The sequence below is a fragment of the Phaethon aethereus genome (genome assembly GCF_964289735.1).
Source record: "Phaethon aethereus genome assembly, chromosome: 3".
Classification (NCBI taxonomy): Eukaryota; Metazoa; Chordata; class Aves; order Phaethontiformes; family Phaethontidae; genus Phaethon; species Phaethon aethereus.
The window spans coordinates 127,225,647-127,369,825 of NC_138576.1; the positions used below are offsets into that span (position 1 = coordinate 127,225,647).

The 144,179-nt window shown below is 38.4% G+C and overlaps 2 protein-coding genes across 2 annotated transcripts; one reads left to right on the forward strand and one right to left on the reverse strand.

Annotated features, from left to right (window-relative positions):
• Positions 1-26,887: 26,887 nt before the first annotated feature.
• On the forward strand, positions 26,888-57,835 carry FANCL (FA complementation group L; the record flags this gene model as incomplete). The annotated part of the gene is made up of 14 exons (XM_081997746.1): positions 26,888-27,110; positions 30,177-30,235; positions 31,236-31,296; positions 32,353-32,409; positions 34,064-34,161; positions 40,116-40,212; positions 45,127-45,195; positions 53,072-53,222; positions 55,129-55,212; positions 55,846-55,891; positions 55,980-56,061; positions 56,874-56,990; positions 57,258-57,329; positions 57,800-57,835. Exons 1-14 carry the CDS (start codon positions 27,018-27,020, stop codon positions 57,833-57,835), a joined length of 1,122 nt encoding a protein of 373 aa, XP_081853872.1. The 5' UTR covers positions 26,888-27,017.
• Positions 57,189-103,659, reverse strand: VRK2 (VRK serine/threonine kinase 2). The gene is made up of 13 exons (XM_081998632.1): positions 103,002-103,659; positions 92,081-92,136; positions 91,485-91,554; positions 90,576-90,663; positions 90,343-90,451; positions 88,796-88,888; positions 79,688-79,820; positions 69,528-69,648; positions 66,607-66,665; positions 64,679-64,860; positions 60,508-60,681; positions 59,975-60,181; positions 57,189-58,138 (listed from the first exon to the last, which is right to left on the reverse strand). The coding sequence occupies exons 1-13, from the start codon at positions 103,135-103,137 to the stop codon at positions 57,896-57,898; spliced, it is 1,671 nt and encodes a 556-aa protein (XP_081854758.1). The 5' UTR covers positions 103,138-103,659; the 3' UTR covers positions 57,189-57,895.
• Between the last annotated feature and the right edge of the window lie 40,520 nt (positions 103,660-144,179).

A 144,179-nucleotide genomic window follows, 5' to 3' on the forward strand; every position in this document is an offset into this window, starting at 1 on the left:
TTCCAGTGCTCACTCTCATCATTTTCACCCAACGTTTCAGACAAATGTGAAAATTAAAAAAAATCTTAAATTGCTAGAAGCCCTGTAATACTGGATCCCAAATACATCGTTTAGTGGATGCTGTTGTTTTCCCTTTATTGTATTACTACAACTAAAAGCGACATTTCTTTATCTTTCAAAGTTAACTGAAAAAAACACACAAAACACAACTGGCTTGCTTTCCTTCTAAGGTTATTTATGGTACCTAACAAAACCCCAGTAACAAGGTTGTCTCTGCTTAAAAAAGACAAAACATCTGCAAGGGCTGCAAACCCCATCAAGTTTATGGGACAACCACTCTTTTTGACAACCACTACATTCAGAGCAGTTCTTCCTTACGATAACAGAAGTTCCTACTTTCACGTCACATAATGTAGGATAATTCTTTTATAAACTAAGCTAAATTATCTTGAAGGGTAGAACTGGAGTTATTCTGGATTTACAATAATGTAACTATGAGCAGAGTGTTAGAATGAATTTGTGTCATTCCATTTTTATATGCAGTTTTCATAATTTTGTTTTTACACAATTTGCCACATTGGGAGGGCCAATGGCATGAATGTGGCAGGCAACAGGGAAGTATTAATTCTTCCTGATATTTGACAGTGAACTGAGAATGTTGTCTTAGTGAGGAGGTTGGTCTCCAAAAGCTTCCAGTATAATCCATGCAGAAAGAAAGGCTCCTCCAGAGAGTGTCTTGAGAGCACCTGAATTAGGCTTCTGCTCTGAACTGCTCTGCGGAGGGTCCTTTCATTCTCTTCATATATAGGGAGATTGCCTTCCCCATTATAAACTGGGTGCCTAAACTTACATGAAGGTGAAGAACCTCCCTGGAGAATCTATTTTGTGCATGAATTTTTGGGCATAGACTACATAACTAGTGGGAGAATGCTTTTTATTTTGAGGGGTGTTAATTTGGACTGCTTTACAACTGTATTTAAATCTTTTTGCAGAGAACAACCTTTTGCCTAGTGTCCTAAAGAATTTATTTGGTTTCATGAGATTGTCTCAACCTTCAAGTTATTGTAACGGTTTTGTGTATTTAATATACAGTGTGTGTTAATATCACAGACAGTTTTATAACAGCATTATAACATATACCATTCCCTCCAGATTTTTATGGACATCTACGCTTCTGCATTAAACTACTGCAGCTTGTGGAATTTACAGTAGAAATCAAGAATAACGCCTGATGAAAAGCCTTTTAAATTGTGTTGTATACATCCACTGCATCCATCTTGCAAAAGGACTAAAATGAAGAGAACTCTTACATGTTAACTTCTAGCATCATATCTTAGCAAGAGTACAGGATTATCATTCTGCTAGACAAACCATAAAGGAAAAAAGATTGTAGCACAGTTAGAAGGCTAACTTCATCTTTTTATTTGAAGTTTAATTATTTATGTTTTCTGAGGAAAATAAACACAAAATGGTAACTATGCATTCTTAGTTTAATAGAGCTCTCATTTTAGATTCTGCAGCATTATAATACAACTAATATATCCTATCTAGAAATATAAAAGCAGAAGAGACCCAGGAGATAGATAGACAGACAGACAGATACCTCTGTCCCTGCCTCTGCAAAAAATGGAGGTAAATAACGAGGAATTTTATAATTACAAAGCAGTCTATTTATTGTACTCTGAAGATATATTCATTCCTAATATGAGAATTTCTATATAATTTTTAATGTAAGCTTTATGCAAGCGATGGAAGTTCTTACTATTATACCAGCCAAAAAGAAAAGACACAACATAAGTTTGACTGTTCTTTTTACCTTAGAAATGCTCTGAATTTCTACTGAAAAATATAATAGATGACACAAGTTGTACTTCACATTATCAGTAAATACTACCATAACCTCACCATGAGGTTGTCCTATCTAGTTACTATTTGCTTAGGAAATAAATGACTTCTGGTTATCATGGGCCCATGTGACATGACAGTGTAAAACCATATTCCAGTCTGTGGTGAGCAAGATGATAATGTATGTCACCACTCTACTAAACCTGTGAAAATCCCTTGGAATTTCTATTTATTAAACCTCATGTTCACCACACTCTACAGTATATAGCTTCTCCACTGGTTGCAGTAAAGCACTGCTTACTGTTAATTGCTTCTGTGGATTCAATTTCAATAGCAATCAACCTTAAATAAACTAGTGAAAACTCTCCTTAAAGAAATACTATGAGCATTTTTCAAAAGTACCAGTATGCTACCAAATTAACTCAAGGACAGCTCTTTAGCAATCTGCATCGCCTGTTTGCAGTCTACTAATTCAACTAAATTTAGCTCACAATTAAAGTACAGCTGACCCATACTAAAAGTATATTACCTGCATTTAGGTTGTATTTACATAACAGTTCTTATCCTCTTTATCACTCTATCTCTCAATTTTTCTCTTGTTTATTTTACTACAGATGTTCTTAATGGGGAATTATCATCCTGCAGAAGCACTTTGAGTAAAATTATGATTAAACAGGCTATATATAATAGATAGAAGCAATTCCTGCAGAACTGTCTTTACAAAGCAAAGTGCAAAGCAAAAAGCAAACTGAAAAATTTAACTCCAAGGAGTTTAAGACCTCTATGCTCATATAAATATCGAATGTCTTTTTGACTTTTGCCAATCTAACATCCTGTAGCAACAAGCTCCACATTGTGTAAGAAGGATGTCTTCTGCTTTAAATTTCACCGAGTGTTCTTATCATACATGACAAGATCGTAACCATACTTATCAAGACATTATTTCATAGCTTTTTATCGTATCTATCATGTAGCCCTTCTGTGAAGCTGGTGATGCCAATTGTTTCAGTCTTCTCTCCTTATCCTCTGTCATTCTTGCTAGACAGAACTGAGCTGCTTCTAATTTTGCAAAACTTCTGTTTGCATTTGGTGACCAGGATTGTACATGGTGTTTGAAATGTGGAGGACAATTGATTTAATGACATTAAAAAGTTTTTCATATTGCTCTTCCTTCCTGTACCAAAATTTTATATTATAGCTGCATGCCAAGTGGAGGACTGTACTTTACTTTTGACAACGCTATCTAGGTCCCTTTGCTTTGATACAATTCATTTAGAACTCACTAAGGTGTAAAAAGAGACAAAAAAATCCTTGTAAAGTACATTAATTTGCATATATCAACACTGAATTTAATGTGCCATCAGGTTGATCATTCACCTAACTTGTTTATTTTCTTCTGAAGTTTCTTATTACCCTCTCTGGACTTGATTAACCTGAATAATTTTGTGTCACCTGCAAATTTTAGCACCTCAATGCTCATACCTTTTTCCAGTTCATTAAAAAATATATTAAACTATGTCACTCCTGCTGCAGAATAGCATACACTTGGATGTCAAATTCTACTATAGTGAACACTGAGAATTCATTTCTTCCTCCTTTTTATACCTCCTAGTTGGATTGATCCATGACAAAAACGAAATGAAATCTTTTTTGACTGAAAGCTACGGGGACTTCATTGGGCATGGAATTTCTGTTTTTGTCTCCAAGTTTGTGACTACTTAATTTCTTTAAATTTTTTGAGGGTTTGACAAGCTAGACTTAAACAATTAAGCAGTTTACCTTTATCCACATTTTTATGACATATTCAATGAGTTCTAATAGATAAATTGGTATGTGAATGTCCTGTTGTATACAGAAAATCAGAAAAGCTATTTTTTTTTTATTGGATTTGGATTTAGAGTATTTGGATTACTCTAATTCTAGGGTGTATTGTTCTGAGAACTTTGCACATTTCAGGATGGGTCTTTATTTAGATTATTTGTCTGATGGGGTTAATTGAATTCCTTCAGAATGTGTGGCTCCCCATATTTGTCATTTATGTTTGAGAGGACACTCAGCACACTTGGAGCCTCTTTTAGCCCTGCAAGGTTTCATTTTCAGAAGCAAACAAGCAACCTGTTTCCCCACCTGACATATAATTGCTCCCTAAGATAGTCTGGCAAGCAAAATCATTACCAGTACTGAGAGGCTAAGTTTCTTGTTCCTGCAAAGAAGGATTTGCAGTTGTTAGTTCAAACATAAAAATTCTCTGTATTTCTAACTACCAGATTTCCTTAGTTCTCTGTCCCTTGAGAGCAAGTTATCAGTCCAATGAAGGCCACGGAATAGGCCATACTACTGCTCGGAAAGTAACCAGACTGTAGGCAGGTATGTCAGGGCTACCTGTCTTCCCCCTGAAAGATGAGACCCTGCTCTGCTGGTGTCCTCTGCTTGATGATGAAAGTGAAATTAATAGCAACATTGGAGCCTTCCACTGTCTGAAACAAGAGGACTTTTCTGAAGCCAAACAATATTTTGGAAGGGGGAAAAGGGACTTAAGAACAGAGGATACAGGGAATTATTTAATCCACTTGCTGATCTCCCTTAGATATCTTGGGAAAGTTTATTGAGTTTGCTAAGGATTTAGTAGACGGAAGTGACTGGAAGCTATAGAAGCTTCATTGATGCTTCCCTAAAATTGGGGAGTAATCCTCCAAGTTATATTAATATTTAACTCCACATCTTGATACTCTCTAATTCCTTTAAAAGGAATCTATATTATTATTTTCTTGGGAACATGGATTACAATGTATTGTACACAGGATTAACAGATCCATCTGGCAATTATGTAATCTGCATATAACCCACATTACAGAATTTTTTTCCGTGCTTTAGTGATTTTTGGAGCTTTTTGAACACCTGAGAGCTCAACATGCAGAAAAGAAATATTTTTATATAAAAGAGTCCTTTTACAAGAAGGAGTCCCTACATCTTTGCTGGACCATCTATTGTATACAAGATAACTGTTAGAAAAATTCTAGTAAAAGAGTGGCACACATCAATTTTTTTAGTTCTAAATACCTTGGAAATTTATATTGCATTGTGCAGACTCAAGATATGTAAGCTGATTTTTTTTTTTGTGATCTGATGACTTAAGACCATCTCTTCGTATGAGAGGAGGCTGAAAGAACTGGGCCTGCAGCCTGGAGAAGTGAAGGCTGACATGAGATCTTGTCAACGTGCATAAATACCTTATGGGAGGGAATGAAGAACAGGGAGCCAGACTGATCTCCGTAGCGCCCATTGATAGGACAAAAGGTTATGGCTGCGAATTAAAAAGCATAAAATTCAGTCTAAACACAAGAAAACTTTTTTACTGTGGATGGTCAAACACTAGAACAGGCTGCCCAGAGAGGTTGTAGAGTCCATCTGTGGAGATACTCAAAACTTGACTGGACACAGTCCTGGGCAACCAGCTCCAGCTGACTCTGCTTGAGCCAGGTAGTTAGACTAGATGATCCAAGAGATCCCTTCCAACCTAAACAATTCTCTGTAAATGTATACAGAATATTTAATATTATTATTTCAAATGATTTCATGTTAGCTATCTAAACACAAGAACTAGTTAACAAGTCAAGCAGAATCCAAAACCGGCCAAACCAAACAACATATGAGAGTAGTTCAGTCTTCAGTGAAGCATGGAATTTCCAAACTGCTTAACGAACTCCTTTTGAAGTTAGTCCTTCAAAACTTCTGAGATGCTTCGATACATTTACAAAATGTATTACCTAGTGCCTCTTCTTTGTGCATAAATTTAGTCCAATCATACAGGTTTATAACGAATATAAGCTGTCAGAATTTCAAAGCATTATCAAATCTATGCACTACTCTCCCATGAAGAAGTAAGAAAAGTGAAAAATCCACCCTTTACTGATTCAGCCGGTAATAATTCAGTTCCTTGTCTCAGTGTAGGCGAGACATGATTTTATGGGTGAGAATGTGCGAAACGCTTTAATAAAAAACAATGCCTCGTTATTTTTTTCCAGTAAATTCATAGAATAGAGTACTAATTAAATTATTAAACCCTTATGATCTTTTGTAAAGACTACTTTTTTTCATAATACAAATGATGAAAATATTTCAACAATGGTCCTCAAAATATTTTTGAAGGAATCTTTATCCCATTATTGCACATTAGACATGTTTTATGATATGTTAGTGTTTAGAGCATGAAGAAGAGACTTCTCACTTCTTCCAAAGCAACATATGGGACATCTTGAAAACAGAACACAACAGAGACAGGAAATGTTTATGAGTTAGAGGAGCATGTGCTACCAGAGCCAACTTAAATAAGAGGTATCAGATGTTTCTGGTGATGAAAATCTTTGTGTAAGGTGAAATGGGCTACATTCTGTTTCTTTTATTGCAAAGATGAGATGGATTTGAAAAACCTACCTGGCTCCTTGATGCAAGGACTCGCCACATGAGATAATCTCCAGCACATTACTATTGGCAAGCAGATCTTTCACCCTTTTTTCTCCATGCATTACAGAAAATATTAAATCAGTTTGGTGTCCATAAAACCTTTTGATCCTAGGAATAGCCTAGGGTACTATCATTATCTTCAGGAGAACCATTTGTAGATCTTCAGTAGGTAGCACTAATTTAATTTCTTTGCTAGAGAAAAAGTGGCTGATTTTCTAGATCAATATTTGATTGAATATGTTTGAAATGTCAGCAGATAAAGGCCCCTTTTTCTGGCCCAAAGAGTTTTTGAACCACAGAGGTATACTGTTCTAGCTCCCCTGGGATCTCACTGCAAGGAGGTCTCAAAGATCTGTTAGAAACCTTCCTGCTGTTCCTTGTGTTCTTCCAGCAAGACTTTCTAAAGGTTGAGATGAGAAGAAAGAAGATCAAGAACCAAAATGTCTTTATATCCATTTTTTAATCTTTCCTGGTGCTTCTCTTAACTAAAAATAATCGTTTATAACACCAGTTTACAAAAAAACTCCTGTAATAGGATCATGTGAAAGGAAGAAAAAAATAGTGAGGGCCAGTCCTTCAGATTTGCTTTAAGAAGATGCTCCAACAACTTTTGCAAGTCATTGACATTTGAAGGGCTTTTTCTCTTTCATGACACTAATTAAAGCAGAATATCAATGTATCATCTTCTTGAAAGTGATCTATTAAAGAGGTATGCTCAAGGCTGAAAAACCAGGGCAATGGACATATGTTTTAGAACTTCAGAAGAAAAGTTGCCCAGTTATGTTAGATAACTACAGAAAAGCATAAAAGTGAAAAGATATTCTGAAACAATGATAAAAGATGCTGTTGAAAAAATGGCATGATGTGAGACTCTGCATCAATATATTCCATATAAGTTCATGCCAAATACATGCACACAGACAACCCCCTCCCTCAGCCCCATACAGAACAGTGCTCATGTTCATGCTGTTCAAATGGTTTCTTTAAATCTTCAGGACATAGACGTCCATTTCTCAGAATAAGACAATGAAATATTGTGGATGGAAGCTTCTTGTAAAACTGAGATAAGAAATGCATCTGAAGAGTAAACCATATTGCCTATCTTGACTACATGTACAGCTTGATGTTACATGATTAACAGTGTATATATTTCTACATAATAAGATCCATTCATCTTAACATTAAAAACTAATTTAAATAAGAGAAAATTGATGGTGATTTGCTTCATAATATTTTACTTAGAGCTTTGATTTTATTTTTAAATGCATGTTTAACATGCTAATAATGTATGTGTACACTTTTTCAATATGAAACTTGGAAAGAAAACAGTATCAAAGATAGTGAAAGCACGGTAGCGTATCAGTTCTGATGATAGCAGTTCTTACTCATCTGCTGCAGTGTCTAATATCAGGTTTCTGCCATCTTTACAAATATTATGTTATTTGCAGGGATCCAAAATCCCCTGCTTTAAAAACACCTTTTCAATTAGCCAGTATTTGAGCAACATAATATACTACTTTAATTTATTTCACTGTGAAGTAAAACATATCCCTGTAAGCCAAAAATGTGTAAGATACAACAGCAGCTGTTTTGTATGTCATTTCAGTGACTCTGAGAAAGACTTTCAGTCTTTTAGTTTCTTTCAGAAGCAGCAAAAATGCACCAACATTTCTGTTAATCTCTTGGGAAATACAGGGAAAAAATCACTACCACTCTTGTATCTACCATGTAATTTAGAAAGATGCTTCAGTAACTCCAATGCCTTGTATGTAAATAGAATGTTGGTTGCTCATTACTTCATTAAAAAAAAAAAATTAGCAGCTTTGCCACCTGCTATTTCTGCATCATACCTAAATGACTAGATTATATCAAAACCACCTCATCCAGTTGCTGTACCAGGTTCTGCTAACCGAAACCATAAGACTCCAGCAGCGAAGTCAGATACCCAATAGCCTCTGCATGGATCAAAGTAAGCCAAACAAAATCTATGCTTTGTACCTGCTTCCAATACGTTTGGGAAGCACTGTTAATGAAAAATGAGGTTGATGTACCTATTGCACACTTTTGGATTATTGTTCACTACCATCAATCTGAAACCTAATGAAACAGAGACCACCTACAGTGGAGGGATATTGTGTCCATCTGACAAACTGCATCCAATTTACTAACTGATGGGATGGCATAAGCTGCCACTGGTCATATGATTTTCAGCTTCTGATTGGTCATACATTAAGCATTAGTAATGGGGCAATGCCGTTTCCACTATCATTCTCTGGCAAGAGTAAAAGTATTACATAGTAGACTATAATTCTGTGATAACGATAGCATGCAATGTGCTGTTTTCTCTCCTCTGTGGACACAAAAATTGCAGGAGACTTGGCTTCTCCAGACTGTCTTTACGGAATTAACAAAGAAATACACTTGCCATGACATATATTGAACCTTTTCAGTGCATTTCTGGGTAACTTTATGGGCACATGTGTTACGTATGTCACAACCAAACTCTGCAGGAAGAGATAAAATAGTGCACACATCACACAATGGGTATAAACAATGGGCAACTTAGGCTCTAACCTGCATAGTATAAAGAGTTTTTTTCAAAGAAAAATCGTGACTCTCTAAATGGAATATGCTTTTGTTTCTGCACCTGTTTTGCTCAGTATCTTGTTAGGCTGCTCTTACTTCTACTATATGTCATACTAATAAGGGAGAAGCAAAACATGGAGAAATTATGATGGATATTAGTTGATTCTCTTGTTATTGCTAGATGTGATTATTGCTTTTTCCTGCTTGGGCTCCCTCAGTGTACTCCTAACAGAGTGCAGCTTATTAAAAAGCTCTGCTGTTTAAGTTTTACTAGCATAATAACCAGCTCTCTCTTTATGGTTGTTCTGAAGGCGATTCACTGGCCACCTGTCAGTTTGTGAAATAAATGTTAGGTTTTCCTAATGACTATTAAGGTTTTTCATGGATTTTTCTCCCATTGTATCTCTCTGAACTTGTCCAGCACTGTGTTCATGCTTGTGATTTATGCTTAGCAGGTGTTTGTTTGCTACGGGTTTCTAAATGTTGGCTTCCTACTGTAAGAAAGGCATGGGAAGGTGGGAATGGGTTTATTGTATTCTATATATTGTTCCACAAGTACAAAATGGATTTCCAGCTGACACTCTATGTGCTGCTACACACTAAGCCACAAAACCCTCCTATATCGGCAATATACCAACTAATGCAAGGGAATTCACAAGTAAGACTGAAGCTCCGTTACTAACTCACTATGTTGTGCCTAGGTTTTGCTCTACATATTGTTTTGATATATACCAAAACCACTGCAATAGGTAAACAAAAGCAGGTGAGCTCACAATACAACTTCAGTCTTCACTATGAGATTCTGTGCCCTGACTGTTTTAACCAAACCCTTTATATTCCCTGAATTTTATCTTCTGCTATTTCGGTTTTTCAAATTCAAAATGTCTGTAGAGGCTATGTGATGCAGTAAAAAAAATATCCTTAGAGATCTGTTGTGTAAATACGTTAAATGTTTAGCTAACTTCTTTTAAAAGACATTATTCACATAATAGTTAGGATCGACAACACTAAAAAACACTGCAATTAGCTAGATTAGAGCAACCTAATTTTAAAATGCTTATTACTTACCTGAAAAACTATAAAGCTCTCATCAGACTCTTTACAGTGTTTGTTATAAATACTTTTTGCCCCTAATTCTCACAGAAATTATTCACTTTAGAGAGGATAACTACTGCTGTGAAGTTGTGGATTGTTAAGCATTACTAACAGCATTGAGATTGTTTTCAATACTGTACCTGTACAAACGGTGGAATACTATAGAAATCATACCTTTCCCTGGTCTGCAAAAGCTTCTGAGGCTGCTTCTGTCACCTGCAGGATCATTATCGAAAGCCTCCCGAGTCAGTAGGCAAAAAATATTATTGCCTTCAGTGGGCTTTGGATTAGTCTACATCTAAATATACCTTTCAAAGATGGGGTTTATACATGCATGGCTCCTCTTTTTCCACAAAGACAGATCCTACTTAGCCCATGAGTCATAATTTACTTATGTCCTCAAGGGGCTCCATTGCATTTTGGTCACCTTTTTTCCCCAAGTTAGGTCATCTTTTTTCCAGTGCTGCTGACTGAGCGCGCTTTGGGGCCTCCTTTTATTATTACATTCTCATCTTGTCACTCATGTTACCCAAGTAGTCACTGGCATGATCTGTGGTTGACTCTTACAGTTTTATAAAGTTTTGACTTTTTTCCTGGTGACATATAATAGCACTGGTATACCATAAAGGGGAAAGAAGATACAGCTCGGCTTTCTGGAAAAAATATAAACCAACCCAATAAAAGATACTGCAAAAACCTGCAACTGGTTATCACACTTAGTACTGTGGGCTGGCTTTGATTCACCTTAACATGATTACAGAGGTTTAAATCAGTATTTCACTTGAAATTAGAACCTACTATAAAGAATGAAATCTTAACAACAAAACCACTACACTTCATGGTGTTCGTAGGACTCTACCCAAAATTTACATTTACAGTAAAATAACCTTCTATCTATCCTTTGCAGGAATTTAGTTACTGGTCTTTATTCTTCAGCCATTCAGTGTCTTTGGGAAGTTGCAATGCGTACCATTTTATTTATCGTATAACTTCCCTTCATGTCATTGAGATATACACGAGAGTTAAGATTGGCTGTCATTTGCCAACAAAAGGTTGTTATTTTTTTTGTTAAGTGTCTGCATGCTGTTTTGACTATAACTCTTCTGAAGTTTCCTTGTCTCCTCTGCTTAAACTTCATAGCACATACTAGATAATTTAGAAGATCTTCTGAAGACTGCTACTTATCAATATCTGTTAGCTCTGTTTTGCAACTCTCATTTGAGGAAGGTGTCATTTGATTTATTTCTTTATTTTGATTTTTACTACTCTATAATAAGAGTACCCAGTCAATGCTCTGGGCTCTACTGAATACCTTTTAAAAATATGCACATAAATAAATAGAATTTCCAGTTGTCACAAGATCCATGAGAGAGTCCAGCAACAAAACAGATGTAACAAAAATAATTTGTCCCTACAAAGTGACTGATAGTTCCAATGATCTCACTGGGACAGAAGCTGTATATCATTACCATAGTACTACATAATGACATCACCAGTCCTTTCCACCTGTATTCTCATGTGATAGGGTGAAAGAATGGGCTGAAGATGAGAAAACATATGATTTTATAAACTGAGGGGAAGCACCTTGTAACAGTTCTAGGAGGGATAATTCTAATATCTGGAATACGACTTAAGAGAAAGGAATCTGGATGTAAGTGATCCTGATTATATCACTTTAATCATTAGTCTTAATCTGTCCCATCAATTTTTGTGGATTTTTCCATAATTTTATCGGTTTAAAAAGAACACAGACAAGCTTATAATAGGCCTAGTCAGCATTATAAGATTACTAGCACGAACTTCCTGCCAAACAGAATCACATATCCATGTGTGTTTTTGTAAAATCTCAGTTCTGGTATTGTGCCACAGTGGAATCCTATTTTTCTCATAAAGTCTGCAACAATGCTGTATAGCTCTTGAGAGAGGAACTTTTTTCTACAGTGTTTGAAACACCTTCCTTTTAAAAAGCTGCTAAGTGTGAAATTAGTGTTGTCCCTCAAAGTGCATGAGAATAATTGTCAGTAATTGAACACAGTTTGGGGGCTAATTATATAAAAATTGATATTAAAAGACTACTACAGGATTGATTGAGTTTTGCAGTTCATATTTAGTTTTCAAATTACTAGAGTTGAAAGGCTGTGGTAAGAAACAATAAAAATCCATTCAAAGCTGCTAAAGCAAATTAAAGTTTACTAGTCCTTCAAAAGACAAATGATCCAAGTGAGGTAATGTAGGGAGGACAGTAAAAATGTTCTTGACCCTACCATAGATTTAAAATATCAGGTGTTTTGGGATGCCGTGTGTTGAACACATTTAATTTTTTGACTGAATTTCTGTTTTGGTTTGTCTTTAAAAAGGGGAAAACTCATAACTTCATGGAAGAAATGCCTTCTTTAGGTGTATCAACTCCAGAATTTTGTTGAGGATCCATTAGAGTCAGTACATGTTGAGAAGCAAGAGGAGCACAGCCTGTCATGACCTTGATCTATGCTTTTGAATGGGAGCAGGAAATTAGTTCTGGGGAGAATTTTTAGCCACCACTTGTTCTAATTATATAGTGTCAGAAATAAATGGGATCTTGACAAAAGTAGAGCAAATGAACCTACCACTGCTCCTCATGCTGGAAGGAATTTTGCAACTCCAAAAGCAAGTTGAAGCACTCCCAAATTTTCCTGGAAGAAGAACTGCAAAAAAATAAGACAGAAGGGAGAGAAGTCATGTACACTGTTGCATGTTACAGGCCCAGAGGGTTTCAAGACCTACTGTATATTTCTTTGCAACCAGAAATAGCTGGAAATTGCCAAACAATTAAAAAAAAAAAAGGTCAAATAAACATTGATCTTCCCCCAAAAGTTATTGGTACAGAAACATTTCATTTTTAAACTAGTGGCATGGAAAGGCCACTAAGCAATATTTTGAACATGCACGTGACAGTGCAGAGTGGTTTAGATGTGAATAATCTACTTATGGAACATTCAAAAGACTGGACCAAAACAACTTAATTCAGGGGTTTTTTTTAATTGAAGCTTAAAAGTATTGTGAGGAAGATGATACCCTTTTCAGATTTGTTTATCTTCCTAGAAAAATGTCATTCTTTCTTTATCAAATAATTTAGAGAAGGACTGTAAGAATAATTGATATTTTTCTCTTAATGAAAAATGGTAACTCTATAAAAAAAGAATTACAATAACATTTTAAATAAATACAGGCTAGCTAAGTATAAAATAAATATTCTTATAAAATATTTTTTAAAATCTGATAAATTTCATTTTCCATGCAATTGTTTGAAAGGTGAATGTCTTGCTATAAATAGTTACCATTTTACAGGATTATTGTATCAAGTAATTTGGATGTTACAAAAACAGTGAATATTTACATTGATAACAAAAATATTTATAAATGAAATTGCAAGTTTTGGAAAAATAACTGAAAAGTATCTGAGTAAAAGAATCCATTTCTCTCAGTAAAGACAAAGTTCAAGCCTAAACAAAATTCCAAAGAAAAGTAATCACACCAGGATGAAGAGATATGAGGAAAGACTGCATAATACTTGCAACCTCTAAATGATCATAAGTAAGGAATCAACCTCTGATGAATCATAAAATTGTCATTAAAGTAATTGCTTTAAGGAAAAAAATTTTCTTCTATTTTACTGTTAGTATAGAGAACAACAGAATTTGGGCTTCCAAGGCCCTGCTGACAGCCACAATGTCATTGACTTAAATTGCTCTCAGCAGCTAGGCCTTTTAAAAAATAGTCATGGTATCTAGAGTCACATCTCTCAAATTCACAACTTTGGCTGGATACTAGGCATACCCTGAGAGCATCCATTCTGCAAAATTGTTTTATGTCCAGAAAAAATTTAATATTCGCAAAACCAAATTACGTGCCTGGGCATACACTCAGAGAGCAAAGTTTAGATGGTCAGAAGAAACTGAGCTAATTATTCTGTTTCTATACAAACATTCAAAATTAGACCCTTTCAATAATAGTTTGTGACACTAGAAATAAACGCAACGTGCAGTAGTTTTGCAAGTTGTGTGAAATGTAGTAGTGGTAAAGATACACAGAAAAACTAACAGCTACCCAATGCTCAAATACTGTAATACTAAATATGATTCATTAGTGAGCAATTAATGTTCAGGAGATGAAACCAAACTGTTCTTTCTACAAAGGAGATGCCACTGGCTAACGTTATAAGCAGTGGAAGAGGAAACATGCTTAGATATAACAGCCAACTGCAAATGCATATAATCAAACAAATTTGTCTACTGAAATGGGTGTACAAACTACAGTTAATGAATCTGATGAAGTTTTTAATGGATTGGAATGCATTAAATCTGTAATATATCACAATGCTATGGGCCCCAATGTGCTTTCTGAGGTAGATGTGACACATAAAATCCAATTAACTCTCAGAGACAGAATACAAACTGAACTTCACCAGATGGCCCAATCATTTGGAGTTAATTCAGACACTACTGACTGGGTTAATAGTATGGTCACTGTACTAAAACAGCAACAAAAGTTATGAGAACTTTAGAGATAAGACAGACATGAATAAGGCAATCAACCTAAAGTAGTTCCCCAGAAGAGTAGGTGAAGAGGTCACATCTAGACTCAAATGCAAGAGAGCTTTTAGTTTGGGATGTCAGCCAAGGAGTCTGGCAAGTCTAACTCTCTAAAGAATTTGTTCCTTCTGCTCTTTTCAGAAGTTTGCAAGAATGAGTATGTTACACAATTCCATCAGCACCCGATTTTTAGGAGTATCTTGTCTCAGATTTTGAAGGATGTGGACAACATGGAACCAAGTAATTACTACTGACCTGCCAGGAATTGAGGAAGATCAGCCCCAAATCAGAATGTTTAATTTCTATAAAGGAAAAGCAACATTAGACTGAACCGAAACATGCTTCTTTTTCAGGTTGGAAGAATTTGGTTATATAGAAGAAAATAGTGACAAAGAGCCAGATTTGACCCTGTAAAAATGGATTTAAGTGTATGAATGGAATATCCCAGAACAAGGGCGTCTGGCACACATTCATAGGCTTATTCCCATACTTGAACATACTCATCCATAATTTCTTATGGTTAAGTACTTCCTTCAAACAATACATAATGACAGTACATTGAATGGCAGAAGAAAAGCCATTGGAATACAGAAAACATTATTCTACAAGTACTGGAATATTTTGAGATTAAACAAGGTCCACAATCTCAACTGTGTTATGGACTATTTTAGTATTTACTGACATGTACTTCTAACCAGCTAGAACATACCAGAATGCTCACACTTCTTTTAGTTCAGAAGCAATCTTTTGTCTAATGCCTAAGAAATGAGGATTATTTAAAAAATAAAAAAAAACCAAATTATTGTTTTATTTTCATAAATTTTGCTGTTCTTACTGAAGCCTTATTTTATCCCGACACCTCTGTTTTGAAAGATAGGTGAATTATTTTACTTCTTCTACCTATCACTCTCACTGCCATTTTAAAACATGCATAACTGAGATTTGAATGTTACATAGCTGGCAGGAATCTTCACTGCTGTGAATGTTGCCTTCTTAACTACCTTAGAAATCCGAGTATGAGGTCAATCTAAAAACAGATTTTCCTTAAAAATAATCCTTCCTTCCAAGCAGCTCACACATATTACTGAGTAGTACAACATAACCATAACATTACTCAGTTTCACCAGAAAAATCTTTCAAGCTTTCAATGGCTTCAAGGCCATGTAGTTTGATGAAGGAAATTTCACTGATCAGCCTTAAATCCTTGTCCTTCTATATGACTGCATTCTTAGCAAAGCCTCTCCCTATTTTCTTTGTGATCTTTCACGATTTAATTAGAAACATCTTCAAAAGGCACTTTTTTTTTACTATAGTAGTATACCATCTGCATTTTCAGCAGTATGCTATTTAATCACATTGGGTTATAAAGTGAAATTCTTAGTACTTAGTGTAATATCTTGTAGAACCCATGCATTTGGTCTTTCAGTGTCCCTGACTCATCATCTTATATTATTTCATCAACATTTTAATAGCCACTCTTCAAAATGTAATCTGATGGCTAATTCTCTAAACCTGTTTCAGTTTTGTTATTTCTTTAAGAAGTTGTGTCTCTACACACGTTTTCTTTCTGTGATTACTACACCTGAAACTAATTCCAAGCATTCAGGCATACAGATTTAAACCCAGGGCTAGCATAAACTGAGAAGTTGATAGAGCTCTGCTAGTTTGTTATGCAAGACTCTGGTTCCTAGGTAAGATTATTTTGTCAGTATCAAGAGTTTCACTTTTAGTTTTAATTGAAATATGTTTATTTGTTATCTATCTAATGTATGGTGTGCAGTGTAGTTTGAATTTAAGCACCTGAATTCTGTTTTAATTCAGTCTCTGTATGCTTTATTGGATTTAGCACTTGCTATTTACAGTTAGTTTTCTGTTCCAATGTAACTTAGTGACTCTGAAAATAAACTATCTGCAGCTATTTTGCAGCAGACTAATTGGGTAGAGCATTTAGTCACTTAATTTCTTTCTAACTTGATAAAAATAAAACTCCCTGCAGTAAAGTGGGATAACTATGAATTTCAGGGAATTTTGTATTCAAGCTTCCTTAAGGATAGCACCTACTTAAAACCATACCTGATCTGGGCAGTTCTGAAATAGATGTTTGTGTTAAATTCTTACTTAAATATCTTTCTGAATGACTTCTTCCTTGAGTATGGGGGGTGAATAGCTGGACTTATTTCAACTGGACTATTTAACAGAAGCAAATTACCTATGTAATTTGAGAGTATCTGTTCCTTTTTTTCTCTAGCAATTCATAAATAGTTACCACAGAAACCAGAGGACTAGGCTGTGAAAGCCCAAAAGAGAGCTTCACTGCCATATTTTTCCTTTGACAGACTTCTACTAGTCTTTAAAGTATTGGGAGACAAGAAAATTCAAATTACTTCCTGGACTCTCTGAAAAATGCCAGTAAGGGGCAGGGGGGGAAGACAAAATAGAACTAGCACTGAATTATTGGCAAGATCTAACATACCCAAACTGCATAAAGTTAAAAAAAAAAAAACAAACTGAAAAACAAACAAAAACCTTCAAGGTGTCTGCCATTCTTAAGGAAATTCAAGAAGGATAAATAACTTGAAAAAGCAGAGTAAAGAAGGTGTAGATGCTAAATATCTGATGGGGAGTCTTTACCTAAAACTTGAAAACCTATCTTAAGTTCTGGTTCTAAAAGTGGCCATGTGGTACTGATACTTGCTTATTGAATAGCTGTGTGCACTATGGAAGTCATCTGTGTCTACCTGGGTTTTTAGACCACGTTGTGCGTAGTGCACAAAAATGACACTATTTTCTTCCTATGTGTTTAAAAAAACCAAACTGTATACAAATTTCTACTATGTATTTAATGACACATCCAGAGAACTACCATGTTTCTACAGAAATAAGGGGATGTACTGAAAAAAATCTAAACTTCGTCTGCAGGGATTTGCCTTGCTAAACTGCATTTGTCGTTACAGATAGACAGGGTCCTCTGGGGACTAATACAGAGCAAAAGCCTAATTAAGTGCTTGGAATTGTTTTTGGAAGGGTTGGGTTCTTGCTGTACAGATATTGCCTGACAGTGCTAACTTCTGCAAATCTGCACACCCCCTAAAGAATAGGATGGAAGCACTGACGCTCTAGGCCAACATCTCTGTTCTCAATCTGGATATTAAAAATAATCAGTCTGCAGAAACATGGCCTTTGCAGATTCTGCATAGTGTACCTCCCCTTTGGAGAATTCCACCAAGCCTTCTAAACTGAAACCCATAAAAATTCCTCTACAGCATGTGCACAGAAAGGAAGTTAACCTTATCAGTTACTTTGGACCAAAAAAAAAAATCTTTTTTCATGTATGTATACATTATACCAGGTGACCAGCCCTTATTTCCAGTTGTTGCTAAACTCTCCATGTCTCAATATGCCTACCTCCTGCTTTCTTAAGCAAAATCTTTAAAGCGCTTCAGTCCTTGAAGCATCGTTGGACTGAATATATGCTTTTGACCCACAAGTGATAATTATGAAGCCTTGTTTCAAAGGTGGAAGGACTCTGTATTGCAACTTACATTACTAGTTAATTCTTAAAGTAATAACTGGAGCCATTGTCCAAACTCAATTTCATTACACATGAGCAAATCTGGAATAAAGCTATTGCAGTGAGGTTAAAGTCAATGAACTACATCAGATTTATATTGGCTCAACTGAGATCATAAATTGGCCCCATAATTGGAGCTTAAGTTTTAAATATAACATTGGCAATTGGCTGTTCTGCCAGGGAACAGACAACTGTATCTTGACAGAGTTCTGAACCTGGTAGAATTAGTTGGGAGAGGGTGACTGTGATAAACATCTAAACCTATAAAAGAGAGATAAGTAAAACTAGAAAGAGTGAGGTTGTGAATTTGAAGTAGATTATCCTAAAACTTGCATCTGCATCAGTAGTGTTTGTAGACCAGGAGGAGTGTTAACTTAAAGCAAAACGGGTGGTGATGAGTGTGATGTGCTTGTCACACTTTTTTTAAACTTGAAAAAGCTGTAGTTGGGTTCAATTGACTGAATGCCCATTTGCAGCTGGAGTGCATTAGATGCATTCCAGCATTTTCTACTTCAGTTTAATCCAAAAGGAATTCAGTTCATGTGCTTCAATACCACATCATGATGTGAATCAAAGCACAGAACACAGGGATAATAAAGAGATTTTCTTCAAAAGCATAATGCTGATCTGAACTAAAATGACTCTAAACAAGTACAGAAAGGTATTTGTAGGCTTTGCTGGAGATTGTTTATACAATCAGTGGAAACTGTCTTACAAAAAGGCCCTGAGTGAATCTATGTTCTTTCCTGAAGCAGGAGGACGGGGCAAGAAGGCCTGTGAGTTTAAACAATGAGATAGAATGATCTTGTCAAGATCAAACTACACTTGCTTGTTTTTTTTAACCAGTGAAAACTAATTGTGTAATATAAGAATGATACATGACGCATCTCTTAGGACCGAACTGTTCCTAAAAGAAACTATTTGGAAAGGAACAAGGACTTACTGAGATAACATTAATTCCTCTGCTGACCTTTAAGAGAAAACATCAATTGCAGTGTAGATACTTTCAGCCCAAACCAGCTAACCTGGCTAGGTTAAGGGCTGAAATACAGGCTTGTTCCCTTATAGATAACATTTTCCATTTTCAGTGCAGATGAAAGCCTTAGCGTGTTGATAGTCCCTTTACAATCTTTCCACAGCTCACCCTCATGGGCCAACAAGGTGACTTCCAAGTCAACTTGCAGAAGAATCCCATGTTACCTGACAACAGGTCATGTTCAGGGGAAGGCTGAAACTATAAGGAATCCTTCGGATGGCTAAGGCTTGATAGTGAGGATGATCACACAGTGACTAGACTGTCTTGTTTATGTACCTGCAGCAGCCAGCTCAGCTCTGAGTTTCTGCTTCCAGACCTTTTCTGAAAAAGGCAACATAATCTGCTTCAATTGCATTCATCAAACATTTAAATCAACTTGGATGACTTTGCTAGAAGCAGGAGGATCTACTGTGTTTCCTCACTTGGACTGATCAGCTGAAGCAGCACTTCTTGGCACAGAAGGGACAGTCAGGTCATGAGTGACCTCAGCACCTTCACCCAGTCCAGCTATTCATGAAAGGAGTATCTGTCCATCGCCTGACATTGGGGTACAAATCAGTAGGTTAACTGTATGCTGCAGGCACAGCCTAAATGTAATTAGTTCTTTTGTTTAAGAATAAATGGACTCTAACCACTTCTTGGGCATGTGGTTCCTTCAAGACAAAAAGGCAAATAACTCAGTTACATTTAGAAAAATGGCTTTAATGAACAGGAAAATGGCATTTAATCTTTTGGTGCATCCTGCATTTTATGAGTAAATTCTATGGGAAACTGTGTAAATGGAACATAATTATTTTTAAAATAGAATCCTTTGTTATTAGCCACATAACTGTCATGTGTATATAAAGCACCCTGCTGTACAGACAAAAGACTGGAAAAGTTTCCTGGAGAGTTTCTGCTATTGAAAGAATAAAAATTGAAGCAGTGGGGTGAACTTTTGGTTCACAGACTCAAATACTGAATGTTAAACCTGGCTGAGAGAAAATCACTTTATTCTGATAACCGGATTACTTAGAACAAAAATAGAGAAAATTAAGAACTGAAGAGCAGAAAATTAAGGTGGAATGCAATTTAAAGAGTAAGTAGATGATGTAGGCTTTCATTTTCACCCCCCCTCAGTGTCCAGCTAATTAAAATTACAATCAAAATGAAAGTCTAAACTTGTAAATATCTTTAGCTAATGATTTTGTCTTTTTAATCATCTTCACATTCAAAGACTTTATTTTATTCATTTAGAGCTTTACAATAAAATGAAATTGTTTTTCTCTAGCAAAATCCTTTTAATTTTTGTTATCTGTTTCTTTTTACATCATACATTATGTATTTTCTTCTAATTTCTGCACAGTATTCTCTACTTTTATAGTCTGTGCTCCTCTTACACATTTACTTAAAACTATTATGAAGTTAAATGTAATAAAGTGCTATAATGTAAACTTTGCTTGGCATAATCACTAGAGTTGCATCTACTGGCTTAAACTAATCTAGATGAATACTAGCTCTCTTCATAAGGTGCATATGCAGACACAATGAATTTAAGCCACTGATCACAAACAACTTTAAATTTAGACAGAACAGTAAGTATTCATCATCTTTGTTTCCAAGACAAAGAATGGATTTGCCTCAATTTATAGACTGTTATCCATGAATAATGGCTCTTCTGTGAGTTGAGAGGCAACTCTTAAGTAGTTTGAGAGTTAAAAGTAATGAAACATTCTTAATGAAATGGGCAGCTATGACTCACCTTTCTGACCTTAGTGTTCTAAAAATTAGTGTTTGCTCTCTGTATACACTTCCCAACAGTCTGGGAATATTGAGTACTTTTAGCATTTGAAAAACATGTACAGACTTAGAGCCTTTGTTTTACATGTCTATGTTATGAAGTTTATAAAACATATTTTGCTTTGCTTCAAAACTTGTTTTTGTTATGTAAGCTTTCTAAACTCTGAGGGTGGGGGAACCTTGAAAATGTAGGGAACAATGCTCAGTGATATGGCACTGTCTTAAGGACTTCCCTCATTTTGAACAATACAGGCATTTTATTTTATTTTGCTAGACAGTATTGATTTACAATGGGCACTAAGGTTGGAACTTAGCCAGTCATAACAATATACTTTAACACCATACAAATACAACATTCAGTAACCTAGTTCACTTCAACCTCACTGTTATTTGCATGATCCAGCTATACTGCAAAATCTGAGGATTTTGAACTGGATCTTGGGAGGGAGACGGTGGATTCTGAGCTATGCTTGAGAGATGGTTTTGTATTCCTACAGTATTTAGAAAATACCACAAAAAGGCAATGCCAACACCGAAGTGAAGTATCATAGGCTCAAAATACTTCGATTCAGTGGCTGGCTGATGGACTAAAATTTGGTGTGAACACATCTAAAGGTGATAAACCTTTAACTTCACAGAAAGACAATTCTCAAGTTTCACATCTGTAAAGTCTGTCATGGATGCAACAAGTCATGTGTGTACAGGAGATCCCATTCACATGCAAACACAAATGCACATGGCTGCATTTGCAACTTTTAACAGTTTTCAACCTACCTGGGAAGATTTATAGTGTCAGTCATTACTTCAGTACCTGAATTATTTCCAGGAAACACCTATTAGCAGTATGAAGGACCCTTAGAGCTATCATGAAGTGTCTGGCAAATGTTTTGGGACTTATAAAACCTCTAGCTGGACACAAGACAATATTTTTATTTGTTTGTTATCTTCAGTTTGGTTTTCTTAGGAACTAACAGGAAAGAAGATGTTAGCATTGTACTCTATCTTGCAAGATAATGATCAGTTTTATATTTATGTTGGCATACATATACACATCTCCACTGAAATAGTCTCATTTTACACTGGTAAAAGCAAGGCCAGATTTTGGCCCTGCATCCTTTGGAATCTCTAACGACATACATTCCCTCATTCTGAAAGGCAACTTTCATCTGGCTGCTTGGAAGATCTCCCAGAGTTTGCACTCTGCAAGATTTGAAAGGGATTAACTGCATACTCTTGTGCCTTTAGAATCAATATAACATACCGATTGGCCTAGTCTTCTTGAGTTGCCACTGACTGCAAAGGGAGTATTTTTACAATTCAGGAAGATGCAATTGGGCTTAAAGCCTCCATGTTTTTTATGTGCAGAAGGTAATTTATGTGACTGAATTAATGTTCATACATCAGTTATTTCATTGGGTCACCTGGCAAAGAGCATGCCAAAATTTTGACTGAATGTACAAAGATGAATGTGAGCTTTGAGAGCCCTCTAAGCTGCAAGACATTTTAAAATATTCAATGCTTACTTAATAATTTTATACTGCTAATAGATCAATTAGTGTTCTTTTTGGTACCAGCATATGTTTTCTAATATTAAAGTTCTTAAATGCAATTGTTCTTCTGTATTTAAAACCATCAGAACAGACACATTTGCTGCTTCAGACACTTTTTTTAACAGCTGCAGTGCTTTGTACTGAGGTATTATAATAGAGATGTCCTGAGTCTCCATCTGAGTTTGTGAACTGTTAATGATGCAAAATAGTTTTAAAATAGCCAGAAATAAAAGCATAGTGAAAAACAACTCTCTACAAATCACTAGAAATATTTTGTAGCAAAAATTTCTTGGTAAAACAAAGGAAGCATGACACATAAAAACTGTGCTAGCAACAGGCTGTTCTCCAACTAATGTTGGAGAGCAACGCACTGTTATTTTCTGGCCTTTCATAATATCCTTAAATAAGGATGGAGGACTGTGGTAGAAGGGGAAGCCTGATGGTTCTCACCTGTGTGTTCTTCCAGTGTCCAATCTAACATCTCGCTGCTTCCAAAAAGTGTGGCCAAGGCTTGTGGGTGTGCCTTCCTGATGCTTTCTTCATGTCAGCTCCAGTGCTTGTCACAGCCTCAGCAAGCCAGGCCAGCCTAAAACTAATTCATCAAAAAAGCAATTAGTTTTTTGTCAGTGAACAAACTGGCCCACTATACAGAGGATCAAAGTGGAACCAGAGTTGGCATAGGTAAGAAGGGGCTAAAGGGCCAGGAACAGGGTGAAGGGAAGAGCACAACTGTTCTTTAACAAGTGAGCCATTCAGTGGGAGTATTACTACAATAAAAGCCTTTTCAAATGACAACTCAGGCCTGCTGGCTTAGTCACAGAAAACTCCATCTAGTCCCCATGGCTGTCCTTTTGAACAGTGGAAAACTGAAGCTCAAGAGAGGGGAAACTCCTTAATTAGCTGAGGACAAAGTTTATGTGGTTGTTTTTTTTTGTCTAGGATCTCAGTTGGGTTTCACTGATTTTCAGTGTGTATACTTTTGGCGTAGCTTTTAGGCATAAGCAAGCAAATTTACCTTTAGTAAGAAAAGGTACAACTGCATACTATTCGAAGTGTTCTTTTCCTGTATTTGAGTCCCTTCATGTGCTTTTACCTTTAAGAATTCAAGCCCTAACAAATTCTTAAACTGTGGTCTATGGTGCATTTTGTAGAGGCCTGTGAAGCGGTTTTGTGTGTTTTAGGTCTGCTTAAAAGGCAGTTAAAATATGCTAAATCCTTCTAGTGTGGCTTTTCCTTACAAACAACTACTACTTTTAACACCAGACTGTGTGATTACTAGGTAGATGATGAATCCCCTCAGAACAGAGGTGCTCTCTGAAATAGAGATGTTCTGTATTAAAAAATAATCTAAACTATGAAAACTTAAAAACACTTGATCGATGGCTTTGCACTTAGTAATATTGACCTTCAGTGGCTTGAAATACTATTGCAATTTTTCAATTTGTTATTATAAAATCCAAATTTCACAAACATATTATTATCTTTCCATTATGATTACTTATTCCCTCTAAGGTCTACAATGCTTTTCTGTAACATCTAAATGGAAATGGGATTAGCATGAGATTCTGTCACTCGGGGGATTTGTGGAAAAAGGTGGGGATGCACACAGAAAAGGTTATTTCTTAGGGGCCAGATGAATAAAATGACACTGAGTTATGATGAAGGACAGCAATAACAGGATTAGCAATTTTGCATGTTTTAAAACTGATTGTTTTATGTTGGAGATACTAATATTGGAGAACAATGCACTGTTATTTTCTGGCCTTTCAAAATATCCTTAAATAAATTTTAAAAATAAAGCTTCTAAGAAAAGTACATTATTTGAATGAATTTTTTTTAAGGTTACTAAGTGGTTTCATGTGAATTTTGTCTTCTGTGGATGTACTTGCTGTCTGACTGTGGGGTAATTTTACTAACAAAATATAGCCTATTAGATATTCAGAAATTGTTGCTTTCAAGTGTTTGGTCTAGATACTAGTTTTGCAACTCAACTCACTTTTTTGATTACTTAACTGGCTGAATGTGATATTTGAATGGACAAGTAATTAATAACAATTTTTTTTATGATTCCTCTGGCAAACAATGACTGTAATCAGGAAAGGTGGCCTGGGGCTGAAAGATCAGACCAGGACTCCTTTGCCTTAAGAGCTACACCTGTCAAACCTCTTTCTTGCTTTTATTTTATTTTCACGTTTCAAAAATGCTTAAGTCTGTGTGCCAGATCAAAGTAACATGAAGCTTAAGGTAACTGCATTTTTAGATGAAATTTTAAAAATATGCAGTGCATACAGTGTAGGATAATGATTGATGTTCTTTGGGCCTCAGTACTAAAATATTTTATGGTTCTGATAATACAGCATTTTTATTTTGATACCTTACTCCATAACTGCACTTGGCTGAAGTGACTTGACATTTCTTTTCATGTCAGACACGAAGATAAACAGGAACAAAAGAAGTTTTGCATTTGATGCAATGCAGAAATAATCTCTGTACCTGATAAAGTACAGAGACTTCACAATTGAATAAGGTAATGTTTAGCACAATGCATATTGAGAGAAAAGAGCTCAAGAGAAGAAATGTTTTGATTAAAATGAAATTAATAGATAATATGAAGGATGCAATTTACTATGAAGCATTGGATTAACCGCTCAAGGTGAGCCACACTGGGTATTGAGAGCCACACAAACAGCTTTAGGGGAGCAAACTATGGGCATACAGGTTAAACAAAATGGTATTTAAAACCTGTTAGTGTACATATTCAGAAAATGTTTCTTGAGTTAGTAACAGTGTCTTGCATTGTTGAGCAAAAAAGGGTTACTAGAGCAACATTCTTGCAAAGAACTGAACTCCTAGAACATGTCTTTCTCTGGTATGCTAATAATTTGCTGGAAGTCTGGAATCATCAGTGACATTTGCAAGGTGTAAAAAAACTGTTAACCAGCACTGAGTATGTATTTTTATTAAAGCATATTCCTGAAAATCTTACTATTATGAATTTAAATGGCAAATCTTGGGACTTTCACCTCTCTATTGAATTTGCTTGGGGAAATCATTGGCAGAATCTGGATACAGGGCAGAGGAACTTTGGCAGCATACAAAAAGAACACAAGAGACTTTCACATCTAGCTCAAGTGAGTAAACAATGTTTCACATTCATTCCCTCACATAGTAGCTGTATTTCTAATAGCCACTAAAACAATATAAAACTGCAATATAAAAAAAGACCCCTTTTGATTCCTCTATTTCCATGCAATCCTCATGCACAGGTCTTCCAAGATAAGGGAAGAAGATCTAGCTGCAAGTATAAACATTTTCATTGTTTTCTTTGCTTCTCTTTCAGTTCTCTGCTTGTCCTGCAGGTACTGAGCTGCTGACAGCAATCAGAGACAGTGGTTCTCTCACTGCCATAAAAACTTTCAGAAAATACTTGCAGATGCTTCCCAGTTCCTTGGCCTGGAACAACTGAGCTCCTGCTAATACTGCCTTTTCTACATTTTGATGAGCCTTCTGCACTCATTTCCACAGTGGTTTGAAGACATGAATGACTCAACATGTGTTGGGAGAAATAATCCCCTCTATTACAACAGACGACCTGGAAAAGTTGACAATATTTAGCCACTTCAAGTCATTCATACCATATCCAACAGTGGAGGCCTTATGAGCTGGCCTGTAAGTACATGACCTTCTGCAAAATGCAGTAGTATATTGCATGCTAATCAGACTGCATTTGCATTGTTTCCCCAGGGAAGCAGCCTCTGTGATTCTCAAGATTCAGTGACTAGTTCTGCAACACACCTATTAGGTGACTTTCAGTCACCTATCCCTATGTGAAACTATTTTCTTCTTTCTCAAACATGTCTATTTTGGCATAAACTGCCTCTTAATGTTGTGTTTGAGCTATATGCAAAGTCTCATGGCCTCCTGAAACATAAATAATAAACCCCGAAGTTTTGTTTAAGACTCTTTCCTGAGGCTTTCCCAAGCACAGTGACTGTCAGGTCTTTGTGGTGGTCCACCCAGAAAAGTGAGGAAGGTTTTTAACCCAACACCTGTGTGAGAGGGCAGAAGAGCTTTTACTGCCCTAAATATGTTGTGGCAGGAAACACTGTACAATTCCTAGAAAAGCAATGCATGAATTGAGCCAGAAGTAACCCCTTGCCTTGTCTTGGGTGGCACTGCAATCTGCTTGGCACAGCTGGCCTTCCTCGATGGTTCTCCTTAGTCCAGGGCGCTTGTCCCCTCAAGATGTGCCAAAGCATGAGGAAGCCCCGGGGCTGGTCCGCGGCCCGGCCCGGCTCTCGGGCAAACCCCTCTCCTCACGGTTCTAGAAGCTTCTCCTCGCCGCGGGAGTCTCCACAGGACTGCCCGCCTCAGGTAACGGTCGGCACGCGCCCGCCCAAACGGCCGCGCCGCGCGCCCCTCCCTTCGCCTCAGGCGCGTGCGCCGTCTGCCGGCGGGGGTGGAGTCTCGCTCGGCGACGCGTCAGATTCGAACGGGCGGGCGGGAAGCAGCGGCGCAGCATGGCGGGCTCCGGGGCTTTGCTCCGCCAGTGCCCGTTGCTGCTGCCTCAGAACCGGGAGGGCACGGCCTACGAGGGCTTCGTCACCGCGCAGGTACCGGGGCCCGCGCCGCTTAGCCGGCGGCCGTTACTCCGCGTCAGCCTTTTCCCGCCGCTTCCCCCCCACCCCCGCTCCAGGGCCGGGTCTGTGTGAGGAGGGATCGCTTCCCGCCTCGCCTCTTGTTGGGGCTGGCAGCTTCCCGGCCGAGCGCGGAGCCGCCGGGCTTGTGACGCAGGAAGTGCCGGGGGCCGTAGCGGGCCATCTCGGCTTGCTGTGCCTTCCTGCGCCCGGTTCCGTGCCGAGGGCCGTGAGGGTGCTGTGGAGAGGCGCCCACGTGGCGATCCCGCGGGTTGGCACCGTTCATGCACGCGGAATCGCTCGTCTTTTGGCGGCGCGGTCTCGCTGATGGCTTGTGGGCTGGATTCGTTGTGCTGGTAAACGTTATTTTTGAGGCAGATTCAGTGTGCCTGCGCTCTTGGCCTAGGGTAAAGGTTGAAGCAAATGCCTAATAGCGGGTATTTGCCTTTCACTTATCATGTTTGTGTGGTTTCACCTTAAGTAGCTGCATCATCTCTCTGAAGATGTGGCAAATTGCGGTGTAGGGAGAGCAGCACCTAAAGACAGGTTTACAGTGGACGCTCTTAAGCCAAATTTGCCATCAGAAGCACTGTGCAAGTGATGCTACAGCCATGGCTCACTAAAATAGCACATATGGTCATGCATGCAGACCACAGAAACAGCTCTGAACAGGTGTCTTTTCGTTTAGAAATAGCGTGGGATTTTCTTCCTATAAAAATAAGTAAAAGTCAAAAGACATGGGCTGTGTCACACTTGCATTTCCAAAAATGTAGTTTCGTAGTCAAAACTCAGGAGGGTTTTTGGTGACTCGTATTCAGCTTTCACAAGACATTTGGGAGCTTTTGTTTATTTTTGCATTACTCTAACAACTGTAGCTTTGAACCGCTCTGTGTGTTAGAATGTATTCTGGAGTTAATGTGGAGGTTAAGAAGTGAGTGTGAGCGTCTGTTCTCAGATTTGAGGTTTTGATTAGGGCTAAGGCCATAATGTAGCAAAGTCTGAGGTTATGTGTTTAAGCATGCAGCAAACATCAGCTTTGGAGAAGTTTGGAAGCAAGTGATGTGCCAATGGGCTATATTCAGCTCTGAAACAGGTATGTTGGTTTTGCTTGTGAGTATCACAGAAACCCTGAGGTTGAAAGGAATGTCTGGAGGTCCTCTAGCAGGGTCAGCTGGAGCAGGTTGCTCAAGACCATGTCCAGTTGTGTTTTAAATATCTTTGAGCAGGGAGACTGCACAAGCTCTTAGGCAGCCCATTCCGATGTTTCACCACCCTCACTGCTACTGAGGTTTTGTTCATTGTATTTAGATGAAACGTCCTGTATTTCAACTTGTACCCATTGCCTCTCATCGTATCAGCATGTGTCACTCAGAGTCTGGCTACGCTTTCTTTAGTCCTCCTCCATCAGGTATTTGTACACGCTGGCAAGATTCTCCCTGCACCTTCTTTTCTCCAGGCTAACCAGTCCCAGCTCTCTCAGTCTCTCCTTGTACGAGAGATGCTTTAAGCTTTTAATCACCTTCATAGATCTTCACTGGGCTAACTCCTGTATGTCTGTGCGTCTTCTACCGGGGACCTAGCACTCCAGGTGTGCCTCACCAATGCTGACCAGAGGGGAAGGATCACCCCCGTCAACCTGTTGGAAATATTCTGTCTAATCCGAGGTCTTTGCTGCAAGGATGCGTTGCTGGCTTGGGATCAACTTCATGTCCACGAGGATTGCCAAGTCCTTTTCTGCAGAGCTGCCTTCCAGCTAGTCAGCCACCAGTGCGTGCTGGTATATGGGGTGAATCCTTTCCCGATGCAGGACTTCACACTTTCCTTTCATAAGTTCCCGAGCTTCATGTCAGCCCATTTCCTCAGTCTGTTGAGGTCCCTCTGAATGGTAGCACAATTACATGGTCCATCAACCATTTCTCCCAGTTTTGTGTCTTCTACCAACTTGCTGAGTGAGGGTGCATCCTGTCCCATCATCCAGGTCGCTAATGAAGGTCAACTAGTGTCAGCCCCAGGACTGACCCCTGGTATGCAGCATTAGTCAGGGGCACTGGACTTTGTTCTGCTGAACACAACCCTTCCACCTCAGCGGTTCTGCAAGTTCTCAGTCCACCTCGCTGTCAGCTTATCTGGTTCATCCTTCTTCAGTTTGTCTATGAGGATGTTAAGGGAAAGAGCATTGAAAGCCTTTCTGAAACTGAGATAAAGCATCCATTGTATTGGTCATCTCATCACAGGAAGAAATCTGTTTTTGTTCTTGCTTCCTGCTGAAGAAATCTCAGAATTTGTGGATGTTACTCGAGGTATGCAGAGCTGGAACAGAGTTTGGAATAAAAGCTTTGAGATGAGTTAACTGCCCTCTTTGCTTCAGGGAGGTGTTAAGCCTGCTCACAAACCTACTTTATTTCAGTTTTATTTTGATCATCCCATGAGAAAGTAGAGGGAGGATGACAAATTGGGACAATTACTGAAAATACAAGTAGGGGGCGCTTAGGAACTGCCCCATAGGGATTGCACTAACAGGAGAAAAAAATTGCATTCATGTACATGGGACTGGTTTTGTTTACAGTTTCTAAAACCTTGCTGAAATATGTTGTGGATCAGTGCCCTAGTTGCTTTTTAGTGTATTGCTTTTATGATAAGAGCCTGTTTAGACTTTTACTTAAGTTGACAGATTTTCATGTACTTATGCATGACTTGGATTAAATTATATTTCTTGGTTTTGTGCAGATTTGGATAATGTTTATTTTTCTTCTAAAAGGTGTTATTTTTGCTTTATGAAATGTGATGCACTGAAGAATTTTTACTGAATACAGCGAGTTAGAGGTCAAGAGTATTTCGACTTCAGAATTGAAATCGGCATTATTTCTACCTGTCACTCATGCTGCTTTTTTTCCTAAATAAAGAAAATCTGAATAATATTCCTGAAAGTTGGATAAGACAAACTTTCTTTCTTAGTAGCTGATCTTATGGGGAATTCTTCCCACAAGTGTCTAACTACTTATCTTTGCTGACCCTCCTGTTAACTAAATGTTTCTTTTCAAGGGTAGAGACTTCCATATCAGGATACTGTTACCAACAGACTTTCAGCTGAAAAATGCAAGGTAAGATAGTTTCATGATAGCAATTTGTAAGTGTATGTAATAAAAGTTTATTTTGATAAAAGCAATTATGGATATGCATATGAATTATTATTTTTTCCAGTATTAGTGTTGGTAATTAATTCTTACTGGTTTCAACTTAACCTTGCAACAAAATTGTACATAATTTTTTGTTAATTGTACGGCATCAGTGTTAATAAACACTGACAATAAACATTGCCCATAACAACAAAATATTTTGATAATTAACTCTGAAAACTGTTGTAATTAATTGTTGTATTTATATATAAATCAACATATTTGGAGAAATGTTCATTTAAATCAGATTATTTATATGTCACCATTTGGGAAACAGAAAATTTAGTGTAAAGTTGTAAATTCAAGCACTGATGTACTTGAAGTTTAAAAAGCTACGCTAACCATCATTTTCTCTTTCCTGTTAACATGTATTAATTTGCATTACCCAACTTTTCTTTTAAAAACCCTGTTCTTATTACTGTGAGTGTTTATCACAGTAATATGTGAGTATATTGCGTGGATGCACACATACATGGATTAGTTTTTAACATTGTACTCCATAGGTCTGCCTAGGCCAGCCTGTGCTGAACTGTGAACAGATGTGGTATTCGATAGCTTAATTTCATTCTAGGTCAGATACTTAAAACCACATTATAGGTAACTTTGACATTTCCAGGATACAATTTTTAAATATTGGTGTATTTTATGAAGTCATATTAGCTTGCAAGAATTATGTTGTTGTTTTCAGCAAAGAATAGAGGCTGTTGTAGGTAACTGCTTAATTTTTAATGGGCTTTGGGATAGTGACATTTGAAAGTTTTAAGTAACTTTGTATATGGGAACTCAAAGAGATTTTGAAGTATTGTTTGCTTCCTTTAGTTTTTTTCAAGAAAATATATTATATTGTGGTGTAGCAGACTTTCTGATCTCTTCTAAAAATCATGTACTGTGAATTTAAAATTTATACAAAATACCGTTTGCCTAGGATAGAGTGTAGCTGGCACCTGAAGAAGATACTGCATGCATATCAGCATATTTTAAAGCAGGTATGCAACTTTTAAAATAATTTCTGTTTACATGTATACTTATAACAATTCTAAAAAGCTCATACTCATACACCTATTCTAAAAGTATTAAAGAACTCTTCTTTCATTGTATAGCCACAGTTTATTATGAAACGCTTGAGGATTTGCATCCTAAAGAGAGATTTGTAACCTAAAAAGAGATGGATAGAAATTAGTAAATGTTTATTTTTATTCAAGCTTTATTTTTATGAAGATTGAGATAGAATGCTTTTTAATGAATAGCTGCTGACATTTTACTCGAATTTTTCTTTAATCTCTCAACTAGAAACAGATATTTTTTTCTCTCTTTTTTCTATATTTATTTTTTTTACAAACTGTTCATAATGCAAAGGAGAGAATTCACATTAATTATTGATAGATCTAGCTCATTCTGTGTTGTAGACAGCCAAGGAATCTAGGGTAAACCTTGCTATCCAGAAGAAAATTTGGAGCAAGGATACAACAGCGCTGCCATGACGAAGAATATTTTGTTTCTAAGAAGGCATCTTTGCCACATGTGGGAGTTGAGACACTGTACCTCATGGACTGTGCACCCCTTTGTAGGACAAGGGTTGTGAGTTGGGAGTAACCAAAGATCCAGAGCTGAGGAAACAGAAGTGTAAATATCTGAATATAGACAGAGATCCTTAATCCTGTATAGCATCTAAAAGCACACGGGTCTGGAGAGTTCCTAAAGAGAATGTAACCAAGTAAGAAATGTTTTTGAGTGACTCTGAAGCTTCTGTTCTCATTGGTGAAGACTAAAGTCTTCATAAGCACACAAAGTGTAAAGTCTTTATAAGCTATATAAATGTGTAATGTGACATCATGTGGTGAAGGTGATGGTTAATTTTCAGTAGTGTTTCCTGTACTCCGGGAGATTTGTTCTGTAATTGAAATATTTAAACATGTGATATACGGTTGGGGTTTTATGTTAGTTGCTTTGACAATACTAGAAAAATAGATAGATAGACTGAAATTGTTTACTACTAAAAGTTATGAGTTGAAGAAAATGAACTAATACTGTGTTCCCTCCAGAGGCTGCACAGCTGTCCAGATCTCATCAGTTTTATGGTGGAGCTGAAAACTATTTTGGTAAGTGACAGTATGTATATGTGGGAGACAGGATGTTCTTACAGCTTTGGTTTTCAGTTCCAGTTTTTTACAGTTTGCTCTTTGATAGGTGGATTTATGTTTGGTTGTGGTTTTTTTAAGAAGAGGTGATTTTGTATGCATGCTGTTCATACAATATTTGTATAAATGTCCTTTAGGATTTTAAGTGACTGTACTTTTGGGGAATTGGACTGTTACAGAAAAATTAAAATCCTGGCAAGGGATCTCAGTATAGAGCCATCCTCTTTACAGTGATTTTCTTGGAATTCCTGGTATTGTCCAGATGGTAAAGGTGGCTTATCATACAAAGGATTATACAGTCAGTGAATTGCTGAAGGTGCTTTCACCTATGTGACAACTTGGCCAATAAATGCAGAAAGTTGGGGAGGGGTTTATAGTTCAGAGACTGCTGTTTATTCCTTTTTTAAAAGTTTTTCTAACCTTGGATTGACAGTTTCTTGTCTGTTAGTAAAACATTATGCTATAAGCATTCTTGGCAAAAAATGCTTGCATATTATTTTTATTTCTACTTAACGTAGAAATAAAACACAGTAAGTATTCTTCAAAACAACCGCAAAAATACACTCCTGGTATTACACTACTGCCGGGAATGCCCTTCCTCAGTATTGGTTCAATCCCTGCGAAACTGGATTACACCAAACCAGGCAAAGGTGCTTGGAACAGGACTGAATAAGAATGTCTACATGTGGCTATTTTGGAATATTCCACAATAGTTATTCCAATCTATTTGCATGAATACAAAAGCACTCGGAAAATGAGAATGCAATGAAAGTATAATTCATTCAAAATAGCAAAATAGTGCAGGTAGTAAAAAGAACAGGAGATGCTGTGGGAGAACTGGGCAGAAATGATTGTTATACTTATTTTTTTATTATATTTATTATTTTGTTTAAATCTATTTTATTTTAAATTATTATTAATTTTATTATGCGTTTAATTTATTTATTTGTCCTGTAAGCATAATTGTAACTTAAGTACACTTTTAAAGAACAAGTAGCACAACACAAATGTGGAACATAAGGTTTGGTTTTGTTTTTATCTGTAACACAGCATTATCTTTTTGATAAAAATTTCTTGAGACATTACAACATACTTGTAATGTCTTGATGAGTATCTGTACCAAAACTTTCTCTCTGGGATCCTATGATGTTAAAACTGAGAAACTGGATTTTATTTTTTTTTTTATTGCTATATAAAGCTGTATATAGCTACTAAAAAGATCATATATGTGTTTTTGTTTGTGGCTGTGGAGCCCAGGAGACAGCTGTGGGCTTAATAGAACCTTCTTTTGAAATGTTCTTTCAGTTAAGATGCTTGACTTCAAATTTATTAGCTGAAAAAGAGGCATATTTGATATTTGCATCTGAAGACTATGTTGTCAACATCTGTGGGATTTTTTTAAAGTTGCAGATGTTTTCATTACCAGTATCTGAAGTGATTTACCAAACAGCTTCTTTGTCTGCTTTAGCTGGAGGCTATAACAAAACAAATGCAGTGTGCAGTTAATTTTACATAAGCTTAATATTTTTGAATGAATTGCAAAAGTCATATGACTAAATAGATGCAAAAATATTGAAATCTCTCTTAATGATGTTTTTAATGTTCTTTTAAACAGGAAATTGCTTTAAAGAATACACAAGACCTGCACATACCATGGCCGCCAGAATACTACTCCTGTCTTGTCAGAGATCTAGAAATATTGGGTTGGAATAAGTATGTTTATTTTTTAACAGATATTATCTTTAGAATATCTGTTCCTCTTTTTTTATTTGTGAGTTGAACATATCAAATGTACTTGTTCTGCTAAATTTTCCAGTTTAGAAACTGGTTTTGCTTTAAAAACTCTGCTTTGTTTTTAATTTAAAAAACCCAACAAACCTGTATCAACTGAAGGTATATTGTCAGTCTCAAATAACCGAGCTGAAAGGTGAGGTGCTACTACTAAGAAATCAATTCTTCTTTGACCTATAAACTATTGGCATAGTAAGTATATTGAATACAACTTTGTTGCGGTTTAACGTGTCAGGGAGCTAAACCAACCACACAGCCCTTTGCTCACCCAGCCCCACGCTGCTGCCTCTGGGCACCTTCTCATTAGGGTCTTGAATGAGTGCAAACAGATTATATTATTCACAGTCTCCATACTCTCAGATGGGCTCCTAGAACAAATTTAATTTCATCCTCTTACAGAGAAAAACAAGGTTTTTTTCCTCATACCTCCTATAGAAATCTGAAGGAACACACAGTTGTGATCAAGTATGCAAGGCCCATGTGGAAATTTTTCAGAAATCTGCAAAACTTTCTGTTTTGCAGACTTTTACTTGAAAGACTTTAACTGCCATCCCATGTGCCACCACTGGCAACTTCTCTGATACTGTCTTCCACAGCAGGGAGCCTGGAATGGACTGATCTCTTCTTTCCCCTAGAACCTCCAGGAGACCTCTGTGGTGTTGAAGAAGGTAGTTGTTTCTGTTTCGGGAGACGTTAAGGAAATATAGTTGAAGGCTGTCTTTAAGTGATAATATGCAATTAATCTCACAATGCCTTCTTTCAATGGGTTTAGATGGAAGATTGTATAGGATGAGAATCTACTTTTTAGTTTCAGTAAAATGAAAGTTAAAAAACAAGTCATTTGTGGTTTTCAACAAGACAAATCTACTTTTACCTGAGTCTTGGATGGCAAGTAAACTTTAACAAGTGTTTATTTTGCTAAATGAAATAAAGCAGCCTTGGGTTTAAGAATAGTTTTGAGTTTTCTCACCTGATTTGTATATAAATAAATAACATGTAATTAACATTAAATAGGAATTTGCTTTGAAGGCTCACAGTTATTTAAAGATTTAAAACATCCTTGTTAAATCAGCTGAAGTCTTTTCAGTGATTTCCATTATTAAGTATGTAGTTGTGCCAGCTGGTTACATACTCTATTCCAATTTCTCATATTCAGGTCTGGGAATACTAGTTAAAATTTCCTAAACACATGGGAAATACATTTTGAATCATGCCTGCTCTCCCAAAATGAAAAAACCACCACAATCCTTTACAAAGCCCGTGCCAGGGAAACAGACACTGACATACAATAAATATCATTTAAATATATAAAATGTACTATATTTATAATTTGATATATAAATATATACCTAAATGTCCTAAAAACACACTTTCCAAATACAAGTTAGTAGCTTATCTCAAAACGTGATATTTCTTCTGACTTGTTGTACATACAAAACATCCAGTGGCTTATTATTAAAAAAGCACATCAGTGTTTTATCAGAGAGCATGCTTCTAGGGCAGAATTTGACCAGGTTTCTAGGCAAAGATAGTCTTCATGTAGACGTACAACTTAAGCTGTGCTTTTGTCCACTGTAGTGATGTACTGCAGTAAACATACCCCTCTTGATTGACTTATGTTACAGATAAAGTCTATTTGATAGGGCTTTTTTGGCTGGGGAAGCCAATCACTTAATTGGGCTAGGCTGGACATAGGGGATTGTATGTGGTTTACTATGAGTTGGAAGAAGAATAATCTAGAGAGGTGATTTGAAGTACGTTAGTAAGTTACACCTCTAACTGTAGTGGGTTTTTAACAATATAATGAACTACTAAGAAGGCCTCTTAACCTAGACTGATTTTGAGTTGCAGGTGATGTGTATTTGCATGTTATTTAAAAACATCCTGGTATGGTCTTTCAGCACAAAACTAAGCATTCAGTACTGGCAGTAAGGATCAATCACTGCTCACATCTTGGGAAACCTTCAGCTTTATTTATCAGGATTTTTTTTTTTAGAAAAGATCTGGCTTGTTGTGGACCCTAGATTTACTTTTTCCTAATGAGTTTTGGGTCATGCTGTAAGCTGACTGCATCCAAAGCCAACTGAAAAACTGAAGGATATTTTGTTTGAAAGGGAATCAAAGCAATAGGCTATGGTTCCTTTACCTCTGAAGTGAGTTAAGAAGCTCTTCAGGTATGGCACAAATTTGGTGTGTTCTAATGGCTTTCATCTAAAGAATATGTGAGGTTTCTCAGAAACATATTGAAGACATTATCTGCAATAATAATCTTATATCTCTTTCCTCCACTGAAAGTACAAACAGCAATAAGGATTGCATCACAGGCTGCTGTGATGAGGTAAAATCACTTTCTCTGTGATACAGAAAACTTGATTCTTTGACCTAATTTAGGTATGGGGGAGAGTGAATATGCTTTCATATTCAAATACTTGTACACAAAAGTCACAGTTAAACAGGTTATAAAATTGTACCAAATTTCCAACACTAAGTGCCATCTGAACATCTGAGGAGTTCAAAAGAGGATACTTCCTTTAATTTCCGAACATGGCAAAATAGCAGCACAAACGTACTCAGCTGAGGTGGGAGAGTACACATGTAGTAGTATTAAGCTATATGAAAGGCTGTTCTAATACTGTCTTATAAACTCATTATCTGATACAATGATAATGTCTTGGGAAGGTAAATTATCAGCTATAAAGCATTTGTAGGACTCTTATCACCCTCGTGTGGATTCATAAATGTTGCCAGTATCTCTTAAGTCCATGGTGTGAGTCGGGATCTCTCAAGTCTCAATGCATTTCTGCTTGATACTTGCCAAGTTTTTTCATAGAAACTATCTTCTCCTCTTGCCTTTGTCATTTCCAAGGGAACCCTGCCTTGGCGTGTGCTCTCAATCATTTGTGTGTTATGCTGCATTACAGTACTTCAGAGATTTCAATGAGGCTTTCCATCTTTATGGTGATTCCATTTTTTTCTATGTGATAAAATGGAGCCTATAGAGAAATAAAGGTTTATATAACTGAAATACCACCTATGCAAACAATTCCTGAGTTGATTATACAATTGTGAAGAAATTCATATGACTTTTGCAGCATTGTCCAACTTTCTCCAGTCCTATAGAATTGACCCTTTCATCTCTTCTTACCCAAAGAATAGTAGAGTGATATTACAGAACATGTAGCCACAAAGCTACTGAGTTCCTTTTTTCTGTCCTAAATGGAAAATTGAATCCTCCTTCGCTCCCTGGAGGCAGTTTATTGTTTTTACATTCTTTTGAGAAGAAGGAAGGCTAGCTATGAATTTTATTTCCAGGCATTCTTCAGCCATGTATGCCCCTTGTCTGAGGAGTTTTTTATTTCTTGGTGTTCCTGTTTGTGAAAAAGTTTGAAACAGTAGAGAACGTTTTACTAGCAAACCTCTTAAGTATGTGGTTTGAAATGAAGAATACTTAAAAGGTGTTGTGTTGCTTAGGTTAAATAGCTGTCTTCTAACAGCTAGTTAGAAGTCAAAAATTAAGTAAAAGCTGTAAGAATTTCCAGATTGGTCTGTATTGTAGTGGTGCTTCATAGCAGTGATGATCTACATTTTTTTTTTTTTACTTTTTTTTTCTGTTGTCTCCTAGCTCAGTGAAAATCACATTTTAAACTGGTTTTAAAAGATACTTTAAATATGAATTATAAAACTAAAAACATGTTAAAAAATGAATAATGGGCAGAACTTGAAAATCATCTTATGGTGTATCTCTCTATACATAATTAAACAGGTAGCCATTATTGGTGTTCCTAGCACCTTTTCCAAATGCTTACATTTTTCTTTAAAGTTTGTCTAATTTACACTGTGAATAAAACTGAATGTGAAGGTTCTTTACAAATATGACTGAACATAATTATATTGTCGCTGTATCTTTAATACAATCGTGTGCATATATTTATATTTTAAATATATAAATAGGCACACACATGTATATATGTTTATTGCAGAGGCTGTCAGGTTGTTAAACTAATTGTAAAAAAAATACTGAACCCTGAAGGATTTAAAAAATAGATTTTAACATATGTATGTCCATTGCTATCTAAGAAATAAAAATAATTTTTTAATCTCGTTCCTTCCCACTCCATATAGAGTAAGGAACTGCAAAAATGTTTGATTTTATACTAAAATAATCCATACTTTTCTGGCACCTCAAGAGTGAAGTGGTCCAAACAAGATGACTCTCAGAACAGATAATTTTAAATCCTAAACACCTTGACAACATCCCTTTAATTTTTCCATTCTCTTTTGCTATCTACCCTCACAGTGCATTGATGTAGGCACCAATTGTGCTTTGGTTTGGGCACTGCTATATAATTTATTGCAGTAACCATTCTGTGCCTTAGCTGCTGGTTTAGAATTTCCCCACCCCAGGCAACAGTAGATGGTGGGATGGGATATAGGTGGTTTCTTATCTTTATAAAACTTTGTGATATAGTTTTGAGGTAAAATTGGAACATATAGAGAGTAATGGTTTTTTTTTTCAGTTAGAGGAAGAATGCTCTAATTCTTTCTAAATAAATCGAGTTTAATTGACTACAGTTGAATTAGACTTTTATCAAGGCTTGTATTTCTTTCAACTCTTGTGGAGAAAAGGAGTGTCAAAATACTCAGAAATCTGTAGGACTACTGAATATTACATTAATCAGCATTAAACATGAAATAATATCTCTCTTTCCTTAATACCATTACTGCTTTTTCCATCTGTATTTTTCAGTTCCCTCATATGGAGGCTATGTCATTTATGGACATCCCTTTCTTTTATTCTTTTCGCTTCCTTCCTAGGAATGCGTACACGCTTTGGTGTATGTCTACTTGTACAGTCTTCTACAGCTCCACTGGCAGTTTCTGTGGAAAGGAACCATTTTTCCCAGCGCACTGACTCAAGTGATTGGGCTAGTATGTAATGGTTTAAAAAACCCAAATGTTAAATAGGTCAGCAAGCAGATGCTTTCTTTGAACTCTCATAGGCCTTTCCATTGGTCCAGGTGATACGTTGTACAATAAACTTGGACTGCTTTTTATCTTTACACAAGAATGACATAATAAAAATGCCAAAATATCCACATGCCCAGTTCGCTGGTAAATATACGGAGAAGTTTGAACCTTTCTGGCAGTTGTTGAGGCTACTCAGCAGAACATATTTCTAGTAAACAATGTATTTTACAGTTGTATTCATCTTCATTGTTGTGGGAATGACAAATGAGTGACGTTTTAAGTAAAGAGTCAGTGATTATGTCAGAAGTTTTAAAACTTATTTACATTTAGTATGTACTTGCTACTTGCTTGGGTGCATGCATACTGTGTAAAACCGTCATGAAATGAAGGCAAATCATCATAAAAGACTCATTTTGTACCTGGTTGGGTACTGTTTTCTGCAGAAAATCAATTTCCGGATATGAACCAATATCCACTGAATTTTCCCCAATAATAGTATTGATAATAAAAGAGAACTTCATTGAAGAGAAAAGCAAATCAAGAGCATAAAAGTCTCATACAGTAAGAAACTGCAGAAAAGGATCAAAGATTTGACGGGAAGTTTAATGTGTACATAAGTAGAGGCTGACAGGAACATGCTGTGTGTGTCAAAGGTTCCAGTGATGGAAAACTGAAACACAGTGCTCACTGACCACAGCATGAGCCTTGACACACGTTGTAAATAACCCAAAGATGTATGACTGCATTAAGCAGTAGACTGCTGTATTAACAGCAGTAAATCTAGAGCAGCAGAAATGGTTAGCATATAGGACTTCCTCTGATTAATATTTGCGAAAGACTAATAAGAGTATTGCAGACAATTCAAACTGTACTTCTTGCAATCCTGCTAGTTTTCTTTTCTTTTTCAGAGTCGCATATGTGGATAGTGGTCTTACCACAATCAAGCTAAAAGCTGAAGACTCTTGTGGTCGACAGCATCTCATCACTCTGAAGTTAAATGCAAAGGTGAATTTACGTGGGAGAAAACATTTTAGGCTTCCTTGAAATACATGGATTTTTCTTGATTCATAAGGATTTTAGGGCATTGGTTTGTTTGTTAGTATGACAGTTCTGCAAGATAATGTTGTGGGGGTTTTGAGAAAATTTTTTGTATAAGTAGAGTTTTCAGACTAACTATATTTAAAATTAATATTGCATTATGGTTATCTGTAAGAATCTTTTCATATAAAACTGTGCATGAAGTGAAAAACACTTTATGATTTTGCAGTTATTTTACTGGTTTACAGACAAAGCCATCTGGGAAACTTTCATTCATTATCACTCCATCCAGAGACTATGCATATAACATGAATTAGAGGATGTTGGGATGCTTCTTTAGCAAGTCTTACTGTTACAGCTATAGATGTAAAGGTTTATGACAAACTGACTACAGAAGTAAGTTCCTTATGTTAAAAAAAAGTATTTTTTTGGTCTAAATAATTGGCTGACTTTGACAGTGCTTGCAAAGCAAATCCATGGCATGTGCAGAAGCAGAAAAATTTTAATTTTTCCTCATACTTAGAACTGAACTCAAATTGCGATGTTTCTTCATAGAATTTCTCATTTCAAGGCATAAATCTCTTATAACAAACTATGAATATCCAGGCTGTATGGTGACATTTGTATGGTAATAGCTGTTGTCTTCAGAAAATCAGTCTACAGGAAAAAGTGGATCCAAAAGTGTCTAAACATTGCTGTTTGGGACTATCCATGGTCCACCACCTGGAGTAATAATCTTGAAGGGATGAGGAGTGGGCACGGTATTGTAAGATTAAATTTCACCTTCACAGACATCCTGTATTCCTTTTAAATACCACGAGTTTTTTTAGTTTTACATACGACAAGCTAATTTTACCTTAGAGGGGAACAAGGAGCCTGTAGAAAAAGTACTGTTTGGGAATTGAGGTTGCTAAAGTGGATTTTAAAAACAGAGTAAAACCATCCTACATGCACAGAGTAATGAATGCATAATTAATTTGCTAGTCAGTCCATTGTTAAATAAATTGATGGAAAAATATATTGGGAAGTACAATTATGGTGTATTAAACATGTGAGGAGTGTAACCAGACTGTATTGTTATTGCTTATAAGGGAGCTGGTATCCCATACTTGGTATGACACGAGAAATTAAGTGCAGCCTGTTGCCCCTAGGATTTTCTTGACTTTATGATGACTGAAGTAAGGTATTTTAACTACTTGGATGTATAAAGGTGAAAACAAACAAACAAACAAACAAAAAACCCCAAACCCAAACAAACAAAAAAACCCACCCAACCACCAAAACAGTTCAACACCCATTTTTACCAAGCAGCTACCATGGCCAAACAGTATTACACTTACGCATTGACTGGTTCTGTCTAGCCTTAACTTATCACTGTCCTGTAAGGGGAATTGAGTTACCTGCTTTTGTTCATGTAAAAACTTGTGTATTTTCTTTACAGTAATAAAATAGCTGAAGTTGAGACTCCTAATAGCAGAAGAAAGCACCATCTAACAAATAAAGATATAGTGTAGTAGACTAGATTATCCAACTTGTGTGTTGTTACCAGTAATCATCAATTTTAATTTTTTTTTTTTTTCCCCCAAGCGATTGTTATGATGAAGGATCAATTGCTTGTCCTTTTTAAACTGTCTGGCATTTAAACTCGCCACAATAGAAAATTTATATGTGAAACGTGGTTTTGGTGACATGGGGATTTGATTTTCCTTCATATACATATCTAATACATTTGAAAAGACTTTGCTGAAGTATTTTTTGAAGGGATTTCTTTTGATAACCTGCTTTACTAAAAGTATATTTATTTTTATTATGTTCTTTCTTTGATTAAGGTTAGTATGTGAGCTAAACCTCTCCTTCCAGCATCTATTGCTGGCTCTTGTCTGTATGCTGGCAGATAGGTTTGTTGAGCCTTGTCCTCACGAATGCCATGCAGTGAAATGAGCTTATAAGCCTGCCGACAATGTTTTCAGGAAGAAGCTCTTCAATAAGTGATTTAGGAAATTCTTTTTCATAAGGTTATCATGTATTGAGATAATCCCCTAAATATTCCTTTGCTGTCATTCTGAACGGTTCGGATGTGTTTTGAGGACTTTTCCTTAATGCATTGTCAAATGTTTCACCTGTTATCCTTGTCTTAATGTGCTTTGTGTTAGGAACAGTCCTTTGAAAACACTCAGTCTCTATAAACTGCATTTGTAAAGTGTCTAGGAAACTTGGGGTCATAAGTTTAAACCTGGAAGACTTGAGAATAGTCATATCCTAGTTAGGCAAGTTAGGCAAATCATGTGCTACATAATTTTGATTTTTGTAAATAGTTAGGCTTAAACCTCGTAAGAGGATATACTGTTTAATGCTTAGATTACTTGTGAAATAGTTTTCTGATTTATTTGGTTGAAAATGCCTGGTCCAGAAATCTTTATCCATTCACAATTTAAATAAATTACTAGAGAAGTTGTCAGAAAACAAAGCATGTATCTTTGCAAGTATAAAACCAAATACACTGGGTTTTATTTATCAGATTTCATTTTGTATTGCATGAGAAGCAGGTTGGGTGCTTGCTATTACAGATCCCAAGAATTCAAATAGGCCACTGCAAGAATTTGTATGCCATATAGTAATCAAGATGCTTTGGTAATTATCTGAATGATCTGTCAACGGTTATGAAAATACTTTTTCTAGATAAAGTTAGCTGCATGCCCAAAAATACAAATATTTTGTTTAATAATTGCTTAAATTGTTCTAAAGAATAATAGGATGATTTCTGACATATACATTTGAAGGTAACTAATAACATGATGTCATTGATATGCTCTGGTATAGTATTTTAAAATACAGTCTCCTGGGGAATAGCTTACCTTATTTTATATAGGATTTCACTCTGCAAGATCTAAAAACATTATGTACATATGTGTAGAATCATCGTGGAGTAGTTCTTGGCAATTATCTGGTGCACAGTACAATATTGTGCTCTTACAGAAAATTTGCCTAAAAATGCCGGGGAAAAGTGCTGCAGGTTTTTTGTTTGGATTTTTTTTAAAGTAATATAAAGTTAGTAGAATCTGTTTGCAAGCACTTGTTCAAAGGCATCCTACAAAAGACTGCATAAAACGAATTTACTTACCAAGAAAGTAAGCACATAATTGGCTAGTGCTGCTGGGATTTAAATGAGGTAGTCCTAAAACCAATCCTACAGAAAAATTGGTCTGTCTTAGTTTGTTCCAGGCATGCTTTTACACATTGAAAACAAGTTTATTTCTATGCAAACAGTGAAGTATTTCATGGAAAATAATACCTACAATACAAAAAGACTAACACTAAAGTGCCTGCAGTACAAGAACGGTAACACTACATAAAAGAAGCTGTAGCAGCTTTTGTGGATATACATTTCAAAGTTGTAACCACCTCCTGTCCAAATTAGTTGTTTCGTTTCTCGTGCTCTGTCACTGTTATTTAACTTGTCTACCGCCAATTTGATGAAATGGTAAAGCACAAGATATTCAAGTTGTAGGAGTTGTCTTTAGGAAGTGGATACCTAACAGAAACCACAAGTGAAGGCAAATTAAAAAACAAGTTTAAAGAAATTTCTGTGAAATCCGTAAGTCCACTAGATTATTATTAAAATCAAAGCAATGAAGTATGGATGCTTTAGGGAATTTAGGTCTCCTTTATACTCTTTGCCATAGAGAACAATTTGAAACTAATTACTGTAGAATTACAATTTACAGAAAATAAAGACAAATTTTAAAAATTATTATTTTTTTTATTGCAATCTTCATTGATTGCCAGATGTCTGATACATAAGGACAGTGTCTATGTCTAGAGGTTTACTTTGGAGGGAGAATGGTTATGGGAAGCAGCACAGCTGAACTTTGCCTCTTTGTCGTCTTGAATTTTGTAAGGAAGCTGGGACTTACTTTTAATATGTCTCCTCTAATAAGAGTCTCTTTAACATTTTCTTGTGTTAGCAGTTGATGCAATGCTAACACAATTTCTATAAAACTGCTGTGTACGTCATGGGTAGAATTTGAATGGTTGCATAGGAATAAAGGAGGCAACTTCTCAGGTGAATAAAATTTTGGATAGGTGCTCCTGGAGAGGTCACAGTTTATTTGTAATTAGATGTTTCTTTCCTTTGCTACTTTATTTTTCAGAAAATACTAGGGTTTTTTTTCCACAAATTACATATTGAATGCTGAACAGCAATAGCTTTACTAGTGTAATGAATAGTCAGTGGTTGGTTTTTTTAAATATCAAACCTTTTATAGCTTCAGTTTTCTTAATACAGTTAATTTTTCTTTTCCTCATGGACACCTTTTAATTTAGTGCAGGGAGTTGTTTTAATTTTAGGTGTATGTTCATTCATCTCTTTCTAAGTAGTTATGTACTTACTCTGAATACTTTCAGTTTCAAGGTAAAAAATGTTACCAGTCAGAGCATTCTAGTTTAAATGAAAATTAGTTCTTGACTCATGAAAGGGTTGGTTTATTGTTTTGTTTTTAAACTTTCCTATCCGGTACAGGTAATTGAGAACTTTTTTTTTAGTATTTGATGGTTTTTGTCTTAAGTTCTTTTTTAACATGTCTTTGTGAACACTGAACAGAGGAAACCGACTGTCTTGCCTTTACTAAAAACTGATATATAAAAAGTGTTTACATGTAGATTTCTTCTTTAAATTATAATTAACATTCATAACTATTTCTGCAAATGCTTTGCATACTGTTTCCTCTAAGAGCCAAGTTCTCAAGATGCTTGAAGTACTCATATTTCGTTATCAAATTTGGCAGCTGAGTATCAGTCTGACTTTAAATCCCTTAAACCAACCGGGAAAAAAAAAAAAAAACAACAAGAAAAGAAAAACTGTATTTTCTTTCCCTCCCTCAGTATCCAACAGAACCACCGGATTGCCTTGTGGATTTTCCTGTTCAGTTTGCTATTTCTTGGATGCCACAGGTAAACTACTGTACTATGCATCTTTTTTTAATAACTGAGATACATATACAATATGTAGGTGATAATGAGGGGTTGGACTTTATTTTTTAACTCCAACTTTTTTCCCTGTGTGCATTTTACTTGTATACATGCTTACATAAATGTAGTAATACTGAACTCCATATTTCTTGTCATAATGTTTTAAATATTTTCCTTGCCATATAGATATACCTTGCATGTTGTATGCTTTGCACTCATACTGGCTGTTTTTTTTTCTTAAGCTGTTCATATGGCTGAAATATCTTTAGGAATGATATTGGGAAAATACATGCATGAGAAACAACTGTCATATAGAAAAGCAGCACCCTCTAAAGTTGACAGACATTTAAAAAAAGGCCATCCACCAGTTTGTTATCCTATATAGTTTTCATAACATAATAAAACTTTTTCAGTTACAAGCAAAGGAACAGGAAAGTACTTGATAGAATTCTGATTTCATAGTTTAACTGATACTGCTAATATAAAGAACCAAGAGCCATTCTTCTTTTAGTCTCTCTTGCATTATTTCATGTATCTTTTTTCCTTAATAGAGCATGTGTACTTGATTAAATGGATTTAAATGTGAGCACTTAATGTAAGTTAATTTGAATTATCTCTAGAAAGTAGTTTATGTTTAATTTCATTTAATTCAGGAAAATAGATTTTTACATAAATGATAGCATTTCATAATTCTAAATCTCACAAGGATTTCTATCCATCAATAAAGCCTGTCTTTATGGTACTAAATTTATGTAGGGAACATGGCTGAAAGGTTGCATTAGAATGATTTTAAGATGGGCATATAATTCTGACTGCAAAGCTCTAGGTTTTGTATGTCAGCTCAGATCCTCCAATACGAGAGGTTGAGGAAATAAGTGCAAGAATGGACCATTGCAAATGAAAAAATATATTTAGTTTCACATGTAATTTTAGGTTTTGATTCTCTGGTATGGTTTGACACAATTTAAACAGATGTTGTTTTTCCCTTAAATTATACTGGCTTCCATATACTGCAGGCAGGATTTCAAGTACTGTTTCTATCCTCAAACTTTATGTATACTTTTAATAGTATTTTATTAATTTTGCAGCCTTACAATATATGTTGCCTCAGATTAACAACATTTCAAATATCCTCGGCAGTCATTGTTTCTCTGTGTTTACTGCTAGTACTTTTAAAGCTACTAGCTGGATTTCTGTTTTAATAAGATGTCTTGAAAAAACATGATATGAAGCAGCCTTCTTTGACAAGTTAAAGATGGGAGCAAATATATTAATATTGACACCACAAGCAAGCAAAAATCTGATGTTAAAAATATGCCATTCTAATGCTTGAGATCTTAAAGTCTTTTTACAGTTAGAATTACTTATGGACCGTTTGAAAACGTGAACAATAGGCGTTTGTATATAACTGAAGACCCTGTTTTGAAATCGTGAGATACTAATTCTAGCTGCAGGTAGGCTGCTATAATACTGAACCAAATACCAGCAACCTGTGTACTGTCCTGATAGAAATGCTTTAGCTGAACAGTCTTTTTTGAAACTTAACATTATCTGTGTGGGTGATACGAACCTAACACTTCTGGAAAAAAATGTGTGTAGTAATTGTGTAAGTTCAGTTTATTTTCAAAATGCACGGAAATCATTGCGGTGAGCAGTCTTCACGCTACTGTTAAGTAAGGGTTAAGCTTAGATAATGCTGAAACACTGCTGGTAGCGAATTTAGCAGGTCCTCAAGTGGTTGAAAATTTTGGTTCCTAAAAGGGAAAAAGAACATGCTATACTTTGTTTCTAGTAAAATAGCATGAAGTTTTGATACTGATAGGTCTTAAATTTTAATATTTGTTGGTCATCTTTAATGTAAAAACTGACAAGGTTTAACTAAAATTATGCAATTGCACTATTAGAATTTAAACTCCTATGAAAGAAAATATAAATCGATTTCAGATAATTGATTTATTTTTTTTCCCCCACCACCCTGTGTGTGTGGTTGCCTATTTCAGGGTTTTTGTTGTGGACTTTAAACTTGAGGGGTTGTTGGGTGACTGGTTTTTTCTTTCTCTTTTTTTTCCCCCCCTCCGTATAATAATAGACATGGCTTTATGGCATCCATATTAAAAATGGGTAATTTTCCTTATGGTCCCTGTCTTCCTGCTGGGTTGATAATGTTTTGATGTATTTTTCTTTTGCTCTGATGAGAGGTCTGCTGCTGCTGCTCTGACATATTCATTTGGATGAATAATTATAACTTGCACAATGTCAAGCTGAAGATGGTAGGGTTTTGTGCGTCATGACAAGCCTAGTAGCCAGTGCAGGTGTCTCACAGCATGATCAGCAACAGCCAGTGTATTCTGGCTCAGAGGAGACATTTTAGAGTAGTAAGAAATCAGCACCAAGGGCAATGCTGCTGCTGCTAGTTAGAAGTGCCAAATAAATGCAGAGTGCTTCTCAATGACAAATGCAAGAACATCTTATTTCAGTTATATTCTTTTTCTAAATAACCAGATAAATGTGCTGTCTCCACATTTTAGCATAGACCGTAAGCATGGTTCTGCAATTTCAGTGCATCTATGTTCTGCTGCCCTCACATCAGGGTATTGTTTCTATACTGACCACTGCCCACCTGGTTGACTACATGAAGGTCATGAGAGTGGAAATTAATGACTAATGAGGTCATGCAGCCAGCCAACAATGAAACAGTAATACAAGATTTAGAAGGTACAGTGGTATGAATGAGATTATTCTTCCTTTATTTTGATGAAAACACAATAAAATGCATCATAATATTGCTTTTTCTTTGCAAAGGAGCTTCACAGACACCAGCTTTATATGCAACTATAAATACAAAAAATGGAGATTGCTGACAAGACAATTTATAAAGATTTCAGGGCGTTGTGTCTCTGATTTGTGCTAAGGATGGGGAAAATTGTTAAACTACTGTTTGTGAGAAATAAACTGTTTCCAAACAAATGTAAAGAATCATAAATTATTTAGGTGATCCAGGTGAACCCTTTTCCATCCAACAACTGTTCACTTTATTAAGTTGTATTCTATCAGTGAATTCATAAAGGACAAGGAGGTAACAGCACCTATAGTTTAGGCTACTTTACCTTTTCCATTAGGAAGCTTTGCAGTTGTTCTTAATTTTGGATAAGGAAATTTTGTGTTAGGAAGAATTTTAGGGGGGAAAAAATCTCAGACCAAAGATCACATTTTAAACTTTTTTTTAATAAATTTTAATAAATTGTGCTGTATTTACCCGAATTAGAATATTCTTACTACCATTTGATGAATATTTAGTTTATCCAGGATTTGGAGCAGGTGTTTGAAATGTGGCAGAATAGGCATATAGGCACGTAGCGCTGCTTAACAGCTACAGAATGTCTTCCATGGATTTTATGGCAGGTGCAGACTCCAGACTTTCTCTTTATTCTTCCCAGCCTCTATGGCTCTAGAAATAAGAACCAAGAGCAGAATGGCTTTTTTTCCATTCCTTCTTATTCCTTTAATTGAAGGAAACAGTGTATGGGCAATAGGTGTAAACTTGGGGAAGTGTTTGAATAGGAATAAAGTTCAAAAAAAAAAAGAGGGAAAGAATTGGTAGGAGGAGCTACCAGTGATGAGATGGAGATGGGAGTGCAGAGGATAGAAATGGAAACAAAAATGTTGTGAAACTATGTGAGACTCTTTCCTGGTAGCAGAGAAGGGTATGTTCCCGTCAGAAACAGATAGGTCCAGAATATCTGATTTTCACCGACCAAATTAAGTGCTTCGTCTCCTACCGGTTGTTGAAATGAATGGAGGATACATACAGTCTGGTAGCACAAAGGTAATATTTGGGTCAAAGTTTTCTAAAATTGCTGGGGAATCATCGAAGTTGATATGTTTACATGTCTGTTTTCTTGTAACATAAGCAATTTAACCCAGTCTCTACAAACACCTGTTTTCAGAAGTTAAGATCACAGAATCATGGTGCTCCAAATTAACATTAAATTGCTGTTCAGTCCAAAGGACTGTTGGTATAGCTTGTGTCAGTGTGTAACAGATTTTTGCCTTGTAGAGCCTTGAATAACTAGGACTTTGAGGCTGAATATACGTGTTGTTGAGAGAGAAAACTGTCTACTGAGGGTCACTTACAGTGCCTTTTCACAAGTCATCACTAGTTGTATTCTTTGTTTTCTACACTCACAACTAGAAATTTGAAAAATCTGGAGAAGCATTCAGTGTTTAAAGTTATGACTGTGGTCAGAGGAGGTTGATGCTCTAATAAAGACAGTCCTCTTAAAGCCAGGTGAAGGGATCTCAAGCTGAGTATTCCAAACTAACATTTTCTTAGCCTCTTATTTTTCCATATGAAAACTCAGGATGAGGCCATCTAATCTGAAAATGCGTTTTGATGATAAACCAAATGATGTTTTTGGGCTGCTGAGTTTCTGTGGTGGTCGCTATAGAGAGCTGATGGGAATGGGATCATTAAATCATGCAGCATATCTCTGTCAAAAATTTACCAAGCTCCCACTTGAAAGTAATGAGGTGTCTTGGGACTGTAAGGCTTTTACAGGACTTCAGTGCTCATGGTTGATGGGTCCTTCAACCAGCCCTAGCTCCAGGTATCTTGTACAGCTACCATAGTGTAGGTAGTAGTAGTTAATTATAATGTCTTCTCTTGTGCTGTTTTGCTAGTCTAAACCAGTAAAACTTTTTTGACCTTGCCTAATGGTAGACTCTCCATTCCACATCTTAGAACCTCCTTTGTCCCAGATATGGTTGGTTTACTTGAGAAGGTCTGGTCAGAATCATACACAGTGTCTCGGCTTGGACCACACCCTCGCTTAGTGCCATCTGCACTGACTTTAATAATGCCCAGTCAGCCTAGGGATCAGGAGCATGGCTGCAGGGGGATCACTTCCCAGCCAGTGCAATAGATCTCAGTCACCCCATAGAGGGGGAAAAAATAGTAGTATGTGATCAAATTAGAAAAGACTGTGACATCCACTTGCACAAATACCTGCATTAAGATTTTGTGACTATTCCAGCTCTAGTATTTCCTTACCTCTGCTAGCCAGTCATTACTACTCGTATGGGCCGCTGATTTCGGTGTCCTCAGTGGTTAGAAATAAAATGCAAGGTTTACATTATATATTAAAAATAACTTCATTTTGTTTTAAGCTGTGGTGAAAGATTAAACTGCCAGAATGTTCTTTGTTTTTATAACGGATGTTTTGCCTGATGAGCATAGAAACTGAACAGATACAGAGGATGGAGTAACCAGTTTGGTTTTGCTAGTGCTTTTTAGAGTCAGGGCAACCAGTGATGATATTCTGAATTACGTATGTCTTATTTTCCAAAGAATAATTGGCATGTTTCATACAAATTCTAGTGCATTTGTACAAAGGTGACCAAGAAACAAAGAGTTTGTGCTGTTTGACATTACTAACGACTATCTTGGTGTGCTGTAGACCAAAAAAAAGAGCATGATGGCAGTCGTGTTTTAAAAGTGTCATGATAGCAGTCTTTTTTTAAAAGTGTTGGGTAATGACCAAAAATTAGTTGGTTAATCAAATAAAAAGGAATGTTACAGTTTTCATGGTTTGCGTGACAAGCATGTGATGTATTTAAATAGCTATAGATGCATTTATGTATATAGCAGGAGACAGCTGGCAACATCAATGAAGCATGCAAATAAGATCAAATGAACAGTGCACTAAAAAAAAAAAGATTTAACTACCTTTTTAAGGAACATCATTGAAAAATTACAATTAGTATTAAAATTAATTGGATTTTAAAACTTATCTGTGGGTTATAATCCCTTGATGTTTCTTTTTTTCTAGTGAAACCCTTTGAATTCCCGGAAGATAAAGATAAAAATGATTATTAGAGGATTTATCTGTATGTGATACAGAAAAATGTAAAAAATCAAAATGGAAAGCAACTGTTGCAAGTACCAGAAAATTATGCTATTAATTTAAGTGTCATCAGAGCCCAAAAGATCATATTTCAGGACTGTGTGGAAATTATTAAAATACTGGAAATAATAGTACTTAAGATGAAGATATTATACTCTAAGATGTGGTTAAGTGACTGACACTATTATATCACTTCAGGTATTATAAAAGTAACAAAATGCTTTTAAAGATAATAAGCGTTACATTTTGAGATTGGCAGTATTCACACTTTTCTGCTTAAGTGCTTTCCTACTTTAATATAATTTAATAACAGCAGGAAAAAATGTAGCATTTTATTTCTAAGCTACACCGTTTCTTTCTAAAGTATGTATGCATAAAATATAAAAACTTATTAGATATAAAAATCATATTTCTTCATCTGAGAATGTTCATATAATTTGCTGCTTTTTGTCCGGTGAGCAAGGGAGAACACAATGACTAAAGATTAAAGGAAATCATTCCATGGGTATTGTGTGTTATTTATAGAAAAATACCTCTTTAAGAACTGAACGTTTAATTTGCCTTTTCTTTTTGACCACAAGAATTTGTTCCCAGGCTAAAAGATACCTGAAATCTGGCCCTTGTTACATCTGTGTTGTTTTTCAAAACATACTTTACCATCTCTTTATCTGAATTGAGTAAGTCTTATCAGTTCTCTCCTATCCTCCTTGCTCTTTACTCGCGCATTTGATTGTTCAGTTGTGTTCTGTGTAAACGTTTTCACAATATCCTTTGGTGCTCCCAAATGATCCCTCATTTTCTACTCTCGAGTTTCCCACTACCAAACAATTTGAGAAAACGAGTTATGGGGGAAAAGTTTGTCTCCAAAACAATTCCCCCCACCATTGATCTCTCTTCACTGCCACCTTTTGTCTAGTTTCTTGACGCCTTCACTTCATCACTCCCCAGGAAGCCACGTTCTGACGGCTCCTTGTTCTCCTACTGGTCTCTTCATAACACGTCCCAGTTCTTCCACCAATTCCATCTCACGTCAGGCTCAAAACCCCTATGGGGTTTTCTATTGCTCCAAATAGAACTCCTCTCTCTCCTCCTCGCACATTCTTCATCTCCTTTCGCTTCCCTAAATTCATGGGTTTTCATCTGGGCATCTGCATTTGGAAAGGCACTAAGGTGGCTGCCGGGTGTTTTTTCTACTTGAAGAAGTCTTTCCTCTTAGAAATAGTTATTTATTTTGTGCTCACTGATGGTTTAAAACAGAATTCTCTTGCATTGCTGTTCTGTATATTGTCCTGTATAATGAAAGATTTTTCTGATTCCATCTAATCCACTCTCAAATATTGAAATCCCTTGAGTGTAATCCGCTGATTATTAGATGGTTTCTCCTTCTCCTCCCATGTTTACATGGCTTGAAATCTAATGTTAAGTACCTGGTTTTATACTGCTTAATTTGCAGAGAATTATGACATTGTTAGGCTAGATTTCCTAGAGTCTTTAAAAAATAAACAAGCTACTTTAGTTATGTGGGTGTTTCTGTGTATTTAATTTGGTACCACTGCCATGATGCTCAGCTGAAGTAGAGAGAAAATACCAGAACGTTAGAAGTTTAATAGTAGCTATGATGATTTTTACTTTAATTTTACAGTAGTTTGTTACACATCACAATGCAAATTAATAGTTATCAGTTTTCAGAAAAGTTTTCTGAAAAAGAGCATAAAACACTATCAAATCCAGGTATGATGATGCATGTTAGAACTACCGGGATTAGAGAATTGACGCTGTCCTCAGGGTACAGATATTCTTTGTGTTACTTCAACTAAAACAACTGTGAGGTTCAACATTTCATGCTACCACGATGCACCTGGATACATACTAGATTTTAACACTTAAGTTACCTACAGTTTGTTTTTTAAATATGGAAACTATATGAAATTTGTTTAAATTTCTTCTTTTCTTAGAACTCCTTAATAGACATTTATAACCAGTTCCTGGTGGCATTAGAATCGCTGAAAGAATTCTGGGATACCATGGATGAAATCGACGGGAAGACATGGGTGCTTGAGCCAGAAAATCCCACCCGGAGCGCTACAGCAAGAAGAATTGTAATAGGTACGAAAAGATTTGAAGGAATACAACGGGTTTGAGAAGTAAAACTCAGGGTGCTGCTCTGCTTCGCTCATCTAATCAGATGGTGCCTGTTAGAGTTAGGAAAATGAAAGGTAGCAGTTAAAACCAGCAAGACACAACTCTCCTATTTTGTGTATTGAACAAAATAACCTTCCACAGAATACTGAACGTGTTGAGGAAATTAATTGCAACTTAACTGTGCTACCTAAAATGAAAGTTTCTGTGGGAAAATACTGCGTATTTGTAAATTATGAACATAGAATCATGAAGGTTGGAAAAGACCTCTAAGATCATCAAGTCCAACCATCAACCCAACACCACCATATGCCCACTAAACCATGTCCCAAAAACATATAACTGTCAAAAACTGAGGACTTGCATGATCACTCTAGAAAAATCTGTATATGTAAAAAAAAAAAAATCAGCTTAGATGAAGCCCTTATCTCATTCACAAATTTCAAGTTTATGAACAGACCATAACTTTAGACTGCTCCTGTCCCGGAAGAGTGGAGGGAATATCAGAGTGCAGTTGAAAAGGGGGTTAAAAGAGGCAGGTGGAAAGGACAAAGAAATAAGAGAAGAGAGGAGATTAGAGGCTGACACTGTTAAAGCATCCCAAAAAGTACCTTAACTCATACACTGATGTGTGGCATTTTAAGGTCTTAATATATTTAGGATAAAGGGGTCTTGTAATTGCAAAGGAGAAACCTGCCACTGTCCGTCAGAGGTTAGAAATACAGGGGGGAAATGTTATCTTTGAAAGAAGAGTTCTGATTTTTAGCTTAAGTCCAAAATATCAATAGCATATTGTAGAAATCTGAGAACATACAATGGACCAAAGTAGACCTAAGTCGTCCCCGAAACCTGTGGACAGACTGCCTGCAGCATGAAGAAGGAAAGGAGCTAGTGGGGTGCTGAGGCTGCTCCTTCACTGGGGTGGAGGGAAGGACAGAAAAAGTTCAGCAGCTGGCTAAAATGACATGGGTCGGACACCACTTCTTTGTGTGTGTGTGTGCGTGTGTGGGCAGTCAGGGTGGCTTTGTCTTGGTTCTGCTGTACTTTGACACAGACCAATGAAGAGGAAAGAAAAGCCTCAAAAAGCGCCTCGTGTTAGATCAATGGAGGGCAGCACAAGGCTTTGAGCCTTTTGTGGTCGGCCACAGACAATCTCCAGTTATGGCTAAACTTTGATTTCATTCATTCCAATTTCTTCAAGGAGGGTAAGCCTAACGTGCATCTTAATTACAAAACGTGTTGGGTTTCACCTGTTTTTATTCAGAAGAGAATTTACTATGAGGGTATTAACCTGGATCCAGAACATTTTTGAGCTGCTTACCCCTTATGCATAGCAGACCTTATAAGGATGATGGGGTATCTTGTAAAAGAAAAATATTTGCTATTTCAAAAGTACTGTTCGCTCAGTCCAGCAGAATGCTGTGGAGGGGATTGACTTCTGCTGCTTAATATTGTCTTTGTGCTTCTGGTTTTGACTATAAAAGATAATGAGGAACTAATAACAATTACATCTCTACTACCTTTAAAACTTGACTAAGATTTCAAATGGATTATGTCACCTAGCTTGAGTTTGATTATTCAGGAATTAGTCTAAGTGATAAGGTTAAGACTAGTCTAAAAGAAATGCAAGACTGGCAGTTTTTTTTAATCAGTTGTTACTCTTAAGTAGAGTCCAGTGAAAGTTAAATATTTTATATATACCAGTATTTTGTACAATTAGTTTGGATACCTACCAACTTTTTTATTATTTATCATAATGGAAAACTAACCAATTTAAAGCTGCTTTAAAAAAAAAAAAAGTCATGTTTCAGTTTTCAAATACTTGACTGCAAAGAAAAGCTTCCCCTATGGCTTACATGTTTTTTCATTGTAGGGAACAACGTCTCTGTGAATGTAGAGGTAGACCCTTGGCATCCAAACATGCTCCCCGAGTGTTATTTTCTTGGAGCGGATCATGGTAAGGCAGCGGATGTGCACGTCTGTTTCTCTTCTAGAATCTGATCTCTGGTGAGCAGATACCAGTGTAAGCTGTGTCAGACTACTGGGGAAAACTTTATTTAAGCAGAGCCAGGAATTAAGCTGAGTATGTGCATAGGAGAGTTTTACACAGTAGATGCTGGGCTTTTTAACAGCCTAAATCCATAGCATGCTGGTTTGCTCTGCGAGTGATGCTTTTTTCCAGTGCCTTCCTAGCGCAGTTTAGAGGGAACCCTGTGTCCTACAGATGATTACCCAATCCTGTTTATATTTTAATATAATTGGGGGGGAGGGGGGGGAGGATGTAAATTTACTACCTCTGTCCTAATAGTGGTTGGAAATATTTAAGCCTTTTCTTCCATGTCCCACAGCTTTTTTCCAACTCTTTAAGGTAACTACAATCCTATCTTCAACAGTATTTTAAATGTTAGCGTAATAAATTCCCCAAACCAACAACTAAGAGCAGTCATTGACTTTAAAGTACTTAACTACTTAAAAAACCCTCAACCCATGCCTTCCCCTTCAGTGCTGAAGTATGAGGGGTTAAACCGGGGTGGGGGGAGGCGAAGCGGAGCCTGAGGGTGATGTAATTATTTATGCACATTGTTTGCAGTGGTTAACCCTTTGAGAAGTAAGCTGAACAATGTCATGCACTTATGGTAAGCATCTTTAATCATATAGGTTTGAAACTGAAATGGTATTTGCCATTCCTAGAGTTGACTCTTCCTCCCTCTCTCCCACCTGCAGGGATCCAGAAATCAGTTTACTGCAAAACTTGAAAGACCTCTTAGAAATTGATTTTCCATCCCGTGCTGTGTTAGAGAAAAGTGTGAGTTGCTTTTTGTTAATGTTCAGTCGTTATTTCTCAATAAGTAAAATTTAAACGGTCACTGCATAACTGCCAGCAAATTAAGAGACTTGGAAGGGAGTTAATTGGATTAATATATTGTCAAAAGGACTTCTGAACTTCAAGCAACAGTTGTCAGAGCTTGTTAGCCTTTGATTGGAGGTGCGCACTTTCCTGCGGCCTTCATAGCAGTAAGGCGATTAATAACAGGCTTCACTATTAAAAGGGAAAGAGGAAGTTCCAGAGTAGCTAATGAGATGTGGAAAATCCAAACATTCTGTTATGGATGTTGATGACTTAAGTTCTAATTAGGTAGAGCTGCTTAGAGGGGACAAGAGGCCATCCAAATACTGGTGCATTTCAAACCAACTTGGAATTAATTTTTGACAATGCTGTAGTGCTGGATTACTAGCTTTGCTTCCACTTGTGAAATTTTTAAATTAGTATCTGACTGTGAGGTCTTTGCCTGATTGTCCAAATGTAATGACAAATCATTGCATTTAATAAAAAAGAAAGAGTGGGGCCCAAGAGTATGAAAATGCTTGTCAAACGAGACGTAATTCAGTGAGAGGACAAACTATAACCTGCCAGAGTCTTGTATGTCTGGCAACTAATCTCACTCTTTACACCATAGTGGTGTAAATGTATATATATATTGAAGGCAAAACCAGGTAGTAATTCTAAGTAACAAAAAATGCAAAAGCAAAGGCAAATAGATGAACACCTTTTTCTGTGTTACCAGCCCTATTTCTTCCTTTCATCGCACCATAAACTAAAGCATGTTGTGTTTTAAGGATTTTGCTAAGGACTGTGGAATCTGCTATGCCTATCGCCTTGACGGCATGACCCCAGATCAAGTGTGCGATGACCCCCGATGTGGACAACCTTTTCACCAGGCTTGCCTGTATGAGGTAAAGCAATTAACTCAGAGATTCTAGAAAATAAGCATTGCCCACTTAAATTTCAGATGAAGTGAAGTCCTTTAAGGAGTGCAACAACAGTCCCTGTGCTTCCTCTTCTCTTCTAACTCGCAGTTCATAAATAAGCTCTCTGCGGAAGGGAACCTGCCCCACTTCGTGGTTGCACAGACTCTGACTTGACATGTGCCATGTTGACCAAATGAACTTAAATTTGATATGGAACAAATATGAATTTTAATCCACATGCTTTTGTTGCAGTGGCTGCAAGGTCTTGCTTCTAGCAGACAAAGTTTTAATGTCATCTTTGGTGAATGTCCGTATTGTAATAAGGTAAGGAAATCTAATGAAAATGAGTGATTCAACTAAACAGTGTGCGGTAGCTTAAATAAAGGCAAAAACTGTTAACAAAGTCATCTTAAAACTGAATTTTGTGGCCACTGTCTTCCCTTTACCTGTTGGGATAAAGAAAGGGAAACTCATGCATTTAATGCACCAGTATTTAACAAAAGGTTTTCTGAAACAGGATGAAGACAGGTACACACCAGTTACCAACATACTAGTGGGAGAGTAATTAAATATCACGCCCCATTGTATTTCATGATACTTTTTTTAATGTTGCTGTAGCAAAGGTCCAGTTTCAAAAAAAAAGAAAAAATAATCCCAACATTTGTAACACAAAACAGCCTTGTAAAAATAGTTTACTGCATACATAACTATTGAGTGCAGATTTGGAAAGTTTAAGAGACCTTGCCTGTAAAAGAGATGTACTGACAGTATTATTTTAAAAAATCTTTTTCAAGCCCTTGACACTGAAATCTTCAGTGAAGAAACTTTGAGAAAAAACTGCGTAACAGGAACGCTGCTGCACTTACACTGAAGACACTGAAACAGTGACATCAAAGAAAATACAAGGAAAGTAATATTAGTAGCAGAAGTACAAGTATAGCTATACTGTATGGGTATGTTTCATCAGCAAATGCCAGCCTAAATAGAACAGGTACAGACAGACTGGTGATGTCAGAACCAGGTTCTTGCAACAGTAGTGGATGATCTGCAGTTACAAGCTGATGGTGTTGCTTTTTGGATTCTGAGAATATTGCTTGGGGGTCGAATGGTGGTAATCCTCTTGCAGTGTCTTTCTGCAGGGGGGAAAAAAAAAAGTTATGAATAATGAGATGTGAATTGGGAAGACAAAGATACCAAAGACAACCTCTGGGGATTTAAGTTATCCCACAGAAAGCAATGCAATTCTCACAAATTCTTAACTCTGGAAGTTGCAGGTGTAAGTATATTGTATATTCTGTGTACAACGCTAGGTATGATTAAACACCTTCTAAAGAGACATACTCTATATTTAATTACTGGACAGCTGAAATTCTTCTGTATCTTTAACTTGTTTCTAAGATATGTTAATAGATTTAGTCTTTACAGTGTTCCTGCTAATAAAATTTGAGCCTGGAAACCCTAAGCATTACTTTGTGTAAGTTTTTGCATTTCCTAGTGAAGCTAGAGTTCTCCTGATTCATCACAGACAGCATAAATATGCTAGTAGTGTGGGCTTTGGCCTGGGTGGTGGTTGGGGTTTTTTAGGTCTCCAGAAGCAACATCATCCTTAGCTTACCTGTTTGATCTCCGTCTCTGAAAGGAATTCCCAAACACTGTGATGTTGTTTCACACGTAAGACTTGACCGTATTTTCCACTGTCCTGTAGAAAAACTTCAACCCTGGACATACAGTTTTCTTGGTGAAAATTCATAACCTCAGGGGTGTTTCCTGTTTTAATGAAATATGGGCCCCATCTAATAGAAAGACACTGTTCTGCCCAGCTCTTGTTTTTTCTTATGTCATGTTGAAATCCTAAATATGGCGCTCTTTCCCTATCTCCTGCTTTCTTAGGACTACAACAGCAGCTTTTATACAAAATGTACAGCAGGGAGGAGATTTGGGGGAGACGTTTGCTACCTTTTGGTTTTTTGCTAATACTTTTTAAATTATACAGTTGAGGACTAGGAAGTAGCACTGGCCTATCTTTGTATTATAAAGTTGTATTTGTCACTCTGAGTCACTGTTGTGTCAGGTCTCCAGAGGCTTTTCAGAGCCTGCCTACCTTGCCATCAGCCAAAACAGCTCCAAAAATTGCTCTGCTTGCCCCTTTCGATGCTCTCAGGTACAGCTGTGCTTGTACCTGAGGCTCTAGGCAGTGATCAGCAGACTGCTTGAAGCAAATAATTTTGCATTAAGATAGCTTTAATAATAAGATAGCTTTAAAGTTGCATTTTTTGGTGCTTATTAGAAATTGTCCTCATTTAACAAGTTATTTTTCTATATGAAAGGAAAACAAGCTAGAAACGCTCTGTTAAAATATACTTGAACTCCATGGGAAAGGAGCAGGGTGATTACTGAGATGTACTTTGTTCTGCATTATTTTTACTAGAACCTTGATTAATTTTTTTCATCAATTTCTTCATGTACAGTTGAAGAGTAAGCCTGAATACATTCATTCAACCCTTCTATGCAGTAAATTACCGGTAATATTTGAGGTGAGTTAGTTAACTACTAAAATCCACAGATTAAAAAGTCAGAATTCAAGAACTTAATTAAGAAGTGCTATGAAGTCTTCCATTACATAGAAAAGGAAACTACTGAAGGAAGTTTCTACCAAGAAAACAACAGGCTTTGCAAACGGAGACTGTTGTTTCCCCATCGCTTTTATCTGTTGGGCAGAGACACTGGTGCAGTGCTTCACGATCGAACTATAAAAAACTGGAGTGTTAGTTTGGTAATAAGCAACTATACAGAAACTTTTAGTGTTTGTGGCAAACATCTAGTTTTTGCATACATTTAGTTTAGGGTTTGTTTGTGGCGGCATGGTTTGTTGTTGTTTGGTTGGTTTTTTTAAACTCTTATTTTTAGAACAGCTGATCCTTCTTTTGCAGGGTGCCATGACTGGCCTAAGGTAAAACCAAAAACCTCACCTGTTGGGGGTGGTCAGGCTCCTGAAGCATAGTGTGAAATTTAATTGGCTTCTCTTCAGCCTGGAATTGCCGGTGTGTTACCCGAGCGTGGGGCCTGCTGAGGCAGTTGGATTCTTCCTCTTTCACCTTGTTGTGCTGCTGTGGCGCTGGTTTTGGCGAAGGCTTTGGTAAGTGAACCTGTTGACGTACAGATAGGAATTCTGTATGCTGAAAAGAATTGAGTAACGTTCAAAATTATCACAGGTAACCATTCCAATACTTGGACCTCTCAGGGTTGAGACAGGCAGTGGGGAAGGGTAGCGCCCTGTCTGCACTGATTAACCAGGCTATACAAGAAACTTAGTTGGGAGTTTTACAGTTGGAATAATAGAAGCCAGTAAGCATACCTATACTTCTGGGGCTCGAGACATAGCTCCTGGCTTTTTTTCAAGCACTTTTCTTCTTTGCCCACCCCCACAGGGGTACATGGGCCTAACAGAGCAGACAAACTCCCAAGACATACCACGCATTGCTTGTGATGCCCAAATCCTCACCTGCTGAGGCTCCCTTTGGTGAAGCATCCGGATTAATTTACTTAGCTTTCCTTCATCTTGGAGTTGTTTGCCTGTTGCCCCAGTACAGGCTTTGTTTGGACAGACAGATTCTTCACCTTCCATCTTTTTTTGCTTCTGCTGAACTGGTTTTGGTATAGGCTTTGGTAAGCGAACCTGTTGACATACAGCGCACAATTTTGTTAGTGAAAAAAGTCAGTATTTCAAGAAGAAAAAGGTTCCATCTTCAGTTCTGAGAACACAGAATGAGAGTAAGCTTTTATCTTTCTCAAAATAATTGTCTTCAGCATTTTAATTATCAATAAATGTCTTCTTCAAACAGTGCAAATCTAGAGCTATGCTGTATATATAAAATAAACGTGAGTTGTACGTTTCAAAATATTCACTAATAACCTTTATTGGGAATGATGCCAATAAGTCACTGTTTCATTAACCAGTAGAGCTGAATGCATTTCCTATCACTGGATTGAGTCACGCAAAACTCTATAAAGAAAGATAATCACCACCTCTTCCGACTTGGGCAATCTAATTTAAGAGTCAAGTCTGTAAAAGAATGCAAGTCTCCTAAAATGTAAATGGAGGATACACTGTGAATAGTCACATGAATTAATGCAAGTGTTTTTTCCCGTGCTGCTCTATGCACAAAGTATCAAACGATGCCTGGTTTTGGCTTTTGGAACTTGGAAGACGAACGGAGCCAAAACACAGGCTTGTATGCCACATGCCTTTGGTGCTTCTGGCACGCTAATAACTCTGTAACTGTAACGTTTGCATATGGTCCTCTATGCAGCAGCTGTATCTGAACGTAGCAGCTAAAAAAGAAATAATGGGCTGCCTTTTTTATACTGCCAACTAAACACATACAGGAGATAGACAGAAGCTGCACAAACTAAATACCCTTGAAAGTGCCAGTAGGCACTTCATAACGTTGCTTAATCCAAAACACCTTTTAAGGATATAATCCCTAGTCCTGCTCTGAGAAAGCGATTAATGTTTAGAAACACCGAGGTGTGTAACAACAACTCGAGCTAGCTTCAGTCTACCCCGGAACAAAACACTGTAGGGTAGCCCTGAGAAAAGGAGTTACACAGGTGGGGCTGAGCCCCAGGCTGACGGTTACCTGGATGCAGGGAGCCAAGCTGCTTTCTCTGCACCACGCAAGAACCACTAACCTTGTCGACAGCCACCTCTGGGATCTTCACAATGTGCACACACTTTAAACAGCTACCTCGCTTTCAAAACAGGACTTGGAGCACTTGTGAAAATATTTATGCTATGCCTAAAAATTACTATATTCCATACTAATAAAAGTTACAGGTTGCTATTGATGCTATCTTTTAATGAGAAATCTACAAAATCTAGCATGTAGTCAGCTGGCCTTACTGTGCTTCATTTGGCCCTAATGCTAGTACTTCCACTGTAGGTGAAAAACCCAAACGTATTTATCCAGTGCCGAAAATTGTGGTAAACAAATTTAAGAATTAACACAATTAATATTTTATCACCTAAGTTTGGTATGCAGTTGAAACAAAGAACCAGGATGTAGCCGTGTCTTATGTCACCTCAAGATTAAATTAATGTACTATACAGGGACCTGCATCTTAAAATTAGTGTTCTGTAGCAATTCCTCTTCACACCATCTTCAAGGAACTAGTGTTACAGGTTCCCCTTATTGGTACTCACAGGTGTTTACTGGTCTTCAGAAGGGAATTAACCCAAAATCACCTCTTCCCTGTGTACCAAACTGGTACAGGTGGAGTCAGACAGGTCAGCTGGAGTCAGATTCTGCTCATGAGGCAGGAGTGAGGAGACAGTGGATTGTTTGTAGTGGCTCCCACTATTCTTAGGTTGCCTCTTTAATGGGAGAAGTGTTTGGTGAATAAAAGGAGAGGTGGAAAGGGAATGCAGAGGGCTGAGATGAAAAGCATCGGCCCTAGGATAACTAGAGACAGTGCCCTGAAGAGATGCAGTGGGAAGTGCCTGCCTGTCATCGAGCGCTTTGTCAGGACTGTAGCGCCAAAGCGCACCAGGCCTCAAATATCCTCCATGGCCAATAACCACAGATTGAAAAATCAGATTTTCTGAAAATAGCAATAAATTTAGAGAAAGTTCACTCATCTGCTCTCTCCACTTGTATTTTAAGTACTCCTTAAGTCCTTTGAATAACCCTAGAAATCTCCTTTCTGCAGCTGTTTTGCAGCAAATGTTACAGGAAACTGGCACACGTAAGCAGCTGAAGAAACACACTCCAGTGAAAAATAGGCGATCACGGGAGCAGCGCTGGCATTCTTACTGTTCAAAGCAGCAAGACACTCAACATCAAAAATTGCTCTGAAAAAGTGATGGTAGATGCCAAGACTTAGTAATATGCAGACACACTCCCTCTCTGATCTTGTTCTTGGCCATCAAACCCAGTTCTGCTTTGTCCTACAGCACAAGAGTGGTGATAACTCACTCCTCATTCACAGGTTTTTCAGTGGGGTTGTGCACCAGCAAAGAGCAAGTGCTAGAGCAGCTTTTACAGCCTGGAAGTTCAGGATCATCATTTCTGCCAGCATACTGCAAAGTCTTAGGCCAGGCAGTAAGAGGAAAATAGATTTGCTATTCAATATCTGACTCTAAGAAATCAGAGACCCAACCAGATCAGTTGGAGATCAGTTAAGGGCTACCTGATATTTCAATGAAGTTCAGAAAACAGCACAAACTTAAAAAAAAGCTTCTCAAATTAGTGATGACGAAGTGGTCACCATCACTCGGCAAGGGAAACACTGTCACTGAAATAGCTGTTGGTTTTGTTAAAAGAAAAAAAAAAAAAGTGATAAAACCAGAAAAGTCAATAAAATTGCTAAAATAAGTATCTGTAATTACCAAGACCAAAACCCAGTGCCTTTTTATTAAACATGAACTTTTGTTCTGCCTTCCATAATACGTAAATAGTGCTGACAATTGGTTTGTGAGGCACTTGCTACAATAAAATGTAATTGTATCATGAGAGAAAGGTGACAATCAGGAGATCATGAAAAAATTACATATTCTCACTGGTGGTTAATTAGCCATGCAAAACCCCCTCAAACAGATATTCTCTTCTATTAGGAATGATTACTATGCAGGCCTACAGATGTCAATACCACAGTCATTCAAATACTTCTTTCCCTACTAATTGAAGGTTGTAAAGCTCTGGTGCCAAGGTTTTGCTTCCAAAGAGCTAATTTATGACTAGAAGGATATTTTATGTCTTCAGTTGCAGCAGCTACAAAACTCAGCAAATCAGAACCATCTGTGCACTGATACTTGAATCACCATTCATCTAGCAGCCTATCAGTCACATTAGTTTGCATCCTGCATTCTTGGCTCATGTACACTTGCGATGGTCCAAAGTTCACCAGAAATATTAAAAATGAATGGTACCCTGACCCGGCCTTATTGCGCACGCATCAGAGACAGAAACGGGGCTCTTGCACACAGGGAGTTTTGAGGCAGAGGTATGATGGGACTGGCATTTCCCAGTAAGTCCAGTAAGACTGCTAATTGCCTCCACCTTCACTTATTAAAACATGGTTTTATTAACTGTATAGCTTCAGACTTGGAAGTACAAAAGGAAAACATAACACGATAGCTGTCAGTTAAAATTCTGGGCTAGCGCATCACATAGCGCTGCATACCAATAACGCAGCTAAATCCCAGAATAATACCTCCTCCACATTAGTGGCTGCAGGAGTATAAAGGCAAATGACAAAGAACAGTTTGAAAGCGAGAAAATGAATTAAATGCTGTCGCTAATAAAGGTAACTTGGCTTTTAATCTGGAACGAAGGAAAAACCTGGCATTCAGGCTTGTCGTCAAGATGTTAGTGAACAAAGTCCTTGACTTCCCCATTATCCTGAAAGTAAATCATTCTCCACAGACCTACCGCTTTGAAGTGAGAGGCTGTAGGTCAAAAGGACTCATGACAGTTCTTCCTCCTGCAGGGTCGACATCCCACTTTTTAGCAAAGCCAGGGGAAACAGGAATTAACAAACACGGTGTATTTAAGGCAAAAGAACTGCTGTGTCAGTCTCATTTTGAGACCTTAAAACTATTTCCTCTTCTACAAAAGAAAAGACAGCAATCAAGCAGGAGATGTCAGAAATAATCCCAGAACTGTCTTACTTACTTTTGCCACCTTAGCAGCACAGTGATTTCGCGTGCATGCTGCAGCGGAAAAATCCAGAGGGCCGTCGTAGCGAGTTCCACTCGACTCTAGTCCATCCAGCAGGATTTTCTTGAGCACTTGATACTTCGGCTTCTCATCATAAGCTAAGCTATAAACACATGCCAAAAACTTGGATATTTCACCTGCGGAGCACATTTTAATGTAAATTTCACTTGGTATAGACCTAGAACTTCAGAAAGAATTTAATTCCAAAATGGATGCCAATCCTACATTGCCAAACAAGATGACACAATTTCACCTGAAGACACGCTCGACACACAGAACTGACACTATCTTGTCTTCTCGAAGTGAGAAAAGGAAAAGATAGACTTAGATAAACAGGCTCAGCCTCAAGGGCTATGTCTTGGTATGCACATGCAGCAATTCGTATAGTGCCAAAAGCTATCCGAGTATAAAAATTAATCTAAATACTTTACCGACAAATATTGATAGTTCTGTGTAAAACACAAGTATTTTATATTTCCTAGATCATAATACCCCTTTAAATATTCAATACTCTCAACAATGCTATTTTAACCTGCACAGATATGATACTTCGAACGCTTTGGAAAAAAAGCAACTTTTTTTACTTCTAATACTTGGACAAACGTTGGTTTTGAGATTACATCCTAAAACAGTCTAACAGCAGCATTATTTTGCTATCGTTATCAAGTGGTTCTAGAAGCAGGGAAACCAGTGAATGGGCAGAAATAATGCTATTAGGAAAAACATATGGGGGGATCAAACTTTTCTTTCAGACCCAAATGTATCCTAAAACTGGAGTAACTACACCAGGTATTAGCCTCTGGCAGAACCCCAGAAGATTTACTGCATATGTATACACATCATGAAGATATTTTAGGTAATACACGATGCGTTCCAGTAATTCCAGTATAGAAATGCTATGAAAATAAGTGAATACATAAAAAATAGATACTGACCTTTGAGGGAAGTTTGCTGTTTTCCCTGAGTTACTTTTGTATTTCAGTGAAGGAAGAAACATGACAAGACAAACTGTCCACTCGTTCGCTTCTTCAAACTCCAAATACTAAGCAATAAACCTTTTGTGGGCAGTTGCTTACTATTTCCATACTAACAGCTACTTCTGTTTCTAGGATAGTCACTGCTTCCTAACACCTTGGGCTAAGATCCCTTATGTCACTCTATGGCATACATCACAGATGACACTGATCAATTCAGCCCTCCATGTCTGTATCATCTACTTAGTACTGGTTTATGGGATAACGCAGGAAAGCAGCAGAAAAAAAAAAGAGTTCCTGCAATAAAAGCATTATGTATCCTGTATCGGTAAGCACCGAGAACCATTTATTGCGGAGTGGCCAGCATTTGATTTCACTCAGAAATTTACTTTCTCCCCTTGCAGTGAACAAGCCTTGGAGCTAAAGATGCTTTAAATATAATACGCTTGTACACGAAGGGCCTGATCCAGTTCCACTGAAGTCAAAAATACTAGTTCAGTTAATCTGCATCCTGAATTAGTGAGTGTGACATATAATCTAATGACGAGCGTTACGTAACTACTGTGTTACCAGCTAAACACAGATACTGCAGGCTGAATTCCTCTGTCGGATAGGTACGTGTAAGAGCGGTTCACGCAGCTCTGATGCGAGGATGACTTCTGCTTGCGCACTGCAGTTTGCCCTAAGACCACAGCCTGGTAATACCGCATGGACTCAGGCCTGCTGAAGGCATCTATCTACCTTAAGGTGCAAAACTGAGCAATTGCATTTAAGATTTTTATTTTGAAGGCTTTGTTAAATTTGTGCTACTTTTCCTTTTGTACTGTTTTCCCCAAATGGACTAAGGCATTTGAGTATTTTTTGTAACAGACTAAAGAGCTACATGCTACAAAGCATAAGCAGACTTACTACAGCTGCTTCCAGAAGAATCCCATTCCATCACTGAGTCTGGGAGCTCGTCCATAAGTCTGAAACAACATGAGAGTGCAACAATTTAATGTGGTTTTGGAGCAGGTGATTCTTCATTTGGGATTTAGGAAGACAGCAAGTCTCAATTCCAAAGGGAGTGGACCTCCGGGATAGCTAATGATTCACAGTACTGCTTTTAAAACAAAATCTCCTCTTACCAGCTATATTTTTAACTCTTTGGAGACTGCTGATTTCAGCAAGACCAGGCTTACAGCTAAGACTGCACTTTAAGTTTTTCTTTGCAGATATTTTAAGCTTTCTAGAAAGAAAAAGAAAAATGCTTTGAGCTGAAATGGCTTCTTCTGATTTCAGCTGAATGATTAATATTTGTCTTTTGGAATTTAAGAAGCAGTTCTGGCCTGCCTACCAGTCATTTACTGTCAGGTTCCTTCTGCCATGTAGCTCACAGGCAGCTGGGTGATAGCTGTCAAAATTACAAGCAGGCATGGCAGGGACAAAAAGGGAGAGGGAAGTTAAACGACCTCAGGTCCCATGTACTTCATAAACTGAAGCGCAAGGCCACAGAAGTACTTTCTATCTATCCAGAAACAGAAATAGCAAAGGACACTGGAGCTCGGAATCAATCATACCCTAAAAGCAGATGAAGTAACACCAGCTCTCATCTTTGTGCAGGCAGGAACCAGGATGATCTCCTAGCACCTGCAGGAACCTGCAGCTGCACAAAGCCCCTTGCCCCGAGAAAGCGAACTCTGTTAGTTCAGCCTAGCTATTAATAGCGTTAAGGGATCCTTTTTCTTTGTTCGTTTGTTTAAAGAAGCCATGAAGGTCCAGCGATCAGCAACAGGATGTCTTCTCAAATGCACACAGTTGGAGTACATAGGCTAATAACCTTCACTTCAGTCATCTGTTTTTTAGTATCAGAAATAGGGGTTTCAGTCTTGGGGAAACGAAACACTTAAACGTGTTTTCCTGTAATCTAGCTTAAATTCTAATTCAAATAGAGCCTTACCTCTAATTCTGGCATGGCATGAACATTTCTAAACTCAAATCACAGAGTCACTAAGGTTGGAAAAGACCTTTAAGATCACCAAGTCCAACCACCAACCCAACACCACCATGTCCCCTAAGCCATGTCCTGAAACGCCATATCCACGTGTTTTTTCAACACTTCCAGGGATGGTGACTCCACCACCTCCCTGGGCAGCCTGTTCCACTGTTTGACCACTCTGTCAGCAAAGACATTTTTCCTAGTATCTATTCTAAACCTCCCCTGGTGCAATTTGAGGCCATTTCCTCTCATCCTGTCGCCAATTGCTTGGGAGAAGAGACCAAATATACAAGCAGGCCTTAAATATCCCCTTACCAGTGCCTAAAGCTTTGGCACAGTTGCCTCATCGCCCCAGCATTACCGGAACGAAAGACTAAGAACCCACAGTGAAGGGATGAGAGGATGAGACAACTGCTGAACAACAGAGTTTGAGGTCCTGCTCTGGCTTCCACTTCCACCTTCCAGGCCCAGCCCCTTCTTCCTCACCATCACACGGACTCTCCAGGACTTGGAGCAGCAAAGAACTGGCATGCTCCAAAGTGATTGAGCTGTGCTAGTAACGTACTTCTCAACTTACAAGCAACTGGATACGCGCGTATATCTGGATGTCTACTTCTGGCCTTTGAAAACAGTATAAGCACTGAAAATGAACATAAATAAAAGGGGACGACCCAGGCAAGTTACCTAATACCAAAAACCTAATTCAGTAGACTAATAAGAGATTTCTGATAAATGGAATCTGTATAATTATCCGTGCATTTCCTCTAAGCATCTGCATGCTTGGCATCCTGAAAATGCTAGCAATCTAAGGGTTAACCGCAAGGGAAGAATTAGTCAAGCAGCTTCATTGATTAAATTGATTTAACATTGAATTGTTTAAGTGTTACCTTGCAGGGGGTTGTATAATGATCAGAACTTCTAAAGGAGAAATATTAAACATAACATACGATGTCAACATTTACAGATGCAATCAGTATTATCCACAGTCTGCAGGCTAACCTCTTCCACTCGTGAGAGCCGATGCCATGCTGCATTTGCAGATTGATTTCTGTGGATCAGCTATCCCTATTGTGTACCTCTGTTGTGACTGGCCCTACTTAAAAGTTTGCTGCCTTCTCCAATTGTGATGTTACATTTACGGGTAACTACTCTTCTGTACAGCCTTCTACAGGCTACACTCTACCACATGCAATTAACTCTCTCAAGTCCCAACTGTGAAACAGAGAAAGAAAACACTAATACACTGTTGCTTTAGTAAGCTCTAAATGAGTCATGCTGGGAAAGAAAGATTTTAATCAAGTTCTCTAGTATTTTGGTATTTAATTGTTTGTAACAGCAGTAGGCTTATATAACATTAAAAACCTACATAAAAACATTTGAAAAATAGTATCATATAGAAAGTTAAATAAATTGAATGCACATGTGGAAAAACTTCCAGGAGATGTTTGTACTATAGTCTCTACAAAGCATCCGTGAAGTTTAATGGAAACACGCAACCTTTTGTATGTGCAGTAAGGCCTGCGCTAATTCACAAAATGTTTTCTTCAAAAAAAAAAAAAGTACTAAAAAATACAGAGCAGACAAAATGCCTGCACGCTGTGCATTTGAATGTATCGTATCTCTACAGCAGTATATACATAAACATGTGGAAGAGGGTATACGTGCACACAGAGCGCACACTTGTAAGCGCTTCTCATAAGGAAAACTGTTTTAGTTTTCTCGTAAGGCACTATTACACAGGATGCAAAGCTGCCTTTTTCAGACCTGTTTTGTTAAGTGATGAGGACATTGCAGGGTTCTAAGGGACTATGCGTGTGCACATGTGTACATGTGTGTGTTGTTTTATTTTTACTTTGTTTTCGCAGTCTGGACAGCTACAGGGTCCTTCAGGTTCCGTTCCCAGGGCAGCTTCCCACATAACCATTGCAGCATGCAGTAGCCAAGGATTTCAAGGTCACCTCGTCTGGATGGGGCTAAAATGTGGGGAGGGCACAGGGAAGAGAAGGAAAAAAAAAAAAAAAAGAAGAAAAAAAAAAGAAGAATAAGAACTTCTTCTTAGGAAATAGAAAAGACTTTGATTGAACTAGTGTTGATGAAATATGAAAAAGCCAAATGGGCAAAGTGTTTTGTTTGTTCAGCTGTATTAGACCTGAGACGCCCCGGCATTTGGCCACAGTCCACAGACAGGCAGTGACTTGTTACTGCTGAAGCAAGGGTCACTTTCCTCACCTCCTCCAACTTCATCCTTCCTCAGTCTGGCCTGTCACACGGACTTGATCCCCATGGCCTCTGACATGATCCAGACAGCCCATAACTGAGTACCAACACTTTCTCAAAGAGCCAGGCAGTAAAACAAAGAAATAAATGTCTGCTGCTAAATTGCTAACACATGTTCCAGGAAGTCCATGGGGTCCACATTGGTCATGCAGGGACCCTGTGAGTGCAGACTAAACACTGATGGCCTTTCCTGTTCTCCTACAGAGCTATTTGAACTTGGAAGACATGACAAAACTGCCATCTAGTGTACATTTACACACCAAAGTTGTGTGCTTACAAGTACCGTGAACTGTTTGTTTAGAAAATCGTAGCACACGCTAAAATACACTTGCTGTTTAGCAAGTCCTGTGTAAACTTACCACTACTGCTTCCAAAAAGGAAGTTATTTCAGGAACAACTTGCTCTCACTCTGCACACCCCAAACAGATACACTAACTACAGGATACGAATACAGTAGATATAATTCAATCAAAAATCAACCACATCCCCAAATATCTTCTATGTGGAAAAACAGCTAAGCAAAGTTAATCTATACATTGACTTTTCCAAGGGAAAGAGGGGGGGTAAAAAAGTGCAACACTAATAGAATTGCTATTGCTTGCTGCTATTCAGAGGAAACCAAACTTAAAAAAACCTAACAAGCAGGATTGCTGCAATGTTTCTTTGTACACATTTGACTTGCAGCCTATAGTTTGCAAGTCAAGACCACATAGAATCTGTAAAACCAGAAACTGTTAATGGTGATTAAAGACAGACAGATGTAGAAGTTAAATTTATGCTTTTCCAAAATGAATTTGCACTTTCCAGGAAGGAAAGAAGATTCAGATTTGCTCGGTACTTTTTGCCTAGTGTAAAGACTAGTAGTTGAGCATAGTGCTGTTAATCCAGCTGTAAACAGATATCATATTTTACGGGCCTTCATTAAATAAATTCCAGAAACTCACTCAGCAAACTTATCTTTTAATTTAAAAAGTCATCTGCTAAAAGCTACAGTGCCAACACTTCATAACTGTTTCTTGTTACTGTACACACATTATTGTAAAAGCAGAAGATTAGTTCTTATACATTCCCTATCTTAACAGCTATTAGACTATGGGATTATTAAAGGCCCTTCAATCTAACAGAATGCTACACCATCCCTTGGGTGTCGTTTATTTTCTGCACTAGATTCAGCAACATCCTAATGTAAGACTTGGCTCTCCTATTAAAATAAAAACACAATCTCTACCACTTGCTGTTCTGTAGTGATTTCTTCAGCCATAAATCTCCCATTAACTGTGGAACAATTCCATTCATACACATGTGTTCACAACTCCTTTTTCCATCGTGGCAGTTCCAGATTATAACCATATAAGCCAGCATTTTTGATTGCAGATCCTCTAATTTTCATACACCGCTTTTCTGGCACCTGCTTGTGCAAGACGGGCTACAGAAAGCGGCCTTTTGAGAAACGCTGTCAAAATTACAATGGACTGCTTTTTTCCTCTGAAGGGCCAATTGATATGAATCTGTAAATAACACTAAATCAATTAGATTTCAGAAGCTAACCTAAGATAACTTGTTTTCTGACAAAACAGTCCCCAGAGAGTAAAGTTTGCTTCACAGTTAACAAGTTTGGCCGTGACTAACTACCTTCTCACTCACACACAGATCTTCCAGACATTTCCTGACTAACAGGAGGGCAAAGCCATCACAAACAGGGAGATGTGTGCAAGCAAGGCTTCACTAATACCTTCCTAAAGCCACAGTAGTCAGCTGGGGGGGCAGAGGTACATATAGCTAAGCCATACATCACTAAAAAATAAAAGGGGAAATGTTTTACAGAAAGATGGCAAATTCCCGTATCACTTTATCTCCCACGTCACTGCAAGTGTTACTACATAAAGACATCTACATGTGTTTTTCATAGAACCACGTGAAAATGTCAATGTTTGATTATTTGACGGTACTAGCTTATTCTTTCTCTCTGGTCTTTTGTCAGCTCAGTATTAGAGATGCTAACGCGTCAACTTTTCACAGATCTTTTTAGATCCTTATAGAAAAAAGTATTCAACTAACTAATCATTAATGAATTATCTATGAACAATGGAATAATTAGATTTTTAAACCCAAATAAAGCACTAATACGTAAATTTCAACTATATGTTTACTTGAAAAAATGAATCCGCTAATACAATTGGAGATTACAAGAATTCTTGATAAAATATCAGCAGAGAAGTCAGTCTGGGTTCATTTTAGATGTGATAGCCATGCAAAAATAAAATGATTCTGCTTGATAACTTGCCACTGATACAAGAGTATACGTCCAAAACAGTACTTATTTAAACCAAATTCTCTTACTAAAGACTTGTTGTTTGTTTTTCCCCTTTCTTTTCAAATAGATATTTGATTTCTGCTTTTCTATTAGCCAGGAATTATTTTTCGTTATTATTTTAGTCTAATATGAAATACCATTTAATGGGAACATATTGGCGATATTTTATTTCACAATATTTTTACAGCTTAATTTTTTAATTTTACAGCTTAAGGCCTGATTCTGTCCTCACTCCTGCCAAGATAAATCAGGAACAGCTTTGCTGAAGTTAATGAATCAACAGCCATGTCAACGAAGTCAGAGTCAGGCCGTAGGAAGTTTTATATACACCACGAACATACACTCAACATGCAGGCACAGGGTTCAACGGTAACTGAAGTGATACACTCCGAGAAGAAAATATATTATGTATCTCTGTATACTGGATTTGGCAGCTATCTAATTTGTATTCAGATTACTAGTTCAAAATAGATCATAAATGATATCACACCAGCCACAACATGCTCTCAAAACCACACTGCTCCCAAGAACCCAGCTGAAACTCATGTGAAAATGGGAGCTTTCCTCTATGGCCCTTACTAAGCTAACTTTCTCAAGTCTTTTGTAAAGATCTAGGAGGCTAACGAGTGACAGATGAAATGTTCTTCTATTATTTTTAATTAGCACTGTTGCATTATAATTTCACCATTAGTGTTTCTTTAGATTGGAAGCTTTTCATAAAAAGGATCATTTTAGTTGTTCATATCGCATCTACATGCGGTGGAACCTCCAATTCTCACTGGCATTACAGCATACAAATTCATGTTAATTCACAAATAAATATAACTCATACCATAGCCATTAATCCAAAAGCCCATAAAGGAAAGGAGTGTTAACATGACTATGGAGAAATATAATTATGTTAAAAATCTATCATTACAATGTTTTAATAGATGAACTAAAATTGATATAACTTCTTAACTCAAGGTTGAGCTGATTAAAAAAACAGCCAAATACAAGACTTGTAAAAAAAAAAAAAAAAATCAGTGTCTATATTAGAGGCAGGAGAAAGGAAAAGACCAAAAAAAGCTAAAAATGAAGTATAGCTTCCCCAAGGTAATGGTCAGTCTGAGCTCACTGCAGCAGGATAGTGACTAACTGAACAGAGTGGACAGCTACAGGGAAAAGGTTGGACAAATATAGTTAAATTTTAAAAGTGTGATAAATTTTAATGCTTAGAGGCCATTCTGTAGAGAGTTATCTTGTCTCAGGCAGGGCAACTGCCAGCAGGAGCTGGGAACAATCTCTCCTCCCCCCCTCATGTACAGTTCTGCACCGTTGGCTGGCACGTTGCTGAAATACTCACTGACAATAACCACCACCACGGATTGCGGGAAAGAAAAATAAATCCAGTGCAAACATGGTGTCACCACAAGAAGACTCAGTCTGGGACACAGCAATGAGCAACTTTTCCTGGGCCAGCTACGTCCTAACCTCAGATCCTGTGGCTATCCACCCAACTGGTCACATGGCTGACTGGCATGAAGCCTACCGCAGAGCTGGCAGGAGTTCCCACAGGTGTTCACAGGGAGGATACAGCCGTGACTCCCCGGCGTGGACCTCGCCTTGGGCGGTCACACAAGTGCCATCCTGACAATATTGGCCTCACGTCCTCTCAAAGGCAGCATCAGAGCTGGTGACAGCCCGCACACCAGCACTGTCCTGTCGGTCACGGGATGCAGTCCCAGCATCCCCAGTAGTCGGGAAACTCGCTTCAAGACCCACAAAAGCAGCAACGTTACCACCGCTGTCCTGCCGTGGCCAAGCTCATGAGCACACTGTGAGCCAGCGGGTCTTGCAGGCCAGAAGTTCCCAAATCGTGATTCTCAAACCTCCTCAAAATAGCACAGCTTTCCTAGACAATCACAACCGCCTATCGTGAAGACACACGCACAGCAACCTCCAAAGAAGCGGTTACGTCTGCTTCACCGGCAGGATCTAACTGTGAAGCCTCCTCGTTTTCGCACTAGGTCTGCTGCCTCCGTAATAAAGGAGCACAGCCAGCAGCCGGGTTCTCCTGCAGAGAGCTGGAGCAGAGAGCGAATAATCACAAGGACTGGTGGAATGGGACATGCTGAAAGGAAGAGGGCTGGGGTCCTGATTTGGTGGGGAGATGTTTATGTAGTGGGAAGGTTGGAAGAAGCAAAGGAACGTCACCATGACGTCTGGGTGGGAGATAAAATGGTGGTGGCAAGAGGTGCAGGTACCTGGTCAGAAGTAAAAAGTTCCAAGCTTGCAGTAAGGAGAATGTGTGGCAGGAGAGTGGGGACAGGAATGTTTACTCTTCTTTCACATCTGTGTGGCGGGGGGCGGGGGGGGGGGGGGGGGGAGGAATCACAAAGGTAAGGTGCTGACAAGCAGCTGTGAGATTCACTAACCTTTGGAATTTCTGGTGTAGCAAATGAGCGCCAAAATTAAACAGCCAGTTGCCAGCCACACTCATCAGTTATGCTGGAAAATTGTGATGCTCATCATCTTATTTTTGTTGCTTCTGGACAGTCTTGGCAGGACAGAAGAAGCTTACAGAGGTGGTTATAGGAGCCTATTCAATCTTACCCTTGCTAAAGCCCGACTCCCCTTTCACTTACAATAACCTCCTGCTCCCTCTTCTTCTGGGCACACATTTCTAATCCCAGAGTCAGAAACTAAAACATCTTTGTATTTATTTCACACTGAGAAGTTCCACCCAATTTTGCCAGATCTGTTATATTTTCCTTTTATTTTTAGGATTTGCAGTTTGTCCTGCACACAGTCTTTGGGAAACACATACCAAACTGCAGCAAATCAATAATTCATTTGACCGACACAAAAATCCAGCAGGCTCCCTCTGATTCCTAACTATACTTGGACAGATGCCAAATAAACCTCTTGATCCAGAGCCACTTAGAGCTCTGTTCTCTGGAATATATGCAGGCTCAGAAAGAATGTGTTTCCATGCATAGGTGTTTATATTCTTGTACATCCTTCCTCACGAAATGAATCTTGCATATATTCTAGTCAACGCCTCCATGTAAAAGAAAAGGAAAAATGGACAAGCACTGAGCTGTGTTTTTAATATCAAAGAGCAACAGTTCTGTCAGACCAGTGGGGAAAATAAAAACAAGAACTGCAGAGCTTTCCCTACAATCAGCCTGATGCCTGCACTGCCCTGTACAAACACGGTGTACAAGCATTCGGAGACCTCAAGGGGCACCTGCTGCAATAACCCAACGTGAGGGACACAAAGAACCGGCTAAAATAGGGCATCAAACGTAGCTGCAACTGCCTTCCCCACCACAGGAGATGAAAATAAACAAACACACTTTTGGTCAATGAAATCAGCTCAGACAAAACGTATTCACCAGCTACAGAAAAGTGACAACCAGTGGGCCTAATTGAGGAAAAGGTCATCAGACATTCTACTTATCCTTAAGCTTGTCAAAAGTCACCACTACTGTCCTAAGCAGCTTTCACTGTTCCAGATGTAGACATAAGTTCTGCAACGATTTCGGTAGGCCCTCTACCCAACGCGAGAGAGGGCAAAACTACCAATAGTTACTATGAAACGTTCTTAAAAGGAAGAGGAGAGTTGTCTTGAAATCTATGGCAAATACAAATATATGCTGGAGGGAATTCTACATAGACAGTTCATACTCTTACGTTCATCAATGATAGCAAATTAAAAGTGGTCTTACACACTCAATGCACAGGACTGGAGTATTTAAAAAAAACTCAATATGTTAAGCGCAGTATATCTCCAGAGAAATTAGGTATTGACTGCATGCCTCGGTGAGTAGAAAATCTACAAAAATCCATAAGAGGCATTGATCCAAATATTACTTTTTAACACTAACTATGTAACAATTTTTTAAATGTACACTGGGTGCAGATATAATTCTCTTTAATTATCAATCAACAAGCAAAAAAGTAATACTGTTTATACAGTATGGTCTTTAAAAATTAATACAATGAATACACTCAAATACTACACTAAAACTAACAATGCAGCTGTGCCATACGAAATTTGCATCAAAATGAAAAGGTTTTAACTTTTAAAAACCCACATGCTGGTTGCAATGAGATCTAGTCACCAAATACAGGAGTGCTGATAGTGTGGGTCAGATCCTGTGGCAATGCCCAACCTGGGCCCTGACATGGTTCAGAGTGAACTCTAGACATAGACAGGGGATGTACCTGAGGCTGCGATCAATACTTCCAAACGCCCGACAAGTCTGGAAGTCCCCAAGCAGCACTGCGGCACAGAAGAGCCAGCCCGTGGGCCCTCGCACACCCTGTGGAGCACTGGTACGCCGTGCGAAACTAAAGACAAAACCAACATGAAGACCCAAGATGCAAGGCGGGGCAGCCTTTCCCAGCTCGGAGGGAATTTCTCTTCAGTGCCAGCGCAAAGCCAAAGCCACCGGCACACGCTAAAATAACTTGTTTAAGGGCAGCGATTCACCATCAGCTGCCACACGAACAGCACGTCCAACTCAGCCCCGACCAGAGGCCATCAGAGGAGTATGGACTAATTCTACCACACGGAAGCGCTACCATGCAGTGGCCACTGGTAGGCAACTGGATCTCAGTGGAGTGCATAACCTCTACACCTGATGAACTCCACCAAGAGCTTGGGGAATAAACAGGCATGCAGCTGGGCTAATCTCTCCATTCAACTAGGGAAACACCAGTGCCGATTTGAATTAGTGGGAAGTGGTTGCATCTGATTGGCTTTATGCAAGAAGATTAACAGCTACAAGCATTGCCAAGAGGCATTTTTGAAAGCAACAAACTCATCATTTTGTTTTAAGTTTCAGCATGTACCTCAAATCACTGTATGTCTTCAGGTAGGTACTTTAAGAATAAAAGCAGAGCAGCACAAAATGTTCTCATTTGTCTCACTCAATACAGTAACTGGTACTATTCAGGGGTTTTGAGGTTTGAGATACATTTATGTTGCTACATACATTCAGGAAATGTCCTCTGGAAAGGATCTCATAACATTTAAAAATTGGAACTGTATTCCAAAAGCATTGAAATAAGTATTCCACTCTGAAAAACCGGGTAACACCAAAATGAAGGCTGTCTATGCGGCTTGAATTTCCCAGCAGCGAAGCAGTCTTTGAACACTTTTCAGAAGAGCACCCCACCTCACTTGCTACGGGCGGCCGCACTGAGACACTGCCACGAGCCAGGAGCACAGGAGGGCGTTGAGCAAAGCAGCCCTTTGCCCCAGCTGCTGGAAGTCTTTTAGTATCCTGAAACACCTCCGCGTCTCTAACCCTCACAACAAGGGACGAGATGAGGAAAGCCACTGGCTGTGTTCTGCCATCTGGACCCGCGCAATCTCCGACAGAAGTCGCTGCAGATGCGTATTTTCCCCGAGATTTTGAGAGACCTGCTGCAAATGGGAAACTGGTAATTTGACCTTAATGTGTTCAGGCCGTTACAAGGTCAGAGCTGCGGCATTCAATGTACATAATTTGGATTCCTTGCAACATACCAAGTACCACACTGTGTTCTGCAGGCTTTTCTGGCAGGAGCATCAGAAAAAACAGGGGATTTTCTGTTTGCAGCTATTAACAAGCAAAAAATTTTCAAGTGTAAGATGGGGCTAAACTCTCTCAAGCTATCTTTCGGAATATTTTATTTTCTGGAGTCCTCTGCTTTTCACCAATTCCATCATGGCTTTCGCTACTTCGGGGAGTAATCTAACCCACAGACTGCAAAGGACAACAACTTAACTCACACTTGCATGTGCACACCATTTGCCACCCAAGTCTGTAAAATTTCCCTACTCTTTCAAATTAAAGGAGTTACCTGCCCTGTAACCCATCAACAGACACCTGTCCGCTAGACAAACTAGCTGCTGTAACTTTCCAGCTGCCGAATCCCAAATACTCCAGCTTCCACCCATTCTTCAAACAGTATCCACATCAAATACTAGTATACAGCCACATCACTCACACTACCAGGAAAAACAGCCAGTGTCAGACTTCCAGAAAATGCGCTGTCTGCTTGGGAGGGCTAGAAGAGTCTGAAACAGATGCCCTCTTCACCACAAAATATTTTCTAGCAGGTGAAATTGTGCAATTGTCTTAGCAGCAAATACTTGACAGTCTTATTTCATTTCTCCTAATGACCAGAGTTAAACGACTGCAGGTTTTAACAGCGCCGGCAAATTATCAAGACCCTCTACATTACATGGTCAATGGTCCTTTTAATAGAAAAAGCAATAATATACAGTTGTTTGTGCCAACTAAAACTCGTTAGAAAGTATTAGTTTAAGGTAACAGTTCAGCAGCTATTAACAAGCACAAATTTCTACAGTTATTGCTTGTGACACTATGATCCTAGCAAAGCTGGCAGCAGCAAACCATTCCTTTTGTTTTAGGAGATCTTGGGGGTCGGGGGCGGAGGGGAAATAGGAGAAAGAAAAGTTAAAAACACTGTTTCGTAGCGAGAGTCAAAGTTTTTCAGTAATTACCATTTTTTTCACTAGCATAACATTAGAATTGACTTTTTGTCTTGCTGACATAGCAACTAAGAAAGTTGTGTTGCATTGACCATATTGATTGTGAACAATGCAGCCATCAGTGGGACTTTGCACCATATATTTTCGATATTGACCTCCCATTCCCTTTTCCATGGCTCTATGGGTCTGCTATTGGATTTGGACTGCAGTGTAATAAACAGCTAAGGTTTAATTAATGGTAAATGAATACAAGACATAGGTTATGACTTTAACTAATTAGGGAATTGTTGAATTAAGTCTGCCTTGGAATGCAAGGCAGTACAATCAATATCCAATAAAAGGACTATGTATGTAATTTACCTGCAAATGTGTTTCCAATAGCATCAAAGTGAGTTTAAATAAGTAAGATATATGAAAGGCTACTGGAAAAAGATTTCAAAAAGTTAACACTTTATGGCTTCAGAAAAGGTTTTTCTCCTTGCAGAGGGAATGTCATCTTGAAATATCCTCTCATAACACAGATGGTGACACCCAGACACAGCTCTCCATAAATGACAGTGCAGACTGGAAACATTTTTCTTTGACAATGCAACAGGAGCAAATACTGCCTCTGCCTGTCTACAGAGCGTAGCAAACACAAATCAGTACTCCCAACGTGAACCAACTCAGTTTAACGACAAGCTTCTCTTAGGGTACCTTGGTCCACCTTCCAGTACCGTATCTGCAGCAGCCTTTCCGTTTTAATCATGCTGCCCCCCTTCCCTCACCAGCCCTGGAGAAGCGTTCCCAGGTACAAGAAGAGGTCACCACACCAGGGTCTGATCAACCCTGAGCAATCCCCAAGACTACTTCTATTGTATACATCAGCTCACACAGCCTGATTACTCATTCTGTAATCACTCCTCTGAAATGGAAAAAAGAAACCTACCTACTCCCTTGTGGGCATCTACGCTGGTAAACTCTATTGTCCCATTATGGCCCTTCCTAGGATTTTCCTGATACTGTTTGTGGTTCCCATTGGGACAATATCTGTAGGAAAGTCCATAATCTGCAAGATAAACCTGGAAGACATGAACAGACAAATGAATAATGCTTTTGTCCTTTGAAAGTATAACCTTTATAATTAAGTCTTAAGAAACTGATAGGTTAAGGACAGCCTTAGATCTAAATTTTATTAAACCAAATGGTGCCTCAGGATAAAATATGTACAACTGGGGGCTATAACAGCTGCCCACCCCATTTAAATCCTTCCACTACTATGCTCTTATCTTTTTTCAGAGTCAAGCAGAATTTCAGTCTTTTTATTTTGTTCCTAAGCACTCTCCTCTCCAGGTGGGCATCTGGATATCATAAACTGCAGTAGTCACACGTTGCTTACGGAACCCCTTCCCCTCCTTACTTAAACAGGCACACACACACCCCCTGTTCAAATTCTGCATCAGCTGAGACTGTACAAGTTCATAACAGCAGTGCGACTTAAAAGCCAGAGGAAGCGAGAGGCAGCAGCTTCCCCCAGCCAGACAGGACACAGGGCTCTGGCACCAACAAGGGACCGTGACCACAGGGCTGCTGGCCATTAGCCCAACTGTACTCTCCTCTTTTTGAATGTCACTGTCGGTAACTTTGTACTGCCAACAACTATTTAAAGTGTTAAGATAAAACAAAGCACAACGAACTGGCCCCCCACCCCCACCCCAGAAAGCGATCTTAGTAAATCACTCCTGAATTTATAAGAAGTTTTAAAAAGGCACAGAGCCAGACTTCACACTAAGTTACTGTGAAGCAAAACCATGGAGCTAAATCAGTGTGAAGAGAAAAAAAAATGGGCCACCACAGTGTATGTTGCAGCAAGCTCATGCATTCTGCCACAGTTACCTTTCCATCCTGACACAGGTAATTTTTTTTTTTTTTTTTTTTTTTTTCCTCCAAGATGCCTCACTATAGCTACCTAAAAAACCTGGAGGAAGCCCCACAGTTCTGAATGGCTTATCTGGGAGCGGCACTTGCATGTTCTTGGGACTTAACCGTAAAAGTATTAACTGACTTGAAAATTAGTCTTGCTCACTTTTATGGTATTTGAAGATGGAAAACAGAACAGCTCAGGAGAGCTGAATTTTACTTTCTGTTCTTCTGCTGCCTGTCAAGCCAAACCTGAACATGCCATCTGGCTCCTACGCCTCTATTTCTCTACAGGAACAGGGCATGCAGTTACTGCGCCCATGTCAATTCTGCCACTCGCATAATTTCGATTAAGGGCACAAGGCCACTCCATGAAGTTCAGATTAACATGTTCTCCCCTCCAACAGGGGTGGATTTAATACATGCACATGGTCAATTACTGCAGCGCAGCTGACAAGCAGTAACTTGTTGAAAGCAGCTGGAATTTAATCACAGTCTGTCCACTCCACAATACCCCATAGGTTATTTTCTCACAGTCATTTCCACACTCTCACCTGGCCTTCGCCCCTTACATTGACCAGTTCTCACATTAGGTAATTGCTTTTTTTATAAATATCCAAGTATGGTACTTTCACTTGAAAAAAATTAAAATGTTACAGACTTCTATTATATTGCCAGTGGAACTGACCTCTGGGGCAAAAGCTACATCATCTGAAGGCACATAAAGATCATTTCTACTAAATCATATTATATTATAAAGCAAAACTTTTTCTTATTCGAACCGTAGTTTTGTTTCCTCTTTAACCAATAAGTAGTTTATCCTATGAAAGTCTAAAATAAACTCTTCTAGCACTCACTTGTAGTTTAATCATGTCACTCCTGGTACAGGAAAAATAAACGAAAAACTCTCAAGAAAACTTAACGCATTAGTTTGTAGCACACTCTGTTGAACTACTGATTCCTGTTTGTGCTCCAGGCAGCTGCAAATCCTGGGATGGCTGAGTCTCTTGGTTTTACTGTTTCTGCTGCAGGATCTGTGCTTATTTGGAGCGTGTAAGCTGGGATGCAGCACTCACTTCCTGCAGGGTGATGGCTTTTAAGATTACCGATGATGTTTTTCACCCGACAGACTATACAAACTGTGATACAAGATTACAGACCGTAGGCACACTTAGAAAAATCTGGGACAAGGCATAAACTTTGTTGGGTTGACTGATTTGATTTTCTCCTGCACCCGTTCTCCAGCGTATTCCTGATGCTCTGGTACCTGTCCTAACTGAGTGCACAGTCAGTGTGGGAGAACTAATTTAAACTACCCTAATATCAAGTTTTGCGAATCTTCTGCATCCTTCATGGGCTGGGAAGGAGACAGTAGGCTCAACGGTGTATTCTTCCTAGGCTAGGAGGTACATTTTGGATTTTGCTTGACTGCAGATTTCTGACATGTACCATTGACCAGATATAGTAAGACGAAATACAGACCAGATTCCAACCTTTACAAATTCAAGCTATGCCTTATATTAAAATGAGATTTTTAACTGTTAGAAAAAACAATACAAGAATAGCATTTCTGCCAGCTCTCTGGTTCTGTCTGGGCTGGGAACGCTAGCTTATGTGACAGACACTCCCATATGGCAGCCCAGCCTAGGTGGTCTTTCAAACTGTCTTAACAACAGGGCATCTTGAAAGTAGCCACAAATATTTGCTAGTCAAACTTGAAATGTGTAAAAAAGTTACTAGTTATCCTACAGATAAATCACAGTAACCATGTACTCTTAATTCATTTTTAAGCAACAAAATTGCTTAAAATACCTTCAGCAGTAGTAACAGCAGAGCAGTTTTAAATTCATATTGAAAAACCCCTCTAAAAGTGAGAGTAGCTTCAGTTTATCCTGCCTTGATCGATGGTGGCAAGACCTGGAAACCAAGAAGCAATCATCTCTTAAAGGCACTCGCATGCAATTGCGACAACATCTATGACTGCACCACAGCTTGCACCAGGAGTTGGTCATGAGTGTCGTTGATCAGCTTGTCGTTGTTCTACCCGAGCCATTTTTCACTTCCACAACTTTCACATCAGATTTTTTCCACAAACATGCAACCGGTGGTAGCCTTACAAGGCAAAGCCTCTTAGCCACCAACAAAAATCAATCCCCTCCAGCTTGTACAAAACCAGCAATGCAGCATTACAACCTTGCCACAACCATTATCAAAATGACTACATAATTTTAAATTACCATTAATTTCATTTCATCAATTCTCATTATAACCCTTTCATCATTAAAAAGATATATAGTTCTTTATAGCTAGTTGTCACTCTTTGATACTGTAACACAGCATGCCCTTCCAAATTTAAGCAGAACATAGTGGGTAGGGGTAGTTAATGAATTTATAGGTTGCTGCAGTTTTTTTAAGGATACAGGGAGGGGGAAAATGAAGATGAGTGTTAAAGAATATTGAGAAAAATTAAGTCAGCTTTAGTATGCGTTTCAACACCATAAATATTTTTCATCTGCATGCTTTTTTTAAGAATAACAAAACAAATAAGAACAAAAAGAGAACAAAACATACACAGAAAGATAAACAAGACAGTTGAAACAAGAAATGGTAACATGGATGATGAAGGTGCAACAGTGACATAAGCCTAGAACTGCTGGGTTTTAGCTGTGTTACATTGTACACTCCTTCCCACACACTTACTTATTTTAACTCTTGTTTTTGTTCAAGTTTGGTTTTTTGTTTTGTTTTGGGTCTTTTTTTTGCTGGTTTGTTTTGTTTTGTTTTTTTTTAAACACATCCCAGTCTGCACTAGACTCAGCAGTGCTTAGCATGGTCTGTTATTAATAGATTTTGTTATAGATTAGGAGCCAGATTTCTAAAGTCTTTGCACTTAATTTCATGCAAACATGAATGTTCCCATCATATTCAAGCGAACAGCCACACAGGCGCAAATAATTATTTATGTGCACGAGCAACCAGCCGTAGATTCAGCAGTCATCCTGTCCTTTCCGTGCATGACTCCCTCACAAGTGTTTTATACAGCCGTAGATTCAGCAGTCATCCTGTCCTTTCCGTGCATGACTCCCTCACAAGTGTTTTATATCTGAAGTGCTAAATACCTGCTAAACATAAAATTCTTACAACTTCTATATGTTACGGTATAAACCTGCACTAATCTGGGAAGTCATAAGCCTGGCACTTTGGATTCTCATGGTATTCTCTACATCTCGAAGTACGCATAGCAGGAAATTTATTGCTGAGAGGATGAGGATTCAGTGATTCCCTTTGTACATTTTCTTTCCAGTGGTTCCATTACTAGACTTACGTAATGCGCTGTAAATAATTAAGTAGATACCTACTAATCAGAGGCAGATTGGTCGCTGATGGCCATAGTGCTACTTCAGTTGGACACGACAGCACAAAAAGACTGAAGTCCATCTCGGGACAGGAAGCCTGAAGCGCAGCGTTTGGGACAGAAATGGCATCTTTCACAAAACGAGAAGCCAAGGAAGGAGGAAAGCAGGTTAAACAAAGGAGAGAGGGGAAGAAATCTGCTGTGACTTGTCAGTGGTAAGTCCCGATGCCGAAATCGATTGAACTCTGAGATATTTGAGCGATTACTACAAAAAGAAATAAAACCAGTGTAAACAGTTCTATCGAAATGTAGCAGTAGGATTGATGAAAGAAAATTAAGGCCATCTGATCATGAAGCTACATCTCAGATCAGGGGCACAGCCAGCATCCACGAGCTAAAACCTAACTGTTCCTGTATGGTATCTCTGCATACTGCATCCTTCCTAAAAACAGGTGAAGGAGAAGAGAAAATATTTTCATTTTTCTCAATTCATCCGCTCTTTAGCACATCTGTCCTATTGAACTAAAGAGCTGCAATCACAATGATTCATCTCACAATGAAAAACAGCCTAAAGTTGGACTTGTTTTCATGCATGTTTTTCCCATATGATCAGTGCATGAGCTCTGTATCTTCTGTGCTGGTCCACTGAAAGTTGGTTTTAAAAGTTAACATTTTGGAACATTTTTGTATTCTTCTTTTTTTCCTTTTCAGTTGGGGCTATTCATAATAACCAAGTCTGAGAGTTTTATTCTGTAACTATCTTGTCTAAGGAATGCTTAAAATCAAAATCAGAACCGAGGTGCACCTGCAATTAAAATTTACAGCTTAAAAACCCAAACAGGCAACTTCTGGTACAGACTTGAGTCTGCAACACTGCAGGATGTCTGCCCATGTATTCCACGGGGCAAAAAAAGAAAATACTACAAGGTAATTGTTTTGAAGAGGCAATCTTCCAAACCTTATTTACTAAAAACTCCGATTTTAAGCTGTTGTCTGGTGACCGCTTGTCCCTTTTAATAGTATCACAATTTAAATGAGTTCAATGTATTTTAATTTCTCTTTTAGAGTCTGTATCAATAATGCTTATTCTGCTTTATCATACAAACAGTTACTACTACGCACCGAATTATCTTTAACTCGCCACAATACCGAGACAGTGCTTCACTTGTTCTGTAATTTATAGGTCTGATCACTTCAAGTTTTCTTTCAGGCCTCTCTGAGATTCATGGGCTTCCCTCAGTACATCACTCCTATTCTGTCAGTCATTGTGCTGGGTCCATGTTCAGAAACATATTGACTAGAGAATTGATCTTTTGACCTGTAACTCACTGAATGGCCTCGCTCCCTTCTATTGAATAGATCTGCAGCAAGCTGCTCTTCGAGGTCAGTTGATTCTGATCTTCTAACCATTTCTAAACATCATTTGGAGGTCACAGTGTGACAGGACCTTTACTTTATTTGTTTCTCCGCCTTGCCACGGAAGGTAGGGGATAGCAGTACGGATTTCACACATTCTTTCAAAAAGGGGACTATGATATTTATTGTCTGTGGTGTAAATTTACCGGGTTAATTTACAGAAGAGAGAGAGAGAGGCAGCAGAAAGTCTAACATAGAAAAATTATCTTTTTTGGAACTGCAAGAAGTCAGTGACAATTTTGCACATAAAAGTACACGTGAACAGCCACCACATGACAAAAAAAAGTCATAAAGGTACACATGCTTTTTTGAACAGAGATTTATGCCTCTTCATCAAAACAGAATATGGAAATACATTTTGAATAGATATATATATAGTATTTCTAAGAGATTAGTGATGCGTTTCTTTAAAAAACATATTTCCAGAATTAAAGAACACTTCCAATTTATTTTCTCTTAAAATTCTAGACCCTAAAGACCAAGAACCCACTAGCATAAAATTCTTCACAAAATCTCACCACAGAAATTGTCAGGTCAGACAGCTTTATTATGCCAACTCCCACTGGAGCTACAGGTCTCTCTGCTTGTATTCCTGAGTTTGAGTTTGCCACTGGCTAGATGCTCTCAGTCCCTACTTATGAGATTAGCTTGATCACTTTACCCCCCAGGTCCATTGCTTTAAAAACAAGCAATCTAGCTATCCACCTTTTTAGCAGAGAGATAAGGTTGGACAAAACACTTCACAGGCATTTGGTAGCAATAACAGTGTCTGAGGTTTTATCTGAAGTGTCTTAAAGGTTAGTGCAAGATTGCCAAATTAAAATATAGCATCTCCGACAACAGTTTAGAGGACACAGGACACGACATTCCATACTGTTGTCATATTCACTTAGTAGTAATGCTCCACGAAGCTTCCCAAAATACTGTTCTGGTAAATACGTAATACATTCAGCCTTAACAGCATGTTAAAAAGGCAACTCGGTTTGTAGAAAAGGCTGTTGCAATATCATGAAGTCTTACATAGGAACGGGACATGTTTGGAATAGGAAGAAGCAACTTTCATGGCAAAACCACATGCAAATTAATGGCACATGCAAATAGCCAGGACATAACAAATGCAAAATCATCTGTACAAGTACACATGTACAGCTCTGACTACCTGAATCTGCATCGGAATATTGTCCAGCACTGCTCTTAACCCAGGTAAAGCGTGTTCACTGAAGCATGGGGGCAGACAGCACATCAGAGTCAACTATTTCAGGGGAAGGATACTGAATTAGTGGCATAGGTAGATCTGCCAATTTGAAAGTTTTAGCTGGGGCGTTGGTGAGTTTATTCCTTCTTTTGATGCCCCACAAGCCATAGAGCATATGTGTTTTAAGATATTGTGCAAGCTGCGTCTGGAAAATAATTTTTAATGGGACTGTTTCTGGTCAAATAAAGTCATCTGCCCCACTGCGTAAGCTAAATAGAGTACTTTAAAATACATTTAGAAATAATCATCACTGTCTACATGGCCGTAGACTGGTACAGTATAGTTATCATGGCTTCAGTGAAACCAGCAGATCTGTGGCTACTTCCAGAATTTCTGGGGCCCATGACTGGGAAGTTTTAATAATTTCAGTGGAAAAGAAATTTTACTGAAACAAAATTCTACACAAAACCTCTCAGCAGTAACATACACTTCTCAACACATGTTGAGATAGGAACTACTTAAACTGGAATATCTACTGATTTTATTTCACAGAATCATTAAGGTTGGAAAAGACCTTTAAGATCATCAAGTCCAACCATCAACCCAACACCACCATGCCCCCTAAACACCACCATGCCCCCTAAACCTTGTCCCGAAGTGCCACATCCACACGGTTTTTTTTGAACACTTCCGGTGATGCTGACTCTACGATCTGCCTGGGCAGCCTGTTCCACTGTTTGACCACTCTCTCAGTAAAGAAATTTTTCCTATTATCTAGTCTAAGTCTATATTTAATAAATATATAGTCTATATATATATTTTAGTCTATATTTAATAAATATAACTTCAGTTATATTCCCACCTAAAACCTCTGTCCAGTAACGCACAGGTACCTTATTTTGAATCTGTCAATTAATTTACTCCTCGTGAAAACAAATTACTAGTATAGCACGACCTCCATACAGACAACATAAGAAACAAATCAGAAAATAACCCCACAATCTGGCTAATTCAAAAGCAGCTGATCAAAGTCAGCTGCATGTCTTCAAATTTTATGATTACTGTAAATGGACACTTACAAAATTATTTCAATGTGAAAAACAGCAGCATATCTTGCTGTCATAAAAATACACAATAGCCAAGACAAAAAAAAGTCATTTGAGTTATGTTAATGGGTTTGGGTAGCAGATCATTTTGCCTCTAAATAGCCTCCTCCTTTGCATTCAGCAGGCTGGTAAACACCATAAACTGAGATTATGTACTGGCTGCTACCACTCTCTAAAAACACAGTTGTTTTAAACAGCCATGATAGTTTTCAAACTACGTGTCTTAGAAAGCTGAAAAGACAAATTTGACTCAACCACTTAACTTGAAACTGGTAAAAAAAGCATATATAGTTCAACAGTTCAAGCTCCAACAGCAGTGAGCTGTTTTGCAAGACCTGTTTCTTCATCACTGCACCAGAAGAACAAAAATTGAAAGAAAAGGAGACTTATTGCTTAGAGCTAATTATATTTAAGTGACGTTAGAGATGTCCTTTTTTCCTAAATGATGTTTTTTCCCAGGAAAAAAGCGTACTTAGATTTTATTAACTGAAGAAAAAAAGACATCGTAAAAGCATACGGAGTATGACAGGATCAGATTTGTTTCAAAACGTTTCACCAAAACACTTCCATTTCAAGGCTAGCTTTAGGCTTTAGAGTGGTAGACAGCAGCAACCTTAATCCTACCTGCCTGTTATATCCACTACAACTAGCAGGATGTAAGAGTTCTGTTATGGAAACACAATTCATGACAATATTAGAAAGTCAGAACTTCCCAAGAATGAAAATACAATGGGCCACATCCTTAAACTCTACTAATATACTTAAACTGGCATAACCTAGAACAGCAGTTAGGTCCTCTAACTTACCCACTTGACTGGTTTACCCATCCATGCCAGTACCCTAGTCAGCAGAGAACAAAGGGGATAAAGCAGAGTTTTGCCCTGCTTCTTTCTCAGACCTTAAGCTCCACAGAGCCACTCTCAGATTTGTCGTGAGAGTACGTGAATGTTCACGCATAAACTTCTTTTAATATGTGAATTGTTAATGCATGATATACATAATTTAAAACTATTAAGCAGTTAAAAACACATTAGAATAACAGTGTAGATAAGTAAATATACTTACCTCATGTGGATTGGTGTAGCCCAAAAGTAGATTCGCTGCTTTAATGTCACCATGAACATACTCGTTTTCATGTATATATTCCAAAGTATCCAGCTAGGAAAGGATTTAGAACAGAAAACATCATCATCATGCCCACTCTGCCCCTAACGCTACCACCAAATATTTCTCACTTATACAGTGAAATCAAGGGCTACACAGACTGAGCTGACAAATTTGAGCTACAGCAAAAGGACTACCCACCCTGTCCACAGGGTCTCTTCCCACCAGGCACATAGCTGATGGCAAATCATAAACAAGCGATACTTTGCCATGAGGCATCCCTCATGGTGTAACCACCTATGAGCACCAGCTTCTTAAGGTCACAAAGCAAGAATGAAACTAGCCCTGTACAAACACTGGAGGAAATGTTGAGAACACCAAGCTCTTAAAAAAACCCATATTCGATCAGCCCTGAAGGTTTGTAATATATTTGATCCTGCCAGTTATTATATGACCTGCATTTTACGTCACCATCACCTTGGCATCATCATCCTTCTTCAGCTCATCACTGAGGTACGACAGATCTAACTGTTACCAAAAAACGTGTTTGCACTTGGTGACTCATACAAAGGACCATCTAATTCTGGCTTTTGGAGAGTACAAAGAGTATTACAAGTTTGTCCACTATGCAACTATGAACACACTTCACTTTTTAAAAAATTATTATTATTATTATTATTTAGGTTAAAAGGAAACTTTGGAGGTGTCCAGTCTAAACCCCTTGCTTCAAGCAAGACTAACCTAAGTTAGATCAGGTTGCACAAGAGATTGAATAGTCCAGTTTTAAAAGTCCCCAAGGACTGACGTTCCACAGCCTCTGGGAAGCGCTTTCCTGTACTAAGACACTCCTTCTGCGAAAACTTTTCCTTTATATTCAGAGTTCCTCTTCCTGCAACTTATGACCACCTGCTTCTACTCCATTTGCAGTGCACCTCTGTTCAGTAATAGCAGTCTTTCACAAAACAAATGGTATTACAAAGGAGCACATATACAACCTTCCATTAGCATGTGCCAGTCTACACATGTGTGAAAACAAAACTGATACTTGCAGACCAGCCTAATCCTGGCCTGTACAATCAGTGTGTTCAGCAAACGCACTGAAAATTTTGCATTCAGTCATGCAATTGTGAACTTCGATAAATACGGACGTCTAATACAATACCCTTCAGACATGCGGGGCCGGGGGCAGGAATCAATACATGTTAAAGCACATGAGGACAGGCTTACACATCTCAGTCTAGACAGACAATTTGAACTGTATGGTCCATGTTTTCAACTATTAGAAAAAATAGTTGAAGTTGGAGCCCACCAACTTCCAGTCTGCAGGGAGTCTTGATTTTCTACTTAATACTAATTTTATTTAAAAGATAAAAAAATAAGAAAATACATAGCATTTACACATTCAATTCTAAACTCAAGAGCTACCTAAAGGAACTATATTAAAAAGATAATTTGCTAGTTGAACTCAGCAAGTTCAAGACATAGAAAGTTCCTCTCTCTGTACATACCATTCGTGCCCCAAGTTGCAGAACAGTCTCTTTCTTAAATCTGCTTCCACAATCTTCAAAGATTCTTTGAAGGTCTTCCCCCAGTCTCTCCATGACCATGAATCTATAGCTACCAGGAAACATATAAAAGGGAGGAATCCCAAGTTTGCATCAGATTGAAAGGACTGACTTACATTTTGTTGTAAAACAATCTTCTTGTCAATTTGAGGTTTAATTACAATTCATCGTATTACCTTTTTCCCCTGTACTCAGCCAAGCCTGATCCCCAAAACAGTGGAATTCCTAAACATCTTATTTTTTTGAGTGTCATCCATTTTCTTACTGTAATGATAATAAAAAAATAACATTGGGTTAAAGGTAGCTAGAGAATTTCAGGTCTGATGGTGGGGTTTTTTCGTTGTTTTTGCAACCAAGCCAAGAGTTTGAATGAAACAAACAGGACTTATTTGGCAGTTTGTGTAGCAAACAATTCAGACCATAACTTTACTCTGAAGTTCTCCACATTCTGCAGAACAAGAAGCAGTTTTTTGTTCTAGCAATGTGGTACTTCGTTCCCTTAGAAGGCAGATATGCAATTATCAATAGCTGAAGAAATAATTCCCTTAGAAGCTCTACTTTATTCAATATAGAATGCTTCAAGCTATCAAAAGTGCTTATGTCTAACATCAATCTAAGTCATCTAAAGTCTTTAGGACAGTTCCCATGAATAAATTACATCCATGCTTAAGTGTCTGCAGAATCAAGTGCCTTGATTACTACTAAATCCTGTGATGATTGCACACACTCTTAGCCCTGCACATGGAAATAGTTACTCGCAGAAATACGGTCATCAATTAGTCCATGTAATACCTCTGTTCTAAGGCTGGCCTCTCTCTGGAGTCCATTCATCGTTGTGCACTCTGAAGTGTGCACATAACAAATTTGGGACGGTTTTGTTCTCCCTTCTGATCAGAAAGGACAAGGATGACATCCAAGTAAAGAAGCCAATAGCAATCTAAACTTATTATAGCACCAACTAGGATTAGTTCAGTATACATGAAATGAGTTGGCTATCAAGCTCTAAAGTAACAGTTCTTATTAGAAGCAGTTAAACCCAAATTTGTCCTTAAACCTACCTGAATTAGAACCGATATATTACTTACTATGTTCTTGTTTTGCAGCCCTCTGGTAAAATTTCAGTTCAGAAAATAAGGGGCCATTTTCAAGATATTCCTATTGAGAAATAAATCACCTTAGTATCATAAAACGCATTAGAAAGACAACAGTTTCTATATAGAAGTGTATGAGAAACTCAAAGAGGATGAAACCCCCTTTGTTCCCCCACATCCTATATATCATGCCATCTGAAACGTAATTTTAATAAGTAGCTAAAAAGAAAAGTTGTTTGGAAACACGTTTTCATAAACAGCACAGATTCTTTCAGAAATGATTTAAGACATTATTTTCAGAAATATTGTAGATTAGGCATGTTTAAGTTCATAGTCCTATTTTTCCTTACTAAACCGTTGAGGGCAGTAATCAAGGAAAGGAAAGAATCAAGTCAAGGAAATACTGTGTGTCACGGAAATGCAAAATGTATCTCCAAGCAGGGAAAGTATACCAAGATATAAAAAAAATAGGGAAAAAACCCAAAAGCCACAAGCATGCAATACAGACCCAATGCTGGAAATAATGATAGATAATTAAGAGAAAGAACGGCATACAAGTTAACAATTTAGAAATGAGATCTACACATTACCACTTTAATTACATGCACCGCATCATCTTCTACAGGAACATGAGTTTGAGGGGAGGCTGCAAAATGAGAAAGAGATGGAGATCAAACTGTGTGCAACAAAACATAATTGCAAAAAAGGCTAAGCTAGCATTGCATAAGGTGCCAAAAAAAAATATATGACAAAGATTTCCAACATTTTGTCTGAATTCCTGCTTTTAAAGGTCAGAGTTTTGCCAAGTTCAAGGCAAAACAAAATGAAAACACCACACGCACACACAGAGAAGTCTTAATCAACAAGTACAGAAGCAATTTTAACCCACATTTTCAGAACTCTCTCCCTTGATGCTAATTAAGGAGTAAGCAGAATGTCCCCATTGCCCGTCTGCACCACAAGAAGTATTCCATTATAACAGACTATGTTTAAGTCGTTCCAGTCAATTGGATAACCTCTGTGTTTGGTTGCTGTCAATCCACTGTCGTGACAAAGATACCACTTACAAGTTATGACCTACAACATTATGCCTCTACACAGGATTGTCTGCTTTCCCTATTACAAATTAATTTGGCCCTAGAGCCTTGATTTCTATTCTGACATTATTTAGACACTGGCCTAACTTAGGGACAGCACAGCCACCACCTGCCGAAAGGGGAGATGAGGGATTGCCTCTTAGTGCAAGTAGAGATTTCAAAACAATAATTGACCACATGTGCCAATTACAGCCCAGGAGACAGAACCTCTCTGCACAGACAATGCAATCCTATTTTCTTGTGACCTTGAAAGAACTATCAGTTCTCTCTGATACTACTGAAGCTACATGGAGCTACACTAGGATTAAAATTTAATGAGACTAAATCATCTTTTAGAATCATCACTGAAAAAAACCTAAAAAGAATACAGTTCCTAGGAAATAAGTGTCTTTTTCAAACTTCTTACCATGATCAAATACCAACAACAGTCCAGGTGTGAAACACTTCAACTATCAGCACACAGAAAGATAGACTACTTTTATCCGCATAATAAAAATCAAGTAAACTGGGATCTAATCAGACCATTCAAGCTTACATTTTTTGATGGTCAGGGCATAAAAATATTTTTACAATGAACAGGCTCCTTCAAGCTGCCATCTTCCTTCAATTCAATTCAGCATCTGGGTTGAATCTGGCAGCATACACACCCTAAACAGCCGCAGGGTCCCCACTGCCTTCTGCCTGACACTTCCCCATGCGAGTGCTCCTGTGCTAATAACACATTAAGATAAAATGAACATATTCTAAAACAGTAGCTCTGGAAGGTGTGAACTATCCATAGAGTCAAATGAGTAGCAGTCACCTTCAAAATACAAATTGAAGCTATCATACAACCAGGAAGGACATTTTGGAAAACTTTGTTCTTACCATATTATTGTACTGAACCAGGAATCAAGGCACAGGCGCTTAAGTCTTTATCTTTCTTTGACACGTGTAGACTATGTCTTCATAGCTGAAGACACTAGTTTAAAGGAACACAACCCATGTGTTTCCATTGTATCCAACAACATCACATTACCCAAACAGAATTAGATGTGCTCCCTTACTGACACAGATCAGAAAAGAACCTGTGTATAAGAAAATGTATTTTAATACCAAGTTACTTAACAGAGGTTTGATAGGTGTAGAGAAGTATCAAAATGAAGTGTATGTGAAAGAGTCTGATCTAACTCCCCTGTAGACATCTTGACATTTTATAAAGAGAGGCCTCATTCATAGTAATCTGGAACAGACACTAACAGCTGTCAGGGTAATGAAGAAGAGCAATTAACAGTAGGTAGCCCAGCAAAAGGGCCTAACCCCCATGGTTCTTACACTATGCTGGTGTGGATGTGTTTTGGAGTCACACTGAAAGAACATCCTGAAGAAAAATGAAACTAAAACCAACTGTCAATCGTTACAATGTGAAAAGGGAGAAAAGTCAGACAAAGCCCAACAAGATACAGGAACAGATGCTCCACAAAATGAGTAACATGACTTTCAAATCTACAAAAGGAAAAATGGTATTATCGATTTTACTGCACATACATGAAAAAAGGCATAACATTCACAACGAATAACACTCTAAACTTCTTACACAGATAATGCTTAGACAATTACTCTTATACATACATAAAGCATAAGTTGCACGCATACCTTTTGTTCCCTCATTTTAATTAAACATTCATATATCAGGCAGCAATATTTTAGTCACAGCTCAGAAATAAGACAGACTATTTTTTGTCCATAAATAAACGTAAATGGTTTTTAAAAAAATGTCTCATTACTATGTATAGTTACTTAACAGACTGGAAAGGCTCCCAAGGTTTAACAAACAGTCTGATTACATACCTCATAGACCACCACCACATACTCTCCTGCGAGTTTAGCTCATAGTTAATTACTGTATACTCGTAATTAGCCATGTGCTAGCCTCGTTCTGTGTGGTGGCACATGGCTATTTATAATATTACAATCAGTTAAATGCTAGACTGCAGGACAGTAAGCAGAGACCCTGCAGGAGAGCAATGCTTATAGGCAGGAGGTCTCTGATGGCGTAGAAGTACACACAAAGAATACCCGGAGCACTATATGGCAAGATTATGTTTGCAAAGGATATCTTAAAATAGCATAACAAGTGTGAGAGTTCCCAGTTTACAGTTTACACTGCTTTTATCAACTAGAGACTCACAATCTCCTTACGTTTGCGAGGGGGGGTTGCTGTATGTCCACAATCAAAGTCATTGTCTGCGTAATTGTTAACTGGGAACACTGGCGCAAGATGAAGCTGTGTAGGGGGCTGCGGCTGTTTCTGTCTCATGCCAAGACGAGTCTCACAAAACATTTGCAAAGGGCAAAGGGCACAGCTCTATTTTCCCTTCCTCCCCCTCATCCCACAATCGCAGCTACCATGCCAGTGAAAAGCATACGAATTTAAAATACACTCTGAAATAAAGCACTGCAGTAAGATTCACATTCTTGGCCATAATTTCCAACAGTTGTGCCTACACAACACAGCAAATAACTCACCTCAAATTAACCCATGTCCAGAATTCCCTAGTTTCACCCAGGCATAGTAGTTATGGTCTTATCATCCACTTTAATCGTGAATTTCATCTGTTTTGTTGCCGAGTGCCACAATCTTAATTAACGTAGCTTTCTAAATGTTAATAAGACATGGTAACAAAAGGGTGTTTCTGAATGAACTGTGATTTCCTACAATCACACAGCACAATTGAACGCAGTCTGACAAAGAAAGGTGCCAACTCTATTTGCCAGTTCAAACGTGCTTGTTGTAGTTTTAGCAGTTAATTTGTGGCAGTCACATTTGGAATATGGTGAAATATTTTCAATGGCTCTCATAGAACCAGTTTTGTTGACAAAGTTTACACAGTGGAGAAGTAAACAGCATTGATTTGGCAGTTTGAAAAAACATCCCTGCTCCTGTCCACAGCTGGTGTCTTTGCCACTGCTGGATATTTTGAGGATGTATTTGTTTGGGAAACATGAATAAAATTATTTTCAGAAGTTCTTGGGTTGCTAGTATTTTATTTTTCCTTTGTTTCACTGGTTAACTAATCCTGAAGAGTAATATTGTCACCTTAGTTTTTTGCAGAAATAAAAACTATCCTCAAAAATACCACACTTTTTGAAGTTACAGGCAACCCATTCAAAAAAGCTGGAAAAAATCTGGCCTCATTTAAGTGAAGCCCAGAGCTGTTAAATTCAATGGCTAACAAACTGGGGGGAGTGTTGCTCAGAGCATCTAACAATAAAAAACGACCCAAGTTGCAAGAACATGGTTACTAAAAACAAAATGTACACAAATAAATAAAAAGTAGCAGCTGCTATTTAACACACGACTTCAAGCATTTCCTACATATGGAGGGTACTAAGGCAAATATTTAGAGGCTACAAAGCACATGGCTTCCTCTCCTGCCTTCGCAATATCTAATATTTCCCAAGAACCGAAATATTCAGTGCTTGAAGGATGTTTACAGTTCATTTTTAACGTAGCCCAAGGAAGACCTACTTCTCTGCTTATATTCTTACTTTAAAGGTGCATCGTCGTTTCCTGGACAGACTTTTCTGAGCAGGGTTTATGAATAGTTTTTTTTCTAGACTCATCTTCTAGGTAGCTTTATGAATGTAGAGTTTTTATTATACACAGCCCTCTGCACCATGCTTGTGAAACCATCTTCCCCAACACCTAACTAAACTGGTTTTAGTGGAAAATTGTACTCAACTGCTACACTATTTTGCAGATAACTGCAAATGCCTCCAAGCTAAGAGCATTCAGTACTGGTAGGAAATTTTACTACATTTCTTACCCATCTTTCCACGAAACCTTAATCTTCATTCACTAGAGCCAAAGTTCCGTATTCCACAGCAATGGAAGCCACTGTTTGACTTTCAAAGTTAATTACTCTAAGCTGGAACAGGTATGACACATCCTTTAACCCCAGGCAGAAAAGCTATGCATGGTCTGCTCTTACAGCACTCTCAGATGGGAGTCCAAGCCTCTAATATTTAAAGCTTGATGCACAAACTGTTTTCTGGCAAAATTCTTCTCCAGCCCATCTGCTAGTCTGACATAGTGCCCACTCAGAAGATAGCCTGCCAGTTTTGGTAGGGTACAGGTGCCAAAGACGGCTGAAGGGAGCTTTCTCCATAAGGCAACAGGTGCCCTATCTTTTCTCCAAAGCTCTTCCTGTCACCATAAAACACTGCTCAGAAATGACCCCAATTAAAAAAAAAAAAAAAATCAAACCTGCTCTCGCGACTTTCTAGTTTTACTTAGTATGCCAGGGTCTCAGACCCTGACCAGAACTCTTGCAAGGTGGACTAGTGAATAGCACAGGCTCACAAATCAGAGGTCCAAACATATGGGGAAAAAAAACAAACTACATATTATGTGGCAGAACACTAAAGTGTAATGATCTCTCCAGACTTTGTAACAAGCTTTAGACTACTGTGTAAAAATGAGTTATGCTTTCAAAGTTAAGAATTCTAGTATACAGAGGATCAAAAAAAGAAGAAAGAGGGAAGGTTCAAGAGGAAGCAGTCATTAGCAAGACCTAGTTGACGTAAGGAGTATTTCCTCTTCCACAGATGGCACAAGGCTGATCCTGTACCATGTGGTCAGCCCTAAGTAACTACCAAGTAACAAAATCAGGCTAAATTTATTATTTAGTTTGCCTACAGACAGGGTGAAAAATTAGGTAATCTGCTTGTTATATCTATATTTATTGAGTTTAATATTAGTGACTACATAAAAAGACTCTTTCCTGAAGTGGTGTTTGTCTGCCAATGAATTTATTTTCGCACTAAGGTTCACACCTGCAGGTACAATGAGACCTTTGCTGAAATGCATTTTAGCATCTGAAGGTTAAGAAAAATCCATCCCTAATGAGACTGTTACCTGCTAGTGCCATTGATTACAATGTTTTGCTACTAATATTCTTCTTTGCATTGAGTTTATAAAAATCATGATGAACGTATATCTTTCAGTATCATTTTTATGGGATTTTTAATTCGTTTGCTGCACTATAGTAAGTATTTTCAGTGAAGTTAATTTAAGCAACCTTTGAAGTACTTCATTTCTCTAGAACCAATTGTTAAAGCCAGCTTCCGAACGCAAACCAAGGAACGAACAGTATGACAATGACAGGATGTACTTCCATCAACACTTCTCTTCCTTGACACATGTACACCCCTGCTCACAGCTATACAAATTATCCATGGAAATTAGTCTCTCTGAAACAGAAACAAACTTTCTTTCACACCTCAGCCTGATTCCCAGAACACCAAGCCTCAGATTATCAATGGCAGAGTGTACTACGGTCCAAGCTTAAAAGCAGAAAAGGCCACAACCACACCTCTTCCCTACCTCTACCAGCAAGAGAGCTCCCTGTGCTGCTGGTATTAAAAGACAACATTCACCCATTTAATCACCAGTTAATATCACAGATATTCTTTGCCTCTTCTTGAAAAATGGGGGGGAAAAAAAGAAAGAAGAAAAGGATAGTGTGCTGGCTATACTGATGACAGATGTCCAAGCAGGGCAGAATTCCATTATGACTTTATCAATATGTACTTTCCTGAGCTTCCCATCTTGTAACACCACATGCAAAAATAGCAAACAGCAACATATAAACACCTGTTGCAAAGCCAGGTGGAAAAATGGTTTCAAAACTCTTAGTTTTCACCTATCACTTACAAAGATCCATTACAATATACACACATAATACAATTAAAACATATTTACAATGTAGTAAGTTCTATTGTAAAAGACATCATCTAATAAATGTGTGTGTACATAAATATAAAAAAATAAGTATTTTGCAGAACCATCAGGATCCCTGAGAAAAAAGCCTGCAAGTAGATAGTGCTGTATACAGTAGATTTCACTGTGACAGTGGAATCTTACAAAACACTATATGACCTTTCTGCATTTAAATTTTCAGTCCAAATTGTGCATTAATAGAGTGCTTGCAGCAGGACTGGAGAATGATTTATACAAAGACTGGTGTTAATTACTGACTGTGATCAGGAAGATAAATGAGAGAATGTGAGGCTCTCAGTAGCACCCTCCTCAACCCTTGCTTAATTTTCCAACATACTGCCACTTTCTCCACAGGGCTACAAACTAGTCATGAGACCACCAATATGTCATGTTCTTCCTCGGTTGCTCTCCACCCTGCTCTCCCTTATCAAAGGGATAACAGTTCTGTCTGACAGCACGACAGCACCAGTAACAAAAATAAAATAAAACTTCTAACATACAACCTAGTTAATTCCCGCTTATGATCCATATTGCTCTCGCTATGACAAAAGTGATGCTAGAGAGAATATCTCTAGATGGCTTCTATTGCTTCCAGCAACAGAGGAAGCTCTCCTCTTCAGTAGCACGGCAAGGAATCAGTATTTGTAAGCCTTATGCTGCTGCATTTGCTCTGGTCGAGATAAAAATGCAAAGGGAATCCAAGGGAAGGAACAAGTCAACAAAGAAATAGGTAAGACGGCACAGATGGCAAAGAGAAAGAATAATCAGAAAACCAGGGAAAACATTTGTGAGGCAGGACAGAACTTGTAGATAGTGGTAGCTTTCATGTACATAATTAGAAGCCCTGCACCTGAAGAGACTATTTGCATCCTATGGCTCAGGGTCTGTAAACAGCTTTCAGCAGCTTTGATTTAGTGAACAGAACCTTCCATGGAATACATCCCTTGTAAATATATTTTGCAGAGATACTGTAAAATTTCTCAGGAACATTTTATAGATTAATGGAGTATGGAGTACCCTTAATCGGAAATTAAGCTATAACAACGCACATCAAAATCTTTACACCGCTACTGTAAAAATAGTTGTTAAAAGATATAGCCGGCAAAGTTAACCTTTACTTTTATGAAGAGCACATCCCTTTTATATCTGGCAAGAAGTCAAATCTGTCTCCACTCTCCTGTCTTGCCCATCTCTCTACAGCTCTTTCTGGGTTAGCTTCTCAGAGTTTAGTGGTCCTCTCACATCTTGCCATATATTTGCACTAAAAACTAGTCTGAACAGCACAGAGAAAGAAGGTGCCTCTTGGCACCATGCATCCGTATCTTACTCTCAAAGGTTTGTCAGCTACTTCACTCCCCTTGACACTCAAAGACAGCTGAACTCTTTTGTAGGATCAAACCCTCCAAAAAGCTACTGAATGGTATACTTTACATAATACAAACATGTATCATGAGATAAAGAGGTGGACAAAACAAGAAAGCTTCAGTCACTGTCAATACTTTGGGATAAAACTTGCCCGTTCCCTCTTTTAATTGTAGGATGAGCTACAAGGGGAACTAAGCCTTCAGTTCAGTGCTACATGTAACATACGCTACTCCTGAAAGAAGACATTAAGTGAATACACATACCATTACAAAAGTAGCAGCTGTATTTCTTCAGCCATGCTGTCACTTAAGAAAAAACACAGAATAGTAATACCAAGGGTCCCAGATTGTATTTTCATTCTCAACTAATCCACCGACTGCTTTCCACCTCAGTTCAGTGGGAGCCAAACTGCAACAAACACCACAATATATGAAATCATCTCAGTGGTCTAGGTGATCAGGCAGAAAACTAATCAAATCTGCATGAAACTGCCTGAATCCCACATGCTATACCACCTACAAGGTCCGGTGTGATTTGACTGCAACAGAAAATGACAGAGCTATATTCTGACCGATTCAGGAACACATTTTTTGTCTTAACGCATGGAGAGCTACATCCAGTACAGCCTTGCTTTGTGCACTGCATCACCAGTTCCCTCAGTCCCTTCTCTCCGTGGGAGCCTCTGCAAGTTTCTGTCTTCCTTTCCTTTACCCTTGAATGGCAACGTCCAGAGACACCTTAACTTCACTTCCCAGCTCACGCTAAGGTCTATTTTCTTACAGTAACATCTCATGTACGCGCTGTGCACAGCATCTGTCAAATGTAACCAACTGATGTTTCAAAGAAGGTCATAATAACCCATCAGATATATCAAAAGGAAGAAGAATGTAAACATTCTAAAAGTGTGCTGGCCTTTGACTCCTCTCCAACTGCCGTTAGTTGAAACCCCTATCACCCCACTGGCTCAGCCTGCAGGGCCCTTCGGTATGTGTGAACTATATGAATCCCAGGTGAAACCAAACCAGAAACTCCGCTACAGGAACCTACCAGATGCACTCCAACAGCAGCAACATAAGGATGCAAAACCGTTCCTGCAGACAGCCTCAAACCATGCACTTGGTGAGGAAATTCAGTGCAGCAGACCACACCAAATCTAGTTCAAAGTAAAACAAACCCTCAACTTAAATAAACGGTAGATGTAGTGCCATACCCACCAACTTGTTGCCATTTACGCATTCACTTCTTTTACACCAAACTACCTGCAGACATACAGAGTCTTAGTTTTCTCGAGGTTTTTCAGTGACTGTGTTTAATTTGCAGAAAAGCAGCAGCAGTGGCATTTAGGTTGTTACTGATATCTTTTTACTTCGTCTGCACAGGCATTCAATGGAACAAAGTGCCAGCTTATGCCTTTTTCCCCCTCTAGAAAGTTCCTCCACTGAAACCTGAAGTCTAGATGCAACTTAAGTCCAGATACACAAGTAAAATTGTCCACCCTCCTGTAGCTTACAGCCACACATCAATAGCTGCAAGAACAGTACAACTGGGCAACCACTTTAGAGAAGCAACATCTGACCACATATGGAACTCTCACACCATGAAACAGAGTATGAATCTTTAGTTGCCGTTCAGTTCTTTGTGATTAACCATAATGGACATGAGGAGCAAAAAAAGAGGGAGAGGAAGAACACTTCAGCATAATATAAAATGTTTCTGAACAGCTGAAAGCAGAGAAGCACCATGAGATAGCCAGACAGATGAAACAACGATCACAGTAAATCTGTCACCAAGAGACCAGTGGCACACAAGTGCTACATTTATGTCTGCAAATATGAAGAGGGCAAACACACTAACCCTTCTATAGAAAACACACGCTTTTTCTCTCTACAGTAGGTGCCTGATGCTACAATTTGACACTGATGGACAACTCCTGCACTTCCATGAAACCACACTGAATCTAGCACAGGCCTGCATATTTGAAAGGAACTAAAGACAAAAGAATTGCAAAGGCACACAACATATGATGCCTGTTCCAATGAAAACTTGTCTTGTTATAAAAATCTGGAAATCGCACTAAGTGGAAAGCTCATGCTGCACAACAGTGTATTAACACATTATTTTCTGACAAATCACCCAATATGAAGGAAACATCATTAAGAGATCAACTGAAAAGGCAAGAGTGGGGAACTGTATTTTCAAAAGCGAAAATAAAAATCAAAACTAAAACTGTATTTTCCACAGCAGAAACACACAAAAAAGAAAAGCTTAAAAAAAGAAGGTATAGCTGCTTTATGTGCAAAAGGAAGTCGATTTATGTATAGGAGCGACTTGCTTATCAAGTTTTAAATATTAATACTCCAAGGAGTTAACATAACTCTAACTTAAAAAGATCACATTTGGCTCCAGGGACAAGGTACTAAACTGCTTCTAGATAATCTTTTACTGCTGTTTTAATACAAGCTCAATTTAGTCCCTAACAGTCACTGTGGACTAGTTTGCTTGTACATATTTGCTGTGAAAAAAACCAACACCCAAGCTCATAATATTGCCTTGAGAACAGGATTTACTCTACAGTGACCCAGAATGCTTTACAAGCTGTCTTTCAGAAACATTCATTCCTTATAAAACACAGACTAAGTGAAACGCAGCAGCTTATTCTGAAGAAAATACAGAAATTTATCTAGGCTAGAGCAAATAAAGAACAGCATTTCCCTGCTCACTGCAGGGGAGTTGGACTAGATGACCCTTAAAGGTCGCTTCCAGCCCAAAGTTTCTATGATTCTGTGATTTCCACCTCTGGTGAAAGGTTTTAATTCAGAGGCAACACGCACCTAACCGTTGTTAGGTTTCTTGGATGAAAACTGATTTAGTCTTGACCAGAAGATAACATTTCCAATAACCGGAAATCCAAAGAGCGCTCCCGAGCATAAGACTGGCATAAGTCCAAAGGGGCAGCTAACGAAAGCATCGCCATTACTTTGAAGAGCATCACCTGGTAGTGCTCTGTGGTGGTCTTTGACGGCAGCAGCACCTTGCCTGCCCTACTCAAGCGCCATAGAAAAGTACACTAGGAGCCAGCAAACTGGGCTGGACAGCCCATGGAGAACACACTGCACCATCAGCAACGCTTCTGAACAAGGACACCCAACAGGGCGCTGCAAACATCAGAAAACCACACTTTAACAACAGATGACCACCAGCACGTAAACAACAGTAACTTTTTCAAATGTCTTATCCACGTCAGAAAGTTACCAAGAAATTTAAGTGGCACCACCAGTATCTTACCTAAATAGATCAAACCAAATCCTCCCTGGCCGATCTGACTGCCCAGCCTCCAGACTTTTCCTTCGGTGTCTTTCAGGATCATGTCTCTTGGGAGAGGAACTGGCAGCTTGCCTCTGCCGCGATCCTTCGGCGGCATTGCACCTTGGGGGACGGGGGGGGGCAGTTAAAGAAAAAGTTGTCTTATGTCAGAAGAAACACTATCCCTCGATGTCCTTTGCCCAACAAGCACCGAGCGGGAGGCCCAGCTCTCAGCGGCCTCCCCCGGCGACCCCCCTCAGGCGGCAGCCGGGAGCCGAGAAGCTCTCCGCGCCCCAGGGTCCTTCAGCGGAGCGGCAGGCCGGGGCGGCTCCCTCGCAGCGGACTGCCCTCTCCAGCGGCCGACGGGACTGGGGCAGCAAGCGGCCCGCACTGGGCCCCGCCACCCGCTCCCCCCCACAACCACCTCCGCAGGACCCCCGCGGCCTCCCCCCGCCGCCAGCTACAAACTTGCCAGCCGGGAACTTCCCGCAGGCCGGGCCCAGGCGGCGAGCGCCCGCCCGCAGCAGCAGGAGGCGGCAGGCCGCCGTCTTCCCGCGGGAAACCCCGGGGCGGGGAACGGGAAAGAGCCGAGGCGGCCCCGGCCGGGACGCGGGCCCTGCCCGCCGGCGGGGCGGGGCTGCCCCAGCCTCCCTTCTCCCCTCAGCGAGGCGGGGCCCGGCGCGTGGCGGGGAAGAGGGTGTCGCGCGCTGTTTCCCGCCTCCCCTGAGCCCGCCGCGGGCGGAGGAAGGTGTCGCGCGCAGTTTCCCGCCTCCCCTGAGCCCGCCGGCCGCTCGCGCAGCGCTCGCCCCTGAGGCGCCGGCCCCTCCCCTCAGAGGGAAACGGAGGCGTTCGATGGTGCTCTTGACCCCGCCGAGCCCCCGTCGCTTCGGCGCTCGCTCTCTCTTTTTAAGCTGCACTTCGCAAGTGAGGCTTTTTTCTTTGTTTCTTAAAGTGCTTCGGTGCATATAGAAGTAGTTGGTCAGAGTGTTTCCTGCCGGGGGGGAGGGGGAAAGAAATCTTAGCTCGCAGGGGTGTTAGGGTGCAGCAAGGACTCGGGGAGCTGTAATGAAGTCACACAACTGTCATGGTACCACCCCTCAGTCAGGCCACTTCATTTTTACCTCAGGATCTTCCTGGCGTAGGTCAAGGATCACTTCTACACACAGAAACTTACCCCAAACCAGCATGCCACACCCCTCCTGGGTGGGGTGACGGAGGCTGGTACTGCTGGGAACGTTGGGAGCCACCAGAAACCCTACAAGCACAGTGGGAGGCAGCAATGGCCACCTCAGGGCAGTCCACTATTGCCCCAGGTGGGTACAGAGGACAGATGCAGCCGACCCCACAGGTGGGTCAGCCCCATCAGCTTGTGAGGACAGAGGGAGGTGGTTTTGTTTTCTGGGGGTTTTTTGTTTCTTTTTTTTTGTTTTGTGTTGTTGGGGGTTTTTTTATTCCTCCAGTTCAGAGGGCATACCTCTAATCACAAGCCACCATCTTATTAATAGGATTCACCCACCAAGCCAGCACACTACACCTAGGTAGAGCTCACTGGAGGCCCCCACACCCTCCAAGTCCTCTTACAAAAAAAAGTTCAAGAATAATCAAAAAAATCCAGAACATCTTGGCAACCACATAATTTGCAAATCAATTTAAAAGTAGTAACACAGATTATGACTGCACAGTATATATTTCCATCAGTAGAGTAGGCCTTAACATAAAAAACCCTTATGCTTCATCAGTCTTGTAGGCTTTGTGGTTTCACCATTACTGAAAGGACCAGCTAAAGAATTGCCAGTAGAAAGCTCAGCCATAAAGCAAGCAAATTCAAGATTGCCCTAAAGCATTTCACAGGGTTTCTCCCCTTTGCAACGGCTGACAAAACAGGCTGTAGGAGGATGGTGTTGGTTGGTTTATTTTTTAAAAAACCTAAACAAACCCACAGATGCCCAGTGCTGCATCAAAGAAACCATTACCACTCACTGGAAAAAGCTGGCACTTATATTCACTGAGACCATTTGGGCAATGCTCTCAGGATATCTGTCACTTGGGATGAGAGCCACCATTCTGCTGCAGACGAAGTTTTTTTTTCAGAAGAAAATTATCTTCATATAGTATCCTGGCAATCAGAGGACCAGTCTCTGTTTAAGCAAAAAGCTTTTTTGCTCAACTTTTGTAAAGAAGTATTCACATGTTTAAATTGAAACAAAAGCATGTATTAGAGGGCTTACTGCTTCTGAGCTATCTTTCCCTGCCCAGAAGAGTAAAAGATCAGGGTAAGGAAGTGAAACAAATCAGATGAGGTTTGCATCTGTCTTCTAGACATTTAGCAGACATCAGTGATAGCCTTAGCTAGCTGGCAGACACCTACATTTTTGTCTAGTTTAAGGCTTTTTTTTTTTAGTAGAAACAGGAGAAAACTGCAGAACAAGTTAAAACACTCAGGATTTATAGCAATTATGTGGAGAAAAAACAGATTATGAATTAATAGAAAGATACATGATCTAAAAAAAACAAAACTGATTAGATATTCTTATTTTGATTTTATTTAAGTACACAAGAGCTGGAGCTGATTTGCCTTTTGTTCCCACAAAACCATTGGGATTACTCTAATATCAGGAAGTTAGTGGAATACAGTGATTCAATGAAAGGTTGGGGTTCAATGCAAAACTACAGTTCAGAAATATAAGCTGTTTTGAGCTTATTTAGTGCTTTTTATTAATGAACAGGGATAAGATCACAAAAGGAAAACAAGTTCATGCAGTTCTGAGGAATAATGAAGTCAAAAACAGCCATTTCAAAAATAGCCATTATAAGCTAATAGCAAAACTAAAAGTAGAAATAGATACACAAGGGTCTATTTCATTGTTAATGAATACAGTAGCACAATGCAATCTGTTACTGTTTTCAAAAACTTAAGTCAGGTTATATAACATTCCTTTGACTTGTACAGCACAAATACCTACACAGGTAGCTGAGATTTAAAATCCTGAGAGTTTTTTAGTAATACAAAGATATTTTCATTTAAAGAGAAGAAATTGCAAGTTTACAGCTTCAACTCCATCCAAATGGAAGATTATCTGAAGTTTTAGCCATCTTTAATACCATGCAGTTCTTCCACAACTTTTACAGTTTAACATTATTACATAATATAAAAACATTTAAAATATATATCCTGCAAGTTACAGAAAACAGTTGTGGGTTTGGTTTGTTCTTGTTTGTATTTTTTTTAAGAGCAAGAAGAAACTTAAGGTTAAAGATTCTGAAACTTTTCTCATTCATTACAAAAATTAAAAACCCTTAAAGACAAATACACAGAAATGTAACAGACTTAAAATATCATCCAAAAAAACCCCCACCTTACTAATAAGAAGAGCTTCCTACACATACCAGGCTACTCCTAAATAATGAATTTGCTTATTACTTAAAACTAGATATTTATTAATAAACAACCATAGCTAATAGACCAACAAAAAAGTATGCAAATACTATCAACAAATTTTTCATACGATATCACTACAGACAAAACAAAAGATTAACACAGATACTTTTAAAAAAAAAAAATCAATAGGGATCAAAGAACTTACCTAAGAAAAACTCTAATCAGACTAGAACGTGGTCCTGTGGCCTTTTTGCCCTATAAATAGCACATCCTTGTCTTTTGTGAGTGGGACTAAGAAAACCTTTTCCTGTTGGGCTGGAGACAGGGTGCTTTCCCCCCCCCCCCCGCTTGTTATCAGCCAATTAGGGACCCTCCCAAGAAACATGAGCTTCAATGTAGTCAGGTTAAAGCCTCCATTGCCTCTTCACAGTTGCTTCCAATTAGCATTTTGAGATTGTGCTGTAAGGGGAATGAATGGCCAAAACAATTATAGACACGAGGGTGTTGGTTGGTTGGTTGGTTTGTTTTGTTGGTTTTTTTTCAGGAAAGCCTAATTATGATGGAAGCAATTTTGCTTCAAGGTGATATAGGCAGCATTACTGTCACATTTAAGAATCCTTATAGGAGAAAGGTGTGTATGCTAACAAGAGTAAAAATATACAAATCCTGCCAGCATACAACTGAAAATGCTAGTCTGTAACTGTTATTTTACTTATTAATGGCACATTGCTGCAAACAGCTGAGGGCCACAGGGTCTTCTCATGAAGAATCCACCCCTCATGCAGCTCAGGTGGGCATTTTCTCATTACTCAGAATTATATATTAGAAGTGGTGGAAGAGACTCTATTTGTATGTTTGCTTTACTACTCTTGTTGTCTTTGAGGTTTTATTAATTTATTTTGTTTGTTATACATTTACTGATGTACAGTATATGAGGAAATCCTCTGAGTTTCTCTGCAGAATTGGTACAGGTATGGTTATCATTGAATTACTGAAGAAGAAAATGGTGGATGCTATACTTTTTAGGTTATTCTGTGATTATTGTTAACTCCCCAGGCTGGCTCTTCTGCAAGGTAAATACAGTGATCTGGTTTTGAGGTAAAGATATAAGTGCAGATCATTTTACATAATGGATCAATTTTGCATACCAAAATAACTTTTGAATATGTGGCTTTGCTATCTAGCTATGTGTTCATGCTATTTAATATGTGGCTTTTTGGATTTGTAGGTACCCAAGAAGCACTTTGAAAGTTGGAAGTAAGCTTGTAAGGTACAAACGCTGGAAGTTTTTTCCTGATATGTTGCTCAGAAGCAGCCCCCTACTTCTAAACTTCTTTCCAAAATAAGCTCTAGAGAGTGACCAAAAACCATGCTGTATTATCATTGATTGTATTTAAAAAGTGTGGTGAGATTCTCAAGGAGTGAGCGCTTTCTTTGCATGTTTAATAATACAAGGGTATTATGAGGCTGTATTTGCTTATGCCTTTGTTTTAAGGCACAGTACACTAAACGTTAGGTCCATTTTCCATTTATTTCAATCCTTTTTTTCCTCTCCTTGCTCAAACCTAAGTTAGAGTAGAAAAGATTTTAGTCGATTTTATGAAATGTTGTAGTATTACATACACAAAGCACCTTAAATTTGCTACAGTAGATGAGGAACTGGTAACTTCTGTCACTGTTGCATTGTGATGCTTTTGTGGTATTTAACACTGACATTTTAGCACTTCCACATTTAATTCCCCTTTCCATTCCAGATCTCCTTGTTGCTTAAAATATCATAGCTAAATTCACACTAGAGATGTAGTATCTCTGAATTAAGACTATTGACAACAAGGCATCAAGTTTCAGTCTGCTTCCCAGTTTCTGCCGAGAAATCTATTTGTGTTCGTGCATCTGTACAGCATCCCGTGTGCTTGCCGTGCTTATTAAGTTGTCAGCATGCTTGCTGCCACTTTTGTAGAACTTTTAAAGTAATTACTTTTTGCAGTATCAAGGGATCTCCAACATCCAGGGGGCATGTTTCTCAACTCAGTCATTGTCTAGGTGCATTGGCACCCATTTTAAAGATTCTTGACTCTATTTTGTGTGACTGGCCCCGTGATTGAGATCACGTAATTACAATAATTAGGAAGCTCACCTCAGGGTATTATCAGAGCAACGCACCCAAACCTAAGTCCATATGGTTTGAAATAGCTAATGAGTCAGTTAATGTGCTATGTCCAGGAGTAATGGACACTCAATATAGATGGTATGAAGACATAATTTACCAACTTCCTGACTGATTAAGGTTTTCCATGTAGACAGTTCTTGTATTTTGCAGCTCACAATAAGTTCAAAGTATTAAAGGCTTTTACGTGTTAAGCAGAGCAGAAGAAAACAGCTGAGACTTTTAAAAGGTGGGCAAGAAATTAGTCTTTGATTAAAAGAAAATACAAAAAATTTGAGATCTTAAGAACTTTAATCTTAAATATAATACTGCAAATAAATTGTTTGAAAAGCTCTAGTTAAATACAGGAGATGACAATGACACTGGCTTTAATGCCAGGCACCCTGAATGAATGAATGACTCCCACACTGTCCTTTGACTAGAAAATAAATCCCTTCTCTAGGGGCTGCTTTAGCCTTTCGAACTTGCCTTGCTAATGATACAAGAGAAATGTGTAATCATTTCTACATCCTGAAATAAACAGAATAGGGGATTAATACAATGAGTTCAAACCTGCTGGCAACAAAAGCACCAAAAGCCTTGACACAGGGAAGAAGTTATGTCTGGATTTTGAATGAGCTACAGAATCTCTCTAGTCAGGATTCCTCTCCACAAGCCTGTTCCTGCTCTTGCATCGTTTTAATGGCTGTTGGCATGAGATGTTACTGCTGGTTCCTGTCACTGTAACTGAAAGGGCAGTCAGACCCTGGGTGTGTTCCTTGTTTTATCTTGTATGTCAGAGGTTTTACTGCTCATACCTTTAGAAAGCAATTATTTATGAGCATTGTAGAAAAAATGTTTTCTTAGCCATGTTTGTTTACTTTCAGGAATGTGCAAAGAGATAATATAAGTTTATTGTTGTTGTGGGAATGGATTGTATTTTCAGGGAGAGCAGAATTTCTAGTGGTTAGAGCAGAGAAGAGGATCAGGAATTATTTTCCTTATGGGAGTAGTTCCAGGCGTTCTAATCCTGGCTCTGCTATAACTGACCCTTACATGAATAACTTCCTATCTGCTTCATTTTATCCACCTGAAGCAGTCCGGGTGGCTTGTTTGAAGGCACTGAGATTCTCAGGTGAGAGTTCCTGTGTACGTATTATTGCTATGGCTACTATCTCATTGTGAACGTTAGCCCTTCCTTATCGTGGGATATGCCATGCATTAGAACTGGTTTCCCATACAGGCGGCTTGAATGTATGTTCTTCTGTCATTATTTCAAGCTTTTCTTTATTCAGGCTTCTCCCCTCCAAAATTAAACACCTATGGAACACAAAAAATTTGCATGAAGCGAAAGTTATTACAGCCTTGTAAAGAAAATAAGTAGCTTGCCTCCACTGGTATTCATGTACTTTTTATCCTAGGTGTAAAAGTAAAGTTGTGCTGGTCCAAAAGGCAGGAGGAAAGTCACTAAGCTTCCACAGTGGTTATTACTTAGACACTAGGACTTTTCAAAGGATATCTAGGAATGGAAATTAAGAAATTACAGCAATACTAGTGGTAGCAAACCAATGGTCTTGGTCTACAGGAAGCAGTGACTTCTTTTTCTATACAGCAGTGTATGTGAAAAGGTTTAGAAAAACAGGGATTTGGCAAAGCACTCGGGGAGAAGGTGCATATACTCATTTAAGTCTTTCCATTTCTGAGATTATCCACATAAAGTTGTTTGAGAAGGTAAACTCATCTGTCATAGCAATCATTATTCACATATCAATGCTACTTTTTATATATAAACTTAATTACAATGATGAGATATATTAAATATGACTCATTTTATTGCAAGATTTATTTTTTCCCTGACCTCAGAATAAATATTGATCTTCATGATCTTTAAATGTGGTGCAAAGGTTGTTATATTAATGGCATATTAATAGAAAGTAGCCCTGAGCATGCAGTATTAATATATTTGCATTGTTATTTCTCCGATCACATCCTGAAGGAAAGAGGCAGGGTGCCGATACCTTTTTTCCCAGGAGAAATCAGGAAGTTGTTGATTTTAATGACTGCTCAGACTGCTTTCAATTTGGTTTTGTGCTTTGTTGTGTTTGGGGTATTTTTTGGCGGGCGGGGGAGGGTTGTTTGGTTTTTTAATTAAAAACAGTGGTGAAGTGGCAAATAGGTTGTACAATACTTCTAATAAGATAGATTCTTCTAACAAGATAAATGAAATAAGATGTTGCTTTTTCAGCATGCCCAGGAAAGCAAGCCACTGTCCTTACTTGACAGTGCTCCACTACCCATTGCCGTGCAGTCAATTCCACGAGCAGAACCATACTTGTGAAAGGAGACTGATGGGATAATTTGATGGGTCTGGATTCAGTATCTGAGGCTCTGTTTCTCCAATAATCATGCTAGTAGTTTTCTTAACTACTGATTTTTTTAAAGCAATTAGCTTATTCAAGTGAGACTTTGCTCCGCTTATATGACTTTTTTTGCTTTGTTTTCTGCATTTACAGTGACTCCTAAAAATCCAGGCTTAGAACTGCTGTTCTAATGCTTGGCTGAAAGGCAGATCTGTTTTTTAAATATTCCTCATCGAGTAATTGCATAGATTTTTCTATAAAGTCTGCTCTATAAAGAGATCATGCATTGAAATAACCTTTAAATAATACTGTAGGGTTTCTAGAGGTCCTGAGAAAACAGTGCCCACTTAGAGGAGGAATACTTGTATGCCTTTTATAAACGCTGTTTTATTTGAGTGTGTTGTGTTAGGTGACACAAGTCAAGAGGGAAGATGACAACTTCCGTTTCATAGTTTACAGACAGCAAGGAAAATAAATGTGTCTAGTATAACATATTACCGTACAGGAAATACTTAACAATTAAGAAAGGAAAGTGATCTGAGCAACTAAAAAACTGGTAGCCTGACTTCATCAATTTGCAGCTTTAGGACTAATTTTGAAAGAATGTTAGCAGTGCTTGATGATAAACAGAATGAAATGCAGTATTTCTTTGCATCATGCCAAACTGACTTGGTATCTGTATTTGCTATCTTAGCAAATATACTGATTTGCTAGACAAGAGAAATGCAGTAGAACAAATTCATTTTGACTTCAAGGCGTTTAATGCAGAATCACATGGGAAATCATTAAGCCAGAGAATGCGTGAGTAAGTGCAAAAAGTGTGAAACTGGAGAAATGGGCAAGGAGTAATAAACTGAAAGGGGAAACTGAATGACAAAGAGGTTGCCAGTTTCTTCGGGATCTACCTCAGGACCTGTTCAATTCAATACTAATTTCATGAACAACAACAACAAAATAGAAATGTCCTTATACAATTTGCTGATGCATATAAAGTTGTGAGGCACTGGAGTATTGGTGTAGGAGAAACAGAACGGAATTTCATAACATGAAATTTAAGACTATGCTTTTTGAGACTGCTGGTTTGGAGGAAAAAGGAGAATCACAGAATGACCATGTGGTATAAAAGTCTGAATAAGAATCAGGCCTGATTCTAGGTTGTACCAGATTAAGTCATTTTATTATGAAATTAAGAATACATACTTGGTAGTCTTTCATTGAGAGTTCATCTTTATTGTCCTGTATATTCCTTAAGTGTTAAATCATGAATTTTATCTTTAAAACAATGTGTGCAGAAGGCAGTGATCATATTCAGCTCTGCTGTGGAAAGCAGAGTTAGAGCATGACTGTCAATTGAGTTGGAAGAGGACCTTTTCTGCTGGAAACTGGTTCTTGCAAGAAGCAGATTTGAAAAGAAGTTGTGAAGAAATTTCTTTCCAGAGGTAGAGTAAGCAAAATGATATAGTTTTTTCAAGTGTGAGGTGTGTTGAGGGGTAGGAACACACAGAAACTCCTTTGCATAAACAGTAAGTGGTAGGGAATTAATTAACTCGATAGATGAGTTAGGAGCTGGGCAGAGGACAGAAAAGGGGTATTTGTTTTGTACCTTGAGAAGTAACATCAGAAATACCATGAAAGGTGATAGTGAGGCTGAGGGTAATATAATGGGAATTATTTTAGGATATGAAGGGCTAGATTTTGGAACCAACCTATCCTGCTATTTCTCCATGTCGTGATGTGAAGGCCTATTATTTGGGTATACTTTCATCTCTGGCACAAGAAAAAAAAAAGGCAAGAACTGCTGAGTTTTGAGACAATTTTGGTTTTTGTCTCTGGGATTTCCTAGAAAGGAGAGATCTCAGACCACTTAAGCACTGTTATTAGTTTGGCACTTCCAAAGTACAGCAATACAATAACGGTTATTCACTCTTTGAGTAAATTAAGACAATGGCATTTAAGTAGTATTTCAGTAACATCCTGGACTCGGTTTGTCCCGGAAGTTTTCAAGAGAAAATCAGACATGTTTACTTGTTGACTTAGTATTTTGATGACAATGTAACTTTTTACATTTTTCTGTAATTTTAAAAATCAGTAACATTTATATATTAGAGATATCAACAGAAAGTTCATGTATATCACTGCGTACATAATATACTGCATATGGTACTGTTAATTTGCTTGTTTGTATGTCTGTCTGCTCTTCGCATATCTGCTTCTGTCTGGTATTTTATTGGAGCACATATGATTTGAAGAAGCTGATCGCCTGCTGTGGTATTTATCCTATACAAATTCTACATTAAATGACAAATTTTAGACCCATCAGAGACAGAAGACTGAGTCCATCCATTGCATTCCTATTTGTATTATTACTTTCTAATGAATTCTGTACTACAGCAGGTGTCAAATCATATCTGTTGTTTTGCAATTGAGTATGAATAGAAGACGTATTGCTATTGCAAATGAATCTAATATGAATCTAATGAGCAGTAATGAGCAACTGTTTTGTCATTATTGAGGCAACCACTGTGATGCTAATAAACTCTCATTTCTGCTCTTTAGAAAAAGCACTGACCAGGATTTATGACATGGCCTTAATGTCCCAAAAGCCTGAGGCAAGATAGAAGAGTGGAACCCCTAAACTGAGCATAATTTAGTAATTTTCTGTGTGGCAGTCCTCTTATTTTCTCCTGTTAAACTAAACCTGGTTTAAGTATTTCAAGCTTTCTTACATTTGAAAGGAAAAAGGTGAAGAATGAGTGTCTCTTAAAGGAACATCAAGTTAAGAAGATAGGCATTCTGCCTTAATTTTCTTTAATGTAAGTACACTAATTCTGTACTCCTACACTTGACAGTGCTTTTGTAATAATAAAGGCAACTATGTGCAACTGTTTTAAAAGCAGGCTCCATAAAAGTAACAGGCCATTAAATCAATATAGAACTATAATATATTTTGGGGGTGATATCACAACTGTCTTAATTGAAGTTTCATTTTTTATTTTTTAATTTATTTTCATTGTCTGTGGATCATAAGACTGCTGAATAGACAAAGATAGCTTTGACACAATAGCATTGATAGCTTAATACATAACTGATATGTAAATGAGTTCTGACTCCTGTGTGGCTCTGCCTTTTCCAAGCATAAATAATACATAGAATGATACATAAAGCTGTGTAAAAGGGACAGCTGGGTACATGGTACTTACAAGTGGAGCACAGGAAAACCAGTCAGCACTGTTTTTCTAAAAGCTAAGTACTATACTTCCATCAAAAAATAATGCTTTTGTGTATATAGTCTTCATGGACTCATCTCTCTGAGCAATAAAGCTAGATGCACTGTAGAGATTAATTTCAGTATTTCATTTGGAGGTTTGAACTATTCTGTGTAGGATACAGCTGCTTGTTTTACTACAGTACACTCCATACTTGCTTTAACTGCTGAATGGAGAGTATATTGCCAATATTTAAGGTATTATATAGACACAGCAGTGAAACTCTGAATTCGTGAGCAAGCCAGCGGATGGGCATTAGAACAAATTACAGCAGTCATCTCTCAAAGTTGCAAATAGGGTGTCAAAGGTTGTATGAAAGCCACAGTGTTTCTTCCACACTGGGACATTAAAAGGACTTCTGGCCTGCTGAGCGGTAGCTTGCAATAGTTCTCATTTACTGACATTTCAATTCCATCTCCTTGCCTAAGAAGGGAGGGGAGCAGGAAATCGGGACACTGCTGGCTTTCTATCTGTTGCTCTGGCAATGCTGTGTTGTTAACTGTGTAGGCTATTACATTCAGCTTCTCTTCCCATCATCAGTAATATATGGATCATATTTACTTAACCTTTAGGTATATCACAGGTTTGGTTCTTAGTAACGCTTGATGTGCAGACTTGAAAAAGGCAACTCTGCTTAACAGCATCAATATCCTAGAACTCACCGGGAAATACTTTTCTAAATATATATTGACATTGACTCCAAAATTCACATTCGTGTAGCTTCATTCACTCCAAAAGGAGTCAGTTCTAGAACAGTTGTGGCATATGAGAATGCAAACCAAGGCATGACAAGGGGAGACAATCAGGAGCTTTGCTTTGACAGTGTAACTCTGATCTGAACTAAAACACAGGTGGAGATGCATCCATAGTTTAGAAGAAAAGGTGAAGCAAGAGCAGGTCCAAGTCTCAAGCATTGCTATTAAACCACCATCTTTAGACAGGAGAGTCTAGTTGCACATGATGGTTATAGAAAGCTTTTGTACAAAATATCTGATTTCTCTTTGTGCGTTATGGCACAATGCACTGTATTAGTTCCTTTATTGGGGGATTTGATTCCTTAGATGATACACAACTTCTTGTGATGTATCACATCTAATGAAGGCTTTTAGGTTGCTCATGGAATTAATTGTACCATACATAGAAGCTACAGTTTGAAAGTGTAAATTAATATTGCACAAAAGTTCAAGACTCTTCATGTTTTTCTTTGTAACTATAATTTCACAAAAATCATAGAATTTAGGCCAGGAAGGGCCTCTTGAGGTCACCTGGTCCAATGCCAGTACCCAAAGCAGGACCAATTCTGAGCTTATATCAATCTATATATAGAAGTTATATCAATCTATCTTCTAAGTTAAATCAAATTGCTTAGGGCCAGAGCTTACCTGTCATTTGACAGCTGTAATAGTTTGTTATTGAATGCCTGGCGGTTTTATTACAATTTACATTTTTTTCTGATTGCTTTCATCTGCACTGATAACAGATGTATATTACAGTGGTATCCACAGGCCTTTGTTAGGATCTTTCCCATAGCCAACATGGTAGAAAGAGAGAGGGGGAAGTGGCTACTCTGAAATGTAGATTATGATCACAAGGTAAAAATGTTTTGTGGTAGTAAAGCCATGCTTCTGTTGCTTTGTACAGCACCTTATAGGCAAGGTCTAGATTCATGCCTCAGGCTTATTTGTGTGCTATGTGAACAGTAGGAATACATGGGGGAAATTTTCCTATTTCCAAACAAATCTATCAGTGGAACACATTCAGCATTTCATCTGACCAAAACTAACAGGCTTTTATTGGCTACCTTTAAGAAAAATATGTGCAAGTACTCATTCAAGTCTCTAATGGTAACCTAGCAGTGCATATATTATTGTATATCTTGTATGCATCAGTTTGAAGTATTTTATGATTTAATTAATGTGAATATCATTTACACTTCAGCAGTGGTCCATAGCTCTTTATATTGAGATGCCTATAGCCTCTAAAAATACTGCTTAACCTACTTCTATAATGTCTGTTTCAGCATCATTTGGGAAGATGGGCTCAAGATATTAAATTATAAATTTGTTGGAGAAACAATGACCTGGAGGAAGCTAATGAATGGATTACAGAATTTTATGCCAGAGGCAGCAAGTATGAGGGTCTCTGACAGTCTTTTTTTGTATGTGCTTATAAATTTTGCTCACATAGAAAGGCAAAGTAGTTATTAACTCTGAAGCCACCTTGTCGTGGAATTGCTGAGTAGTAGAAAGCTGAGCTGAATGTTTCCTTAGACAGTGTCACATGCTTCCGGGGTCAGCTTCATTTTGCAGCAAAGAGTCATGCAGTGGCCAGTCTTGTGTTCTCTGGCCACAATTCTGGAAGCTCTGCACAATTCTTTAAGGTCTCCCAGACCCTCTGCAATGCTGAAACAGAGGAGAGTTGTTGCATGTGTGAGGCTACAGAGGTCCAAGGGGGCTTGAGCAATTGAGTACTCCGAGGATTCTGTTCAGTTAGAGTCCAAGTGGCAGAAATGTTCCCAAAGGTGAGAAGATTAAATGAGAATGGATTAAAAAGTTGGCAGAAAGGAAGCAAAGGAGAGGTCATTGCAGTTTTTACAGCATTATGCATGTATCACAAGACTCACATGGCATCATCATCACTAGTACAGACATTACAAGGATCTCCCTCTAGTGTGGGCATGAGATAGAGGGCAGATGTTCAAGGCTTTGTATTGTCCACCTGCAGCCAATGTTCTGGAGTGGCCTGTGGGTGGAGTGGCTTGGATAGGAAGGAGATTGTTACTGAAATTTGGGGCAGGCAGGTTTGGGAAGCAGTTGTTGTTTAGACTGTATTTGAATTCTTTAGTTATGCAGGGAACTTTCCAGCAGCACTACCAATGGTACGCAGACTTTTGTCTTGGTGGATGTACTGCATCAGCAAACTGTGTCAAGCCCCACTTGGAAAATGCACCAATAAACGATAAAGATGATAAAAGCAACGCCAAAATAAAGTGCTGTAACTGAAATAACTAGAAATTCAGCTGAGATTACTTTTTTTTCCTGCTTGTATAAAACTGCCTTGTGTAAGGGTCTGTCCCTGACATTGTCATTATATCACTACAGTGACCTACCATAGTTGAGTGGTTTATCAGATTGAAGCTTTATGGAAAGCAGATTGTCATGGGAAGGCACTTGATGAAATCACTTAAGGATATAAGTATCACTTGCAGGAATCCGGAGGCATGTCTTTAGGAAAAGAAAAAAGATTTCCTGCTGAGAATCCTAGTCTTCATTTGCTACTATTTTTAATAGAAATAATGAAACAGCTGTTTAGCATAACCATCGAAGGCATGTACTAACTTTGTTTACTTATACACCAAACCTTAGACAGTCTCCAGAGACATCCTTCCCTTTGCTTATGTCTCCCTTCTCTGTTCTGCTGCCTCCTCTGACTAAATGTCAACAACAAATTAATCAAGTGGTCATTAAGCTTTAAGAATCTGTCCCAGTCTATCCCCTTGTTTGCATAGAGTAGAATCATTTAGGTTGGAAAAGATCCTTAAGACCATCGAGTCCAACTGCAAAGCCAGCACTGCCAAGTCCAACACTAAACAATGTCCTTAAGTGCCATGTCTACATGTCTCTCAAATTCCTCTAAGGATGGTGACTCCACTACTTCCCTGGGCAGCCTGTTCCAGTGCTTGATAACAATTTCAGTCAAGAAATTTTTCCTAATATCCAACCTAAACCTCCCCTGGTGCAACTTGAGGCTGTTTTCTCTTGTTCTATCATTTTTTACCTGGGAGAGAGACCCACATACACATGGTTTTCTTCTGGTCTCTCTGGGGCTGGAGCAGGGGGAAGAAAACCCACACCTTCCATTTGCCCCTATTGTACCATTGCTTGTGTACACACACAGTAAGTCAGGAAATCTTCTCCAGTGTATCCTTTCTATCCACAACTCAGTTCAGCACTTGATGGAGTTAATGTTTGAGAAAGGGTGCTAGAAACTAGCTGACATGCTAGAAATTTTGGTGGGAGGTTTTGGCAGGCATGTAGCTAAATTTCTGGAAGAGGTGGGTATGAAGCATTGTAAGGAGAAAGTAGTAGGCTTAGCTATACAATAGTTATGTGCAACAGAGCTTTATAAAGTTATGTTGAATTGTATTTGCATTCATATGAAACCTTTATAAAAACTACAAGAGCCATATGTAAACCAGCAGCAGCATCACCATGTAGATAGCATCCCATTCAGATTGAGAAATACGATCTTGCACTTTTTCTCTGTTTAAGAGCTGACCCCACTCTTAAGGAGTGAAGGGCACCTGAATTGAAATGAGAGACAATATGCATAAAGAAAGTGGAGTTACATTCCCTATTCTAATAGGTGGCAGAAAATCTATAAAGAAGCCCTTTGTAAATTTGTTCACAAGGCATGTGAAAAGGCAAAAATGCAGCCAAGGTAAAGTTACCAACACAGAAGATGAGCCTACCGTGTACTAACGTTATAGAAGGGCTGTATGTACTGCACAGTACAATAAGAACATATGTATAAGGAACACCACAACCAGAGGTGATGGCCTCCAGGGAATGCTTTAATCCAACACCTCTCCAGGCCTCAAAACCTCTGTGGTGCTGCTAAGCCTCCTTCACAAACCCTGGAACCACAGATTTGAACGCATTCTGTGCGGGGTATGGCTTCCCATTCACCAACAGTATAAAGCCTCCCTGGCCACAGGCCCTCCTCCCTCTTCCAGGAGGGAAAGGTGGCCAGTCGCCAAGTATAGGTGTTCTCAGACATATGGCTACACACAATGCATATTGACAAATAGATTATTTTTCTGCATGGAAAATAGCCAGATTATTTTAAAGCGGCTTGATGACACAAAGCCAAAAGCTTCTAGCCAACAGTTATGAGATGAAGTTAATGGTCAAGTCAGAGGACTGGGAGAGAGTAAGCAAATCCATACCTCTTTGGAGGTAGAGTAGCTTTCCAAAACTGGGGCTACTTTAAAATGTCAAGAAACCATTTTGGTTTGCCTTGAGTACTGACGCTGTGAAATATGAAGTATGGAAGAGAGGAAAGATTTGCAGGTGTCTTGTGAGATTACTTTTGTAGCTCGTAAGCAAGAAATTAATCTTTCTTTCAGAATAAATCTTTGTCAGCTCTTCCATCCTACCAAGTTAGGACAGACCACAGATTTGGCCCCACTAACTAGGTTGGGTGTAAAAATTGCAGGGTGAAGTTTTATAGCTTGTGATTATTTGAACAGATGATCACAGTGGCTGTCCCAGCTTTCACATCTCTGAAACTTCTAGACCTTTCAGCTGTATGCAGTGTCAGGCAAAGGTGTACCCACCGGATATTTGTATCCCTAGTTGTCACTTCTGTTTCATTCAAAAGAAACTCTGTTCCCCATCTCTGTGTAGTTGCTCCTGCTCCTAACTTGAAAATAGATGCCATCATCCAATGACCTGAACGTTTTTGCTGTGGCATATTGTTAATCAGATATATGTGTTGTTTCTGGTTTCGTAGCAGTTGTGCTCAGTAGTTTAACATAATTTTGTACTCAAAGTAAATTCAGTTCAGACTGTTTTACTGCACTGCAGAAGGTAGTTGTTCCCTACAATTAGATGAATTAAATTGCTTAATTTTTACGATACTTTCTTTTTGTTCCTAAGTTCTCAAAGTTTTCCTCAAGCTATCAGTGATCTTGTCATTCTCTGGTGCTCATGTGCTTTGTTCCTTGACTCTACAGTGGAGTTTCACTGTGACTTTTAAATCTTTTTCTAAATATCTAAATGCACAAGGGAGTGAAGTTAATTTCTAATTCTTGGGAGAGTTTTCGTGTCCCTAGTTTGTCTTTAATATTAGAGGCTTATTTTTTGGTGAAAGGAAGAGTAAGACAATTCCAAATGCACTCTTTGGGCACTGTGTATTTCTTGACTCCTTGATACTGTGATACTTTTGTGTTTGCCTAATGCAAGGCTTTGACTTCACCAGTGTTCTTATGCAGGTGTCCTGGTTAAACGAGAGTGTATGCTTGGTAACTGCCCAGATCACCTGTGATCTGTTTTGAGAATGGCCTCTCTAGAGGGTCTTAGTAGCACTGAGCAAAACGCTGGCATCAGTCCATGGCAGAAAAGTTGCCTTGCCCTGTGGAAACCCTCCTGCTCCTTTGTTTTCGGTCACCTCCTTTAGTGAGAAGTTGCTGTCACAAGCAACCTCCCACTTAGTGCAGAAAGCCTTAATGCAGTTGTGCTTGTGATTCCTGATGAGCTTCACGAGGGACTACACTGCATCCCTCAGAGGAATTAGCTTCTTCAGTTGAGCTCTAGCCTTCTCAGAGCCATGCTGCCCTAGATGACACTGTGTTGCTGATGCTGAATGTTGCTGTAATGCAACTGTGTGAGGCAGGCTGATGAAAAAGTCATTATAATTTTCTGCCTTAGAAAAGGCTGAACATAAGTAAGTGTCTAAGTGTTAAAAGATTTATGTTCTTTTCATCAGCTAGTCTGAGATGTTTTGCACAAGCCATTTGGTAAAGTTCAAGGGTAACTTGATTTTGAAATTTTTGTTGTTATAGTAAAGAGAGATATTTTCCTGATGGAAAAAGAAAAATTGCTGGTATAACTTTAAAAAAAAAAAGTTTAAGGGAAGAAGGATCAGACAAAGAGGTCATTTCTAAACAAGAGAAAGCATAAAAACCATTTCCCTATTGAACTCTGTAGTGGGGGACAAAACAGTTTCATGAGACTATTGTAAACAATAGTCATTCTGATAAAGACACAGGCTCAGCCTCTGCAGAATGGTTCTAGTGATAGTCATTCAGCTTCTCATTCGTGCAGTGAAATCCAGAGAACAGAAGGCAAAAGATGTCCATGTGCAGTAAGTGGGGGGAAGAAGGGTGATAGATATTTTAAGTTCCAGATTTAAAGAGATTGTAAAAAGAGAAGTAAAAGAGAATGAGGAAAGAACCTAGCTTTTTATTCTTTTGGACGAGAGTGTTGGAGACTTCTGTAACTTCAAGGAACTTTGTTTTCAATGTCTGGAAAGATTTTTTTTTTCGTTGATTTTCCTGAGGGGTCACCAAGATGTATTTTTAAGGTGCAGTGGATGAACAAAATATTATTTGCAGCTTCTCTTTTCAGCTTTACAGTGAAAACCTTGTAATAAATGCAGTATGCATGCAAAACATCTGTCAGAACCTGACATTATTTCCTCTTTATAGCTCAGAGTGGTTTTTCATTAATTGGTTGTAAAATGAAAATATCAAAAAGCTTGTTCAAAATGCATGGTAAAGCCCATAAATGCTTAGAGGGCTGTGTTTATAAGTGTGATTTTCATGCTGACATTTGAATAAGCCATGAAAAACAGACAGATGGAGCAGAAATATAGGCAAAGTGTTGAAAAGTCCAAGAGTTTAGTCTGTTGTTCTCCTGTTTTACTAGTTCCTGTTCAGGCATGCAACATGCTTTCAAGTGTTTTTGGAAAAAACTCCCATTTTATAATGTGCAATGAGCTAGTATGTGATGGACTGTCCCAAGTGACATATGATGCTCACATATAAGGTCACTTGAGGTTTTGCAAAGACAGCAAAAGCATTGTAGTTTATGCATCAAACTAACTTAAAAGTGCAAGTCTTTTTGTCTGCACCAAGCTTGACACTATGGACTATCGTAAAGGGCGGGGGGGTGTGTGTGTGTGTGTGAAACTGCTAAAGAACTTTTACTGCTTTGAAAGGGGAAGCAGTTGAAAGTAGAGTACAAGCACCTGCTTTTACTGGTCTGAGCACAGCATTGAAGCTGCTCCTACGGTTTAAATGGAATCCAAACAGATCTCAGGTCTCTGCTTCATTGAGATACAACAGACTGTCAGTCTGCTGACATAATTACTGGATATTTGGCAGAAGCATGAGGTACCAAAGGGAACCAAACTAACCTTTATCATTATTTAGATTTTCATGGAATTTGGATTTTTTTTTTTTTCATAAAACATCTGTATCTGTGTGTGTTTTTTGGTTTGTTTGTTGTGGTGTGTTGTTGGGTTTTTTTAATTAAACCGTTGACTTCCAAGGAAAGCCGCAATCTAGCAAGCCTGTACTGGAGTGCATTTGCTTAGTGTTTCTGAAGTAGAGTACAGGGCTGTCAGTAGCCCAGGAAGGTAGTGTTGTACCAGATTATTTCTGGATTACAAAGAATGTGTTTAAAACCTATTTTTATATTATTATATTTTAATTCATAAAAGTGTATCTTGTGTGACAGATATGCAATATTCCAACCTACTACAAAAATAGCTTTTCACAGGTAGATACAGTTTAATTTAATTACTATTTTATTTTAAATCAAGTGAAAATTCTTTCAAGTATGTTGCTTTCTCCTCTGGTTTTTACCCCTTGTTAAAATTGTCATTTAAGGAATATCATTATTAATGATTCATCACTTCTCTATAATTCTGAACAAATCCACTGAGTAAATTGTAACATATAGAACAGAATATATAGAATAATTTGAATTTAGTCAAGGCTTCTATAACATTAAAAAGTCCTGTTTGGTTTAGTGATACAAAAATTTAGTTTATTAAATAAAGGGAAAGTAACTGTCTTCTGCACAACTTCTTCTTGCAGAAGGTTTTCAAAGATCTGAAAAGTCTTGTAATTATATCTGCTAGATAAATGACTTACCTCAGTTCTTTTTAAGCTTTTTATGTTGTGTAACCACAAGTTACATTACAAGCCTACATATTGTTCTATTTTCTTTTCCTTTTTGACTCCCAGCTTACTTGAAGTAATGTCCCAGCTCAGTGAAATCAATGGAAAACTCCTCATCGTGTTCTGTGGAAATGAGGCAGAATATTTGGTTCTTCCTTGTTTTACTTTGCTTTCTCACTTTTTTCCTGTTTATTGTGTGAGTCTCTCATTGTGTGAAAATGGAAATCAGATTCAAAGATATTTTAAAAAATAGGTCAGCTGGACTTCAACATATTGCTTGGAGGTCAGCACAGGAAGAAAAGATTTAATTAGTTATGTTGTGACTCATCAATAGAGTGACTAGGATACCTTTCCCAAAAGTACCATTTCTATCATGCTTGTATTTCACCAAGATCTTTGCAAACCTATTTGAGTCAAGGTGATAAGCCAGGCAGTGTGGTTTATATCTTTTTTTTTTTTTTCAAATATTTAGAAGTCTTCAAATATAAAGGTGAATGTTTGAAATTTTTTGGTAAGCTTTTATGTAAAAAACATAATAAATAGAACTTCAGAAGTCTTTTTAGAAGCCATGTTGCTTAAAGTATCTTTGGCAGTCTTTAGCATTATAGCACATTATGGGGAACATTTGTTCCTTATGCTCTGGCATGTTTTCCTAATGGATTGCATTGCCAGACTCAACGGGCTGCTTTGTACTTACAAGTCTCTGCTCTATTCTCCATTCATCTCCTATAAATACAGCCCCCAAAACTACTTGTTGCTTATTTGACAATTGTCCCAGTCTCTCAGGAGATTCTTCCAATCAATTCTGTCAACAAGACCTTTGTTATAATACATAAACATCACAAAATATGGTCTCTCTCTCCTCATAGTGTTTGGCCCTTCAGATGAATTCAGAGGGAGCTTCATCTGAGTCTCAGGCACAATTTTTTCAACAGGATTATTTTACCTGGGATAGGTGTATTTTCAGTCTGATTCAGTTTTGCTTTGAGGCTCTGCAAGATTGCAGAATTTTCATTCTTGGAAACTGCTGTGGTGATGGTAGATCTGTTGTGTCTAATGGTAGATAAAGATTGCATCCAGATTTGTGTATTTTTCAGCTGGCTTTAGCAGGTGATTGCAGGTGAGTTTTCTGCTATCCATCCGTACACTGTGGTGTAAACCCCACACCTGCAGTCATGCATCTACAGGGTGATCCGTTGATTTGACTGATTTCACTAAAAGTATGTGGCAGAATCTTTTACTTAGTGATAAAATGTAAGAGCCTTTTTTTAACCATTTAACTTCTTGACCTAAAAAGTTAACAAGACATTTGTGATCTAATAAAAATGTAAATATCTTCCTATTCAGAAATCTGTAGAATTTAAAAATGCCTGCAAGTACTTAGAGCATTTTCTTTACTTTTATTTTAAAGATTATATTTGTGGGGACTTTTGGGGGGTTTTGGTGGTGTTGGTTTGGTGTTTTGTTTTTTTTTCTTTAAAGAAAACTTAATTTCTGAAAGCAATTTTCACTTTAGCACTTTTTAATATTTTGCATGATAGGCAGTCACACACAACTGCAGGTTAGAAAATTAGAATTTGAAAATTCTAATCCTAATTCTGACAGAATTGTAGGCTGAAGGTATTTGCAGCTTCTGGCTGTATTCAAGTACCTTATTGTATTTTCTAGTCTAAATAAAATCTTCTATAAGGACTATGTCATAAGACTTATTACCTATATTACAGACTTATGGTAAAATGGTGACATTTCCATTTCAACTAGGTAGAGTTAAAAATGATTCATGCTTTCTGACAGTCATGGACACAGCTCCTACATACATGGATTTGATTTTGTTAGGTAGCTATAAGTCTTATCTGTCATGTAAATTCTGTGTAACTTGAAAATTCAGGTTTTATGTCTGCAGAATTGTCAGTCTCAGGCATTCAAAAATAATATATCCACCTCTGCAAAGTTTTTAGCGTTGACTTGAAGTGATTAAGTAAATGTTTGTCGTGGTTTAACCCCAGCCAGCAAGTAACCACCCCACACCCCACCCCCTGGTGGGACAGGGCAGAGAATCAGAAGAGTAAAAGTGAGAACTCATGGGTTGAGATGAAGACAGTTTAATAGGTAAAGCAAGAGCTGCGCACACAAGCAGAGCAAAACAAGGAATTCATTCACCACTGCCCATGGGCAGGCAGGTGTGCATCCATCTTCAGGAAAGCAGGGCTCCATCACATGTAACGGTTACATGGGAAGACAGATGTCAAGTCCAAACACGTGGTGTCCCCCCACTTCCTTCTTCCCCCAGCTTTATACACTGAGCATGAAGTCATATGGTATGGAATACCCCTTTGGCCAGCCTGGGTCAACTGTCCTGGCTGTGCTCCCTCCCACAGCTTCCCATGCACGCCCAGCCTACTCGCTGGCAGGCCAGCATGAGAAACTGGACAGTCCTTGACTGCTTAGCAACAACCCAAAACATCAGTATGTTATCAACGTTATTTTCATCCCAAATCCAAAACATAGGTTCATACTAACTTCTGTGAAGAAAATTAACTCTATCCCAGCTGAAACCAGGACAGATTGTCAGGTTTTTTATTAATCTCCTGGATTTCTATGATTTTATGTTTTCCAACTTTTTAATGGCAAGGTTTATAATCTTTTAGAATAAGAGATTAATTTTTTTATTGACTCTCAATACCCTGAGAAACATAGGCCTTTATGAGATACTTCAGGTATCAGAGGACAATAGTGAAACAATAAAAGATCCTTGGTGCAATAAAATATAAGAATCAGATACAACTTAAAAATGAGCAAATTATATAATATTAGAGAGAGGCTAATACCATAAACAAACAGCCACAGGTGCTCAGTCTAGGAGTTGTCCTACCATCTAGACTTCAGAAGGGGCAAAATTTTTTTTTGTTTTGATCCAAATCTGGCACACCGTGTCCCAGTCTGTCAAAAGTAAACAGAAGAGAAGACATTTCCACCTGCATTTCTGAGTGTAGGAGAAGGAAGAAAGACAAGGCCAAATGTTTGGGTCACAGAAAAGTCCTGGAGACAAGGGCTACGGGCTTAGGCATTGTCTGGGAAGGGGTCTTGGAATCTGAGTGAAAAAAATTCTTCTTGTTGAGTCCTGCCATCTTCAGGGAGCTTCATATGCTCGTTACAGAGTAACAGAATTGTTTGGAGGAGATAGGCAGCTCTCTTGTCAGTTCTGCCTTCTAACTAGAATAAACTGAGTGTTTGGCTAACTGCTTGGAGAAGAAAAGATAGGATTTTGTGCATTTTTCCTCAGCCTGGCTTGCCACAATATTTAAACTTTTGCATTGATTACTTTCACTACCTGCTTCTAACACAAAAACATTAGTAGTTGTTTTTGTGTGGGTACAAGCAGCAGTATTTACTTCCAAGTAGCTGAAACTGTTGCCACTTTGTTGTGGGGTGGAAGTGTCTCCCTCTTCACTTTACTTATGCACATGAAAAAGTCATGCCTCTTCTAAGATTGCACAGGAAAACAGTACCAAAGACTGAAATAGATGTGTGTGTAACGTATATAGATAAATGTATAGCTGCAAAATCTTACCTTCCTTGTCTGTCTTCCTGCTGGCATTTTCACCCTGTCATTCCTATTGATCCCTTTGCCTTTTCCCTTGCTTTTCCCTTCCCATTGCGTTCCCCTCTTCATGGAAAAACCCCACCTTACCCGTCTGTTCTTCCTTTCTAGGCCACTCCACACTCAGTTCTCTTTCACTTCTTCACAGAAAACCTTTTCGGATCCTTCTCATGCTGAGCGTTAGCTCTTCCATATAGTCGTAATGCTGCTTTATTGCAATGTGAGATCCAACTGGTGTGAGAAGGGTAAGGAACAGCTATGCTGCTTCTCTGCTCAGAAATGCCAAGTGTAGTCTCCTGTTGCTGAAGCAGAGCTGCAGGGGAAACGGGGCTCGTTGCATGCAGCTCAGGAGCCTTGCATCAGCAGCAGGAACAGTGACAGCCAGGGGCACGTGTCAGCTCTCGCCAGGTATGGCACTGCAGCACGAAGGTTTTAAATGTTGTAAAGACAGCAATGAGTATGCCTAAGTTTGGGGCTTCTCTGAAATTAAAAAGCAAAACACTACTAAGAACTCAGCTGAACAAAAGCTGAGGATGTGAGAGAAGTGTGTTAGTTCCAGGTTCTGTAAAAAGAAGCTGCTTTGGAATAAATCTGACCTGGCAGTGACCTTCAGAATAGGCTGATCTTCCCAAAGGAGCTTCCTAATTTGTACCTATAATGAACACATAATCTATATAACTGATTCCTGCATTTGAACTATGCCATGTTTGTTCCATTTTATGATGAAATACAGATGTATTTCCAGACACACCAGGAAGTTATTTCTAAATCATCCTTTGCCCCACTGCTGACTAAATAAAGTGATTCCAGGCTTTCAGGATTTAAAACAGGTGCCTATCTAAGCAGTTGTTGAGGGTTGCTTTATAGTCTCCGTAACAGCAGAGAGATTCCTGCTATTTCACAGGATACTTGCCCAGCCCATGTAGAAAAAAAAATAGAGTTAATAGCTTATGGTAACCATTTTCCCCCACAGTTTTCAGAACTCCATTCTGCACTGTAGTGTGCACAGTCCTCATGCTGGCAACGAAAATGAAGCCTGTCCATTTGTAACTATATGGTCCTTACATTCTTTCTAGCAAGGCAAAAACCCTCTCGTAGATGCTTGTCTCCCAGGAATGCTTTCAGAGGAGTGGCCCTTAAAAATCTCAGGATGGAGCCACATCACCTCTAAAGAGAAAACTAGGATTAACTTCACCTGTAGGTAGTCACCTAGAGCAGCAGATTTCTACGGTTGGCCAAGACTTCCGGTTTTGCGAGCTGTTGTGTCCATACAGTAATGTGTTGGTATCCTTGACTTCTCTAGCCATTGTGTTAGGAGTTGACTGTTCATTATCCCGTTCTATTTCCCATTTGAAAAGCAAATTAGTTCTCCTGTGTTTAGGCTAGGTGTCGTAACTACTGGAAAAGGCAGTTTTGCCTTTCAAAAGTAGCAAGGTTTTCTTCTCTAGCTTTCTGGCAGCAATAGGAGCAGTTGGATGACTTTTTTCTGACCTGATCCTGATTATGTCCTAATTCTGTACCTGCCTTCTGTGTCTCCCTATTCTGGGGTGTGAGCTCATCTTTGGAGCAGTGGCTGTCAGTTTTCATGGCTCTCGTAATCTTTTCTGACAACACCTAATGTTCGGATTTTTGCCCTGGTTGTTGGGCCATCTTGTTCAACCAAATTGTATCATGATTTGTTTGGGCTTGGAGAAAAATACAGCTATTGGTTCACATAGTAAACTCAACTCTATATTAAATGTACATAATTATGAGAAGCTAAGACTTTCTTCGTAACAGGCAGCATGCTGCTCAGCCAGGATTGTCAGGTATGCTTCTGTCTGTCACTTCCTTGGGTTTGTAGTGACTAACTTTACACCACCTGCTTCCCCTTCTTGCTCCCTTTGCACCAACCTGGAGCAGCAGTTCTGACCTCCAGCACACTTTTGGCAATATGCTCTGGACATCTGCAGTTTCAGCTGTCTGCTGTTACAGGGGCACGATTTGCGCTCATGTTTGCGTGACAGGCTTCTGCAGTGCTGTTCCCTGGTTTCTGTAAGCATTCTTCTTGTGTATAATGTACATACCTGTAGACTCAAATGCTTGAATGCTGTAGCAGGCATATGTGTGCCAAACTACAATGAGGACTCTTAAAAAAAAAAAAAAAAAAAAAGCTGAAAAATAAAAAAACCAGCAACCAACTTCCTTGTAATATGATAAGAAGGGGACAATACATGTTTTGGAGTACACTGGGCACATTCTGAATGGAGGCAAGAGCTTGGGGGGGTTTTAGGTGACTTTGATATGCTGTAACTGCATTTCTTCTTTCACTTCTCAAAGCTTAGATCTTGTCTGAAAAGACTCCATGTCCTGGCTGTGTACCCCTAGGAAACCCTAATCCAGCACCTTTGTGAATCTGACACTGTTAGATGTTGTGCCAGGAGGTGTATGTGTTTCAGCAACAGATGGCAAGCAACTCTGCTGTGGCATTCTTACAGGAGATTTAACAAAAAGTTTCTTGTATTGCAGCCTTATAAGAGGCTCTTCCTACCTTTTGATGATGCAGTTTTCTCTTTCCTTCATGGAGCAGTTTTTATAAGATTTACCTGATGCCTTTTGGCTGTCTGAAATCATTTGGCCTTATGTGGATGATAATGATGAAAGGTTAGAAGAGTTAAGTCACTGAACTTAAAGCCAAAACTTAAAAGGAATGAATTTATGGCTTGATAATCTATATTTTGCATAATTTTTATGTGATACATCAGGGAAATATATGAATGAAATATTAAAAATCTAATTAGATCAAATCCAAAATGTGTTATAATGATTTTCAAATGCTGTCATCTTTAAACAATGACAGAAAAAGTCAGACTTGCAATAAGTGATACCATTGTCAAGAGTTTCTTAGATGAATTTTGTACAAGCAGAACATAAAATGACACATTTCTGGTGCTAGCTACATTTCCTATTGGGGCATTTTCTCTTCAAGTACTCTTTTTATTCACCTGGAACTTCTAAGTTAATTCAACCTGACTACTATAACAGTTTGAGGATGTTTTAAATGACAATTATTATTGAGAGAACTAGTACTATTCAGAACATTTTACTGATTAGGACACAACAGTAGCACATACATAGATGTCCCATTCCACATATATAAGTCTGTATAGACTCTGCATTTGTGGTTTGGTTTTTTTTGTGGTAGCATTATCCCTAAAAAGTTTATGAGCATGTTAAAGTGGAAAAAGAGGGGCCAGTGGTACTGGACTGTATGACTCTTTCAAACTGTCAATACCAAAGCGCTCAGTAAAAACAAAAAGATCAGACTGCATGGAGTACAAATGAAGCATTTATGTATGTAGGGACATGCATGAGTTTAAGACACTTTGAGCTTAAACAACATTAAAGCTCAACTTTAGTTTCTCCTGATAAGGCTGACACCACATGCCCTGAGCTGAGACAACCCCCTTAACAAATTGTTGCAGGGAAATAACTAAGCGTATGGTCATCAACTCATGCCATATTTTCCTCACAACACCATCAGTAAGCAGATGCTTGATGTAATCAGAAATTCCTGCTTACTAACAGAGAAATCACAAATATGACACATTGCCCAACATTTAGGCTTTTTTTTAATTATGGGATGGCTACAGGAATTTTAAGTATGTATTATGGAACTAGTGAGTCTCTCTGTCTTATCTAATTTTCCTAAAAACATTGAGGACACCTAGTCACCATTTCCGGTCCCTTTCTCTTGTCTAATTAAGCCATTATCTCTTTAGAAATAAGGTCATAAGATTCCTTTTTTGTATCCTGGTGATGTCTTGTTAGCCCACCTCTATGGCCTTGTTTCCTGTGCCTTTGTCCAAGTCAGCTGTAAGGGCTGGCCCATTCCATCATCCCACCCCTACATAAAGGTGACAGGTATCTTATTTTGAATGTCATGGTTTTCACAGATTTTGTATTTTATTCCTTACATGTGGATAGGACATGCTTTTCGCTACCCATCCTTTCTTCCCAGAGAAACAGGGTTTCTGTAGGACCTGATGCAAATGTGGAGGAGCCTCTGAGACTCTGGAAACCCCCGTATAAGAGGAGAAAAAGAGCATGAGAGGTACTCACCCCCTTCTTCCTTGGTCTCCTCAAGCTCTTTGCAGAGTCTTGTGGCCTTCCTGTCTGGCTCCCCACTGCCCTTAAAATGCTTTTCCTTCCTTGGTTTCGTCACTGTTTGTTAGTTCTTCTGTCCTCCAAAGCAAGAATTCATATGTATAACTTGCTTTCTCTTTCAAAAATTTTTAAATTGTATTTAGCCCAAATAATAAAATATGTCTTTGTCAAAGGTTTTTGCATTACTAATATCTGCTCAGTTGGTTTTCAGAATTCCTTTTGAGGACCAAATGCTAACTGCCACCAGGCATAAAGTGGAGTAACTTAATATTATACGTCCTCTTGTACCACCCAGCTCATTTTGAAGTTGATCAGTAAGGTGGAATCTATTCTTGATTTCAGAATCCTAATATGTCCTATATAGTCTCTTAGGATCAAGAATTCAGACACTTAAGTATTCAGGGTGTCAAATGATGCATGTTAAGAACATTTGGAGCATTGTGGAAAGCTGTGGTTTGATCCACTAAGAATATGCAAAAATAGGAAAAAGTAGTTATCAGAATTTTATCGCTTAGGAAAAGCTGTTTTTTTAGGCCACATCTTGAAAAGCACAGGTAAATGTGACCCTAAGCTTATGAGACTAACCTTACCTTGGATCCCCATGAGGCACACCAAATTTCAAGGCAATATGAGCAAGTATGTGGATATTACAGCACTTAAAGTGTCGACCTTTAAACAGAAATAGGTACTCAACCTTGGAGAGCCTGCACTCCCTGATAATTAACAGGAGGATTTAGTTTTTAAACTGTATTGTGGGAATGTAAAAGCTCTTTGTTGATATTATTAAAATGGAATTTTTCAGCTAGACAGGTTGAGATTTTGCTCTTACAGATTCTAATGAGTAACACTGCTTAGAATATGTCAGAGCAGAGCTCTCCTTAAGAATCTTTACCTGCTATGTTCTGGAATGTCATAAAATACTAAAATACACTTCGTTGTGTGTCCTCAGAAACCATTTGTATTTCCTGAAGAAAATGCTTGCAACACTTTTTTTGTAAAATGAATTGCAAACAGTGGCAGATGAAAGCAAGCAGTCTAACCAGCATGGACACTAGCATGCCTCTCTACAGCTCTGGAACAAAACGTGTTGCAATACTTAATTTGTTAAGCACAAGAGCATATTGTGGCATTAACTACAAATTTTGTGACTGTTCTCACACACACACACACCAGCTGGTCAAATGTTATGGTAGCAACAAGCAGTTCCAGTAGAAGTCAGGTCCTTACAGAGGTAAATATTGCAAAAAAACCCAAAACCAGTAAAAACAAAACTAAAGATGCAGATAAATATAAGAAGATACAGTGACAGGAAAAACAGAAACAGCAAAGGTATCAGTGGCAGAGGTAGAAAGAGAATTCTGCTCTTTTTTTCATACCTATGTACCTCATCATCTTTGCATGGACACGCATGTGTACTCTGGAGTCAAAAATGTGCACTTATTTAATTGATATTCTAGCAATAATCATAAATATTTCCCTTAGTACTGTCTAATATCTTGCGCATTCTTCAGTCCAGCTTCAAGCTTTCCGAAGAACTGGGACAACATGTTTAGCAATGCTGCTTTTATCCTTTTTGATCTCACAAGTCTTAGATAACCAGCTGGATTCTGTGTCCTCTTCAAGCATGTTCTGGTTGTAGTCCAAACTGTAAGTAAAAACTTTAAAACAGTAGGCTGTTTTCTTGCATTCTGGAGACAGACTTACAGTTGGTGTAAGCAGCCATAAAACTTCTTTTCTGTCTCCTACTTATGTCTTTTTTTTTTTTGTCGTTGTTGCCAATTCATCTGCAAAACCCTCTTATGGAGAGTGCGGTGTACTTGTATTTAAGGTGGTTTTGCTCATGTGAAACTAGCCTCTATGAGAGTAAGTCCAAGTTCTTCCTCCGCAATGTATCTTCTGTATGTGCACACTTATGTTGGGCACAATCCAGTCCTTTCTCACTTTTGCATGTGTCATTTAAGCACTGTTTTATTTTTTTCTTGCCTGTCATTAATACAAATGTCACACAAGTGTGGGCCTACCTCAGAACCTTCTGGCTCCCCAGTAGGTAGCCATATACTAGGTTGAAATGTGTCAAGTATCTATCATTACTCTTTGCTTGCAAACCTTCAAGCAGCATCTTTCACTACCTCTGGCAGACTGTCTCCTCCAAGCTATCCTGAAAAATTAGTGTCTTATTTGCTTGGAAAAGGAGACTGTGACATAGATGTATTAAATAATTCTATCAAGTGCTTTTTGTGTGCTGTTTTTGAGTGTGTTAATACAAGAATCAAGGATATAGTCTGGCCTGCTTTTGCTTTTTTTAGAATCCTTGTTGCTTATTGTTCAGCATTTTTGTATTTCACCATAAATTCCAATGCCTCTAATGGTTACTGAAGATGAAAATGTGGATTCAAAGTTGCATAGTTAATGCCACAAGTTTTCACATATGTGTGCGAGTGTATATGATGATATGTGCACACACACGCAAAAAAAAATCTTTCTAGTTTGTTTTTTTTTGTCTACTTCATCCTACTCATTCACATAGTCTTTTACCATAAGAAACAGTAATAGACCAGTGGAAAGAAAGTGGTATCTACCTTCCTTATTCCAGTGAGAGTTCATTGTTCTGGAATGAAACCAGCATGTTTTCCCTCACTAAAGTAAGTAAATATCTACTGAACTAGTTACACTTACATGATTTAATTGAAACTATACAAATTAAAAGCATAACTAATGGAAGTGTAAGTAGTTAATATTTTAAATAGTTTTTTAACTGAATTCACAGGCAGTCTTACCTTAAAATTGCAAAGCGTCAGTAACTTGGATTTTTTTTTTTTTCATAGTTGCTCTATGCATGTCATCTTAGAAGATTTCCTTAGCTTGAAAAGAGCTGTGTAAAGAAAAAAAAAAACCCTTTGGCCTGTTGGGCTTACATTGGAGTCACAAATTTGCATATCACATCAGACAAGCTAACTTCTTACTGGTCTGTCACTCCCGGCAAATTCTTTGTCTTCTAAAATGTAGGTGTTTTGGGATGTGGAAAATTAACTTGTCTGTACTTTTCATGGCCATGTGGTATTAAAAGACAGTAAAAATAGACAACTAACAAGGGAACACCTTTACAAGAGGGCAAAGAAGCATTTAGACCCATGGGAGATGACTCTTTCCCCCTCTCTCTTTTTCTCTCTCGTGCACATGCACACACACTGACACACACACACCCCCCCCCCAAGATGTGAGTGATCAATGCACCTGCTGGGCCAGACTACTGCTGAAATCACAAGCAAGGTCTGACAAAACAGCTGCCTTTGGCCTCCTGTGGCATGCTCTTCAGGACAAGGCGAACTCATCCACCTAAAATCATGTTTTGTTTGTATCCTAACTGAAATAGCATTAAAGGGGGAAATAGGAATTCAGAGCTGCCAGCTACAGTATCTCTGCTATCAGTTCACCAATAAGGCCTAGTACAGACCCGCAGAGCCTCTGGATAAATTGTATTTTCCAAGGGTTAATTAAGCTGTCTTGAGCTTCTGCATGAAGGGGAACAAACTGGCACTTGCAGCGTTTTCTGAAACCTGCTGTCGACATTACAGTCCCTGCTGCTTTTAGCTGTATCGATCCAATGCCTGACCTGTGAAATCCTTGATGGCTGCTAACACTAGAAGCTTACTGGAGCTTTCCAAGGGAGCTTCAGGACAGCTTGTGTAGTCAAGTACAATTACCTGTCCCTCCAGGAGAGCCAATTAGTTCACAAAGAGCTGGAGCAGAACAAATGTTTTGTGAGTGATTTAGAATCTTAAAAAAAAAAAAAAACAAAACAGCTTTGTTCTGTCTGATTCTTTTGTTTCTAATTTTATGATTATTGCTTCATTCATGACAATCCCCACTGCATTTCCTTGTGTCTCATAAAGGGCTACTTGGGCATGAGAAAACAGATTTACAGTTGTTTTTTTAACAGAAAAAAGGCTTGTGTATAATGCAAAAGCCAGCCTTACTAATTTTAAATATCATGGACCTAAAAGCAGAACACTCACATATTGAATGTTTTTGGAGCCTTAAATTAATCTATTTAAAAGTGACAGCAAATGTAGATATTTGTGCTGTAATTTTTATAGCACGTATGTATACGTGTGTGTGTATGTGTATATAGATACACATACAGATCTCGCTTTAAATTCTGGGTCTTGATTTTCTGAAAGTGAAAAGACAGCAACTGTTGTAGCAAAAAAACAACCCATAAAAGAGTGGAAATTAGACATCACCATGTATATTATAACCCAGTTAGTGCAGTATTTATAACTTTTCAAAGTAGAAATAAAAGACAGTGAAACAAAATTTAATCTCTGTTATTCCAAACAGTCTTACTATGTGGCTCAAGTTGTACAGAGGTAAAAGTGCAGCATTACCTCAGCAACAAACCTCTTCAATTAATCTGAACTAATAATTCAAATAAATAAGGACTCAATAATTGAAGTGGTCAGCTCAGTGGACTGAGTCCAAAATATGCACAGTTCTGCATATAAATCAGACTATGACAAGGATGGTTGCGATAGGAAAATGTTAGATGGTTATCAGCTGGTGGTGAGAGATGTCCTGGGGTCAGCTATTATGTGTTTCGTAGGTATTGAACAGCTCATAGCCTGTTGCTGAAAATGGGATACTTGGGGGTAGGTTGTTTTGGGTTTTTGGGGGGATGGAGTGGGGAGGTGGTTTTGTAATCTTTGCTTATAAGAGTGATAGAGAATAGATCTCACTGGCTTCCAGTTGAGGGCTCAGAGTTCAATGACATACCCATTACATTTGGATTCCTTCCAATCCTAAGAACTCTTGGCATTGCCATTCTGCTTGAGAAACGGAAGGAAAGGGAGTGGGACACAGACCTTTTCATTTCAAGGTCACTGGCTTGATGAGGTCTGGGTTAGCAGTGACCAAAAGTTATTACTGCATGATGACTGTTTTGGTTTCCAGTGTGAAATGAGACGATGGTTTTTTTAGTCCAATTCCCAGTTGAAGAATGTTCATAGCACAGAAACCGCCATTACAACTGATACTAATTGTCACTCTGCTTAGCTGTGATAGCAGATAGACCAAGGATTGAATGGACATTAGAAAGGATTTATATTCTAATTCTTTGCAGTTGTCCTTCCAAAGGAGGCTTGAAACACTGCAGTACAGCAGTGGGGAGACATAACTTGCAGTTTCATTTACTGTACAGGTGTGTCTTGTAGGGGATGCAGAATTTCATGCTATCAAGTTGGCAATTCTCACATGTAGGAAAAAACAATAAAAGTTGATCTACTGGACAGATAACTTTTTTTACCAGAGTACATGGTAAAAATTTCTTACCATTTTTTAACCAGAGTAAATTACCATGTAATTTATGTTAGAAAATTGGGAGCACTTAAATTCACAGCTGGAAAAAAATCCTGAGTCAGTTCTCATGAATAAGAAGAAAGGCTTTCATGCTCATATACAGGTAAGGACTTTATGAAAGTTGGAGTTTAAAAGCGTTTCCCTAAAGCATGAGATATGCAGAAAATGGCTTTTGTTTACTCACTTCCAGAGTTCGCTTTTATTGTTACTCTAACTGTCACTAAATCACAGGCATCAGTTCAGGAGAACGTGTCAGTTCAGCTTAAGTGCTTTTGTCAGCTCCTCTTCATCAGCTTTGGAAACTTGTCTTACCTCTCGGACTGGGTGTGTTATGATACAATAGGGCATGAAAGAAACATTAGGAGGGAAATCCACCACAGGAGCTGCTACAGTAAAATTTGCTGTTGTCAGGGAAGATGGCTATTTCGCTTATGATGTTTGCAGTCTCTGAAGCTCACTTCAGCACGTGCAGTTTAGCATGTGGCCATTCTTCTTCGTCACATCTGGGTGCATGCATCCATACTTCATAGGTATGCAAGGAGGATTGTTGATGCATTTGACAGCCATCTTCCTGGTTGAGGTGGAACATCTTGAAAAAGAGATCCAGGAGTGTCTCATGCTGAGGAGCATTATTCTTACAGCCTTAGCCTGATTAATTTTAATGTATCAGGCATACTTATGGCAGCAGAGCCATCCATAGTGGGAAGGCTTATTACAGTGTCTCCTCTAGTTGTGCTTCTGCCAGGTTCTCTGATGCCTAGGTGCCCCGGTGGAGATGAAAAGCATGGACTGTGTTGGAAATTCTTGGGTTGGATTGACCAAGTGACATTGCATAGAAACTGGACGAGTAAGACTTATAGATGTGCCTGATTAACCTTCAGGATGATGAGACAAGGTGCTTACCATTTGAAGGAATACTCACTGTCTTTCAGAGACTTCCAAGAAATCTACTGGCAATGATAGAGCAAGATGATCCTGCAAAGGGTGATGTGGTTATGCTCTATAAGTGGAGTTTTTTTTTAACTAGCAGTTCCCACAACTACGTTCAGCCTATGGCCTTACCAAATTGTGGGTGAAGGAAGGAACCACGTGAACAAATTTTGTCCGGCTTCTGCTGGATTACCTACATATGGCACTAAGCATCAACATAAAAGCCTGATCCTTTGTGCATTACGTTGTCTCATAGTAACTGTACTGAGCTATAAAATGATCAATGATTTATATGGGAAGCATAGCAAGTGGCATTTCTGTAACCTGGAGCTTTGCAATTAATAAATAAAACCATTTCTTCTGCTGTCAGTGCCCTGTATCCTTGCTTGTGGAGTTGCATGCCGGGCAGCCAGAAGAGGAATTGTAGGGGCACGTTGCCATACATTTGCTTTGCTGGTGTAATTACTTGGCAACGTTGTCAATATTATCTACCTTGCTTAGAAGGAAAAGGATGGTACTGTGAAAATATCTACAATAATATTAAATGAAGCCTTACTTAGTCATTTGCTAAGGAAGCATCATAAATTATACTGCAGCAAGCCTACAGAACAGTTCCTTTATTTGGATTTCTCCCTTTCTTCCTTGCTACTTCATACCAAGTCCAGAAAAACTCCATGATGTGATGAGCAGAAAACACAAGGTTAGCAGTAAGGCATGAGTGTTAACCACCACAAATGCTGCAGTGTTCCTTGAGTATAGTGATTTTTGTCCTTTGGGTCAGGGTTAAGCACGGTACAGCGGCACTTTCAAACTACCTTATGAGTATGAGAAACTGCGAAGGAGGTCATCCTGTGAACGGTCAGCAAAAGCAAAATAACAAGGTATATCTGTGTGTGGGAGGGAAATATTTATGTTGGTGGTGCATGTAAGAGATAAAGTAAAATCTTAAGAGTAACATTCAGCGTCCAATCCTGGAAGTTCATTTGTGCCCCTTTAGGTTTCTGATTCAGGCCTCTCTTAGGGGAGGGCAACTTTTTAAGGAAAAATAAGAAGCAACTCATACCACCAACATTTTGCAAATTTTCACTTATCCCCTGATGCCTTTCTGCAGAGCAGTCCCAGGTGCCTGGTTCACAAACATTTAGCCACTCTTACATGTCCTAGCTGTATGCAGGGAGGGAGAAGAGTGGCAGCATGCCAGGAGAAGCATCAAAAGCATGTGCAGAAATGCTTTCTGTGGCTTCCAAGTGCAAAAGGCTATCTGTCCCCTGTTGTGCTCTGGTACAGCGAGTAAAGCAGACTGCTGAGCCTGAGTCCTTTTTCTCCTGTATTGGAAGAGTCACAGACTCAAGCATATCCTGTGTTCCTATGAAACCGAGCATTTACTTGGGCTACAACATGGAATTGAAGGATTCTGGTACTGAGAAGTGCAAAAAGTCAAATTTTCATTGGTTGACTGATCCAGGCCTTTTGGTATGTGCTCATTCCCATGCCAAGTCATTGGAAGTCAGCATGCAGTCTAGCCTGGAGGCTTGGCACTTCATCTTTTGGACTCTCTCCCCCCACCCCCCTTTTTTTCCCAATTGGGTTTCTACCTGCAGGTAATACTTCCTTTTTCTAATGTTTAAGTAGTTCAGTCATTTTTTTAATTCTTTTACTATAAGACAGACACAAAAAACCCAACCAAACCCAAATTTTTGTTTTTGTAGAATTACAGCAGCAACTTTCTTCTGAATATTTAAGAGTGCCTGACTGAGGAAATTTAACATGGTGATGAATAGCTCTCATGGAAGAAAAGTAGCTGTGCTCCACAGTTCCACTGAGCCACTAGAAGAGGTACTTGGGGCATGTACTGTCCACTTGGTACAGGTTCGCATGAAATTTGTAACGCATGAAACTAGAAGTCCATATGCTAAGTGGTGAGCAATTTAGCTGTGTGAGAAAAAGCCTCCTTCAGGTATAAGCATAAGATATGCCAAGATGCTTATTAATTAAATGTTTTTGTTCATTCTTCAGTATTAAAACAGTTTGAGCTTTTCAAATGCAGAGAAGTTTTCATTCCACTTATCCACAATAATCATGTACTCCATGGCCAGAGAGGCAGTCACATTAAACAACCAACCAACACACTGCATAGCCTACAGTGTCCCTAACCACTACTGCAGCTCTTCAGTGGTCTTCATAAAAAATGGGTTTGGGCAGATTATAGCAATTCTTTAAACATCTGTGAAATATCACTATCCAAAAAACATGTGGACTTTAATTGTTTGAAATGCCTGTCTTAAAATGATCCTTCTAAAAATTAGTTTGATTTTTCCTTTTCAATATAAGCAACACTTATGTTCTAAAAAAAATTCCTATGGCATTGTCAGAAGTGCTGTGTTCCACTTTATGAACCCTGAAGTAATGGCTCTGCAAAAGTATATGCAGAAGTCTGTTATTGACTGCAAAGACATTGGGTACCGATTGACTGTGAACCAAAGCATCATTTTCACACTCATACCAGCATCAAGATAATATTCCATTTGAACCTCTGACTTGACTGATAGATCTCAGCAGTAGGACACTTAGACTTTTATGTTATAAAATGAAAATGAAATATTTTATGTCACTGAACACAACAGCCTGGCATGCAGTAGTTAAAATCCAATGACGTCCAAATCAATCCTGTAGTTACTAAAATACCTAGAATCTTGCGTTTTTGTTTTAAGAGGGCTTCCAGGAAAATGTCGTAAAGTTAGAATGGTGACTAATTGGTATTTGTACTTTTAAAAGCTCTAAAATTTTTCAGCTTGCAAAGGCTACTAATATAGACAAGCAGTTGTGTAAACAGCAGCTTGGAATACAGGTTATCCAGGCTGCCCATTTTGCAAATTGAAAACTCTATATTTTATAGGCGTATTTACCTACTAGTGTTCAGGCAGAAATAGTTTGTGCTTTGTTCAACTCTGTGATCTAGCCTTGAAAAGTCTTCCCTAAAAATTCTTTTAATTAGCATACTTCTAGTAAAATGCAGGTGATGTTTGAAATCCTCAGGTTTTATAAGGCAAATATCTGTTCATTAATGTAGAAAATATTTAACTTGAACGTATCCTTTCAGCATTGCTTGTATTTTTTTAATAGGAAAAAAATGTAAAGTTTGTTACAACTTTTTATATGAACTGCCCATCTTGACAAGTTCTTAACTTCAGTATATTGTGCCTCATTAGTACTTTAAAACCTGCTGAAGCTAAACTGCATCTTACTTGCCTATTAGTTCAACCTTATGCCTATCAGTAGAGCATTACCCAATGTCTTGGGAACAATTAAGGCATGCCTTCCCTACCAAACATTTTCTAAGTGGACAAAACATATTTAACAGTAGCGTTTGTGGCACACAGAATGGAAATGCAGTGAAAACTACTGGGAATATGCATTAATCCTAATGCTGAACAAGTTCCTAATAACTCACTTGAAACTCCTGGGGATATAGAATCAAGTAGGTACTCTCTAAATGCTACTAATGAAACATTTACAGTCTACAGTGATAAAAGGAAAATAGAAGAGTCTGTGGCCAGTTAAAGGGCTACTTGAACAACACCCAGAATGCAAACTGAAGATGTACGTGATTATTGATCTTTTCAGCAAAAAGGCTATATGAATAATATTCATACCTTACCATTAGAAGCTAAAGTAGCCTGGGAATTAAGCATCAGCAGGAGAGCAATTGATAGATTTAGACAGGTCAGACAATGTCATTCTAAAAGCAGCTAATCAATATGGACAAATGTGTCAGAAAGGTGATTTGAAAAATGACTTTATAATAAGGGAGGGAAAAAAAGCCAGGTTCCTTAGGTCCCCAATTTTTCCTCCCTCAGAATTATATATTATTGAAACAAGGTTGTTAACTGTTTCATGTTTCCATGAGCAGCAAAAAGAAATGAAACTGAAAAACACAGGGGCAAAACTACGGTTTCCCCCCACTGAAGATGCGTAAATAGGCTGACACCAGGGGAAATTTGCCCAGTGTGGTCTCCCTGCTGTCCAATTTTGCAGATGGGCCATCCGTTATCCCACCTCGTTTTGAATCCTCTTTGAAGCTGCAAACTTAGCACCAGAATCTGTGTAGCCTTTTGTTGAAAAGGGTTGCTCCAGCACTCCTGAGGAGGCAAAACCTTTCTGAGCTGGATTCTTTTTGCAACAAAAGAGCTGTGATGGCTTTAACTTGCTGGCTTAGGTAGCTTTCCAGCTGCTTTGTTCTCATTCAAGTGGTGCGAAGTGGTCAGAGAGATGCCACTTGATTTCCAGTTGGACTTCTTCAGGAGTCGACTGCCAGTCATTGGATATTGTTAAGCTTTTGTCTGTCAGATTAAAAAGTGCACTACATTAAAGTGTGATGTTATTTGCTCTTGCGGTTCATCATAACCTACCAGCTGCCTGAACAGCGCTAGCTTATCAGAGCTTGTTTAATTCTGGACTTGCTCAGCCAAACTTCTCACTGGCACCTATTCTCCCTAAACCACAAAGAAAATCTAGTGACTAATGCTTAGGGCTGCAGGTTAATGTTAAGTAACTGTTTCTACTCCTGGCAAAAACTTCCCATGTGACCTATTGGACACATAACCAAACCTGTCCTTTGCTGCAATTTCCCCATCGGTAAAAGAGAATAGTACTTCATCGCTTGAGAAGTTTGTACTTAAACTCCTCTGAGATATTCCAATGGAAGGAATAGAAGAAAAGGTTTATAAGTAGTAGAGGTTTGTTGTTGTTTTTGCTTTTGTCAAAGACACTACTAGCTTCAATTTTTTTGCATCCCAAAAAGTAGGAAAAATAGATCATTGAAAAGCAATGGATGTGGAAGTTCAGATCAAACTTCTCATTCCCTTTAGTCTCTGCTGTCTTGGAAAACACTGTTAATTGCATCAGTCCCTCTGAAAACCTTCTCTATTTAATCTTTCCGTGTGAGTCCCCTCTCTTTGATCCAGTAGTTAAATGTGTCAGCTGAGAGATGATGTTTTATTCCCCAAAATGGTTGGTCTTTTTGAGGCCCATGTGTGACATGTTGCTTGAGCAGGAATTTCAGTTTTGATATCCTGCAAGTATTGTATCACATCTGAGGTGATTCTCACCATGTCACTGGAAGCAGAAATACTAACTTGGGTATCATCAGTAACTTCTTGACAGGGTTGTGTTTTTTTTTTTTTATTACCCTTTGAAAGCGTTCTCATGTCACGACTGTAGATGAATGCGTCCAGGATGAATGTGGTCCCTTCCATGCAGAAAGGAGGGCTCTTGGGGAAGGTTGTCCATTGCCACCCTCTGGGCCTTCTAGGGAGGCATGAATAGAGTCATTGTAACGTATTACCATCTGGAAGCAATTGGAGGCAGAGTAAATAGCGAGGAACAATGCAGTCAGATTCAATAGGCTTTGGCTTGTGTAGGTACTAGGTCAATAGATGGCAAATAAATTTCAATGTTTAAAACCAACGAAACAAACCAAAAGAACCCCCACAGGGCCAAGAATTACATTTTGGGATTATTTACTAACCAGGGCACTTATATAGCACCCTGATGAGGAAAAGGATTTTGTAGGTTGCAGTGGGACAGTAAATAAAACTCATCCAAGACCTAATGTATGTCAATGCTGATGCAGTTGCACTTACAGGAAAGGAGATTTGTTCAAAGCTATCGTACTCTATGCTCTGGCTGCTAGTTAAAGGTTTTAGGCATATGTGTTTACTCAGTTCTGAGTCTTGGTTTAAGGATGGAAGAAGGTTTACCTGTGATGAGGTGCAGCTTATGCGTAGTCTTGATTTCACCCTGGAGAACAGGCCTTTCAACTCTGGATCTGAGCTGGAGCTAAACCTTAGGGACAGTCACAGAGCTCATCACCAAAACCTGATCCCTTCCCCTCCTTGCCCCTGATGACATAGTTTGGCTTCAAGGTTCCTATTTTGCCTGTTACTGTTGGTAATTATGTAAATAACACAAATCTCCAGAATGTGCACCTAATTTATTACCAGATCATCAGTTGTTGGTTGCATTAGTTCTGTGATCAAGTTTGGAGGAAAAGCCTTCAAGGATATCAGTTTTTTCTTTCTTCCATAGTCCTGCCTTCTTGGCATGGGTGCTTACAGCAATTCCCACTAGTAGCAATAGGTATTGAATAGGGTTTTTTCTCCCCTAAATACTGCTTCAGCAGCAAAAGGTCAGTGTATCTTTCCCTCTGGTTTTCCCACCTCAAGAGAGTAACATTTTTGAACAGCAATCCCCAGTGTTTAGAGCTACACTGTCCCCCAATCCTGAAGCTCATCTTTGCTAGTAAGAACAAAACCGTATTCTCCATAGTGCAATGTGCTCATGATATTAACCCCGTAACCTGCTGAGCTCCTGTTGCCATCTGCAAAAATAGATCTGGAGTCTGTTTACAAATCACGGTGATATTCCCAGGAACGCTGCGTTGTAAAACAACAGTTTGTCTTGAAAATATTTTAATTTTTTAAAACAGTTTTATCTTGAAAGCAATCCTGTAAGCCTTATCAAGCAAAGCCCTAGTTCCAATGTATCCATTTGCTGAATTAAACAGCGCTAAACATTTAACATTCTAAATGAATTAGGCTGGGAGATGTGAAGAAAGCTGAGCTTTAAGATGAAATGTAGGACAAACTCAAAAGGATGTTTTGCCTGTTTCATTCAGCATTAGTATCTTGCCTATAGGCCTCCCTTTGAAATAATCTGTGAACATGGTTACCATATAATTAGCTGAGCAGTGTTAGGTGTTTAAAAATATTTTTTCAGGTGCTTTTTTGTATTCATGATAGCTTCTCAACACCAAAAATCAATCTCAATCAAAGCTGCTACCGAGTTTATCATAAATTATCATGAAAAGGTTTTCTACTGAGTAGATGGTTAATTACTATCTAATTTGAATAATTTTGCATATTAATGAGAAATGAATGAAAATCATTTTTAGATTTTTAACTTCAGCTGAGAAACCCATGGAGATAATGGCCCCCTTTTAAGATGCATGTGATCCTGTTACTAAAGGAGACTAAGAATTTTTTCATTTACCAACTTGTTTTAAATTGATTGATGGATTAGCGTTTTTGTCATTAATAAACTATATCCAAATGAAAGACAAGTTCATTATTTGACTGTGTGGCCTTATATCTGCTGCCAGAAAAAAAGTAACTGACTGAAAACAGATTAAGGCTTTGCTTAGGGAGGATGTAGCCTTGCACAATCCTTTGTAAATGCCAGAAAGCCAGAAAACTGCAAAGTTATGCAGAAGTGGTTTGAGGTAGGGAGC

Excerpts from the sequence above, each read along its gene's own strand:
- VRK2 (XM_081998632.1), bottom strand. The coding sequence starts at position 103,137 with ATGCCGCCGAAGGATCGCGGCAGAGGCAAGCTGCCAGTTCCTCTCCCA. Across the intron at positions 88,889-90,342 it reads TGCAACTTGGGGCACGAATG|CTGGATACTTTGGAATATAT; the intron begins GTATGTACAGAG and ends ATCCTTTCCTAG. Across the intron at positions 69,649-79,687 it reads AGATGCCCACAAGGGAGTAG|CCCCATCCAGACGAGGTGAC; the intron begins GTAGGTTTCTTT and ends CCCACATTTTAG.